Genomic DNA, 144179 nt, shown 5'->3' with positions numbered 1-144179 from the left:
GCAGCTCTCCAGGTGACTGAGTAGAGTGAAGAGGGAAATGGTAGATTTACTTCTGAACGTTACTACCTCTCCTGTGCACTTAACACAAACCACCCTATGAACTTTACCCACTACCAAAACAGAAACAAACTAGCACAAGCTTTCAACTTAACTTACCTTGGAATATTTCCTTGGTATGACAAAAAGGTATACATTAATTACCTTTTATTCTGAAATTGTCAAACAAAACATTATGCAGTGGAAATTTTGATGGATTTCAAAGTATTTCCTTTCTCTATTTGTGTTTTTTTTTTCTTCCAACAAAATTCATTCTACACGACACTAATTTGCCTATATTGGATTTCAAAAATTTATACTCTTGGATTAAGATATCTTATTTTTTTTTTTGCTTTAGACCAGAGTGGGTCATTTGCCTTGCACACGCACAACCTACCTGGGTTTGATCCCTGGTACCCCATTTTTCTCCTTACCCCACAGAAGTGAGCCCTGAGCCCAGAGAAATGAGTAAGTCCTGAGTAATGGCAAGTGTGACCCCCCAAAAAAGCAGTAAAATATATTTTCCTAATGGTAGTTTACATTCAAACAAAAACGTTGCTATTCTGCCTTTCACTGGCCATGCTATTAGAAGATTTAGATAATATAATCATTCACATAGAAGTAAATAATAATCTACCCTCTCATGCTTTAAATGCAATGGATATGAGGCAGGCAGGAAGATAGGTAAGGGCCCCATGACAATGGAATTCCTGAAAAGTAATAAAACAACTAGACCTCAGGCTATCAGGACTAACCTTGTGGACACAGGAACTAAGGCCTGATAAAACCTTTTCCTGGCACCAGTACAGACCCAGAGAAGGCTGGACCCTGACTCTGAGAGAAGCTCCAGCTGGAGCAAAGGCCTATAAAAGAATTTAAATGAAGACCATCAACTACTATGGCCTACTATACCTCCTTGACAATCATCCTAGCAATGGACTCTTACCTAGGTTTAAAGCTCCAAGTGGGGCAGCTTGAGAGAAATTCTATAAAAGCCAATTTGAACAAAGCAAATGCACTCATATGCTACCCAAACCCATGGCTAAACATGCCTATGCATTGGGGTCTAGGTCTGTGCTGTGGTACCTGAGCCCATGTGCTGTGGTACCTGAGCACATGCCACTCACATCTTACCTCTTGAGATGTGTACTTTTACACTTTCATATCTAATGCTGGGATGTGTACTAGCATTCTCTGCCATTGCAGAAGCCCACATTCTCTTGAGTGCCATACTTTCTCTCTCTTTATCTCCCTCCCTTGACTTTTTTCAAAAAACTCCAAATAAAATCTGTTTTTACTTCACTGCTCGTCATCTCCTGAAATTATTTTCTGTGAGAAAGGTGAAGGATCCAAAAGGCCTGGCTCAGGTCTAGGACTAACTTTCCTTTCCTGAAATGAACAAACTGATACTCCAGCCTCAGTTCACTGCTCCCACAGAAATCGGAAATTAACTCCTTGCCTTGCAGAACAAGTGGATTCCAGGTGTGGCTTGACAGCTATCTAGTGTGGCTGGAGGGTCTTAAGGTCCACGTTGTACAGGGGATCATTGGAGACTTTTTCAGTCCTAAAGTTCCCAGCTGGCCTCTTGGTGGCAAAGGTGGATTGGGAGAAAATGGCAGATCCCTTTCTTGAGGCTGCTGTCTCTCTCTTCTTTGTTTCCCCTAAGTCACCCAGAGACCCACTGGCATCACATTCATTGAGAGAACTAATGGTGTGCAAGTTGTAGGAAGGGACACTAAAGAGAAATTTAAAATAGTTACTAAAGCACCATGATTTACAAAGTTATTCATAGTATACTATTATACAATTTCTTAACACCAGTCCCATTACCGGTGTCAACTTCCCTCTAGTGTCTCCAGTTTCATAATACCGCCAGCCTGCCTCCTTCATAGCCACATGTCTAAGTTTGTTGTAATTTGGATCTCAATCTTTCAGTTTTGCTAGTTCTGTGGTTCAGATATTTCATACAAATTTTCTTCAGTAGGGACTAGGCCATACATTTTCTGTTTATTTCTGCCACTAATATGCAATCAATTACAGTGGATTGGGTATTTGCCTTGCATGCAGCCAAACTAGGTTCAATGATCACCACTTATATGGTTCCCTGAGCCTGTCTGAAGTAATCCCTGAGGACAGAGCCAGGAATAAGCCCTGAAAAATGCTCGGTGTGATTCAAAAACCAAACTAATAATATTTTTTAATTTAAAAAAAATTTAAATGTAAGCAAAACAACACCTTTGGTCCAGACACAGAGAATGCACACAAAAGATTTTTTAAGTGGCTTGTTCATGTTTCAGGACAGCCTTGATAATCCCAAACAAGGGAATAGAGTGGCTTTTTTAAATTACAGTTTCTGTTTCCCCATCCTGGCTACCTGGTTCCAGACATGTAAAACATTGTATGCAATAAAAGTTACATTAAGGGAGGTTAGAAAGTACAAGAGAAGCAAATAATAGAATATTAACATAGGATTATACAATCAGCAATAACATTTAATGTGTAGCATTGAGGCCTTGGTAATCTCTAGTCTACTATAACCTGATTGCACATTTATAGCCCTCATTGTCTAAACCAAGCTAAACTTGTTTTATTCAGAGAACTATACAGTCATTGGGGCTTTTATTAATGGGACAATTTCTCACATAGTAGAGATACCAAAAGTCACCCTTAGCTGAATTGGGAAAAGGAAAATATTAAATACTTATGATTTAATATTACTTAATCTCATGTTTTTCTTTATTTCAACAGTGTGGCTTACAAAGTTGTTCATAATACAGTTGTTATGGGCATTCAAAGTTCCAACACCAATCCCATCACCAGAATGACCTTCTTTCCAACATTGTAACCATTTTCCCATCATCCCTCAAGCCTGCCTCTTTAGCAGTCACAAAGTAATTTATTTTATATGGCTAATGGAATTATCAAAAATGCTTCAGTAAAAGTAAAGGAAAATTTCTGAAAAAAAAATTTCTGTCACTATGGGGTAATTAAGTCTGTCTTAGAATTTACTAAGCTGTTTGTTGCTAATTCAGCCTTCTGTTATTATTTTTGTTAGTTGAGCTTGGTTGGCATCTATGTCACTTTGCCACCTAATTTGGTGTACTCCTACTGTGATGTCAGTATTATAGAATTTAGAAGTGGCAGTGTTAACTTGGCAGCAACTATGGGATGTTGGCATGGTTGCCAGAACTTCAGAAAGTATGGAGTGTAGGGGAAGGCTGCTAGATTCGGCTCCTTGAAGACCAGAATTCTCAGCCTGAAAATCAATGTACCAGGGGTATTCATATTTGATGCTCAGATTTCTTGTGAATCAGTGGATTTGTCCATCTGCATAGCTGCGACTGTGAGTGGGGTATGAGATTGCAGCTGCTAGGGCTTGGGCAGGGTGGGGATTCAGCTAGAACCCCTGCCAAGAGTGCCCCAGAGTTTTCAGCTAAGAGACTAATGTACCTATAAATTTTAGAAGCTAAGTTTGTATCCCTTCCAAGAATTAGTCATGAATCTGTGTTGAAAGGCCTGTGGATGAGTTGACATGGCAGCAGCTGTGAGATGTCTAGGCATTTGGGCAGTGTGGTAGGAACCTAGCACTGACCACCACAAGGAGCACTGTTGGAAAGTGAAGCGCCCCTTAATATCCTATTTAAACAGACATAATACTCTGTTTTTCAGTTATTAATCAGGCTCCTAAGATTCCATTAAAATTATGAACTACTGGGGGTATGGTGCCACCAGCAGGTCAACCTGTACCTGCAGGGTGAGTGCATCAGCAGCCTGATGATGTCTTCAGGCTTCCTGACACCCCAAAATTGACTGGTGCCTTTAGTCATACCCCAATTACTTGGGACCAAGTTTAACAAGAAATTAAACAGCCAAAAGTTAGGTAGTGGGAACTATGTCCACAAACAACCTCCAGCTCAGCTATACAAGTTCATTTATTGGCCTTAACTCAGAGACCCATAGATAAGTCTCGAAACAGACCAAAAGCTACACTTAATCTTGGACCAACACATAACTAAACGGACTCGGATAAATCAGAGAAAGTCAGGTTGGCCTGTGCTTGTGCAAGCAGAAGCCCCAGCAACCACTTGCTTCCACGATCCAAAATTGCTGCCATATCCCCAACCTGACTCCACTGTCTCAGAACAGACCTCACCAAGATATACTCTGCTGAAAATTTGGGTATACGGGATTTGTGACTAAAATCTCTGAGCTTTCACGGAGTTGGGGTGGGCTACCTACCCCCGCTTCCCAATACACATGGACGCACTGGCAATCACCCGCATGAACAAACTCCAGTGCCACCCTGTACACTCTGTTACTGGTCCTGCTTCAGAGAACCATAAATAAATCTCGAAAGAGATCAAAATCCGGAGACACAAGCAGTGAGTTTCAGAAGACACCACAGAGCTGGAAATCTCTCCGGACTTCATGCTGAGCCAATTTCACCTCGGCACCCCACATGGTGCAGATGCAGTCTCCCACCTACTCCAGATGGAATCCCGGTGACCAAGAGCTTCCACAACCAAGGCCCAGGTACGCGGGTTCTAGGACTAAATCTTGATGCCACATGGCAGCAGAGTTGCTGGGCTGTCCTTCTCTGGCTCCCTGCCTGATCATCGGCCTGTCTGTCAACCCACAATGTTCCTCCATGCGCCATTTTAATGCACAAACAACCCTGGTATAGAGACACAACAACAAGTCCTGGAAGACACCACAGAACCAGAAATCTCTCCAGGCCCCATACTGAGCCAATTTCACCTGGGCATCCCAGATGGAGCAGGTGCAGTCTCCCCACCTACTCCAGAAAGAATCCCAGCGACCAAGATTTCCACAAGCAAGGCCCAGGTATCCAGTTTCCAGGATTAAATCTCCATGCTGCCTGGAGTCAGAGGTGCCGGTCTGTCCTTCACCAGCTCACCACTTGCTTCTTGGTCTGGCTGTCACCCCAATAATGTGCCTCCAGGAGACATCTTAGTGCACCAACAGCCCACGTCTGGAGATGCCCAATTGACTCCAAAATGGATTAGTTCCTCACAGAAATGTCTCTGGAACCCAACCATTTACAATCTAGGATTCCAGCAGCACATGGCCGCGGCACCCGAGATATTCAAAATGAGCAATGGACAATCAATGATGTATCATCTGCCCTTGGCAGACAGGCATACATGGTGGTGGGAAAATTCGAGCAAAACATAATGCCCAAAAGTAGAGAGTGTTGGGGAAATTGCCTGCCATGGAGACAGGGTGAGGACTGGGATTGGAGGGGGGAATACTGGGGACATTGGTGGTGAAGAGTGTGCACTGGTGGAGGGATGGATGTTTGATCATTGTACGGCTGAATCTCAAACATGAAAACTTTGTAACTGTATCTCAGGGTGATTCAATTTTAAAAAAAGAAAAAAATAATGTGGAGTCCATGCCCAATTCAATCAGCTTAATTAGTGGCAAAATAAATAGTAGTATTCCTACATAAACAACCATAACAAAAAAACATTTTTTGTACAAGACTAATAAACCCTTAAGTACACAAGCATGATCTTATATATTATGTTTTTCTCTTCTTGCTAGTGCAGGGCATTGAGCATTGCTGGTCTTTTGGATAGTTCCTTCTACCTTATCTTTGATCACATTAACAAAACTGTTGTTGTTTTCATTCTACCTTGGCTCTACTTATTTTATTTTTAATGCATCTGTTGTGCTATTATTTTTGTATAAAATTTGATCATATTTTCGGTGTTGTTGTTAACATTTTTTTCATTAAGCTCCACATTGCAGTAAGGATCATTGTAGAATAGCTTTGCCAGAGGTAGCTTAAGTTTATTTGGGTTACTACCAACACAGTGCTCCCATACCTCTGTTTATTTGTAACTTCTTTCTTTGTGCTCTGTTGACTTTTTTTTTCTAGTCTCCTTAAGATTTTTGCACAGTTTATTTAGAGCCATGTCCTTTTGTATCGGCACAGGAAGACAGTAGTAAATGTTATGCTTTTGTAAACTGGGAGTCATTTGACTCTACATGATATTTTCCTTCTGGGCATCTGTTCTCTCAACCTAAGACTCAGCTGCCCTTACTTCCTAGCACTTCCAAAGGCAGTGTCCCCACTAGGGACTTGGATGGACCCTAGGGCAAGTGGTGAGCTATGTGCTACCCTGGCATTGAGATGGGCCTGGCCAAAGTGCCTAGTGCTTAACTGTAAGTTAAGAGCTTGGTGGTGGACAAATGCTGTCATGATCCAAAAAGTAAAAACTAGATTCGGACCCTGATTAATTTGGCCTGAGGGCAGTCTGTGGCAAGATATTCCCAGGAGAGCTGCCCTACAAGCCTCAATATATTTCTTATTGTGCCCATACTAAAATGACTAGTATTAAGATGTTGATGGAATTTTTGACTGAGGAAAGGAGAAAAACACCTTAAGAGGTATTTTGCCTGCAGGCAGTCACTAAGGGCTTTGGAATATCTGTAGTGGTGTTTCCTTTGAACCTAGTGGGCCTTCAGGAAGGACTTTCTTATGTTAATTTTGCTACCAGACTGGATATAGTAGGGCCCAGAGGGATAGGTGGAGAGAAACAAGTAAGGGTGGAGAGACTAGTGAGAATACAGAGAGCTGGGATGAGGAATGAGGGGCTAGGAAGGAAGAGTGCTGGGGGAGAGAGATGAGAGGCAGAAAGAGACAGTGAGGGAGTGGTCAGAGGAGAAAGAGTCAGAGTCAGAATCCAGAGATTAGAGTCAGAGTCAGAATCCAGAAAGGAGAAAGATAACCCAGGCTGTGAGATGGAGAGCGGAGAGATGAGTGGGAGAGACGAGAGGAGATGGGAATGAGAGGCAGTGTGAGACTAGAATGGGGATCTCAGAGAGACGAACAGGTGTGTGGAGAGAATGGAATAAATGGCAAGCTTGGCTCTCGTTTCCTCTGCCCCATGCTCGTTTCCTCTGCTCCATGGCCTGGGCCACCCAGACGGGGCGAGTGGCCCAGGACCACCCCCGCACCTGGGTGCCAATTGGGAGAGTCGCTGGGGCTCTTCCCCAGCCACCCTGGCAGAGTTTTTACAGATCATCTACAATTTGAAGTCTTCTTCAGGTAGTTTAAGTAGGTTTTTGCATTGGGGATTCTTCCCATGCTTTAGTCTTGATATATTAATTCCTCCGTATCATTTTGTCTGGTATTCTAAGTACACTAATATGGATTATGTGTTTGCGTTCAAGAAGGCCCCTATAACAATAAGGTTCTCTCTGACAGTGACAGTGGTATTATAAGTCATATAGGCCTGAACACAGCTGGTGTTTCATATTATGAGTGTCTGTTAACAGTGGCACCAATGTTTGTCAGACCTTATAAATGACTTGGGTTCCTGGTTTAAAATGCCATAAAAGGGGAGAGGGGACAGAAAGATAGGTCAGCAGGTAAGGTGCCTTCTTGCACATCTTCAATTAGGGTTAAATCCCCACCATCCCATATGGTCCCCAGAGGACCACCATAAATAGTCTTGAGTGCAGAGCTAGGAGTAACTTTTGAGTGGCACCGGGTATGGCTCAAAACCCCAAAAATAAATGAATGAATAAATACCTTGTAGTCTCACACCACAAAGACTGGCACACATTCAAAAGAACAAAGCAACCAATGCTGGCATGGATGTGAGGAAAAAGGGACGCTCCTTCACTGTTGGTGGCAATGCCGACTGGTCCAGCCTTTCTGGAAAACAATATGGACAGTCCTTCAAAAACTAGAAATTGAGCTTCCATATGACCCTGCAATATATCCCAGAGATGCAAAAGAGCACAGTAGAAATTATATCTGTACCTATATATTTATTGTAGTACTGTTCACAATAGCTAAAATATGGAAACAACCCAAGTGCCCTAAAACAGATGACTGGTTAAAGAAATTTTAACCAATGTGTACATATACACAATGGAATACTATGCAGCTGTTAGGAGAGATGAAGTCATGAAATTTGCTTATAAATGGATAGACATGGAGAGTATCATGCTAAGTGAAATGAGTCAGAAAGAGAGGGACAGACATAGAGAGACTGCACTCATTTGTGGAGTGCAGGGCAGCATCACATGAGGCTGACACCCAAGGACAGTAGATACAAGGGCCAGGGGGATTGCCCCATAGCCAGAAGACTGCTTCATGAGTGGAAGGGAGAAGGCAGGTGGAATAGAGAAAGGATCACTAGAAATTGATGGCTAGAGGAACCAGTTGAGATGGGAGATGCATGCCGAAAGTAGATAATGGACCAAACATGATGACCTCTCAGTGTCTGTGTTGCAAGCTATAATGCCCAAAAGTAGAGAGAGAGTATGGGGAATATTGTCTGCCTTAGAGGCAGGGGGAGGGTGGAAAAGGGAGAGTATACCTGGGATATTGGTGGCGGGGAATGTGCACTGGTGGAGGGATGGGTGTTTGATCATTGTGAGATTGTAACCCAAACATGAAAGCTTGTAACTATCTCACGGTGATTCAATAAAATTTTAAAAATTAAAATCAAACAAACAAACAAAAAAAATACCTTGTAGGTTTTGCGGTGCTCTAGTATAAATAATTTATTGCTAAATAACAATTGTGAAAGAAATAAAAAGACCAAATCAAAAGATTTCTCAAAATAAACAAGAATGAAGACAACAACTACCACTACCTATGGGATACAGCAAAAGCAGTATTATTGGGAGTTTATAATTATTCAAGCAAGGACCAACAAGAAACTCTTAGTTTGATAAAATCAATTAAAAAAACAAATTAATACCAAATAGATGACAGAAGACAAATTTAATACATAAAATCTGTGACATTTCTATGCAAGAACTCTTCGAATTTGAAGAAAGAGAAGACAATCCTCAGGGTCTGAGAGATAGTAAAGAAGGTAGGGAGTTTACTTTACACATGTCTAAATTCAATCCCTAATCCATGATCCTGAGCACAGAGCAACAAGTAAGCACTGACCACAACTAGGTGTGGTCTTGAAATAAAACCAAACAACCAACCAAACATAAACGTACAATCTTCTTCAAAACAGTGACCCCAAATATCAACTAGCTAGTAAACAACAAAGGAGGTGTAAGTATTTTAGCGTGAAAAGTAAAGATTGCTAAGAGTAATAAAAGAAGACACTAGGAAATGGCAAAACATTTCTTTTTCATGTATTGGAAAAATCAATATCAGCTAAATAATCATTTTATTTGACGTCTCATACATATTCAAAGCAATACTCGTAAAAAAATCAGTGGAATTATTTAAGGATGTGGAACAAACCCTCCTAAAATTTTATGGAACTATGACATTCTCACCAGTCGGGCTCCTTGGCCCTCCTCAGCGCTGCCCTTTGGCTCATGAGAAAACTCTGGAGAGTCCCAAAGTGATTCCAAGGGGACCAGCTTCCTCAAACCAAACTGACCAAAGAGAGAGCACAGAATTGGTGTTTTTCTAAGAAGATGACACTGCAGTGTCCAAATCCATCAAACACGTCAAACTGTTCTTGTTTTTGAGATTGGATCTAGAATGGCCTCAGTATGGTTACACATGTGTTGTTTAAGTATGTTACTTTTCATATTGAGAATCAGGGTAAGTGCAGATAAAGGAATGTCTTCCATTTGTGGCTTCTCCATAGGCTCCATCCGTTTCAAGGTTCTGAATGTTGACACATTCTTGGTTCTTCATCTTTGATCTTTGTCCCTTTTCTGCCTCAGTGGAAATTCTTTAGGATTTTAACTTCATTTCCATCAGATGAAGGAAAAATCAAAGGGGAGAAATGGCATGTGTTAGAGTAACTAGGAAGTCCCCAGAAATAGCCAGGGTCTTCTAATATTCTGATTTCAAAATGTAGGGTAGAGATTGATCTGCCAGCTGATGTTATATGCAGCAAAAATGGTTTATATTTTTTTTTCAAAAAGGAGATAATCACTAGTAACCACTGAGTTTCATCAAGCACTATCCTTATTTCTCTTCTATAGTTATCCTTATTTCTCTTCTATAACTCCTTAAGATGAATGGAATCATTAGTGTAAATAGATTCCTGGCAGGGTTCCCTACAATCTTGTAATAAAGAGCATATTGCTTCTGGTGTGGCACATGGACAACTATTCAGATACTTAAACAGATTGTTAATGAGTTGATGTGATATTGGTCTGTCTTAATAGGCTATCAGCTTTTTTGCATGTTATCGGTGTGTTAATATACAACATTATTTTAGTTCTAGACATACATGATTCCACTTTTTTAACATACATAACTACTAAATCTGTTTATCTTAACTTCAAAGTTATACCACATACTGGTTATAATTTCAGTGCTATACACCATAGCTCCTTAACTCATTTTATAACTGGAAGTTTGTCCCTGATCACCTTCACCCATTTTACCAATTTCCAAGCCTTCCACCCTTTGGTACTTTTCTGGCTCTTGTGCTTTTAGTTTAGCTTCTTTTGTTTCTAAGATTTCACATATTAACAAAAAATATTCAAACACTCACATCCTACTACGATGTAAACTCATCTATCGGCCTGCTTCAGAAACTCATGATTATATCTCAAATGAGATCACCGAGCTGCAAAAATTTCTCAGATACACTGTCCAAGCGGAGACCTCAGGGCCATGTCGGAATGGGGGCAGGCCAAGTCCCTGCTAAGCTCATCTGCCAAAAATCTTCTCCAGAGAACAATAAATAAATCTTGAAAGAGATCAACTAGCCGCAAAAATTCCTCAGATACCCTTCCAGGCTGAGATCTTGGGCGATCTCTGGGGCAATCTTGAGAGGTGGTAGGTCAAGTTCTTGCCATACCAAGGCCCCCACAACTACATTCACAGACCAGATGCTGCTGCCACATCACAACTGAGCTCCACAAAGATGCTAACCTGCAGAAAATTTCAGTTGCACATAGTTTGAAGGAGACTGAAATCTTCCCCATTACCCCCATCTACTACTGAAAGCCAAAGTAACCACACCCATATTCCCCCACACCACCATGTATGCTCAATGCCCAGTCAAATATTTGGGATTTTCTGGAGCCAAATCGACAAACTTTACAACACTGACATCCCAGTAGAAGGACACCAGATTGGATGGAAATGTAACAGAGAAATCTACTAAGCTTGATTAACAAAAAAACTAACACAGAAGGTTCAGCTAGCAAAAACAGATTAATAAACCTTCGAGCAAGGACTAAATGTCTCCATGGTGAGATATAACAATTTTCACAACATTTTTTTTTTACTGAAGTAGTTCTTCAATGGGGTCCCTCGGAGCGGGTGGGTTGAGTTTCCCTCCTCGCCCCAAGCAGAGCCCCCACAGCCGAAGACCTCTGGAACCCAGCCAAGTCATACTCAAGGTCCCTCTCCACACGTTCAGACAAGCCTCACACATGAAGGAACTGGCAGAGGAACCCAGGTGTGTGGGACCCGGGGCTGAGATCTACAAGCCTGCTCGGATCGAGACTGGGCCTCTTCTGCCCAAATCCCCCATTTTCCAGTAGCTAGCAGACACAACTAGAAACTGCCCCCCGTGCCCTGTAATCTCATAAACAGCCAACATCCAGAGACTATATAACCAAGCTCCTGGAAGCCCATGCCGCAAAGCAACCAAGAGACATCTTATAGCCTAGTTCTGCCTCTGGGAGAACCTGGCAAACTACCAAGAGTTTCCTGCCCTCATGGGAGAGCCTAGCAAACTCCCCGTGGAGTATCCATGTGCCAAAACCAGTAACACTGATGGGTCTCATTCCGCTGACCCTGAAAGAGCCTTCAATTCGGCAGCATTGGGAAGGATGAGTAAAGAGGGGCTTCTAAAATCTCAGGGCTAGGATGAATGGAGACATTACTGAGACCACTCAAGAAAATCGAAGAACAACAAGATGATGATGATGATGATGATGATGATGATGATGATGATGATGATGATGATGATATTCTCAGAATATTTAAAACAGCACAAAGGTGGGAAAAAGAAGATGGAAGACATTCAATTTTCCAACCATAAACAGAGCTATGGAAATCAAAACTGCATGATGCTGGAATAAAAATAATACTGCAAGACTAAAGATGCAGAATTAAGAGTCCTGACATAGAACCCAGACTTGTGGACAGTTAATATATAACAAAGGAGCTAAGCATATTTGGTGGAGCAAAAAAATGATCTCCATCTAATGATGCTGGGAAAACTGGAGAGTCACATTTTAAAAAGTGGAATTAAAATTGTAATCCACACCACTCATAAAGCAAATTAATAGTATATTAAAGACCTTAAGATTAAATAAGAAACTATAAAATTCATTAAATAAAATTTTGGCTGAACATTCCAAGATATTGACCTCAGAAGTTTCTACAATTAGACAGGGAAAGACAATTAAAGCAAAAGAAATAAGTCTACATAGAATAAAAATATGTTTCTGTTGATTGCTATCACATGTATACTATCTATATGGATTAACTGTTTTGGCTTCATAACACAATTTCAAATTTGGTAAAGAAATAACTCCCAATTCTGTATTCTTAGTATAGCTTTGGTTATTCATAGTATTTTGTGGTACCATACAAAATTTTTTATTAACATTTCTAGATCATGGAAGAATTTACTTTGAATTTGGATGGGGATTATATTGAAGCTATATAACAGTATAGGTAGAAAAGACATTTTAGTAATGTTGAATCTTCCAATACATGAGCCGGAATATTTTTCCATTGTGTAAGGTGTTCTTGAATAGATGTGGCTCACTGCCTGCAGTTTCTATCTTCGTCGTCTATGCACCAACATACAACTACAATGAAGAAGAAATTGAGAAGATCTACATGGAGCTGGAGAAGTTCTTTAAAGAAGACCACACCTTCTACAAGACCATTGGTGATTTTAATGCCAAAATAGGACCGATAAGGTCACCCGAAGAACTCCACATTGGGACCCATGGCCTAGAATGGAAAGATCAGGGTTAGAAACTGTCAGAGTTCTTCATGTTGACCAAGACCACCTACGGTAACCCACAGTTCCAGAAGGTTAAGTCGAAATGCTGGTCATGGTAGTCTCCCGATGGACAGTTTCACAATGAAATTGAACACATCATATTAAATTGAAGGTATTGCCTGACCGATGTTGCTGTTGTACCAAAATCCCAAAAGGGATTGGACCACCATCTACTTCGTGCAAAATTCTACTTCACAGAGCAGGGATAAAGGTTTGCAAAGTTTAAGTTTAAGAAGGGAACTTTTAAAATGACCAACAACTAGGAGCTCTTTGGCAGTATTGCAGCAACGTGGGAAGATACCGTCATTGACAACATCGACGAGGAATACGACTGACTGGTTCAGCACCTCCATGACTGCTCAAAGAATGCTGAGAGTGAGAAAGCCACAAACATACAACTGTCTTTGGAAACTCTTGAGCTCATTCGTCAACATGATGTGGCTCGAGCCTCAGGCAAACACAAGTCCGAGCTCGCAAAGCTGTGCAGAGAAGCGATAAAGGAAGACCTCGAAGACAGAAGAGCAGCACTGTTGGCCGATGCAGCAGAAGCCGGGAAAAGTATTCACAACACTTGCCTGTTCTTCACCAACTACAAGACCAAGATGACTGACCTCCAACGTCCTGATGGATCTATCACATCTTCCAGAAAGACAACGGAGAAGATTATTCACGACTTCTACTCAGATCACCCACGTCCACCTGCCCACATAACAAATTCTGCAGGATGAATTTTGTTGTTCCTAACTTCCTCCTTTCCGAAATCCGACATGCCATTTCGTTGATAAAGACGCATACAGCACCCAGTCTGGACAAGGTCAGACCCGAATACCTGAAGAATCTGCCGCCAGCACTCATCAATACACTGGCTCGACTCTTCACATGCTATCTGTCTGAATGCAAGGTTCCATCCCAGTGGAAAGCCAGCAGGACCATTCTGTTGTACAAGAAGAGAGACATCCTCAACATCGGCAACAATCGCCCAATCTACCTATTGTCTGTCGTCTAAAAGTTGTTCACTCTAATCATCCTGAATAGAATAGGCAGAACACTAGATGAAGGACAACCATGCGAGCAAGCTGGGTTCCAAAAAGGATTCAGCACAATCTACCATATCCACACAGTGACCAAAATCATTGAAGTTTCGTGACAGTTCAAGATGCCGCTCTGTCTAAGATTCATCATGATTCTTTAGAAGGCCTTCGATTTGTTGAGACTGAAGTGGTCATCAAAGCCCTAGGCAAACAGGGCGTTCAAACTCAGTACATCAATATCCTCTGTGAGCTGTATTAGGGATTCACCACCAAGATTTCACATTTCTACAAGGAAGTGATCATTGACCTAAAGACAGGGGTTCGGAAGGGTAATACCATTTCACCAAAGCTCTTTAGTGCGACCCTCGAGAACATCATGCAACTATTGGAATGGGAAGGAATGAAAGTGAAGATAGATGGTTGGCAACTAGACCACCTCTGCTTCGCTGATGACATCGTTCTCATAACACCAAACATTAGCCAAGCGGCACAAATGCCTGCTGACTTCAACCGCGAGTGTGGAAATGTAGGACTGCAGATGAATCTCAACCAGACGATGCTCATGAAAATTAACTAGTCCCTGATGTTCCATTCACTCTCAATGGAACGAACATCTCCGAATGGAGCAGCTATATGCACCTGTGTCGAGAACACAACATGAAGAACAACTTGGTGCCAGAACTGCGCAGGAGGAAGACTGCAGCATGAAATGCCTTCAAGAGCATCTAAGAAGTGGTTAAGAGGACGAAGAACCTCGATTTCTGGCACATGTTTTCGATTCCACCATTCTTCCTGCACTAACATATACCTCAGATTCCTGGGCCCTATGCAAACAGGATGAGAACGCTATTCGGGTGTCCCAAAGAGGAATCGAAAGAGCTATGTAGGAGTTTCACATCTCACTCAAGTGAGAGAAGGAATCTGGAGTTCCAACCTCCATCAACAGTCAAGAATCAGGGACGCTGTCTCGTTTGCCAAGGCATCAAAAATCAGATGGGCCGGACATGTAATGAGATTCAGAAACAACCGCTGGACTAGAGCTGTTACCGATTGGATTCCACCGGATGTCAAAAGACCGCATGGCTGCCCACCGACAAGATGGTCAGACTTCTTCGTCAAAACCCTGAATGAACGTTTTGAGGCTCTTCCTGTTCCTGGAGCGAGCAGATATCATTGGGCTACACTAGCACATGACAGCGACAAATGGAGTTATTACTAGTGCCCGCTGGAGCAAATCAAAGATCAATGGGATGACAAGTGATACAAGTGATACAAGTATAAGGTCTTCTACTATTTCTTTCTTAAGTGATTTGAAGTTATTATGGTATATATCTCCCACATCTTTTGTTGAGCTGATTCCACAACCCCAAATGTATGACCATCTAATCTTTGATAAGGGAGCAAGAAATGTGAAGTGGAGCAAGGAAAGCCTCTTTAACAAATGGTGCTGGCACAACTGGAAACCACATGCAAAAGAATGGGCTTAGGCCTCAACCTGACACCATGCACAAAAGTCAGATCAAAATGGATTAAAGACCTCAATATCAGACCACAAACAATAAGGTAGATTGAAGACAAGGTCAGCAAAACCCTCCACGATATTGAAGCTAACGGTTTCTTCAAAGATGACTCGAACTGACCAACCAAGAGGAAACAGAGATAAACGAATGGGACTACATTAAATTAAGCAGCTTCTGCATCACAAAAGATACAGTGACCAGAATACAAAGACAGTCTACAGAATGGGAAAGGATATTCACTCAATACCCATCAGATAAGGGGTTGATATCAAGGGTATATAAAGCACTAGTTGAACTCTACAAGAAGAAAACATCCAACCCTATCAGAAAATAGGGCGAAGAAATGAACAGAAACTTTCCCAAGGAAGAGATATGAATGGCCAAAAGGCAGATGAAAAAGTGATCTACATCACTAATCATCAGGAAGATGCAGATTGAAACAACCATGAGATACCACTTCACACCACAGAGACTGGCACACATCCAAAAGAACAATAGTAACCGCTGTTGGAGAGGATGTGGGGAGAAAGGGACCCTTCCACACTGCTGGTGGGAAGGTCGACTGGTTCAGCCCTTCTGGGAAACAATTTGGACTGTTCTCAATAAATTAAAATTGAGCTTTCATTTGACTCAGCAATACCACTACTGGGAATATATCCCGGAGAAGCAAAAAAGTATAGTTGAAATGACATCTGCACTTATATGTTCATCGCAGCACTGTTTACAATAGCCAGAATCTGGAAAAAAACCCAAGTGTCCGAGAACAGATGACTGGTTAAAGAAACTCTGGTACATATATACAATGGAATACTATGCAGCTATTAGATAAGATGAAGTCATGAACTTTGCATATAAGTGGATCAACATGGAAAGTATCATGCTTAGTGAAATGAGTCAGAAAGAGACAGACATAGAAAGATTGCACTCATCTGTGGAATATAAATTAACAGAGTAGGAGACTAATATCCAAGAATAGTAGAAATAAGTACCAGGCAGTTTGCTCCATGACTTGGAAGCTGGTCTCGCATGCTGGGGAAAAAAGGCAGCTCAGATAGAGAAAGGAAGACCAAGTAAAGTGTGGTTGGTGATCTTGCAGGGGAAGGGAGATTCGGGCTGAAAGTAGACTAGAGACTAAACACAATGGCCACTCAATACCCCTATTGCAAGCCACAACACCCAATTGGAGATAGAGAGATCAAAAGGGAATAACCTGCCACAGAGGCAGGGTGCGGTGGAGGGGAGATGGGATTGGGGGTGGGAGGGATATTGGGTTTATTGGTGGTGGATGGGCACTGGTGGAGGTGTTTGTGAACTGATGTGTTTGTGAACATTGTATGAGGGAAAAACAAGCTCGAAATTGTGTGAATCTGTATCTGTACCCTCGTTGTGGTTCACTAATTAAAGAATAAAATAAATTTTTAAAAAGTTGAATAGACACCTTGATCGCTTTCTCCTCTCATTCATTCTTTATATATAAGAATGCCATCAATTTTAATATATTGACTTTGTAGCTGATGACTTAGCTGTATTTATGTATGGAAGTCGTGTTTTGTAGTTTTCTTTGTTAAATCTTTTACCTGTTTAGTCAAGATTATTCCTAGGTAGCACTGATATCCTGTTGTTCATTGATTTGCTCGAGCGGGCACCAGTAAAGTCTCCATTGTGAGACTTCTGTTATTGTTTTTGCATATCGAATACGCAATGGGTAGCTTCTCAGGCTCTGCCATGCAGGTGGCATACTCTCGGTCGCTTGCCAGGTCTCAGAGAGGGATGGAGTAATCTAACTCAGGTCGGCCACGTGCAAGGCAAACGCCCTCCTCGCTATGTTATTGCTCCAGTCCTATTCCTCGGTACTGTATTTTATGTGGCAGAACTGTGAATGGGAGTGTTTTAATATCTCTTCTATTTCATTATTTGCATATAGGAAAAACATGGACATTTTTGTGTTAATTTTGTAGCCTACCACTGGAGCGATATAGCACAGCGGGTAGAGTGTTTGCCTTGCATGCGGCTGACCCAGATTCGATTCCTCCGTCTCTCTGGAAGATCCCAGCACGCTGCCGAGAGTATTCTGACCGCACGGCAGAGCCTGCCAAAAACAGTAACAACAAGTCTCACAATGTAGACAGTACTGGTGCTGGCTCGAGCAAATCGATGAACAATAGGAAAACAGTGCTATAGCACTACAGTAATACCACTTTATGGTACAAATCTATTGTTTATATGTGCTTTCTTTGTAGATTTTTTAGGACTTTCTAAACATAGTAGTCTATTCACTATAGTATTGGAAATGCATGTCACAGCACTTTAGCAATAAAAGGATATTAAGAGTATATCTAGATAGGAAAGTAAAAATTTAAACTGTCACTATTTGTGGATGACAGAAGTTCATCTCTATTATATTTTTTACCAGCAGTACTATCCTTATCTCTTCATTCCTCGATTTTGGTTATCCTCATGATTCTCATGTTATTCCTTTTACTATTATGTACTAAATATCCTAGTTTCTTCCAGTTTATTCTACAAAAGTTGCTTCTTACTCTTTCATGACATCTTCTATATTCACTCCAAGTCCACTAATTTGGTTTTTAACTTCCTCAGTTCTTACTCTATGATGACATCTTCTATATTCACTCCAAGTCCACTGATTTCGTTCTAACTTCCTCAGTTCTGCTTCTGTGACTTACTTCTGGAATCAGTTCTTTTGATTATGAATGAATGAATTATTTAATATTTTCCATCAATATTTATTTGAGTTGAGCAAATATCTCAACCATTAGAAATATCTGAACCATTAGAACTGCCTTACACTGAAACTAACATCAACTTCTTTTCTTACCACCCCCTCTTGTCACAGACTTCTTTCTCTCTTCCAACCCTAGACTGTCACCAGTACCTCCTCTCAAACACCCCTGGGAATGCTAGCACAGTACTTCACCATCCTGAGGGCCATTTCCGTGTGGGCCATAGTGTGTACAGTGGGGTGGACTTAGTCCTTCGAGGAAATATATGCTGTCTCCCTCTTGCTTCCCCTCACTTTGGGCCTCTCTCCCAGGCAGAGCCCACGTGTCGCCTCTCTGTTCTCCGATAGTGATTCAAAGACAGTTAACAGGGCCTTCAGAGGGCATTTCTTCAGGTTAAATATGCCCAGATGTGTCTGACTTAGACTTTCTCCTTCAGGATCAAGCAGTGCTAGTAAGTACAAATGTCGAACAGTTAAATGGTCTCTCTACAGGAGAGAGTCACCTGATTGGAGGAAAGACATACCATTTAGCTTCTGGTACCTAGTGACCTAATGCCACTATGTTAAATTCTCAGTGCTTAGATTATAGGGACCCAGTGTAGCTTGCTTCTGGCATGGGGATACTGAGTCTTGGTTTGCGAGTGAGCCGTAAAGTGATAACAGACAGCTAGGTACTAAGAAAAATAATTGTTAATGGACAAGGCCTGTTTTTTTTTTTTTTTTTTGCTTAGGCTTCTGCTCCACACCATGTGGTGCTCAAAAATGTTTCCTGCTTCATTCTGTGCTCAGGACTGGCTCCTGATTGTGTTCTGGGGATTACGGGTTGCCAGGGACTCAAACCTGGACCTCTTGTGTTCATAGCTTGTGCTCAGTTCATTAAGCAATCTCTCTCTGGCTTTCATGGTTTGCATTTGGTTTGTTGTTTGTTTAAATACTTCGCTGATTTTCACTGTACCTTGCTGATGTGTGTTATAGAACTCAAAAGAGTTATCAAATAAAGGAAGTATAATAGGGACTGGAGCGATAGCACAGCGGGTAGGGCATTTGCCTTACAAGCGTCTGACCCGGGTTCGATTCCTCCGTCCCTCTCGGAGAGCCAGGCAAGCTACCGAGAGTATCCTGGCTGCACGGCAGAGCCTGGCAAGTTCCCCGTGGCATATTTGATATGCCCAAAACATTAACAACAAGTCTCACAATGGAGACGTTCCATTCCTGGTGCCCGCTCAAGCAAATCAATGAACAACAGGATGACAGTGCTACAGAGCAAATATATGATTCTATGGTTTCTTTATTTCATTTAGCACTGAGGAGACTATTATTCTGAGGTCATAAATAGGCTGCATCAGCAGTTTTGAGAAACTTGAAGACATAGTCCTATATCTGTCCTTATCTGCCTAAGTCACTAAATTCCTTTGTTATTTCAATATTTCTAATGATTTGTAGGCATTAGAGGTAGAATTTAAAATTCCAGGTGACTTCAAGTGTGATCCTGTATTCTGTTCACTAAATCAGACTTTTATGCCTCTACTGATTTCTGCCTCCTATCGCTGTCTAGTGAGAATGTTCAGCAGTGTAGGTGTAGCATATGTGTAAGTTGCAAGGTCTGTTGTAAAGGTTATATTGGTAAAGACTGAGTTTTAAGTGAGACAATGTCAGTTCACTGCAGGATGATGAAGTGTCTTGGATAGGTGGGAACAAATGAGATCCTGTCAGTGTAAGGGGTATTTGATTTAGGTTGAGGAAGTGCTCATGCAATGATGGCAGAGGTTCAATATGAAGGTGTCTGGGACTTAGGTAAATGGAAGGGAATGTGCTTCGTGTTCTGGTTCTAAAAAAATTCCAGTTGGTATCAGCTGGAAGGCTGTCCTCAACTGGAGATTGAAGAAGCAAGCAGAGGATTTGCAGTGTTTAAAATGCCTTTTACAGGCTCCGCCGAGATGCAGCCCAGGTGGCTACACATTTGTGCGGCCACTCTGCTGCTGATGACCATGATCTGGAGGCCAGCTAGACTACTTTTGGTACCAGCAACTGCTTCCACCAATGTCTCTAGACTGTGAACTAAGCCATAGCCCCATGCTGCTCCAGGAAGGGAAATGATGCAATTTCTAATATAAACCTCCCTGGACTTAATTACTAGAATACTAAAATGCAGAAATCCGAAATGGTGCAGCTGTTATTGCGGCCGTGCGACTTCATATCTCTTCATTCTCAGCAATGGAAAACTATCAAATGCTTCCTTGCGGGGCCGGAGCGATAGCACAGCGGGTAGGGCGTTTGCCTTGCACGCGGCCGACCCGGGTTCGATCCCCGGCATCCCATATGGTCCCCCAAGCACCGCCAGGAGTAGTTCCTGAGTGCAAAGCCAGGAGTAACCCCTGAGCATCGCTGGGTGTGACCCAAAAAGCAAAAAAAAAAAAAAAATGCTTCCTTGTCAGCAGGGCTGTTTTTTGGGGGGAAACTCCAACAACAATAGTGAATTTTGTGTTGAAATATGGAATGTAATCAAGGTAAAGAGAAAATGAAGTGAAATTTATCAGCTACGCAGGGAGGGTGGGGGGGTGGGAGGGTGGGAGGTATACTGGGGGTTTTGGCGGTGGAATATGGGCACTGGTGAAGGGTGTTCGAGCATTGTATAACCGAGACATAAGCCTGGAAACTTTGTAACTTTCCACATGGTGATTTAATAAAAAATAAATAAAATGCCTTTTACAAATTTAATCAAGTCACTAGTTTATTTCTGCAACATTTAAGTTCAAAGGTGATTGTCACCTATATAAAATATACATTTAACATACAATATAACATACATGTATGCCCCCCTCATTTTATCATCCCTTAGATCACGGTAAGCTACCAAGAGCATCCTGCCCGCACGGTAGACCTTGGCAAGCTACCCGTGGCATATTCGATATGCCAAAAACAGTAACAAGTCTCACAATGGAGATGTTACTGGTGCCTGCTCAAGCAAATCGATGAACAATGGGATGACAGTGCTACAGTGCTAATAGGCCCTTGATGTGAAACAATCAGCTATTTGTTATGAGTTAGGGGTAAAGAGAGGTTTTCAAATTCTCAGTCTGTACTTTTCCCCTTTTTATTGATAAAATTATTTTTAAAAGTTATTTAATTACTTTCTATTCTCCCAGGAATAGAACCCAAAACCTTGGATAGTCAAGGCATGTATGTGTCGTATTCCTTTCTCCCAACTACTAAAAAATAATTTGAAGCACTGTTAATTTAAAAGTTACAAAGTTAGAGTATCATGCTAAGTGAAATGAGTCAGAAACAGAGGGACAGACATAGAGGGACTGCACTCATTTGTGGATATAGGGTAGCATCACATGAGGCTGACACCCAAGGACGGTAGAAACAAGGGCCAGGGGGATTGCCCCACAGCTGGAAGACTGCTTCATGAGTGGAGAGGAGAAGGCAGATGGAATAGAGAAGGGATCACTAGAAAATGATGGCTAGAGGAACCAGTTGGGATGGGAGATGCATGCCGAAAGTAGATAATGGACCAAACATGATGACCTCTCAGTGTCTGTGTTGTAAGCTATAATGACCAAAAGTAGAGAGAGAGTATGGGGAATATTGTCTGCCTTATAGGCAGGGGAGGTTGGGAAAGGGGGGGTATACCTGGGATATTGGTGGCAGGGAATGTGCACTGGTGGAGGGATGGGTGTTTGGTCATTGTGAGATTGTAACCCAAACATGAACACTTGTAACTATCTCACGGTGATTCAATAAAATTTAAAAAAGTTAATCCATGACTGAACTAGGCATACAATGTTCCAGAATCAATCCCTTCACCAGTATCCACTTCCTTCCACCAAAATCCTGATTACCTCCTGACCTCATGCCAGTCTGCATTGTGGCAGGCACTATTTTATTCCCTCTCTCCTTTTTAGGCACTGTGTTTTCAATATATCCTTTCAACATAATTCCTAGTTATTGACCATTTCCCTCTATCATTGTCATAGTGGTCCTTTCCCTGACCTGTTCCATCACCCCACAACCCATGGCAGCTTCCTATTAAGAACCAATTCTCCTGCTCTTTATTTCTATTGCTTTTCCACATTTGGTTATTCTCTTATTGTGTTTCTTTATTCCCTGAATATGAGAGAGAACATTTTGTGCCTGCCCCACTCTCTGATTCTTTTCACTCAGCACAATGCTCTCTAGATCAGTGCATGTAGCAGCAAATTGTATGACTTCATCTTTCTTAAGGGCAAGTAGTATTTGATTGTGCATGTGTACCATAGCTTCTGATACTCAAAACACAAAAAAGTATGTTTCCAAAAGTTGTAAGCCCATAATTGTGACAAGTTGAGAGCATATTTATAGATATTATTTGGTATTATTTTTAGAGTTTAAGAAATCTACTTCAGAAACTCTAGGATAAGATAAATAAGTAGTTGTTGGTCAACCCTAGATACATAATAAGATTGATTTCTCTTGCATGCTATTATTAAACATAGTTTATGGCATTTATAGTTAAAGACTTCTAAATAATTAGCATATAAAGAGACACATAGAATGTCTTTTCCACTTACATATCTTTAACCTTGCAAAAACATGGAAACCTCAGTAATTTATTCTTCAGGAGGAGATATATAATATGATTTTTTGCCCTCAAGCATGCATGGTGATATATCATTTGAATAAAAAAAAGATATAAACTCTCAGATGACTGAAAAAACATTGATTGTTCACAGTGTACCTCGCATGGCACCACATAAATAGATATGCATATGATAAATGCCACTGTGGAGGAAATGTATTTATTGCCAATAGGCTTAGATTTGTTGACATGTCTATATGAGACGTTAGGTTGCTTGTGCTATTTGATATTTCCTTTTTATATGTGACTTCCCAATGTCCTTGTTAGAGTTGGATCAATTTCAAGTATGCTCTTAACTCCTGTATGTTTGGGAATGTTTTTATTTCTTCCTGCCCTGAATAATAATCTTGCTGAATAGCATTTTCTTCGTTGGAAGTTCTATTTGTTTAATACTTTTTATACATTTTTTCATTCTTTTCTTGCTTATAAAGTTTAATTAGAGAAATCCAGTATGAATATAATTCTTTTTTCCCTTTATCTGATATTTTGCTTCTGTATTGCACTTATAAGGAGTCTGTTTGGGGTTCTTGTCATTTTGATTAAAGAATACCTTGGTCTTGTTTTGTTTGGGTTTATTCTTGTTGATATTTTTTGGGTCTCTTGGATCAGTACTCCCATCTTTCTTCTGGTTGGTAAAATTCTCACCAATTATTTTATTTTTTTTAAATTTTATTTTATTGAATCACCGTGACAAAAGTTACGAAACTTTCAGCTTTAAGTCTCAGTTATATAATGATAAACCCCCATCCCTTCACCAGTGCACATATTCCATCACCAAGAACCCCAATATGCCCCCCTCTAACCCCCACCCCCGCACCTGAGTGGCTGATGATCTTCACTTTATTCTCTCTATACTTTGGGTACATTCAATATCTCAACAGAGAACTGACTTTTATTATTTACTTTCCCCCCAACAACCAAACCTGCTGAAAAGTCATCATTTGATAGTTTGTTGAGAAACTATCAAAATCCATTGCTGAGAATGAAGATTATAGGAGCTCGTGAAGCCGAGACAGCGGCCATGCGGTTTTGGATTTCTGTTGTTTTAGCTCAGCTTACAGCCTAGATGCATTTCTATAAGTCTCTGGGTGCCAAAATGGGTTAGTAGACCTCCCGGATCATAGTCTTTAAGGAGCAGAGGGGCCATGTTGTGCGCGGCTGCTCCGGATCTCATCTGGGCTGAGGGCGTGCCAGTAACACCCCTATCCCATGGTCTCTTGCACGCCACGTCACCACAAGCAAGTACCTCTGGGTTGTGAGTCCTAGAAAATGGCGGACGCCACATGGGTGCTGCTGCTGGAGCCGCTGCCATCTTCCCCGTAGAAAGAAAGCATTGGGAGAGAAAATCCTTCCCCCTTCCTGGGAGGCATGGGGTCATAGCTCAGCTCACAGTCTAGATGCATTTCTATAAGTCTCTTCACCAATTATTTTTTAAATAAGTCATTCCTCTCCTGGAATACCCAGTATTCTGAAGTTTTTCCTCTTAGCATTTTCAATAATTTTCTTTATATCATAATATTTTTATTGTGTCCTTTTTTTTATTTCTTCCTCATTGTTGGAGTAATTCTCTATTTTCAAGTGCACTTATTTGCTTTTCAGCTTCATCCAAACTGTATCTAAGTCTTACTACTGACTTCTTAAGTTCCATTTGTTCTATTTGGAAGATTTCTTAGATTTTTTTCATCAAGTTCTTCTCAAATTTATTTATTATTTTCTTTAAAATCATTTGCAGATCAATTAACTTTGGATATAATTGTTGTACTAAAGACTTCTTCCATCAGATAACAGAGGTCCGATGTCATTGAAAATCGCCCCATGTTTCTTTCTTATCCTCAGTTGTCATCTTGGTGGTCTTTTATTTTTTCTGTGTATTATGATGCTATATTCATCATCAACAAGAATTGGGCTGAGCAAGTGTTATGTATTTTCTCATACTACTCTCAGGCTAATACTAGAAATAGGCAGGTATTTGGAAAACACTGTGATCTTTACTAACATGTCAGGTGTGCTTAGTTTCCAGGTCTTAACGGTGATTTTTTTAAGTGTTATTTCTGTGTTGGACTGGAGCGATAGCATAGTGGGTAGGGCATTTGCCTTGAATGCGGCCAATCCAGGTTCGATTCCTCCATCCCTCTTGGAGAGCCCAGCAAGCTACTAAGAGTATCCCACTTGTATTGCAGAGACTGGCAAGCTACTTGTGAGGTATCCGATATGTCAAAAACAGTAACAAGAAGTCTCACAATAGAGACGTTACTGGTGCCTGCTTCAGCAAATCAATGAACAATGGGAGTACAGAGCTACAATGACAGTACTTCTGTGTTGAAGTCTGAGGATTTCTAATAGGACATTTAGTCTGTAAAGATGCTGGAGTATGATTTTGGGTTTTACGACTTAACACCCGCACAAAATTCTGAGGACAGGATGATGGTTAGAGCTCAATTGTTTGATTTAAAAAAAATTTTTATTGGATAACCGTGAGATAGTTACAAGCTTTCATGTTTGGGTTACAATCTCACAATGCTGAAACACCCATCTCTCCACCAGTGCACATTCCCCAGTATATCCCCCCTTTACCACCCTTCCCCTGCCTCCATTTTAGACAATATTCCCCATACATTTTTATCTCCTTGATTGGCCCACAAGTTATGTGAGGGCAATTGTCTTAATTTCTTTCTTTTTCCCTCCCTCCCTCCCTCCCTCCCTCCCTCCCTCCCTCCCTCCCTCCCTCTCTCCCTCCCTCCCTTCCTTCCTTCCTTCCTTCCTTCCTTCCTTCCTTCCTTCCTTCCTTCCTTCCTTCCTTCCTTCCTTCCTTCCTTCCTTCCTTCCTTCCTTCCTTCCCCCTTCCTCCCTTCCTCCCTCCCTCCCTTCCTTCCTCCCTCCCTTCCTTCCTTCCTCCCTTCCTTCCTTCCATCCTTCCCTTTACTCCATCATTCCCTCTCTTCTTCCTACCCTCCTTTATCCTTGCATTTTTATTCTTCATTACTTTCCTTCCTTCTTTCCTTGCAGTAAATTAATAATTTTTTTCTGAATGAATAATGTTTTAGCTATGTTTGAAACCCTTATATTATATATTAAGAAATTTCTCAGGGACATGTTTCACAAAGAATTATAAAGAACTACATAAGGTTCAGATACACTGTCATTAATCATGCATGCTACACAAGCACATAGCTATTTACAAAGAATATTATAATTTTAGTCAAATATAATAACTAGTTTTATGGATGGAATGTAATAACTAGTTTTTAATCTATATTTTACTTTTAGAAGGTTTCAGATTCATTTTTAATTTTTTATTTTTAATTTAATTTTTATAAAGAGGTTCACAATAATTTATTACATTTAATAGGCCATTATCAGTCACACTACAATTTCACCTTCCCATTACCATCTTTCAAATGTTTCCACCCTGAGACCCAAAGCCTGCCTCAAAGCCGGATCTAAATAATTTATTTTGTATTGCTTGTTGTGAATAATCCAGTAAAAATGATACAAAAACCTTTCATTAAAGGAAAGTGTGTGAAAATTGTTGTATTTCACCCTGGAGCCATTCAGCTCTTGTTTAAGAGATTACTAACATGTTGTTAAAGGTTGAGCCTTGTGTGCTAATATACATGTATTATATAATATGTATATATTTTATTTTTCTGCATTTGGTTGCCTTCTACTTTACACCCCATCAAATGTGGTATGCTGCTCTTGGTACACCAGTGGTGTATAGTATGAGATGTCGTGGCTGCACTCTTCAAGAGTTCTGAAAATTTTAAATACAGTGATAAACTAGAGTAAAATTTAACAGGATGGTGACTTTCGGGTCCGGCGGCATCTCTGTAGCTTGTTGCTCTCTTCTGAGACTTATTTGTGAGTCTCTGGATAATGGCTGTTAATGAGTATATATGGCGACAGAGGCAGTTCATAGGTATGAGTACCAGGTTACCGGAAGCAAAGGGAGATAGTGGGGGGTGTCCATTTTCCACTCCATATAAGCCTAGAGATTTCATTCACAAGACTTGCTTGCCAGAGATTTTTAGCATATTCACTCATGGATGAGGTTTATCCAAGCCTGTAGAGACTGGTCAAGAGCATGGTGGCAATTAAATTCTGCAGGTTTTTGGCTGCTGTGGCTCTATTGGGGCAGGTGAGGGGACTCATGCACCCCCCTCTGGGTTTCCCCAGATGAGACAGCCTGGTTTGGGATCCAGAGGTATCTCTGCAGAGTGTTGCTCTCAGGTTCATTTTCTAAAGTGTGAATACAGAATACAAACATAATCATTGTAACTCAATGGAAAAATCTGATTTTCATCCCACAGCATAAGATAATGTCAATTTTGAAATAATATCTGAGTATTTATCTGTCATATACATATATAAAACTTTTTAAAATTTATTTACTCATTTGTTTATTTTTATTTTTTTTAATTTATTTTATTGAATCACCATGTGGAAAGTTAAAAAGTTCTCAGGCTTATGTCTCAGTTATACAATGCTCAAACACCCGACCCTTCATCAGTGCCCGTATTCCACCACCAAAAACCCCAGTATACCTCCCACCCCCTACCCCCACCTGCATAACTGATAAATTTCACTTCATTTTCTCTTTACCTTGATTACATTCCATATTTCAACACAAACCTCACTATTGTTGTTGGAGTTTCCCCCCAAAAAAACAGCCCTACAAGGAAGCATTTAATAATTAGTTTTCCATTGCTGAGAATGGAGAGATATGAAGTCGCACGGCTGCTACTGCTACTGGTTTAGGATTTCTGCATTTTAGTATTTTAGTAATTAAGTCTAGGGAGATTTAAGTTAGAAATTGCATAATTTCCCTTCCTGGGGCAGAATGGGACAATGGCTTAGTTCACAGTCTAGAGACATGGCTGCAAGCAGTTTTTGGGACCAAAAGTAGTCTAGCTGGCCTCCGGATTGTGGTCAATCAGCAGCAAAGCAGCCGCACCAAAGCGTGTGGCTGCCTGGGTCTAGTCTCAGCAGAGCGTGAGCCAGTATTGGCCCCTGCCCGAGACTGCCCAAGCGTCCCGCTGTCCCAAGTACAAAACTCTCTTTTTTCTTTCTTTTTTCTCCTTCCTGCGCCACCAAGTTCATACCTGCTTATAATCCTCATAATGTGGTGGACGCCACGTGCTTCTCCCCGGAAAGGGAAAAAAACCTGAGAAAGACAGATATTTCCCTTTCTCAGCCAGCATGGGGCGATGGCTTAGTTCACAGTCTAGAGACAAGCCATACACTAATCCAAATTTTATTTTTATACACATATGCATGTTAACATAGTATTTTCATAAAGAAAAACACCTTATTAGATAAATGTAGTCCTTAAAGCATTCCTAGATTCATTTTTGCAATTTTGGGGGAGGATATATCCTGCTGTACTCAGGCCTATCTGCTAGTTCTGCACTCAAGGGTCATTCCTGGAAGGCATTGGGACCATATAGGATGCTGGGATTCATAACTGGGTCAATAAGATGCAATAGATGTAAAAATACAAAAGTCTGGGCCAGAGTATTGATAGCTTTTTATTATGTGTTGATATTTTTTATTTTATCTAGAAAAATAGAACTTTCGTTTTAACTTATTTTGAATAGATACTGCTTATTTTGAATAGATACTGCTTTTCTCAACAGAGAAAAGAAGATATCTCCCTTTACCTTACTATCAGGGATTTTTTTCTTCTCTGAAAAGTGTAGAAAAGTGTATTTCATTGACAGAATAACATTTCTCTTATTAAGTCCTATTTTGGGGGACAAAAAGTATGTAGGAAAAGGCATGTAGGAAAGGTATGTAGGAAAAATTCACTTTTATGTGAATTACTAAATCAATATAAGTTCAAATAAAGCAGAGTATATTTATTTTTCCAAACTAATGAATGAAATAACGTAGCTTTTGCTGCTATATGTTCTTAACCTTAACTAGAGAAAATTATAAATGTATATTACATACTAAACATCATTCACTTAGTTTAATTTAGTTAATAGTTCGTAATGCGTCTGTTTATTTAACAGTTTTGTTCTACTATTTTTTTACACTCTCTCTCTCTCTCTCTCTTTCTCTCTCTCTCTGGCTCTCTCTTTTTTTGCTTTTTAGTCCATAACCACCAGTAATTATGGAATACGGCTAACTCTATGCTGTGGAACCATTCATGTTTGGCATTAGTGGACCATAGGCAGAGCTGTGAGGGTGTGTGGTATGTTTTAATTTAATTTGCTCTTCATTTAGTTGCTAGAATATAGAAGCACTTACAATTATTCAAATTTTTATAAAATCACAAAATTCTTATGATTTATGTATTTAACCTGGTAAGAGCTTAGTGATTTATAATATCGTTATATCAAGCTACCTATAATATTATATAAACACAGACACGAGGAAGTAAAAAAGAACTCCAAAACATATCTATTAATTTGAATTAATTTTATTTTATGTGTAATTTTCATATTTTTCTAAAAAATTTTAAATTCAAATCCTTTTCATCTTCTCTTTTTAATCTAGTATACCATGGAGTCTATCTCAGGCTCACAAAGTTTCATGAAAAATTTTATGGCCCATATTTCCAAATAAATATTAATTTATTCTCACTGAAACTTTACAAGAACCAGCTGATGTTTGACATATTTTCTCTATCCAATGTGATAAGGAAAATATTTTAAAGAACCAAAAACTGGGGCTGGAGCAATGGCACAGAGGGTAGGGCATTTGCCTTGCATGCGGCCGACCCAGTTTCTAATCCCAGCATCCCATATGGTCCCCCGAGTACTGCCAGGCATAATTCCTGAGTGCAGAACCAGGAGTACCCCCTGTTCATCGCCGCCGGGTGTGATCCAAAAAGAAAAAAATAAAATAAAGAACAAAAAACTAGAAGGGAAAATGATAAAAATATTGACATGATATTTTATATAACCAGAAATATAATTTTCCTTCAACCAGAAATATGACAATCAAATGTGTTTTTTATAGCATTCATTTTTGAGGGAAGAACATTTAAGTATACTTAAAAATATCTTTTTAATCACTTTTGTTTTACTTCTCCAGGAATTCCATTGTTAATACTAGTGAAGAATGCTTATTTTGAAGCATTTAACTATCATGATAGATTCCAGGATATAAATCAAAAGTGGAATGGAATATGAACTTTTCATGGAACTAACCTCATTATCTCTCTCTTTTTGTTTTTTGCTTTTGGGCTTGGAAACTTATGTGCAGATAACCTCTAGACAAACTATCTTTTTTTATATGACTCTCAGGAACTAATCTATAGGCAAATTATTCTTTAATATTAGATGAATCTCAGGAATAAAGGTGATAACATATTTTTTTTATTTAAAAAAATTATTGAATCACCATGAGATAGTTACAAGCGTTCATGTTTGGGTTACAAGCACAAAATGATCAAACACCCATCCCTCCACTAGTGCACATTCCACACCACCAATATCCCCAGTATACCCCCTCTTTCCCACCCTCCCCCTGCCTTCATGGCAGACAATATTCCATATAATCTCTTTCTACTTTTTGGCATTATGGCTTGCAACACAAACACTGAGAGGTCATCATGTTTGGTCCGTTACCTACTTTCGGCATGCATCTCCCATCCCGACTGATTCCTCCAGCCATCATTTTCTTAGTGATCCCTTCTCTATTCCATCTGCCTTCTCCCCTCTGCTCATGAAGCAGGCTTCCAGCTATGAGGCAATCCTCCTGGCCCTTGAATCTACTGTCCTTGCATGTCAGCCTCATGTGATGTTATTCCATACTCCACAAATGAGTGCAGTCCTTCTATGTCTGTCCCTCTTTTTTTTAATTTTAATTTTTTATTTTTGTAAATTAGTGAATCACTATGAGGGTACAGTTACAGATTTATACATGTTCGTGCTTGTGTTTCCCTCATACAATGTTTGAGAAACCATCCCTCCACCAGTGTCCATTCTCCACCACCAATGAACCCAGTATCTCTCCCACCCCCCAATTGAATCCCCTCTACCCCACCCCACTCTGTGTTAGGGCATTCCCTTTTGTTCTCTCTCTCCTTTGGGGTGCTCTGGTTTGCAATAGGGGTAATGAGTGGCCATCATGCTCAGTCTCTAGTCTACTTTCAGCACACATCTCCTTTCCCGAGCAGGATCTCCATCCACATTTTACTTGGTGTTCCCTTCTCTATCTGAGCTGCCTTTCCCCCCCGGCATGTTTTTATCTGCATCTACCTGATTGAAGATGACTCATTTCACTAAGCATGATACTCTCCATGTCTATTCATTTATAAGCAAATTTCATGACTTCATCTTTCCTAACAACTGCAAAGTATTCCATTGCATAGATGTAACAAAGTTTCTTTAACCAGTCATCTATCCTAGGGCACTTGGGTTGTTTTCAGATTTTGGCTGCTTTGAACAGTGCTTCAATGAACATATAGGTACAAAAGTCATTTATACTGTGCTTTTTTGCATCCTCAGGATAAATACTGGAAGTCCTGGCCATAGCAGTTAGACAAGAAAAAGATATCAAGGGCATACAGATAGGAAAGGAAGAGGTCAAGCTATCACTATTAGCCAACGATATGATACTATACTTAGAAAACCCTAAAGACTCTACAGAAAAGGTCTTAGAACAATAGGCTGATATAGCAAAGTGGCAGGCTAGAAAATCAACACCTAAAAGTCCATGAGTTTCTTATATACAAATAATGAAAGAGAAGAAAGAGACATTTAAAAAAACAATCCTGTTCACAATAGCACCTCAGAAAATCAAGTACCTTGGAATCAGCTTTACCAAAGAGGTGAAGAACCGATACAAGGAAAATTACAAATCACTACTTCAAGAAATAAAGGAGGGCACTAGGAAATGGAGACACATCCCCTCCTCACGGACAGGGAGAATTAACATTATCAAAGTGGCAACACTGCCCAAAGCATGGGTATCCTATCAAGTATCCTATCAGGATACCCATGACATTTTTCAAAGAAATAGAAGACAAAACACTCCTGAAATTCATATGGAACAATAAACCCCCACGAATAGCTAAAGTCATCCTTGGGGAAAAGAAGATGGGTGGCGTCACCTTCCCTAACTTCAAACTTTACTACAAAGCAGTAGTAATTAAATTAGCATGGTATTGCGCTAGAAACAGACCTGCAGACCAATGGAACAGAGTTGAATATCCTGTCACAGAACCGCAAATATATAGCCACTTAATCTTTGACAAAGGAGCAAGAGATGTGAAGTGGAACAAGGAAAGCCTCTTCGACAAGTGGTGCTGGGAATACTGGATAGCTACCTGCAAAACAACAACAACAAAAGGGATAACATATCTTAATCTAAAACCTACTGAAATATGTTTTAGTCAGCCTTGAGGAAATATGCAAATATATTATACTTTGTTGTTTTCAATGAGACATACACTAAGAGTCTTTATTTCAAATATTCTATCTTAATAATTCTGGCTGAATTACATTATTACTAGTAGAATTTTTTCTGTTATTCTGCTTTGGAATTAATTTAGTAAACATACAATAAAGTCATACAAAACATTGTATCTATATCAAACTTTACCATTTAGAGGACATTAAATTGTTTAATTTTGAAATATTTCATTAAATTTTGGCTAACATGGTTAAAGTATTGCTAACACACATGATATTGATGTATAAGATTACTCCACTCCCATCACCAAAGTGTCCAATACTCTTCATCAATATTCATGTGTCACTTCTGATCTTTATTCATTCCTCCCTTCTCCATTTCCACCCCTCTACCCACAAGATACACATACATATCACTTGGTAATCTGATTTTTTAATCCGAAATCAGGCATTGTTCATTGCTTGATATATCTATTTTCTTTATCCCTTCTTTCTATATGCCACAAATGAGTGAGATCATTTTGGATTTGTTCTTTGTTTCTGACAAATTTTACTTAACTTGATGACCTATAGCTCTATTCCCAATGCGGTTAACTCCATAGTTTCTTTAATTAGAGCAGTATAGTAATCTATCATGCATATATACCATAATTTCTTTACCTATTGTTCGTTTGTTGGACATTAGGATCAGTTTCACATCATGGCTATTCTACTAAGCAATACAGTTAATATATATATTCTCATATATCTTCTCAAATTAATATTTTTATGTCTCTGGAGTAAGTTCAAAGAAGTAAAATTGTCAGGTTATGTAAGAGTTCTATTCTTAGTTTTGTGAGAAATCTCCGCTTTGCTTTCCAGAGCGATGAACTAGAAGGCATTCCCACCAACAGTAAATGGAGATTGCCTTTTCACTACATTCCTGGTAACACAGTTTTCAGTCTTCTTGATATATGGCATTCTCACTGGTATGAGTTAATAACTCATTGTTTTCATTTGTATTTCCCTGATAAACATTGATGATGAAAACTCTTTTGTGTGCATACTGGCTGTCTGTATGTCTTTTTTTTTTTTTTTTTTTTTTTTTTTTTTTTTTTTTTTGCTTTTTGGGTCACACCTGGCGATTCACAGGGGTTACTCCTGGCTCTGCGCTCAGGAATTACCCCTGGCCATGCTCAGGGGACCATATGGGATGCTGGGATTTGAACCTGGGTCGGCCGCGTGCAAGGCAAACGCCCTACCCGCTGTGCTATCTCTCCAGCCCGTCTGTATGTCTTACTTGAAGAAAAGTTCATTCATCTCTTTCCTTTTTATTTTATTGGATTATTGTTCGTTTGTTGTGATAGTTGTAACTGCTTTGTATCTCTTGCATTTTTATATATCTTGCATCATTTTATTTATGTATTTGTTTCAAATTTTTTTGCCACTCACTTTAATGCATGTTTATTATAGCTCATGCAGAAACTTTATTTTTGCCATACAGAAACATTTTTTCAAATTTTGCGTCACACCTTGTGGGTCTCTGTGACTCCTCTTGGGTCTGCACTCAGGAATCACTCTTGGTGGACTCTGGTGACCATATGAGTTGTTGGGAAATGAACATGGGTTGGCAGCATCCAAGGCAAAAGCATAAGGCCTTTCTGCTGTACTATCTCTACAGACCCACAGCAACTAATTTATTTGATGAATTCCCATTTATTTGAGGATTTTGGATATCTCTAACAACAAAATCAAATCACTAAAAACACCTCTGAGTTCTGTATTCTGGAGCGTTCTGCCTAGGAGATATTTTATAGAATTTACTCTTCTTTATATTTCCTGCTTGGCTGTGTAAAATTAATAAATTGTCTTAAAATGATCAGGTTTCTTTTGGGGAAAATCACATCTGGCAGTGGTCAGTATTTACTTCTTGCTCAGTGTTTAAGTTTAAGAATCATTCCTGCATGTGCTCAGGGAACTATACGTGGTGCTAAGTTGGGTTTGGTCACATGCAAGGAAAACATCTAAACCCCTGTACAATCTATTTAACATGAAAATTTATCAGTTTTAAGGGCAGCTTTTACCAAATCTCTGACACAGGTGATGTTACCTCTATTTATGCCATGAAGCAGGAATCCTGGAACCTATTTTACACATTAAAAATTATATAGATTGATTAATATCAGGTTAGCATCACTACTAATATAGACAGAATTTAACACACTTTCTTTTGTCTAAAAGATTAAACAGAAGTTTGGTATAGTTTTATGTACAAAAATATCAGCACTACTCAGTTACAAGTAATAATGTTGCAATTAACTGTGTATCAATGCAGACTGATTCCGAAATGCAGAAATAAAAGAAAATAAAGTGAGGTTATAATATAGAGCAAAAGAAAATTATTAAAAAACAAACATGTATATGTTCTGTTAAACAAAAACAGAGGGTTTAAGGTACACTAATGTAACCGAATACTAATTGTCCAGTAAACCTTTGAAACCTGGAGATTTGTGATGCATATTTGGTACATCAGATGGATTAAATTTCTAATAGTGAAACTGTTTCATTGCCAGTTTTATAATATGTGTCCATTCTGCATTTCAAAGAGATTTGAAACTTTAACAGAATCAGGAAGACTTACCAAAAAAGACAAAAACAAATTTTACCTAAGATACTTAGTGACTCATTAATAATCCTCTAATGGGGAGTTAACTTCTTACACCTGATGTGATCTCTAGTGGAATGTAAATTGCCTGCAATGATAATAACATTACATTGAATATCTGAATATCCGATACAAGTAAAGGAACTACTGTAATAAAGTATATTATAACACCATGAGTCACAAAGTTGTTCATAGTTGAGTTTTAGGCATACTATATTCCATCACTGATCATGCCACCAGTATCAGCTTCAATCACCAATGTTCCTAGGCTTCCTGCCCGAGTCCACCCCAGCTTGTCATATCAATAGTCATCTTTTGTTTTAAGGGAATAGTGTATTACATCTGAGATGCTCAGGGGTAACCACTAACTCTGTGCTCAGGAATTCCTCCTAGCAGTGCTTAGGGGTCAATATGGGATTCCAGGAATTGAATCCGAGCTTGCCGCATGCAAGGCAAACGCCCTTCCTGCTATACTATTGTTCTGGTCCCAAGGATAGGCACTTTCTAAAGTTTGATGATTAAAGTTTGGGTCTCATCATTTCAGCGCTATTGACTCTATGGTTTTGATATCACAAGCTCTATCTATCATTCCTTTAACACCACAGATTTACTTTTACCCTATCATTGTAACAAATTCGTTAAAATATTTCCCTTATCAGTTATTCTTCATGTTAAAATAAAGTCAATTACAAGCCTAATGGTAAGGGACCAACCACATTTATCAAGAAATGTACAAAATTTTACCCACCCCTATGGAACCCTGAGATAGTGCCCACAAATGGCCCCAAGCTACTTATTAAGCACCTTACTAGCCAGGATTTCAGAGACACATAAACGAATCTCAGAATTGAGCAGCTCTTGGAAGAAAGTCCTCTGGATTTTTCATTAGGCCACCTTCACCGGGCCATTCCAGACATGAACAAGTGCCATACCTCCGTCTATTCCCCAGAAGTCCCAGTGGCCGCCATCTTCCAGAACTCATTGGAAAATCCAGGTATGGGACAGCAGTGATGGCACATGCCAGGTCTCACGGGATAGAGGAGGAGCCGGACCTTCTCCTTCCCTGCCCTTGCCGGGACTGAGATGCCCACAGGCTACTTGTTAAGATCCTGAAGGCCATGATCCCAGAGACACAGAAACAAATCTCGGAGTTGAGTGGCTCTTGGCAGAAATCTCTCCAGACCCTAATTTTTTAAATTTTAAAATTCTAAGACTGAGCGGCCACTCTTGCAGCCATACGACATCATATGCTATTCATAACCAGCAATACAAAACAAATTGTCTAGGGGAGCTGGAGCAATAGCACAGTGGGTAGGGCGTTTGCCTTGCACGCGGCCGACCCGAGTTTGATTCCCAGCATCCCATATGGTCCCCTGAGCACCGCCAGGAGTAATTCCTGAGTGTACAGCCAGGAGTAACCCCTGTGCATAGCCAGGTGTGACCCAAAGAGCAAAAAAAAAAAAAAAAAAAAAAATTGTCTAACATTGCATTTTCAGCAGGTTTGAGTGTTGGAGGAAATTCCAAATGATAATGGTGGTACTGGTGTCAAAATATTTAATGTAATCAAAGTAGAGAGAGAGTAATGTGGAAATTATCTGCCACATAGGCAGGGGTAGGGTTGGGATGGGGGATATACTGGGGTTTTTGGTGGTGGAAAGTGTTCACTGGTGAAGGGGTGGGTGTTTGATCATTGCATGACTGAGACTCACACATGAAAGCTTTATAACTGTTCTCACAGTGATTCATTAAGTACATTTTTTTAAAAATGTACAAAATTTTAAAACTAGTTTTTAACTAATTGTTGTCTTGCAATAGGCACATAAGCATTTTCTGAATTAAGTTCAGGAAGAACTTCCCTTAAATACAACTAGAAAACCAGGTCTCAGTTACAGTATTTCCTACTGAGCAGTGTCTCTGAGCTTCACCACAGGATAATGGAATGATGTTGATTGGTCAGTAATAATTAGGATGGAACTTAGTCAAAGGTTTCACATATGTGTATAAAATTAAATATAAAAGAAAACCCCTATAATTAATAATATTATTTTAATAGAATGATGGGGAATGAGATTCTTTTTAATGCTTTACTCAAGAAATAAGTTTTAATTTCTGAAATGCCCACAATTCCTAGAACAGTATTTTCAAACTGTTACTTACTTTGTATTATGTGGAAATACTTCAAAGGCTATTTAAGTGGTTGTGAGTTGTGAATTTGTATTTTTGACAATTTTCTATGTAATTTTGAGATAGGTTAGTCTAGAAATAACATCTGATAGAAAAGTAATTTTTATACCTGACAAGCTACCCCAATGAATGAAAATATAAAAGGAAATTATTTTTCTCAACAAACTTACATAAATACATTTCAGTTAGTTATGTAGAAATATTGTTATATTATTCTCTTTTATAAAGAAACAAAGCAAAGGATTAGATAATCATTACCAGGCAAACAACCATGAAATATGATCACTAGAACTGTGATCTGATAATAGAAAGGGGAAAAGTTGATAAAGACACTGAAATAAAGGAGGAGGGAGTCTGACACTAGTAGTGAATGTTATTAAGCAGTGATAGAAGTATGAAGCAATAGTATTTGTACAGTTATTAAAATTTTTGTAGTAAGTTATAAATTCTATAGAATTTATAGAATTATAAATTCATAGAATTATAAATTCTATAGAGGTATAATTTGAAAAGACTATAAGGTTATGTAAATTGCTAAAATTTTAAATAAATCTCTAGCCATTTAACCTCGAATTTATTCATTTAAAATTTATCGATCTTCATGTTGGCCACTTACTACCTGCATTGTAAACCATAATTTCCAAAAAGCGAGAGATAGTAAAAAGAATGTGCCTGCCACAGAGGCAGGTGGGGGTGATGGAGTGAGGGTGGCGGGAAGAATACTGGGAACATTGGTGGTGGAAAATGCACTGGTGGAGGAAAAGGTATTCTATTATTTTATGACTGAAACATAATCACAAAAGTTTGTAAATCTATAACTACACATCATGATGATTCATTAAAATTTTTTTAAAAATTAAAAATATTACAGATCTTCTTACTTAAATCTGTTAAGTGAAAAATAGTCATATTGCATAGCATGAATATCACTTAACTACTAGGGTCAATATCATTATGTGAGCTTGATTCTGTCTCTGAATTGTTATAAATGTTTCATTATAGATAGAAAGAATTTTATTTAAGTGTGTTTAATCTATAGTAAAAACTTTTTCAGTGTCCACTATTATGTTTTTACTTAATAGCAGCATATTATAAAGCCTTCAATATGTCTACTAAAATTTAGCTAAGTTTCCATGGGATAAAGTTACAGATAGATATCTGGACATATCAGTTCTGTGTACTAATTTTTCTGAAGCAATTATTAAGAAAAAACACATTGTGATGCAGAGAGAAGTACGGTTCTAGAGAGCACACAAGCTTCTCTAAAGTGGAAATAAGCAAAGAGAGAGAAGTAAGGGAGATACAAGTTTAAGGGAGAATATGGGGCACTGTGGGGAATGACAGGAAGCAAATGGGTTGGAGGGTGAGCCCCAGACGAGCAGTAGGCAGCCCCTCACCTGTCAGGGCCCTTGGCTTCGTGGTAGTGACTCCTCCTCTCTCCTCAGACAGCCAGCTGCAGCACCTGCTACCATTGTCTAACATTAGGGACCATTGAGCAAGCTAATTGCCAGCTAGCGACCCGCGGGAGTGAGGACCCAAAACACCCGGTGAGACTGTCGGTCTGTGCGGAAAATTTCACCCGATGGTGTTCATCCGTTGTCCCCTCCACACCCCCTTCCGCCTTTTCTATTAATGTATGTTAACCTAAGCCTGTTAGCAATAAAGAAAGTCTCCATGCAGAGGCTCCTGGAACATGCGTCTTGTCTTTGTCTTATCTTTTCACTGGGCTCCACCGTACTCATTCTCCCTGTAGGGACTGTCTTGCTTTCCTGTCCCGTACACAATAAGTGGTGTTGGGGGGACTTCCACGGCCAGGGCTCCCACCCGTTCCATGATCCCAATGCTTCAGAATGACAGGAGAACACAAGTTTGAAAAACAAGTCGTTAATTGTATTTTGTCATGCATATAAAGCAATCAATTATAAAAAGGACAATGTGAAAATTGGAGGTAATTGCTACTTTTTTAAGGCACGATTTCCCTGGAAAAATGCAGGTCTGCTAAATGACAGGTGAATATTAATCAAGGTTGCACTGTGTGTCACACTGTCCTCCCGTTGTTCATCGATTTGCTCTAGTTGGCACCAGTAACGTCTCCATTGTGAGACTTGTTGTTACTGTTTTTGGCATATCAAATATGCCATGGGTAACTTGCCAGACTCTGCCGTGCCAGTGGGATACTTTCGGTAGCTTGTCTGGCTCTCCAAGAGGGGCGGAGGAATCTAACCTGGGTTGGCCGCGTGCAAGGCAAACAACCTAGTGGAGCTATAGCACAGCGGGTAGGTAATCAAGGTTAAGAATACCGAAATATATTATAAAATTGGTGCATCAGGTAGAAATATAGTAATAATTACCCTAAGGAATTAAAATATTTAAGAACTCCAAACTATAATCTGTCCTCTTCTGTTGGAATACTATGGAACACTATTCTACGTCTTCTAATGAGAATGAGAAGAAATATTTTGATAGCATTTCTGGACTCATTTTCATAGAAAATATGTCTTAAAAATATCACAATGAACATGACAAAATGTTTTCATTATGAGAGATATTTTTAAACTTAGAAATATTGAGAGTACAGCAAATAATGGCTACCAAAATATAATCACTATGCTTATTGAATGGAATGGCATGCAGGATTAATAATTTTACTTAAATATCTATACTCTAAGTTCATAACTGCAATTAATGCCTATATTATAAATTTTAAGCATGTACATGATATATCTCAAAACACTTAGTGTGTACAATAAGAGCATCTATATTACTTAAATAGTATTGAATTATTATATATAATATGCCTTCATATATTTATTTATTATTTGTATATTTATCCTTTGTACAGTAAGGTTTAGAGTCATGTGATAAAAAGCTAATGTGAAAACTACATAGATAGGCACAATATGAAGTGTCCTCACATATCAAATAATTATGACTAAACTTTTTTCATTGTATGTTAATGATTACAGTTTTGTTAATATCTATGGTATAGTTACAATACAGTAATCCAATTGCTAAAGCCAAAGATACATTTCCCTGTGTCACTTCAGTTTGCCTCTTCTTTTTCCACACCCAAAATACCATCCACCTTCTACTTGGCACTTAGTAACTTGTGTTACCAGTAGTCTAAGTTCAAAACGTTGTTATCATTTGACACTAGCCAATCCTTTGCTTTATTGCTTTTTAAGAAACTTAAGAGGGCAGGCATTTCTGGGCAAGCAAAGAACCAGGAACATTCCCAAACACTGCTGAATGTGGCCCATTCCCCCTACATTGAGAGAGATCTTGTATTTATCCTTTTATCGCAACTTATTTCATTTAGCTTCTTTTAACCTCATTCATATTGTAGCAAAATTTATTATTTCCTCTTATATCCATTTAATATTCAATTATATATTTATGCCATAATTTCTTTACCCACTCATCTTTTGTTGGACAGTTGGATTATTTACAAATTTTAGCCATTACAAATAACATGGCAATAAACATAGTTATGCATATGTACCTTTGCATTAATAATTAGTAAAGATTACTTATCTTGAGATATATATCAAGGATTGGAATATTCAGACATATGGGAGTTATGTTTTTAACTGATAGAGGAATCTCCATAGTATTGACAAGATTCAGCCAAAATAAACTTCAGCTAACAATGAATAAGACTCGCCTCTATTTTGTAACCACATCCTCACATACAGTAGTTGCTTTATTCTTTTGGAAATTGGTCATTTTCACACTTGTGAGTTGATATCTTATTTTCATTTTGACTTTTATTCTTCTGGTAATAATTGGTTATGAGCATGATTTCTTCCTATTGGCCATTTGCATGTCTTTTCTTGTTTATTTTGAGGCCACATTCTTCAATGCTGAGGGTTTACTCCTAACTATGCATACAGAAATCGCTCCTGGTGATGTTTGGCAGGCCACATGATGTTTCTTTATTGAACTCCAGTTTGTCACAAGCAAAGTAAGTGCTCTGACTTACTTTCCATCTCTCTCTAGTCACAGCTATATGTCATCATTGAGAAATTATATGTTCCACTTTTTTACCAATTTTTTGATAAGTTTGGTTTATTTTTGTTATTCATATGTGTGAATATCTTTTAAATCTTGAATCTTAACCTTTCTTCAGATATATTATATGCAAATATATTATCTCACTCATTAGAGTATCTTTATTTATGCTATAGTTTATTTTACAGTCCATAACACTTTTTGATCAGGATTGGAAAAAATGTCTACAAACCACATACAGCTCAAGAAATCGTGTGGCCTATCCCTGGTACATAATGTATCAGACTCATATGCTTATACTCAGTTGCTTAAGGCATATCTGCTTGTATTGTAAACACTGCAAATAAAGTTTTAAATGTCCAAAGTGCCTTTAGAAGAAGAAGGCATCTCATCCCATTGGGTATAGTTTCATTTGGTTATTTTGCTTTTTATTCTTTGCCAGAGGAATAAAATATTTGCAGAGACCTCTGAGGTTAATATCAGCAATTCTACCTATGCTTTTCTCAGTGTATTTTTATGGACTTGGGCCCAGTATTAAAACCTTTAGTCTGTTTGCGTTAACGCTTTTCTATGGTGTGAGACAGGAATCCATATTCATTTTATTGTAAGTGACTAATTTCCCCAACATAATTTTGGAATGGACTCCTTACTCCTCTTAATCCAACTCCATGTTTATAAATATAAGAGTTTAATTTTGGACTTTCAATTTTATTCTATTTTTCTAAAGTATGCTTTTATTGTACTTCTATGTGGCATTTATTACTATAAACTTATAGTGTAATTTAATGTTAGGGAATGCACTGCACTCAAATCTCCTTGAAAAATATAACAGTAACAAAATGAATGATAAGAGATTTTATCACCTACTTTTAGCTTTCAAAGAATTTTGGTATGAATATTTTCTTATGTAAAAATGCCTTGAAAATACAAATTAGCCATAAACCGCAAGCTATGGAAAACTCAATCGCTAATACACTAAGTAACCTACTATTAAAAAATGGAGTCAAGAGGAAATAAAAGAAGAAATAATTATACTCTAGAAAAAATGACAATAAAAACACAAATTAACAAAGGAAATGGGGCACAGTAAACAGTTATAAGTAGGAAATTCATAGCATCCTAAGTAAAATATAAGGGATTCAAACAAATAACCTAACTACACATATTATAATACAAGAGGCGAAAGGTAACAAAAGGGACCTATATCAAGCAGAAAGAAAGAAACAATAAAACTTAGAGCATAAATCAATGATATAGAACCCCCAAAATATGAAAAAGATCTATAGAACCAAGAGCTGTTATTATATTCTTAAGAGTAGACAAGATCAGCAAACCCTAAACTATACTCATAAAGTGAAAGAAGACAGAAAATTAGTAAATTGAGTCAGAAACAAAAGAGAAATAACAAAGACAGGAAATCAACAGATTATTCAAGATTATGACATAAACCTCCATGCCATGATATTGGCAACCTACCATAAAAAAGATAAATTTTATAAGCCTATGGCCTCTTAAGATTGTGACAGAAAGAGCAGAACACGTCACAGGAACAATTGCCAAAACGGAAATTGAACAGCAATAGAAATTCTTCAACAAATAAAAGTCTGGGCCTATATTGTTCTCTAGTGAGTTCTTTAAACCCGTCAAAAGACGGTTTTTCCTTCTCATACTCTTTGAAAATGTCAAAGAAATAGAAATTCTTCAAGTTCATATGAGACATATATTACCCTGATATAAAAGCAGAGACATTACTAAAAATTAAAATTACTTACCAATATCCTTGATGAAGAGAGCTGCAGATATCCTCAAAACATATAAGAGAACCAAGTCCAACAATATATTATAAGGCTAACATATCATGATATACTTGAATTTATCCCTGTAGTATAAAAAATTTTAATATATGCAACTCACTAAATGTGATATTAATACAATTAAAGATAAAAATAAAATGACCTTATCAATAGATGCAGAGAAAGTATTCAATTAAATCCAACACCTATTTATGATAAGAAGTTTCAGCAAAATAATTGTAGAAGAAATTGTCCTCAGCATTTTGAATTACATTGACCAACAATTCACAGCTAATATTATACTAATATTATACTCAGGGTGAAAAACTGAAAGCATTTTCTCTAAGATTATGCATAAGCAAGGATGCCTAGTCCCACCACTATTATTCAAGAAATTGTTGAAATTTCTTGCCACAGCAAGAAATTGGGAAAAAGTCAAATTGTAAATGATAACTATTTACAAAGGAAATGATGTTGTACATAGAAAACCTTGAAAACTCTACACCAAAACACCCTAGGAACAATAAACATATACTGCAGAGTATTAGGCTATAAATTAAATATATAGTATGCAAAAAATGAGGTAGAGAAAAAAAATTTAAGTTTTAAAAATAAATGTGTTTCACAAAGTAAAGTCTCTGTGAATCAACTTGACAAGAGGATGAGTCTAAAACAAAGAATGCTAGAGATGAATATTAAAAGATCTAGTAGAAGAAGGTAGTAGGAAATGGAAAGACTTTCCATGCTCAGCTTATATGGCTCCAGGGGCAGTTGGTATGCATGACTGCCAGGCTCCTGGAAGAACATGGGGATCGGAGTAGGTACCACATTCCTGACTCCATGGGAGCCTGGAGATTTTGGCACAAAACCCGCATAGCTAAGCTTTTCAGCAGATTCATTCCCATGTGTGAGGCTCCTCCCGAGCCTGTGGGGATCTGCCTTGGGCATGGCGACAACTAATTTCTGGAGGTTTTTAGCTGCTTGGGCTCTGTTTGGGCAGGTGCTGGGCTCACCCTCCCCCATCTGGGGTATAAAACACAATTCATAATAATACAGAGAAATAAGTTTAAATAATGAAGAAGGACATATAACATATTATAAATTTGAGTGTCCCATGTTACCCTTTATTCTCTTTATAATTATTGTTAGATTACAGTTCCAAACATTTTAGATTTCATTGGGTTTTCCTCTCTCGTCTGTACGTATCTTATATTAATTGGATTATATCCACCACTGTGCTCCCTAGCCATATCCACCTCCACTAGGGCACTCCCAATCTTTTGTGTTTGTTGTTAACCTCTCCTTTGTGCTCCTCTTCCCCTATCTGTTAATGACAAATATCTCCAAATCAGACACTGTAACTTATAAAGCCAAATCTTCTGATGGCTTCCTTAAAATCTGTTAGCAGTTGTTTTAAGTATTTAGCTGGTCCCTCATTAGCTGAATGGCCAAAAGGCACATGAAAAAATGTTCTCCATCACTAAAAATCAGTGAGATGCAGATCAAAACAACTATGTGATACCACCTCACACCACAGAAACTGGCACACATCCAAAAGAACAAAAGTAATCAGTGTTGTCATGGATGTGGGGAGAAAGGGACCCTCCTACACTGCTGGTGGGAATGACAACTGGTTCAGCCCTTCTTGAAAAAACCCGAGTGCCCGAGAACAGATGACTGGTTAAAGAAATTTTGGTACATCTACACAATAAATACTATGCAGTTGTTAGAAAAGATGAATTTTGTATATAAGTGGATCAACATGGAAAGTAACATGCTAAGTGAAATGAGTCAGAAAGAGCGAAACAGACATAGAAATATTGCACTCATCTGCGGAATATAGAATAACAGAATGGGAGACTAACACCCGAGAATAGTAGAAATAAGTACCAGGAGGTTTGCTTCACAGCTTGGAAGCCAGCCTCACATACTTGGGGGGAAAGACAGCTTAGATAGAGAAGAGAACACCAAGTAAAGTGTGGTTGGAGGACCCACTCAGGAATGGAGATGTGTGCTGAAAGTAGACTATAGATTGAACACAATGGCCACTCAATAACTCTATTGCAAAGCACAACATCCAAAAGAAGAGAGAGAACAAAAGGGAATTCCCTGCCACAGAAGTGGGGTGGGGTGGATGGATGGAGTGGGAGGGTGGGAGGGATACTGGGATCATCCGTGGTACAGAATGGGCACTGGTGGAGGGATGGGTACTCAAGTATTGTGTGACTGAAACACAAGCACTAAAATATGTAAATCTGTAACTGTACCCTCACAGTGATTCACTAATTAAAAAATAATAAATAAAAAAATCTTCTGATGCCTCTGGATTTTATGTATGTAAGTGAAATACTGCTTTTCTCTTTCCTCTATGTCCTCTACATAGTTTATTTTATTTATTTATTTATTTATTTATTTTGCTTTTTGAGTCACACCCAGCGATGCGCAGGGGCTGCTCCTGTCTTTCCAGTCAAGAATTACTCCTGGAGCTGCTTGGGGGACTATATGGGATACTGGGAATCAAACTCCAGTCAGCCGAGTGCAAGACAAATGCCCTGCCCATTGTGCTATCGCTCCAACCCCTGCATAGCTTATTTTAGAGCAATGTAATTTTCATATAGACACAGGAAGACAGTTAATGCTATGCTTTTGTAACATGGGAGTTAAATGATTCTGAAAATTATTTACTCCTGGACATCCATCATATTTACCTCAGTGACCCATATTTCCTAACACCCCAAAAGAAGTGTCATGCCGAGGGATTGGATGAACCCAGCATAAGCAGTAAGCTACCCTGGCTTCAAAATGAACAGCCTAAGAGCCATAAAATGTATGATAAACTAAGGGCATGGTCGTGGACCTAACTCTTACATGTTCCAAAAAGAAGTAACTGAATAAGGACCCTGTTGGGGTTAGGAAAAACTAACCTGGACCTAGGAGTGTGGTCTAGGATATATAGCAAGTTATCCTCAGGAAAAGCCACTTTTAAAGCTTAATCTATGGTATAGGTAATACCTATGTCTCTTAAACTGTGTTCATAAAAAATGACTAGAAATATTATTTAGAAGTAAATTTAATATGATTGTTTAAATGGATCACCAGCAAAGCAAAGAGAAATCAATATGCCCTTAGATGTAATTCAGACTTCATGCTAATCTTCTATTAGGATCGAGAGTGCTAGAACCCCTAAATAATATTCTGTCCTTCAGTGGATGTCCTAGAAGAACTTCCGCTGAAGTTTATATCTTTATATAAACTTTATATCTATTAATTATTTATGTTAATATTCAACCATACCTATTTGCTATCCCTCAACCCTTCACAATTACTCTATATTTAATGCTGAGAGATTTGAATAAATGGCCACTATTATCAAACAACATGTAAGCCCCGTTCCTTCACCAATAACCTGGGGTGACAGTTATCAGCCCCAAATACAACTGGAGGGCTCTGGTCACTGTTGAACAGTGATTCTGATAGCAACAAATTATGAATTTATTTTTATAACAAACTATAATATTATTTCTTTTCATCTTATACAGACAAAAATATAGAGACTCAAAGAAGCTATTTATTTACAGAATTCTCTAATGATGTGTCATTATTTAAATAAATTATATACATTGACTTGATAAAGTCACAGAAAAACAAAACGTGCATAAATGTAATTATAAAGAATAATTTTGTTTTACACTATGGTACTTTACAATAGTATTATTTAAAATATGTTGAGATAGTAATGAGATTATTCTCTGTACTGACAATTTTTAAAAAATATTGTATTTAGGTTCAGATTATAGTCTTTAATTTGTGTGACACAGGTCAAAATATTCAATTATTTCATTCATCGTTAACATAAATATAGTTTGGAAAGAACTCTACACAAAATAAGCGCTCAATAATTTTGAGACATTTTAGGTAGATTGTACTTGTTTTCAAATTACTTCTCAAATTATGGATATAAGACTTACCAGGCTTTGGGCTTGCCACTTCACTTTATTTGATAACTAGAATAAGAAGGAAACAATATAAAATTAGTTTAGATACTAGCATTCTCAATTAGTCATAGAAACCTCTATTCTCATTCTTAGAAATCTGACAATTCTGTCTACCAAATAATTAAAAACACATAATCAAGTTACACATATTGTACTAACATTAAGAGAATCTATGACCAACTCTCCTTCTAAGGAGAGGTACTGGTAATAACAGCTGGTTGCATAAACATAGTTGAGCTAAGGATAAATAAGATGTACTGTCCAGATAGGTCAAGCCCACCATACCAACAAATGAACTCATAAACTCAATTATTTGTTGTTGATTGACATCAATAAATTTTTGAGAGATTTTATTTAGTCTACGTAATCTCCCACAGAGGCAAATCAAATCATCATGCAACATTGCCATTAGTTAGGGGATAGAAATGTAAAATGAATAAAATAAAATAACATAAAATAAAACATATAGTATGTTTTCTTCTCTTAGCTTAGTTTCTCTTTCCTAAAAAAATTAGGATAACTAAATAATTTCTTTAAAATAGACTAAAGATCATATGACAAAATAATAATTATACAAAAAGAATAATTATAAGCATGTGAGAAGATAAAAATAAAATCAGACACTCATTGTCCACATATGAGCTGCTCTATGGGAACAAATTAGATAAATAAGTTAACAAAGATAATCATTCCTACTAATAAGTATCTATACAATTATTATTGAATTTCCCCTATGTTTCTGTATATGTAATTGAAAGAGCTAGATTTGTGGTAGCTGTTATGAAAAACAACAGGTGAGGATGCACAAATATTTTTATTTGCAATGGAAAACTGTACACTTGGGATAACTTTAGACTGGATTACAGATTGTAGCATATCACCCACATAGATGAGATAGAAGAAATAAGAAGCGAGGAGAAAGGAAGCTATCACTGAGAATTCTGTGTACTTATGAATTATTTTAACCATAGTCATGCTTACTAGCTATTGTCAGTGGCCACTAGTTTAAAAATATTTATATCTGCAGCAGAGTAAGGAGGCAGGTGAAATTAAAGTCATAACTTTAAAGCTAGTCAAACCCATATTCAAATTTTAAAACACTATGGTTTTACTAAGATATTATAAAAATTAAATTAGATGCTTATAATTCAGCATCTTCAGTATGTAAAAAATTGATGAGAACAATTTCATAGTTATGTTTTCACTACAAATAAAAGTATGTACGTATATCATTTAGCTGAACAATGAGCATATTATAGATAACCATTAAACAAAATACGCATTATGATACAGGAAAATGACCTGAAGAGTAGATAAAGAAGGGTAGTCTAGAAAACCAAAATCTCCAGTTAGTTCCTCATATGAGTGGTAGTTAGTCCCATAAGCAAATCAGAGAGCAGAAATCACAGACTGTAAGGTTTCTTGGGACAGTGGGAGGTATGATCATTATAGGAGTTGGGAAATTCAAATTGAGTCATATACATAAGCAATCCAATTGGTCATAGGACATGCAAAACCTTGTTTGTATATACTAAGTCAGAGAACATAAGCAGCTAAAGGGTGGGAGTATGAACACAGTATAAACCCAGATAACTACAGAGGAGAGAAGGTAAGGAAGAGAAATGGGGAGAAGGGAAAGAAGCCACAATATAAATTGTAAAATCAAAAGCCATGGCCAGAACTAGGAAGTATAAAAACTTTTATGATCTGGAAGTTAGATCAGTTTTTCAGGAAGATGGGAAAATCTGTGGAATTTAGAAGTCTAATTTTTTTCTGTCCCTACAGGAAGACACCTTTCCAGATAGATTCTGCTTTAATGGTAGTCTTCCTGAAGTGGGACTCCAAAGTGGTTCTTATAAACTGCACTCTTCTCTAGAGCTCTCAGGCTTGATTTTACCACCTCCTTACCCGGTTCCAGAGTCACCATTACGCAATTTGAGTCAAAATGGAAAATTTTGTGAGCATTCAAGAGCTACCCTTAATACCGAAAGGGATATTATGAACTCAGACTTTTATCCATGAAGTATTTAAAGCAAATAAAATTGGATTCAGAAAAATTTTTAGATGATCTTGAAAATTAAGGCTTTCAGAGTCTGACACAAGTTTTTGAAAATACTGAGAAAGTGTTAATGCTCCTTTTATATAGAACATGAAGAGTATATAAAAATTTTACTCTTTGAGACAATTCTGAAACTGTTGGGGACCAGATACATCTGAAAAATATTAACTCTCAATTTGGAGTCACTGAAGCTCTTAAGGATGACCCAGAATGGAATTACAACAAAGAAAATAATTTAAGATGCTTGGCACACTTCCACACTTGTCTAGCAGATAGATTTATGAGAATTAGGGCCAAAAGCCTCTTGAGAACATCAAGTTAGCTACCACTGATCAAGAACTTAATGAAAAACCTGTAGTTTTTTTTAAAAGACTTAGAGAAATTACCAGAAAATATACCTCAATTAATCCTTACTATATTGAAGAATTTAACCTTAAGAACAAATTAATAACACAGGTTGCGCTGGGTATCAGAAAAAATATTAAAAGAGGCTTTGGATACAAGGTCTAGATTATGTGACCTATTGAAATTGGCGTCCCTGTTCTACTACAACTGATAATGGAGGGGAGGAGGAGAAACATAAGAACCTCACCTTTTGGATGTGCTATCTCAAAGAAAAATCTCACTCCAGTCATCAGTAAGGGTAATGGAAGAGCAAGAGTCCAACGAAGAAAGATCTTCTACTGAGACCCAACTTACAGTGTAGAAAGGGTAGCTACTTTCAGGACTGTCTTCTGAATAAAACAAAATAAAGCTGTCAGCTGTCACAGCCAAGGTGATCTCAACAACGGAAAAATTGAGGGCCTCTGGGTTTCTAGTATTAGTTCCCAGACGAACTTTGAAATCAGTGAGTATAATGAAAGGGTAGTTTAGGCTAAAGCTGGCAAATAAAACTATTGATTTTAGGATTTGGAGGGATAGCACAGTGGGTAGGGTGATTATGTTGCATGCAGACAACCGGGGTTTGATTCCCAGCATCCCATATGGTCCCCAGAGTAATTCCTGAGTGCAGAGCCAGGTGTAATCCCTATGCATCAGTGGGTGTGACCCAAAAAGTTTTTTTTAAAAAAAACTATTGATTTTCTTTTAGACATAGGACTGTCCTGTTCAGTTCTAAATCCCTATGCAGGAGCCATATTCTCTAAGACTTGTCTACTTATTGGAACCACAGGTACATAGATTTATACACGGTGCTATATTTACCCTCCTTGTTGTTAAAGAAACTTAAAAAGTCTTATAAAGACTTACAAATACTTTTTCTAGGGGCTGGAGTGATAGCACAGTGGGTAGGGCATTTGCCTTGCATGCAGCAGACCCGGGTTTGATTCCCAGAATCCCATATGGTCCCCTGAGCACCGCCAGGAGTAATTCCTGAGTGCAAAGCCAGGAGTCAGGAGTAACCCCTGAGCATCGCTGGGTGTGACCCAAAAAGCAAAAAAAGAAAAAAAGAAAAAAACAATACTTTTTCTCCTAACTCGATTCAGGGTATAGGGAACTAACCATTGCATCTGATAAGGAAAGATATTCTATATTTTGGAGGGTATTTAAGTCATCTATACATTTCACATAATAATGTCACTCATAGAAACTATGGAAATTTTGGATGACTGATAGGTGCCTCCTCAGGTATATCATAATTTTCTATCGAAATATTCTGACTTACCACTGATATTGTGTACTGTTTCATCTGGCTACTATGTTTCTAAGTCAGGAAATTTCTCAAATATTGATGGCATTTTCTCCCTCTCTCTGTTTTAAACATACACTGTTCTTTCCATTGCCTTGGTTTGTAGCCTCTTCAAAGTGCATCACTCACATACTTTCACTGCTATTCTTTAACTCTGAGTCAAAGATATACTTTGCTTCAAAGGCATACACTTTTCCTCAGATCTTTTAAATAGAATTTTAGAGAGTACTCACTAAAATCAATGACTCTCTGAGCTCCAAGAGGATAAAGAGTTGCCGTCCACATGGGAACTCCTTTATCCTCCAGGTATCTTGGTATAAGTTAAAGCTTATCTAGGTGTAACCTAGTCACAAAAATCATAAATTGTCTTGGAAGGGCCTGTATCTGGTCCAATGCTCTACTTCTTCTTTTTTCAATTTATTTTATTGAATCACCATGTGGAAAGTTACAAAGTTCTCAGGCTTATGTCTCAGTTATACAATGCTCAAACACCCGCCCTTTCACCAGTGTCAATATTCCACCACCAAAAAAAAAACCCAGTATACCTCCTGCCCCCACCACCCAACCCCACCGCCGCATAACTGATAAATTTCACTTCCTTTTCTCTTTACCTTGATTACATTCCATATTTCAACACAAAACTCACTATTGTTGTTGGAGTTTCAACACAGAACTCCCTATTGTTGGAATTTATCCCCCAAGAATATGGCCCTTTTGACAGAGAAACATTTGATAATTAGTTTTTCACTGATGAGAATGAAGAGATATAAAGTCGTGCGGCCATGGTAGCTGCCGCACAATTTAGGATTTCTGTATTTTAGTAACTAAGTCCATGGAGATTTAAGTTGGAAATTGAATCAGTTCCCTTCCTGGAGCAGCATGGAGCAAAAGCTTAGTTCACAGTCAGGAGACATGGCTGCAAGCACTCCCTGGGATCCCAAGTCCTATAGCAGGCTCTGGATCTTAGTCGTTCAGCAACCAAGCAGCTGTGCAAAGGCAAGGCCACCCGGGTCGAATCTCGGCGGAGCTCAAGCCGGCCAGGGCCCCAGGCCAAGACTGCCCAGGCGTCCCGATGTTTCAAGTTCAAAACGCACTTTTTTTTAATTCCCGTGCCACCAAGTCCATACCTGTTTAAAAGTTCCATAAAATGGCAGACACTGCGCCGCTTCCTCCCGAAGGGAAGCAGAACCAAGGAAGAAGGATATTTGCCCCGTTGGTTGGTGTGGGGTAAAAGCTTAGTTCACAGTCAGGAGACATGGCTGCAAGCACTCCCTGGGACCCCAAGTCATATAGCAGGCTCTGGATCCTGCTCGTTCAGCAGCAAAGTGGCTGTGCAAAGGCATGGCCACTCGGGTCAAACCTCGGCGGAGCTCGAGTCGACCAGGGCCCTGGCCCGAGACTCCAATGCTCTACTTCTAAGGTGATAAGGTTTCCTTGGATACTGACCTGGATTCATAAATCTTTGGAGAAGAATCTAATAGGTTCCACTCATACTCAAAGACTGAACATTACAAACCAGATGTTTCTTCAACATCCAAGAACAAGAACTCAGCCTTGAACAGTAACCACAGAGTCAGAGAACAGTTGTCCCCAAACCATGACAACCTAAGGCTCTTCTTTAAAATACCTGATTAAATATATAAGTGATATATTTCTCCAACTTGCAAGTAAGAACCCATAGTACTGCTTTTAGTATTCTTGTAATTATATATGAGGAACACCTTGGAGGAGTTACCTTCTAAACCTTTCTAATACCATTCCTTTATTTGGATTTTCAGTTTCTCTTAATATGTGTATTACCAAATTGTCTCATTCAAGTAAAAGAAAACTAAGAGTATTCTTCTTCCTTAACCATTTTGCTAACTATTGTATCTACATTATTCATTGAAATAAACATTTCAGATCTTATTCTCCTCCAATTGTCACCTTCTAACAGTGGACATGGGAAAATACTCAACATGCCCTAAAATAGGAGAGCATCTCTTTCCAGCAAGAAGTAGCTCGAGAAGACAAACACTGTAATCCATATCCATGAAAACATTTAAAGTGGCCAATCTTTGATAGAGCGACATAACAGAGGAAATAAAGAGGGATGGGCCAGATAAGAAGAAAGAAGGGTCAGACAAATTGTGCAAAACAAGAGGCAGACACAAAATATTATTTAAATGGATGAAAGACCTAAGGTCAGACAGATACTATGATTCAAAATGCTTTCCTTTCGTGTGTCCAACCCTAGTTCAGACCTCAAGAATGCGTGGTCCCCTGTAAACCACAAATAGTAACTCCTGAGCACAAAGCTGGAAGTAGCTCTAGAGAACTGCTGGAAGTGTTTTCAAATCTCTCCTCTCCCAATGGATTAAAAACTTTGATGTTAGTTCCCAAACCATAAAATACAGAGCTGTCTTCAATAATTCAATCCTTTGGCAAAGAAAACAAAATAGTATTTTCATAACCAAAATATTTTACACTTTTAAAGGAACTATTGCTAAACTTTTAAATAGTTATATCTTATTGAATGAATGGTAGAAAATATTCATACACCATGTTCCAAAGAGCTCATACAAATATATATAACAGATTATATACAGAATTAAATATAAATATATGTATTATATATAAAACTATTTATATTACAAATTAAAAATAGAAAAACATCAAAATACAGTCAATAAATGAAGATATTCATCCATAGATGTCATATCATTATGGATCACCAAGAAAATGAAAATTGAAACATCACTATGATAAAAACTCACAAAAGTAAGAATGTTTTATACAAAAAATCTAAATATACAAAATGCAAGCAGAACTTGGTAAAAAAGGAACTCTTATTTACTGTTGGTGGGAGATTATATAAGGGTTCAGACCCTACAGAACACAGCACGAAGACTTTTCAGGAAACTAAAAAATAGATTTTAAAAACTAAAAATAAAAAATTTAAAGTAAAATTAAAATAAATTTAAAATTAAGATAGAAGTATCATATTGTATTGAAAAAAAATTCATGTTCTATTACATACAACTCCTCTCCTTAGGAGTATATATATATATATATATATATATATGTATATATGTGTGTGTGTTGAGATATATGTATGTGTATAGAGATCTCCAAGCCTGCTTGGATTGGAACTGGGCCTCTTCTGCCCAAATCCCCCATTTTTCAGTAGCTAGGTGGTCACACCCAGAAACTGCCCCAGGCACCATGTAATCCCATCAATAGCAAACATCCAGAAACTATAAAACCAAGCTCTCAGTGTCTGTGTTGCAAGCCATAATGCCCAAAGGTAGAGAGAGAGTATGGGGAATATTGTCTGCCATGGAGGCAGGGGGAGGGTGGGAAACGGAGGCATACCGGGGATATTGGTGGTAGGGAATGTGCACTGGTGGAGGGATAGGTGTTTGATCATTGTGTGATTGTAACCCAAACATGAAAACTTGTAACTATCTCACAGTGATTCAATAAAATTATAAATAAATAATAAATAAATAAATAAACAAATAAATAAAAGCAAGCTCCCAGAAGCACTTTGCAGCCGCGCAACACCTTGTAGTCTTGTTCTCCCTCTCGGAGAACCTGGTAAGCTACCGAGAGTTTCCTGCCAGCCTGGAAGAGCCTGGAAAATTCCCTGTGGCGTATTCATATGCCCAAACCAGTAACAATGATGGGTCTCATTCCCCTGACCCTTCTAAAAGAGCCTCCCGGGCCAGCAACACCAGGGGGCTGGAAGGAGGAGGTGCCGCCAGCACACCTTCTCCAGATGGAACCCTGGCAACACTGAGCAGCAACTAACACAGCTCCAGGATTCGGGACTGGGACACATCCGAGCCGCGCGACCTTTTCTAAAACCTGAAAGCATACAATCTTTTAATGAAAACTAATTATCAATTGCCTCCTTATTAGGGTTATCTTGTTTGGGGATATAACTCCCACAACAATAGTGAGTTTTGTGTTGAAATATGGAACGTAATCAAGGTGAAGAGAAAATAAATTGAAATTCATCAGTTATACAGTTGGGGTGGGGGGCGGGGAGTATACCCGGGATTTTGGTGGTGGAATGGTGAAGGGATGGTGTTTGAATACGGTATAACTGAGACATAAACCTGAACTCACATGGTGATAAAAAAAATAAAATTTTTTTTAAAAAAAAGAGCCTCCAATGCGCACCGTTGGGAAGTACAAGTAAAGAGAGGCTTCTAAAATCTCAAGGCTAGGACGAATGGAGACGTTACTGAGACCGCTAGAGAAAATCAATGACCAACGGGCTGATGATGATGATTATATATATTTTTTCATATTTATGTATATATCATATATATATATATATCTCCTTAGGATTGATTCAAAGAACACAAAAACACAAAATTGAAAACATATCTTCCCGTCTGTCTTCACTGTAGGACTATTTACAATTGCCAAGTGCTTGAAAAAACTCTTTGCTAAAATATAAATGGATAAACACATATTTGTATCTACACAATGGATAAGTCAGCAATAAAAATTTCATTTTGTTTAACATGGATGAAACTAGAGAGCATCATATCAAGTGAAATTAGTTAGAAGGAGAAAAACAAATACCAGGTATTTGGCTCTTTCATGGTACATAAAAAGAAACAATGGTATATGAGACATGCAATGACAACTTACCCTTACACTTTGAAAGTAAAGCTGAAGTTACTATGGGGAGCAGTGTGGATGGAAATTTTCTGATAAAACATGGAGAGATTTGGCACTTCGGATATGGTTGTGGTGTGTCAATATTGGACCTAACCCATTACTACATTGGTAAATATAAAAAACTCATTTACATTACTTAGCATAAGACAAAAATAAGTAAACATAGAAACATAGATTTAAGATAATGTTTGTTTGTGTTCAGAATCAGAGTTCCTAGAAATTATGTGATGTGTTTAAAATAATTATACTCAAGATGTGATCACTCCTGAGATCTATGATAAATGTAATAGATGTGATATGCAATTTAATTTACGTAAGCCCTGATAAAGTTAGTACTGACCCTTTATAGATTTAAAGTTGTATAAAAATTTAATTTAAAAGTGAATATTAAAGCAGTATTTACACATAGGTTTTCTAAGTTCCAAAATTTGTATGAACTCATGAAATAGCCATGTAGCCAAAGTAACACTGAGGTAAAAAGAGAAAAAAAAATGGATAAATGGATACTACTCCCTGATTTCATAATATAATACAGGCAGTAGTAATTAAAACAGTATGATATTGAACCAAAACAAGCATATAGATCAATATAATATAATGAAACACCTAAACTATAAACACATATGGGCATTTAATCTATGATAAATAAATCAGATTTATAAAGTTAGAAAATTTTCTTCAACAATGGATGTTATTAAAAATTTGACATCTGACACTCACAAATGAATCTTGGAACAGAACAGCTAGCTGCAGAGATGTCTCTGGACCTTGAGCCAGGCTGATTTCACCCAGGCACCTCAGACGGGACCAGATGCTGTCCCTCTGCTTGCTCCAAATGAACCCTGGCATCTACAAACCTCCAGAACCCAATCATAGCCACCCTCACAAAGAGTCTTCACAGGCTTGTCCCAAGTGCCCCACACAGGGGAATGAACGCACTAGAAAACCCAGGTATATGGGACCAGTGACTGAAAACTCCAAGCCTCAAGGAGCCAGGAATGGGCCACAACTTCCCATCTCCTGGCCCTTCCAGGGTCCTGGTTGTCACACCCACAAACTGCCACTGGTTGCTATTTAAGTGCACTAATGGCCATGATCCAGAGACTCACAGATGAATCTCAGAACAGAGCAGCTAGCTGCAGCGATGTCTCCAAACCTCAGTAATTTAAAATTTTAGAATTCCAGAAGTGCAGGGTTGCTTTCATAGCCGCACAATATCGCATACTTTTTTTTCACTTTTTTATTGAATCTATGGAGATAGAACCTTATAGACATCTCATACTATCCATAACAAGCAATACAAAATAATAATGGTGATGAGAAGGTACAATAGTGGTGGGATTGGTGTTGAAATATTGAATGTGATCAATTACTGTGAACAACTTTATGTAAATACATTTTAAAATTTTGAAAAATAAAATAAAAAAATCTGACCTTCATGTGTAAAATTCAAAATACATCTCCATTTAATAAACTATATAAAACTTTTTAAAAAACAGATTAAAGACTTAGATAATACACCTGAAAGCGTAGAACAAAAGATATATGTATTTAAAGACTATCTTATTGGCAAGGGAAATAAAAGCAATAAGAAAATAGGAGTAATTAAATTTAAAGTGCTTCTATAACATTGAAAGAAAGAAAATGCCACCAACAATTTGAGAATATATTAACTACAATACATATGAAAAATAATTGAGACCCAAAATATATAAAACACACTGCAAAACAATAAAAATGAAAATAATATATTCCAAAATTGAGCAATGGACAAAAATAAATACTTCTCAAAAGACATACAAACAACCCAAACAGACAAAGCTTTACTCATCATTGCATATTGATAGAGAAATGCAAAATGACAATATTATATTCTCACTCTGGTGAGAATGACCTGTTTTTTAAAAACAAGAAACCTAATAATATCAAGTATGTGATGAAACATTAATGATTTTACTCTTGGTGGAGATGCAAATTGGTGCAAACTCTGTAGAAGAGAGTCCTAAACAGTAGAAAATACCATATGATTCAGTTGCATCAAGCCTAAGAATTTACCTGAAGCTTATAAAACATAAATTTGCAAAAAAAAAAAAGTGACCTCTATTTTAAAGCAATATTAGAGTAGCTAAAAATTTAAATCAACACAAATTCTTATTAAAGGGTTTAATAACTGGGAATCTAGTTTGCCATTATTACTATTAGTAAAATTTGACAGTTATGACAAAATATGGGACCTAGAATGATTATACTAAGTTAAATAAGTGAAAAAAGTAAAAAAAAATGATTTTTTAGTCACATGTAGAATATAAATAACTAAAACAAAGTAGGTGAAGAAAAACATCTAGTCTAGCTGAAAGTATGGTGGTTACCAAAGTTATGGGACAGTGATTGGAGATAGGTAGAGTAAGTTTTGTAGGTGAAGAAGTTCTATATCCTTGCTGCTTTATATATTTTAATGTGTTTAATAAGGTAGCATGCATATTTTGGAACTAGTCAGGAAATTACATAGCTCTGGACTCAATAATGTTCAAGAGAGAATAATGATTGAAATCAGTTTAAAATATATCACATAGATGTAATGTATTCAAGAATACAAAGCAAAATATACACAAATTACTGAAGTAGATGCTCCACTATAATACACAAAGAATTTTTGCCTTTGACATAATCTTTATAGGCAAATAGAAATTAGTAAAATTGCCTATAATCTTTTCAATCAGATGAACTTGTTAATTTCCTTGAATCTGTTGCTTGTAAAATAAGAAAAAGTGAATTACTAGACTCCATATTCTGATGTTTGAAGGACTTATTGGGTTCAAGTTGAAATAATAGGCACCGCAATTGTCTTGGTGGGTCTCCAACACCCATGCTTCCTTCACTCTGTGCTCTTTCATCTGGAAGCCATGTGATTAAGCCCATCAAGCAAAAAGCTGATGGACATGTCCCCAGAATATAGCCCCTCTGCCCTCCCCCATCCCCACACCCTTTGTTTAAGTTAGAACAGCCTGAACTAAACTGGATGCCAGCATTCGTGGCCCTTTGTCCTTTAGCTTGAACTAAAAAAACAGGAACATCTTTTGGGTTTCCAAGAAGCTCATGGCTGTGCTCCTATATATTTTATTGGACACTTGCATGAATTCACAGACTCTAAAGCCACTCGGTTTCCCCTAAATGCATCATACTAATATTAACTTAATCAAGCTCCAATGACATATTTCCACAGAGACACACAGAAGCAGTCATGGCGGTAAGAAATCATTGAACCCTAAATTACTGCCAGAAGAGAGTCAGGGCCAGTAGTATTAAAATTTTCCCTGGAAACCCTCATACAAAACTCCAAATAAGTAGTGAGTAACAATAAAACTACCTGGGATTTCTCGGACTGGGAAGAAAGATAGCAAAGCTCCGTGAATCCTATAGTTTATGTCATAAAACTGGAGAACCTTGAAGAAATTGATACGTTTTTGGACTACTCTAAGGCTGAATAAAGTGGGTCCTTAGAACCTCAATAGGCAAAATACTAGCAAGGCAGCTAAAATGGCAATGAAAGGTGTCTCCTAAATCAAATGCTAAGGTTTACTGAGTAATTCCCATCACAATGCTACCTAAGCACTTCCATTTCCTCAGTAATTATCTTTGACTTTTCTGTGTTCTGCTTTCTCTACCTGTTAATGGCTCATTTTCCCTAAACAGTGACTTGTAAATGACTTGTAAAGTAAACTCTTCAGAGATCTCTGAATTTGTATTTGTAAGTGAATTATCACTTTTCTCTTTTCCTTATGTCCTTTGCATAGTTTACTTAGAGCAATGTCCTTTTTATATAGACACAGAAAGACAGTTATGCTATGATTTTGTAACATGGGAGTTAATTGACTCCAAATAACTCTGGGTATCTGTCATATTTACTCGACTTAAGACTCAGTTGCCTTTAGTTTCTTGCACCCCAAAGCAGGGTCCCAGGGAAGGGACTGGATGGACCCAGGGCAAGCTGTGAGCTACCTTGGCATAGAAACGGGACAGACCAAATGCTATAATACTTAACTATAAGGTAAGAGCATGGTCATGGACAAATTCTATCATGACACAAAGAGTAACAACTTGATAAGAACTCTACTAGGGTTAGGAAAGAACTATCTGGCCTGAGCACTGTAGTCTGGGATCTATAGCAAGATGTCCCAGGACAGCCACCATATAAAATTAATATATATCTTACTGTGTCCATATAAAATGACTAGAAACAATATTAAGAAGTAAGTAATCTAAGATGATTGTGGACTAAGGAAAGGAGAAATGTGTTTTAAGATAAAAACACCCTTGAGCAAAGGATCTCCTGGCAGGAGATCTTTGTCTTAGAGGAGCTTCCCCAGAAGGAAGGGCTTTACATATGTTTATTGTACTATCTGACCTGTATGTAGTTGCTACCCCAAATGCTTGTAGGTGGGGCTCTAGCCTAAGGTAGTGAGACAGACAGAGCATGCAGGGAGATGAGCCTGGGGGACAGGAGGAATACGGGAGTGGGTGAGACTGGATGGAGGCAGAGGAAGGTGAGATTGGAATAAACTGCAACTGATCACCAACTAGCCCGGTGAGCAAGCAGCTAATGGCCACTGAACACACATGCTGAGAGAGAGAGCATGCTGCCCTAACTCATTCATTTTGTGATTACACAGAAACTCACATTCTACAGACAACATAATACTGAAAAAGTTGTGACAAAGTAGGATTAATCCTAAGGTTGCAGAGATGGTTTAACACATGCAAAGAAAATCACCATAATAAATCATATCAATACAAATACAACTAAAATACATGTGATCATATTAATAGATGCAGACAAAGCACTTGATAAAATCCAGCACCCACACATGATAAAAACTCTTAATAAAATGGGAGTTAAAGAAACTCTCCTTACGTATTTAAAGTCACTTACTAGAAGTCCCAGCAAACATTTTAATCAATGTAGAAAAACTTAAAGCCTTTTCTCAGGCACAAGAAAACTTTGCCCAGTTTCACCACTCCTGTTCACTATAGAATTGAAAGTCCGTACCATAGCCATTAGGCATTAAAGAAATATTAAAGGCACCTGCATAGGAAAAGAAGTCAAACTACACAAACTATTTGTGGATGACATGATACTTAACTAAGAAAATCCTAAAGACTTTACCAAAACTCATGGGAACAATTGACTTGTATTGTTAAGTGACAGCTACAAAATCAACATGCAGAAATCTATGACATTTTTATATGTGAATAATAAAGTAGAAGAGAAAGAACAGAAAAAATGAACTAACCCCATTCACAATTGTGCCCCAGGAAATCAATTAAGTAGTAATCAACTTAGCAACAGAAGTGAAAAACCTATCCAGAAGAACTATTTGTCCACCATTCATTTGATAAAGGACAAATATCCAAGTGTTTGGAGTGCTGGTAGAACTTTACAAGAAAAAACATCAAAACTCATGAAAAAATTGGGAATGAAAAAAACAGAAACTTCTTCAAAGGAGAAAAACAAATGAGAAAAATGCATATAATAAAAAGTCTGTATCACTGATCATCAGGTAAATGCAAATCAAAATGATGAGATATCACTTCACTCCAGAAATCCTGGTGCACATTAAAAGAACAACAAGCAGTGTTGGTGTGAATGTGGGGTAAAATGGTACTTTTATTCACTCCTTGTGTAAAGTGTTCCAACACTTTTAGAAAACTATATAGAAACTTTCAAAAAGCAAGAAATCTATCTTCATACGACCCATAAGTTCTACTGTGATAATATGCCTCAAGGGCCCCAAAGCACTTTTCAGAAAATGCATTTCCACTTCTATATTCATTGTAGGACTGTGCACAATAGCCAAAATCTGGAAACAATACAGGTGTCTAAGAATAGTTGACTGCATAAAGAAACCATAGTACTTATACTAGCCCAATATAAGAAATGTTGGGAATGGTAGCTCAACATAAGAAAAGATGAAATCCTTAAAGTTGGTGGTACATGGATGGATCTAGAGAATATCATGCTGAATTAAATTAGTAGGAGAGGAAAAAACAGAATAATTTTTATAATTGGTGAGATATAAAGAAGCATAATAGGGAAAGAACAAATTCCCAAAGGTCCAAAGGTAATTTGAGAATTTGAGTTTTTGAGAACTAGTCTTTAATAGGCAGCTTACATTGGGTGTAGTAGGGGTCATGGATGGATAGGACAGTTAGGTGAACCACAAATATGGAAAAAAGTGCCTACTAGAGAGTAGGAGGTGGTGCTGAAGGTGGTAAATTATTATTCATGAAATTCTATAATTACCATTATTATAAAAGTTAAAAAAATACCCTGTGTTTCCTAGAAGCAGGCTGATATGTGAGAAGGAAACTGGTGATGTAGGCAGGTAGATAGGGAAAGGCCCTTGGCAATGAAAATTGAGATTTAACAGAGTCTCTGGGAAGGGGACTCTTAAGATGTGCAGATTCAAGAAAACAAAAGACCCGGAAGAAACCATCAGCAGACCCTGAGGACAACAGACCCCTCCCCAGGGGGTTCCCCAAAGAAGGCCATCACCACTCCCAACCTCCCTAGTAACCTCCTTAGCAACGGACTTTTACCTGGGAAGAAGCCCCCACGTGGGGGCAGGTTGGAGAAACCCTATAAAGGCCACCTTGAACAAAGGAAGCGCGCGCATATGCTGCCTGAGCCCATGTGCTGCTTGTGCCATGTGGCCGAGCACATGTGTCGCCCGCATCTCCCCCTCTTGAGATGTGTACTTTCATGCTTTCGTGTCCAGTGCTAGGATGTGTGTAGAGCTTCCTCCACTCTTGGAGAAGCCCGTGTTCTCCTTTGAGCGCGTTATTCTTACTATCACTCTCTCACTTATCCCTTCCTCCCTCCCTCAGAAACCTCTGAATAAAATCTATTTACTTCACTGCTTGTCTACTCCTGAAATTCTTTTCCGCGAGCGAGACAAGAACCCAGTCACCCTGGGTCCCGGGTGTTAGAGGCGGTTGGAGAGAAAGTGACCGTCTTTCTCCTCCCCGCTTCACGAAAGTCACCCGTGGGGCCCACCGACATCATTTTGGCGACCACGAAGGGATAGCAGTGAAGACATCCGCGAGGAAGGAGGTAATCCGTGGAAAATCTGCTGTGGAGGTATGCTCCCTTGAAAATCTCTGGGGGGATAAGGGAGGAATGTGATAACCTCTGTGTGAATGTGTGTGTGCATGAGCACCCTGATAGGTCCTCCTATCAGGCGTGATTTTGTAGCTCCACGACCTGGCACTCTTAAAGTCCCTCTAAGTCACGGAGCTCGAGTGGACTGCCTGCGATTCCACGGAGAACGTACGGTCAAGGGTGGCACTGGCATAGCTGCCGATCGCAAGTCACAATGCTGAACCACTAAGGCTAAGTTCTCCACCGGCCAGGCAAGCATCTGAGTGGTCTCTGCAAAGAGGCACCCCTCCTTTGTCTGTCTCCCGTCATCGTTCACTATGGGAGGAATGGGAGGGAAGCCCACTAGTGAGAATAATCCGGGAAACTAAAGTGAATCAACATCCAGGAAGGACATCCTTTCCCCACCCAGTCGCTGTCCGATTAAAGGATTAGCTAGAGGTCGATTGTAATGCTAATGAAGGCAGCCAGCATGTTTAGCTCTAGACAATGTGAGACTGAAGAAAAAAAAAGGTAAAAGCAGGGAAGATGTAGCAAGCTAAGAAAGGCAGAACTTCTTTCAAGGAGCAGGGTTTCTTTAAGACCACAGCATTAGGTTCGGCTCGGGCACACAGCTGTGGGTCTGCCCGGTGCTAGGGACACCCAGGGACGCCTGCGGTGGAAGCAGAGGCTATTGGTGGAGACGTCCAGATCCAAGAACCCTCTGAGAAAAGGCCTATATAGGAGGGGTTAGAGTCCCCTCAGGAGAGGCCAATATAGTTTTGCCAATATAGGAGGGGTTAGAGTCCCCTCGGGAGAGGCCAAAAGAAGGCCAATGTAGGGGGTTAGAGTCCCCTTGGCAGAGGCCAAAGGAAAGCCAATGTATGGGGGGGTTAGAGTCCCCTCAGGAGAGGCTGAAGCGAAGCCCTGGAAAGTAGTTTTTGCTCAAGAACCATCCTGTCTTAGGTTTTTTCTCTTCCCTAGGTTGTTTCTGGTACTCAAAAGAACATGGGCAACTCAACTTCAATACCTAAAAAATTCCCCTCTGGGTTGCTTGTTAAATTAAAACATTTGGAAGAGCCTCCAGCTAGATAGTTTAAATAAGGAATATCTTGTTGACCTCTGTAACACCATATGGCTTGAATATAATCTAGAGCATGGGGAAAGATGGCCAGTGAATGGCAGTTTGCATTACCAGACCATTTTGCAGTCAGATCTTTTGCAGGTAACGAAAGAAGTAGGATTATCAAAGCAGAGAAGGATTTAATATCAAGAACGAAGAAGTGTGTCACTAAGGTGGTTTATCCCCACATTTGATAAGAAGATACTAGCTCCCTGCCTCAGAAGTAATCTTGATCTTAAAATGGTAACATCTGGCAACCTTAAGTTTCAACAACTTGGTCATAGTTTTGCTGGCTTGTATCAACAAAAGCGCTTTCTTGACCCATTTTTAACAAGCAGGAAAATGGCTGGTCAGGCAGGGAAACGGGGAGCAATGTTCCCAATCGGCCGACAGGGCTTAACTTTGCCCTGGGGACTGCTCCTTCCTTTCTCAGCCTGTCAGTTCTCTCCCTGCCATTTTTTGAAGGGTCAGATTGATCGATCAAATGTATACATGTGCACATGTAGTGGTGTTTTTGTTAGTAAGTTCATTGTCTGTCTGTCTGTCTGTCTGTCTGTCTCTATGTGGAACACTTGAACTTTTGAGTGTTGGAGCCAGAGTGAAAATCAGCAGTAAAAATTAGACCAGGGAAAGCAAGATCATCACGAGAGATCAAAGTGATATGTAGTCCAGCAATTTAAAGGGTTGAAGTGTTTTTGGAACTTGTTAGACAAGGTTTTAAACAAAGATTTCTTATCAGAATGTTGAGCCTACAGAGAAGGCAAAATTCTCAATCTGGATTTCTTATTGGAAGAACATTAATGGCTATAACAGTTGTAATTTTTCTGAACTTCAGAATCTACTATCTAGGAAGAGCTGCAGAAGTAGTGCCTAAAACTAAAGTGAAATAAAGCGTTCAGAGGATGCAAGGCTTTATTTTACAAGATTCAGCCAATCTTAATGAGGAATTTAGCCAGTTTACAAACAGAGGTACAGAAGCCATCAAAATAGTTTTCTTATGTTTCCACAAACATTGACAGTCCAAGTGTTTTTTCTATGCTATTATCAAAGTTTAGTTTAAAAAAAAAAGGGCTCTTTCTGTGTCAGAAAGCATGTTTGTATTGTGCAATTGTTAGAAAGCTCATGATTTGAAATAACTAAGGTACAAGAACTATTGAACTTAAGCCAAAGAAGGTTTACTCATGTTTCATAAAAAATGATGGTTTAAAGGTTATGCCGTTGTGTCAATGTACATATGCATCTATATTAGATTATTAGAATGTGAGCTGAAATAGTTGTGGTCAAAAACAGGTTTGAAGAGTAATGGTTTAGTTAAAATATGAGTTTCTAGAGTTATAAAATTGGTTGTAAAATTTATTCTACAAGTGTTTTATTTGATCTGAGACTTTTGGTAACTAAAATTTCTAGAGGTACTTAGCAAAGAATTATAACAGATTAATCTCAGGTGTTAGCCTGATAGTCTGAAGCCATAGCATTGGGCCTTGGTTAAAGTTTGAGATAAGAATGGAGTATTTCATGGAAAATGTGGGAAATTTTACTGACTATTGTTAAATCAGTCTGTCCAGTACATGAAAATGCATGTTATTATTCTGATAACTTTATTCATTGCAAAGCTTTGTCACCAGGTATCATATCTAGCTCTGACCATCACAGAGAAGTTTGTATGCAAGTGTGAGATCCTTAATATTTTATGGTAATCTATGAGTGTTTTAATCTTTATATTTGTGTTTTCCTAGAAATCAGAATTCTAAGATGTCTCCTGGTTAATTTCTAATGTGGAATGAACCTTTGCCCAATGAATATGTTGTAAGAACTTTAGTTGTGAGCATCTTTAAAGTTGTTGAATATCTATAGAACTGACCTAATGCTTTTGAAATAACACTGAAAGTAGTTTTGTCATGTTAAATGAAATGATTGATAACTAGTGTCCAAATTTGGGAAATCATGTTGTACTGAGTTCAGTAAAATAGGAGTTTAAACTTGTGGGACTATAAAGAATATAGATGTATGTCTTAAGTCAGAAAGATAATGGATGCAGATATCATCAGTTGGAAAAAGGAAAGGAATCCTGTTAAAGTGAAGTTGATTTTGAAATGAGTTGAAGGAAAGTTACAGGACAGAATGAACATAAAGGGAAGTGTAGAAGGTTTGAGGTTGTGTTTGAAGGAAAGAAACTGATCACTGTTTTAAGAAACTCTTTAAATCACATGCAGAATTGTTCTAGTATGTTTTTTGGTAGGATTTATGGAAGAGATATTGGATGGATTGTCTGGACTCCTGTTACAGTGCTCTTAGATAATTGAATTCTTCAAAAATTGCGGAAAATCAAGGGTTTTTCAAATGGGATTAAATGAATTAGACATGTTTAACTGTACACTGGACTTCCAGTACAGTGCTCTCATTAATAGGAAGTCAAGGTTTTCAACATGGGATTGAATGGGTTAAATATGATGTTAAATTGTACACTTTTCCTCTACAGATTTTAGCTTCTTTGACTAGGACCCACAACAAATGGGTGTGTTGCATCTCACTGTGAGTAAAGTGAAATGTTTGCTTTTCTCTTCTTTTGTACCTTCAGTATGTTTTTGATGCTTCATGGCACTATGTTGGTTTGCATAAATCCAGACAAAAGTCTTTCCTCTCTGTAATAGGGTCTACCCCTCATGCAGACAGGAAAATCAGTTATGGGACCCCAAAGCCCTCTTTCAGGGAAACAGTCAAGGGATTGGTCTAAATGACAGGAGCAGGTATTTAACAGGTACTGTTTCAAGTACCCTACAAACCTCAGGGAGACCCTAGAGGCCGGCTGGCTCAAGGAAAGAATGGAAATCATCACTGCTATGGAAAATGAGAAATCCGGCAATCTGTGTGACTGACACAATCTGGGCCTACTCAGCATCAAGAAAAACCCTGGAAACCAGGATCTCTCTCAGCCCTGAAGAAGGGAGGGGATGGACTCCTTTCTGCTAGGATGCATCTACGGAAAAGGCCACCTCCAGTTCAACCTGAAGGCTCGAGACCATCCAGTTCATCGTGGGACATTTATGGCCAGGCCTGGGTAACTCTGACGTGCCACGTAGAATTAATGCCATTATTGGTGTGCCTCCTGTCTTTAGCCAACCCCCAGGACTTCTCAGTAAATAATGGGGTACCCCAAATGGAGAGTTCTCCAATCTTGCTGTATTTATGCAAAAGAACAAGTCAGATTTGTTAAGCCATCAGGCAAATTTTAAAATGAAGGTGGAGAGAAAACCATGTTTCTGTAACTTGCTTTTTAAAGAATCAGATTCAAATTCTACAGAGTAATCTAGTAAATGTATTCTAATCTTGATCTAAAAGGTATCCCTTTTGGATAATTCAGGTACAATGTGTTTTACTGACTGTAAAGTAAGCAGTCTAGTCTGTGAGACTCAATGTTGAAGATGCTGTCACTAGTCTGACCAGGGTATTGGAAGCCAGAGCTTTAGTGGGGGGAACCTCAGCTCAAAGTGCAGAATTAATTGCTTTCCCCCAACCTGTCAATTGGCTACAGTGCCAAGTGTGGACATCTAAACTGGTTCTAAGTATTCACTTTTAGTTCTATGAACACAGTCATTTGGAGAGAACTAGAATTTTAACAGCTCTTAATTCTCGTTCCATCATGGGATTAATACCCCATCCAGAGAATACTCATCTAAGATACTCTGCAAAAGAGGAACAATAGGCATTGGAACAAGGTTTTCAAAAGGAAATTGATAGATAAAGGGTTACACTAAGCTTCCAACACTAGTGAAAGCCATCTTTCATGGGAAGGAACTCAGAACTGTGCTTTCTGTTTCATTGATGAATCGTGGGCCTCCTTTCCTAACACTTGTAACTTCAAGGAATTTACCAAGGAGAGGATTGGCAGCTTGACATCATGTAAATGATCAAACGCTCATATTCAAGGTATAAACATCTACTGCTTCCAAATGACAGCTTCAGTGGATGGGTAGCTTTTCCAACCTGAGAAGTGGTGTGGTGCTTCTAGGCCACTAGAAAAATCTGGACATAGGAAGTCATTTTCTATCAACCAATGGGTGAAGCAGTTATTCTTTTCCATTGTTTTTTATGACAGAAATGGGTATGGCATTATGTTGCTTTGGGTTCTGTTGCTTTAACTCTTATGTTTCCTAAGACAGCAAACTATTTTGTCCTTACTAGGTCAGAAAGGACCTTCCACATCTCCAGAGTCTAATCATTTCAAAGTGCCATCCCTCAGTCTAATTGATCTGATCTTTTCTTTCAGATAACTTCAGGATCCCAACCAGTTCATTGCCTGGGGCACATAAGGTAGCATGAGGTTTCACCCCTTACATAGGCAGAGTCTGCGCCCCTCTGTCAGCATGAAGCAGCTTCAGAAGATGGATCACCGACCATTTTCCCCTTAAAGATTTAAGGTGGTGAAATCTCTAGGGGGGAATATGATGTAGGCAGGTAGATAGGGAAAGGCCCTTGGCAATGAAAATTGAGATTTAACAGAGTCTCTGGGAAGGGGACTCTTAAGATGTGCAGATTCAAGAAAACAAAAGACCCGGAAGAAACCATCAGCAGACCCTGAGGACAACAGACCCCTCCCCAGGGGGTTCCCCAAAGAAGGCCATCACCACTCCCAACCTCCCTAGTAACCTCCTTAGCAACGGACTTTTACCTGGGAAGAAGCCCCCACGTGGGGGCAGGTTGGAGAAACCCTATAAAGGCCACCTTGAACAAAGGAAGCGCGCGCATATGCTGCCTGAGCCCATGTGCTGCTTGTGCCATGTGGCCGAGCACATGTGTCGCCCGCATCTCCCCCTCTTGAGATGTGTACTTTCATGCTTTCGTGTCCAGTGCTAGGATGTGTGTAGAGCTTCCTCCACTCTTGGAGAAGCCCGTGTTCTCCTTTGAGCGCGTTATTCTTACTATCACTCTCTCACTTATCCCTTCCTCCCTCCCTCAGAAACCTCTGAATAAAATCTATTTACTTCACTGCTTGTCTACTCCTGAAATTCTTTTCCGCGAGCGAGACAAGAACCCAGTCACCCTGGGTCCCGGGTGTTAGAGGCGGTTGGAGAGAAAGTGACCGTCTTTCTCCTCCCCGCTTCACGAAAGTCACCCGTGGGGCCCACCGACATCACTGGGAATACTGGTGGAGGGACGTGGAAACTGTTAAATGTATTGGTGTTGGAACATTGCATGCCTGAAACTCAAAGAAGGTTAATTTTGTAAGTCAAAGTGCCTCATATAGAAAATACTTTCAAAAATTCTATAGACTCCATAAAAAAATCTTCTAGAAGTAGTAAACTTGTAACAGTAACATGGCAAACTAAAATAATAGGCTTTTCTATAAACAAAAGCGACCAAGAAGCAATAGAAAATAAAATAACAATGCCAAACTCAATTATGTCTCAGCAAAATCAAATAACCAGGAATCCGATTATTTGATTAATAAAAGATATGAAAGATTTATACAAAAAACTATAAAACACCAATAAATTAATTAAAATTATAAAAAGAAATGAAAACATATCTTTAGTTCATCGATTGGAATGATTAATATAGTCAAAATGACAAGCTTTCCCAAAGCATTAAAAAAGATTCAATGCAGACCCTGTAAAAACACCAATGGCATTTTTTTAGACATAGATCACACACTCTTAAAACTCATATGCAGTAGTGAAAACTGACTCCTTCCATCCAAATAGTCAAAGAGATCCTAAGATAAAAAAAATATGGGAGGTTTCTCTCTACCCAATTTTGAACTATATTTTAAGGTTGTATAAATCAAAACAATATGTTATTGCAATAACTATAAGCTCTCAGAAAATGGAATGTCATTGATAATCCAGAGTAGAATCCCTGTGTATAGAAAGCTATTCTATTCTTTGACAATGGAGCAACAAATATGAATTAGAGCTAGGAAAGTCTCTTTTTAATAAATTGTATTGGGAAAATTGACCAGTCATATATAATAAAATGAATTCAGATTCTTTTCTAAAGCTATACAATACTTAAAATGAAAATTAATTAAAATCATTAATACCAGACTGGGCTGGAGTGATAGCACAGCAGTAGGGCGTTCGCCTTTCACACAGTCTACCCATGCTTGATTCCTCTGCCCCTCTTGGAGAGCCCGGGAAGCTACCGAGAGTATCGTGCCTGCATGGCAGAGCCTGGCAAGCTACCCGTGGCATATTGGATATGCCAAAAACAGTAACAATAAGTCTCACAATAAGAGATGTTACTGGTGCCCGCTCGAACAAAATACCAGCCTGAATCCATAGATTATACTGAATAGAAACAAATATAAGACAAAACTTCATGATACTGAATCTAGAGTGTTTTTTCAATGATTCAAAGACATTAACTAAGCAAACAGAACCAAAATATGCAAATGGAAGTGTATCAAACTTAAAAGCTTCTACATAGCAAAAGAAATGATGAGCAGAATGAAACGACTCCCCACAAACTGACAAAGGATATTTGCCAATACGAACTGGATAAATGGTTGCCATAAAAGCTATTTAAAGCACCAGTTAATATGGGACATCTACACAATGGAATACTACGCAGCCACCAGGAAAATAAAGTCATAAAATTCATGTATAAATTTATGTACATGGAGAGTATTATACCAGGAAAAAATGAGAGATACAGACATAGCATGATTGGACTCATGTGTGAGATAACCGTTCAGTATCTTTATTTTAAACCATAGTACCCAAATGGTGAGAGAGGGAGAGAGAAAATGAGAGCTAAAGTGAGATTTAGAGAGAAAGAAGAAAAGTGCCTAACATAGAGGCAGGCTGGAGATGGAAAGAGTGATGGGAGGGAAACTGGGGACACTGGTGCTGGAAAACGTACACTGGTGTAAGGATGGGTGTTGAAACACTGTATCACCGAAACCTAATCATGAACGGCTTTATAAGGGTCTATCTCACAGTATCACTTCATTTGCATCACTTGTAGTCCCGTTGATCTTCAATTTGCTCGAGCGGGCGCCAGCAACATTTCCATTTGTCCCTGTCGCGAGCTAGTGTAGCCCAATGATACCTGCTCGCTCCAGGAACAGAAAGAGCCTCAAATCGTTCACTCAGAGATTTGTCGAAGAAATCTGACCATCTAGTTGGTGGGCGGCCATGAGGTCTTCTGACATCTCGTGGAATCCAGTCTGTAACAGCTCTAGTCCAACGGTCGTCTCTGAATCGCATTACATGACTGGCCGATCTGATTTTTGATGCCTTGGCAAAAGAGACAGCATCCCTGATTTTTGACCATTGACGGAGGTCAGAACTCCAGATTCCTTCTCTCACTTGAGTGAGACATGATATTCCCAGCATAGCTCTTTCGATTCCTATTTGAGAAACCCTAATAGCATTCTCATCCTGCTTGCATAGGACCCAGGTCTCTGAGGCATATGTTAGTGCAGGAAGAATGGTGGAATTGAAAAGATGTGCCCGGAGTCGGAGGTTCTTTGTTCTCTTAACCACATCTTCAATGCTCTTGAAGGCATTCCAAGCTGCTCTCTTCCTCCTGCACAGTTCTGGTACCAAGTCATTCCTCATGTTGATTTCTCGACCCAGGTACACATAGCTGCTGCATTCGGAGATGTTCATTCCATTGAGTGCAAATGGAGCTTCAGGGACCAGTTCGTTTTTCATGAACATCTTCCTGTTGAGATTCAGCTGCAATCCGACCTTTCCACACTCGTGGTCGAAGTCGGTCAGCATTTGTGCCGCTTGGCTAATGTTTGGCGTTATGAGAACGATGTCATCAGCGAAGAGGAGGTGGTGCAATTGCCGACCTTCTATCTTCACTCCCATTCCTTCCAATTCCAGTTGTCGCATGATGTTCTCAAGGGTGGCACTGAAGAGTTTCGGTGAAATGGTGAAATCACCCTGCCACACCCCTCTCTTTACATCAATGGTCACTTCCTTGTAGAATGGTGAGATCTTGGTGGTGAATCCACAATATAGCTCAAAGAGGATTTCGATATACTGAGTTTGAATGCCCTGTTTGACCAAGGCTTTGATGAACACCTCAGTCTCAACAGAATTGAAGACCTTCTTTAAGTCAATGAATATTAGACAGAGCGGCATCTTGAACTCTTGAGAAACTTCAATGAGTTTGGTCACCGTGTGGATATGGTCGATCATGCTGAATCCTCTTCAGAACCCGGCTTGCTCACATGGTTGTCCTTTGTCTAGTGTTCTGCCTATTCTATTCAGAATGACACGAGTGAACAACTTGTAGACGACAGACAACAGGCAGATTGGGTGATAGTTGCCGATGTCGTGGATATCTCCCTTCTTGTACAACAGAACGGTCCTACTGGTTTTCCACTGGGACGGAACTTTGCATTCAGACAGGTAGCGTGTGAAGAGTCCGGCCAGTGTATTGATGAGTACTGGCGGTAGATTCTTCAGGTGTTCGGGTGTGACCTTGTCTGGACCAAGTGCTGTTCTGGTCTTTACCAGCGAAATGGCATGTTGGATTTCAGAAGGGAGAACGTTGGGATGACATATCCATTCTGCGGAATTTGCTATGTGGGCAGGTAGACATGGCTCTTAAAGAGATCCGAGTAGAAGTCGTGAATAATTTTCTCCATTGCCTTTCTCGAGGATGTGATAGATCCATCAGGACGTCGGAGGGCAGTCATCTTGGTCTTGTAATTGAATCACTATCTCACAGTGATTCAATTAAAAAATAAAAATTAAAAAAAATAAAAAGACATAGTATGAGACTAATACCCAAGGACTATAGAAACAAGGACCATGGGTAATTGTCCACGTTTGGAGGCTTCCACAAGTGGTTAATGGGAAGAGGGCTCTAGGATAATGAAGAGACCATTATGACAATAGTTGTAAATGATCACTCTGGACAAGAACTAAATGCTGAAAGTAGATAAAGGGACAAATTTAATAACCTTTCAGTACCTGTATTGCAAACCAAAATACCCAAAATTAAAGAAAAAGAGAGAGAAAGAGAGACAAAGGAAGAAAAGTGGTAGCCATAGAGGCAGGCTTGGAGGAATGGGGCAGGAGGGAAACTGGGAACATGGTGGTAGGAAATGTATAGTGGTGAAGGGAAGGGTGATGGAGCATTGTATTACTGAAACTAAATCATGAACAAATTTGCAATTGTGTATATTGCTTGTGGATAAGGATGTGATATAGGAAGAAAGAGAGAAAGAGAGAAAGAAAGAAAGAAAAAGAAAGAAAGAGAAAGAAAGAAAGAAAAAGAAAGAAAGAGAAAGAAAGAAAGAAAGAAAGAAAGAAAGAAAGAAAGAAAGAAAGAAAGAAAGAAAGAAAGAAAGAAAGAAAGAAAGAAAGAAAGGAAGGAAGGAAGGAAGGAAGGAAGGAAGGAAGGAAGGAAGGAAGGGAGGAAGGGAGGAAAGAAGGTTAGAGAAAGAGAGAGAGGAAGGGAGGGAAGGAAGGTGTGAGGGAGGAAGGGTGGAAGGAAAGAAAAAGAAGGAAATAAGGATGGAAGGAGGAAGGAAGGAAGGAAGGAAGGAAGGAAGGAAGGAAGGAAGGAAGGAAGGAAGGAAGGAAGGAAGGAAGGAAGGAAGGAAGGAGAAAGAGAGGGAGAGAGGGAGAGTGGGAGGGAGGGTGGGAGGGTGGGTTGGAGGAAGGGAGGGTGGGAGGAAAGAAGGAAGGAAAGATGGAAGGGAGGAAGCAAGGAAGGAAGGGAGGGAGGGAGGGAGGGAAGGAGGAAGAAGGGAGGGAAGGAGGAATGAGAGAAGGAGGAAAGGAAGGAAGGGAGGAAGTAGGGAAGGAAGGAGGGAAGGAGGGATGGAGGGAGGGAAGGAAGGAAGAGAGGAAGGAAGAAAGGGAGGAAGGAAGGGAGGGAGGAAGGGAGAAAGGAAGGGAGGGAGGAAGGGAGGGAGGAACGGAGGAAGGGAGGGAGGAAGGAAGCACCAGTTAAAGTTTGTGTGAAAAAGCAACCATATCCATCAAGATATGGGGGGATAAACCACACATATATAGAATTGGGGGAGCTGGAGGAGAGGTATTGGAGTTTTGGGGAAAGAGTGGTGGGTGTGGCCTTGGAATCATGTACATGAGAAACCATTATCATTAGTACTGTACAGTGATACAATTAAAAGAGTATCGTAAATCACTTAATCACGATCAATAAATCAAACTAAAAAAGAAATGGTGCAAAGAAACAGAAACTTCCTCAAGAAACACAAACTGCCAAAATATATGTGAAAAAAATTCTGTTCTTACATCAGGGAACTTATAATCAAAACAGAAAAGAGACTGAAACTCACACCAATACTAGTGGCACATACCACAAAGAATAAAAACAATCAGAGTTGCCCTTTGGATCCGGCTGCGGAGCGAGCATGAAGGAAGAGCCCAAGGGAGCGCCCTTGGACTCCAGGCAGCCCACTGAACTAATTCCGGCATGGGACCAGAGACCCCACGGTGCGCTGAAACAGTGGGACCCGGGCATCCCCCAATTCTTTTAACCTGTCTCTCTCTCTCAACTCCTCCCTCCTGAACACAGCGCAGGACTTCTCCATCTTATGAGCACCATAAAAGGGTAAAAGTTTGTAGTGATGTTATTTCTGGTTGTACTTTCCCTGGACTTTATACAGAAACTCAAAACCGCGCGGCCGCTGCCTCGGCCGCGCGACCTAATGTTATCTCAGCATCAGCAATATGTAATGGTTCACTTTTAATGGGTCGGACTTTTGTGGGAGATCCTAACAAGAATAGTAAGTCTGTTGCTGAAATATTGAAGGCAATCAAAACGGTAGCCATCTCTCTAGACTAAACTAAGCTATATCCCCACGCCAGCTGAGAAGAAATTTTCTTCTTTCTCGGGAAGAAACGCGGCGTGTCGTCAACTACAGTGTGATGTCCATTAAGCAAACAGACCTGGTGGCGTGGGAATGGGATATAAGGGGAAAAATTATGTACATGGAACAGTGGGACGCTGGTGGAATCTCGAGCCGGAGCCGATACCAGCGCAAGACCTTCGATCCCAGAAACTGCTTCCAGACACTCTACTAGTCTATCAACTAAGCCAGAGCCCCACGTCTGCTGATGACGGGAAATAACCATCCTTTTCGTTTTTTTTTTCCCTTGTCAGGCAGCGTGGCGATTAATAAACAGGCGTGAACTCGGTGGCGCGGGGCAAGGGGGAAAAAGAAAAGTTATGTAACAAACAGCGGGACTTAATATCTCTATATTCTTAGCAGTGGAGAACTATCAAATGCCTCCTTGGCAATAGGACTGCTTTTCTTTTTTGGGGGAAATCCCCAACAACGGTAGTGAGTTGTGTGTTGAAACATGGAATGTAATCGAGATAAGGCATAAACGAAGTGAAACTTATCAAGTACAAGGGTGGGGACTGGGGAGGTGGGAGGGGGCGGCAGGTATACTGGGGGGTTTGGTGATGGAGGATGGGCACTGGTGAAGGGAAGGGTGTTTGAGAATTGTACAACCGACATAATCCTGAGAACTATGTAACCCTCCACATGGTGATTCAATAAAAAAAAAATAAATAAAAAAAAAAAACAATCAGAGTTGGCATGCATATGGAGGAAAATGAACTCTCTTTCACTGCTGGTAGGAATATTGACTGGACCACCCTTTTTGGTAAACAAAATAAATACTTCTCAAAAAAACTAAGAATGGAGCTTCCATATTACCAAACAATTTCCTTTTTTTTCATCTATACCAAGGGCTTAGAAACTCTATTTTGCAAAGAAATTTGCACCCCTATAATCATGTCAGTAATATTCACAAAAGCCAATACCTGGAAACAATCTAAGTGTCCAAAAGCAGATGACTGGTTGAAAAAAAAAAAACCTGTTACATATACACAATGCAATACTCTTTGGCTGTGAAAAATATGAAATGGACCAGAGCAATAGTACAGTGGGTTAGCATTTTTCCTCATACTTGACCATCCCTTGGTCCCATGAGCCTGTCAGGTGTATTTACTGAGTAGAGAGGCAAGAACAAGCTTTGTGCATGGAGCCAGGATTAAGCCCTGAGCAATTCCAGCGTGGCACAAAAAACAAAAAGGGAAAGTTGAAATAATGCAATTCATTGCTTAAGTTCATGTATCTGAAGAGTGTCATGCTACGTAGTTAGTCAGAAGTAGAGGAGTATACATATAATGATTTCTTGCCTATCGGAAGATAATTAAACAAAGGAGGGGAATATCCCCCAAACAATAGAACCTGAGAACTGGTCTTAAGTTTGGCTTATAAATAACATTTGAAACATCATATAGCATAGTGCTTTGTATTAATGATAGGAACAATTCTAAGAGTATATCAAACTTGTCTTCATCAGTGTTTCAACATTTCAGTCTGTATCTTATTAAACTATTCTATATTCATTATACTAACATAGTTCTGACAAAAGGATTCTTATACCAGATAATGTCTTTTAATCAAGAGTGGAGACTGGAAAGTCAAGTAAAATAAAATAAAATAATGATCCAAAAAACTTTAGCTGTGAAATTTCATCTCAATGAAAATATATCTTGAGAGAATTTATGAAAGAAAATTTTCATCAAAAATGGTGGACATAACATTTATCGTCAGTTTTTGACAGTTGTTTCCTCTCAGTTTCTTTAGTTGTGGGGCTGGAGTGATAGCACAGCGGGTAGGATGTTTGCCTTGCACTCAGCAGACCCCGGTTCGATTCCCAGCATCCCATATGATCCCCTGAGCACCACCAGGAGTAATTCCTGAGTGCAGAGCCAGGAGTAACCCCTGTGCATCGCCAGGTGTGACTTAAAAAGCAAACAAAAATTTTTTTAATTGAATTACAAGTGAATTACAAAGTGATTCATGTTTGAGTTGCATGTGCACAATGATATAGCACCTATCCCTTCACTAGTGCCCCCTCCCTCAACTATGTCCCCAGTTTCCCTCCCATTCCCCTGCGTGTTTCCATATAGAGCAGGAACATTTTTTTTCATTTTATGCACTATGTTGAACAAATAATTTCTTACAGAGTTTGAACTGTCTTTGTATTTTTGTTTTTATTTTCTTGAGGTGCAAAAGCTTCTTATTTTACTGTAGAAAGGCATTTTAGTTTGATAAATAACTTTTAATGAAAGTTTGTGTTTCTTATAATATAAGAAACACAAACTTATATTTGTGTTTCTTATATTATATACCTGTGAAAAATTAATGCCAACAATTCAGAGCCGTGCACCTATATTATTTTATAGTGTAAATAATAGTTTTGCAACAATTAATTTCATTTCAAATAAAAATCTTATATTTAGAAGTTATTTTCTTGGAGAAAATTATTTGCATTAAAATGGCAGATATTTTTTAATTCTAATTTTATTTTATTAAGGTACCATTATTTTCAAAGGTATTCATAGGTGAGATTTAGACTTATGATGATCCAGCACCAATCTCACCACCAGTTTGAATTCGCCTCCACTAGTGTAACCACTTAGCCTTCTCGCCTCCTAGCCCCCTGCCAAATAACTTTATAAGCACATTTTCAGATTTGCTTTCTGAAGTATGGATCTCATATCTTCAGTGTTACGGAACTCTGTGCTTTGTATTTTTAGCTGACTCTTTTCAGATTCTTCTCATCATTTGTCACTTGTCATCACTAGAGATCCCATTGATCTTCAATTTGCTTGAGCGGGTGCCAGTAACGTCTCCATTCGTCCCTGTCTCGTACTAGTGTAGCCCAATGGTATCTGCTCAATTCAGGAACATGAAGAGCCTCAGACCATTCGTTCAGGGTTTTGATGAAGAAGTCTGACCATCTTGTAGGTAGGCGACCATGCAGCCTTTTGACATCTGATGGAATCCAGTCGGTAACAGCTCTAGTCCAGCATTTGTCTCTGAATTGCATTATGTGTCTGGCCCATCTGATTTTTGATGCCTTGGAAAACGAGACACCGACCCTGATTCATGATTCTCTAGGGAGGTTGGAACTCCGGATTCCTTCTCTCACTTGAGTGAAACGTGATACTCCAAGTATAGCTCTTTCGATTCCTCTTTGGGATACCCAGATAGCATTCTCATCCTGTTTCCATAGGGCCCAGGTCTCTGAGGCATATGTTAGTGCAGGAAGAATGGTGGAGTCGAAAATTTGTGCCCAGGGCCAGAGGTTCTTTGTCTTAACCACTTCTTCAATGCTCTTGAAGGCATTCTATGCTGCTCTCTTCCTCCTGCGCAGTTCTGACACCAAGTCGTTCCTGATGTTGAGTTCTTGACCCAGGTACACATAGCTGCTGCATTCACAGATGTTCATTCCATTGAGAGCAAATGGAACGTCAGGGACAAGTTTGTTTTTCATGATCATTGTTTTGGTGATATTCAGCTTCACTCCAACCTTTCTGCACTCACAGTCGAAGTCGGCCAACATTTGTGCTGCTTGGCAAATGTTTGGTGTTATTAGAATGATGTCATCAGCGAAGTGGACGTGGTCTAGTTGCTGACTGTCTATCTTCACTCCCTTTCCTTCCCATTCCAGTCATCGCATGATATTCTCGAGGGTGGTGAATTTTGGTGAAATGGTATCACCCTGACGAACCCCTCTCTTTACATCAATGATCACCTCCTTGTAGAATGGTGAGATCCTGATGGTGAATCTGTAATACAGCTTGTGGAGGATCTTGATGTACTGAGCTTGAACTCCGTGTTTGGCTAGGGCTTCTATGACCACTTCGGTCTCAACAGAATCAAAGTCCTTCTTTAAATCAATGAACGTTGGACAGAGCGGCATCTTGAACTCTCGTGAAATTTCAATGAGCTTGGTCAATGTGTGGGTATGGTCAATTGTGCTGAATCTTTTTCAGAACCCTGCTTGCTTGCATGGTTGTTCTTCATCTAGTGTTCTGCCTATTCTATTCAGGATGACTCAAGTGAACAACTTGTAGATGATGGACAATAGGCAGATTGGGCAATAGTAGACGATATTGTGGATATCTCCCTTCTTGTACAACAGAATGGTCTTGCTTGTTTTCCATTGGGACAGAACCTTGCATATGGACAGGTAGCATGTGAAGAGCCAAGCCAGTGTATTGACGAGAACTGGTGGCAGATTCTTCAGGTGTTCAGGTCTGACCTTCTCTGGACTGGGTACTGTACACTTCTTTACCAATGAAATGGCATGTTGGATTTCGTAAGGGAGGACATTGGCAACGACATATCCATCCTGCGGAATTAGGTAATGTGGGCAGGTGAATGTGGCCGTCAGAAAGATCCAAGTAGAAGTAGTGAATAATCCTCTCTATTGCCCTTCTGGAAGATGTGATAGATCCAGCAGGACACCTGAGTGCAGTCATCTTGGTATTGTAGTTGGTGAAGGACAGACAAGTGTTGCAAATCCTTTCCCTGGCTTCTGCCACATCAGCCAACACTGCTGCTCTTCTCTCTTCGAGGTCTTCCTTTATCGCTTCTCTGTACAGCTTTGCGAGCTTGGACGTTAGCTTGTGGTTGCCTGAGGCTTGTGCCAAACCATGTTGGTGAATGAGCTCTAGAGTTTCCAAAGAAAAGCGTCTGTTTGTGGCTTTCCTACTCTAGGCATTCCTTGTGCAATCATAGAGGTGCTGAACCAGTCAATCATATTCCTCGTCAATGTTGTCAACAATGGCATCTTCCCACGTTGCCGCAATAATGCCAAAGAGCTCCCAGTTGGTGGTCATTCTAGGCATTCACTTCTTAAACTTAAACTTTGCAGAAAAGACTTTCTCCCTTCTCTGCGAAGTAGAATTTTGCACGAAGGAGATGGTGGTCCGATCCCGTTTGGAATTTTGGGACAACAGCCTCATAGGTCAGGCAAAACCTTCGATTGAATATGATGTAGTCAATTTCATTGTGGAATTGTCCACTGGGAGACTCCCATGTCCAACATTTAGATACGGCCTTCTGGATCTGTGAGTTACCATAGATTGTCTTGGTCGACATGATGAACTCAAACAGTCTCTCACCCTGTTCTAGGCCATGGGTCCCAATGTGGAGTTCTTTAGGTGACCTTCTCTGCCCTATCTTGGAATTAAAATCACTGACAATGATCTTGTAGAAGGTGTGGTCTTCTTTATAGAACTTCTCCAGATCCATGTAGAACTTCTCAATTTCTTCTTCATTGTAGCTGGATGTTGGTGTAGATGACAATCATAGAAACTGCAGGCAGTGAGCCACATCTATTCAAGCATAATCATCCAATTTGGGTTGTTAGGCATTTGAATGAATCAATGCTCACGGACAAGTTCTTGTTTACAAGGACACCGATGCTACCAATGCCTCTATTGTCGCATATTCTGAGGAACAGTTCTTCTCCAGTGTCGAAAATGGCATGATGTGATCAATGCCTTCTCGTTTCAGTCAGACCAATGATGTCGTACTTGTTCTTTTGTACTTGCAACATCAGTTCCTTGATGGATGCTTCTGATGTCAGCGTATGTGCGTTGAAAGTACAGACAGTCATTTTAGCTCTTCATTTTTGCAGTCTAGTTTGTCCTTGAGATTTTATCAGCCTCTCCTTGTTCTTCCTTCTTAACGCTCCTGTATTAGGGGCTCTTTTGGTGTCGTGAATGAGGCACATTGTTGTTTCTTATTTTTGGAATATCAAATACACCTGGGTAGCTTGCCAGGCCATGCCATACGGGTGGGGTACTCTCAGTAGTATGCCGGCCTCTCTGAGAGGGATGGAGGCTTTGAGGGCGGCCTCCAATTGCCCTTTCAGGTGTTCCCACGGTTCACACCATATTTGAACCCCATCACATATGGTGCAGAAATTATGGAAAATGGGTATTAAGTGTCTTATGGTGTGTCTGCCTCTGCCCCTCTCAGAGAGCCTGGCAAGCTACCGAGAATATCTTGCCAGCATGGCAGAGCCTGGCAAGCTACCCGTGGTGTATTTGATATGCAAAAAAAAAATTTAAAAAAACAGTAACTATAAGTCTCACAATGGAGACATTACTGTTGCCTGCTCGAGCAAATCGATGAGCAACAGGATGACAGTGACAGTGACAGTGATGGTGTGTCCGCGTGTTCTGGAAAGCGGCCTGGAGTGTGGAGATGGCTGGGTATTAGAGGTAGTGGAGGTTGGCCGATGAGGTATTTATCTGGCACGGGTAGGGTGGGTCATCGGGGTTTTATCCCTGGAGCACCAGATATTGGAGAAGGCAGACAGAGGACCTTGTTTCTGGGTCTTGTTGAGCCTGGAGTCCAAGGTCACAAAGTTCTGCTTTACCTGGTTCTGTGGGGCTTCACTCATGAGTGAGGTTCGGCCGGAATGTCCAGAAAGTGGCCTGGAGCATGGAGGTGGCTGGGTAGTGGAGGTAGTGGAGGTAGGCTGATGAAGTAGTTATCTATCGTGGGTAGGGTGGGTAGGGTGGGTCATCCACTACTCAGTCACCTCCACACTCCAGACCGCTTTCTGGACAATCCTCTGTCTGCCTGTTCCAATCTCTGGTTCCCCAGAGAGCAGGAATCAAACCCAGACTCTTCTCATACTCAGTATGAAATGTTTCAGGGAAAAAATATTTTATAATCACAAAAGTAAGTCAGTTGAGATATTTAAAGTGAGTTCTTATTTTATACAATGTTGTGTTTCATATTTGCTTTTATGTTTAACCTCTTTTAATTTCCCTTAAACTTTGGAACAATACCTCCTATCAAATTTTAGCAATAAAGTGAAATAGACATTTCAATTAAGGAAAGTTCTGTATAACTACAGATTATTCAACTTTTTTTCATAGAGATATTTAGTCTGAGATGTAAAACAATTGTACTTGACAATTTACTCTTTGAAACCATAAGCTCATTGTGTTTGGACTGATATAGGAGGATGAAAGTGGAATGCAAAGAGTGAAAGAGGAAAGGAGTGATTCTGAACATAAAACTATAACCTCTTTGTAAGTATTAACAAAACATTTTCTTAGTAAAACATACTCTCTTTGGAAGCATTGATAAACTGTAGTATAATTATCTTCCATATCCAAGAATCCTGCATAATGTCAGGGGATCTATTAAAAGATTATGGAAAAATATCAGTCATTATTAGGAATATCCTTTAAGACTAGAAAGTAGAAGATTGATTTGTAAATACTTTCTTTGCAAGAAACCTAATAATGTACTTCAATAGGAATCTGTGACCATCACTTATTGACTTTAGTTCTAGTGGATCACTTTGTGTAATAAGGCTCCTCTAACTAATAAGGATGATCCATTGATTGCATTTCATGATCCTATTTATTTTATTTGGAAATACAAGGGAGGTTATTTGCTTGAGGCATTACATAATACTTCTCTCCTGAGAATTGATGTGATAGTATTTGTAATGCACATTGAAGATAAAAATTGCTATATAAATAACAGCCATTAGCCTGTGGCACATGCAGCAGCAACGGCTCCATTAGAAGAGAAAGGGCAACAATAAATGAGTATGATAAAAAGCCAGATGTAGACTTTAACAACAATCATGCCATCCACTATAGCATCAGCAGAGGTGATGAAACAAGTCCAAAATAAATTAAGAACAGTTTTAAAAATTAAAACACCAGAAATCTCTTGCTGACCTTTATTTGTCCTGAAAACAGTGGGTACTAAAAACCTTGATAAGAAACCTTTGTTTATATTTTTCCAATACAATGGGAAGCAATACACAACATAATTTATTGGTCACTCTGATACCCACAAACCTGAACTCTTCCCTTAAAAATAATGTGCTTCCCTTTCCTTTTCTTAAGAAAAATAATTTTATTTGGTTGTGTAGGTTGGGTAGTTGCTTTGAAGATCTGAGTTCCCCATCTTCCAACATGCTGGCTATAAGCTAAATAAAATAATTTTTCTACTCTTTTTTGTTATCATAGATAAAATCTTGTCACCAGAAACCAAATAGGTGACTGATGAAATGGTAGAAGTCAAGAGATTATTGGAAATTAAGGGGAAAAAGGAGAAATTTCATGCAGCAATGGATGAAGTCCTGATTGGATTCTGACAGGTAGTAGTTATCCTTCCATTTTTATAACTGTTAGCTGAGGCAATGATTAAATAACAGCTTTATTTTCACTTTCAGCTTAGACATAGCTGCCTTATCTTTAGGATTGCCTTGACTCTAAAGCAGGATATTGGGATGACTGCTGTATAGCCACAAGTGTTGGCAAGGTCAAAGTTGTAACATTACATTATCAAGATTCCTCTCTGTTGGTTCATATTGTAATATTAAACTCTCAGGCCCCATCCTTTCCTTGATCTTAACCAACCTACTTTTCCATGTCTCTTGTTATTTCCAATGTTATCCTTACCTATCTCTCATTAGTCTCCCTCATAAGCAGAGTGAAGCTGGACATTTGTGGTTAAGATAAGAGTTTTCTTAAAATGTGTTCAGTTTTTTTAAACTATATTTGAAAAGAATGTAGACCTCATAGCAAAAAAAATTGCAGCCTTTCTATACTTTCAGGGCAATGTGAATTGCATTCTTGGTTACAATCGAGAAGAGTGGCACACTCTTGTTTGGGTTAGTTTTTGCTTTATCCCAGGCCTATGAAAATTGAAAAGGAAACTTACAAAGGTCACTGGATTCCACAAGTTTTTTGGCATGGCTACAGTTATAAGATGTTCCAAAATTTTTCACATAGATATGATAAAACCAAACTAAGATTTCACCACCAGTTAAGTTTTATCAATGCGCAAATAAAAATAAAAATCTAATTGAAACTATATGTTACCCTAATACCAGAGATGACTATCTCTGCTTCCATAAGCTAACCACCAGAATACTCACAGAAGCAGTTTCTTTTTTTAAATAGAGCTTCTAAAATGAAAAGTATTACTTAAGACCTCAGTCGTACATCTCAGGGAGGTTCTAAACTAAATAAATCTCTAATGTTCCCAGATATTTATATTTTATGCAAGTTATTAAATATTGTTGATGTTAATTTGGAGTTATAACTGGTTTTATAAAGTTATTTGTGAAAGAAAAATGTTTCTAAAAAGTCATTATCCCTTAGAAGAAAGCAGGGGTCTTGTTTAGGAGGAAAGAGATGTTGGACTGTTCTGGACTTAAATCTGGCTCCATACTTTGATACCACTCCAGGAAGTACTCAGTGGACCATATGTGGTACATGTAATTGAACCTGAGTCAACTGCATGCATGACCAAATGTATTCATTATCTTTTCACCTAAAAACCGAGATCTTATCATGCAGATTTCTACTTCAAAATAGAAAGTTCTATGTTTATTGGTTTAAAAGTACTATTTTTGTTAGATACTAAAGTTTATTATGCTAGGTATTAAGACTTATCAGTCTTAGATTAAATGATTGTTTTGGGGGGCTTGTTGATTCTTCTTTTTATACTTTTATTTATGCAAAGTATTTGCTTTTTTATTATATTATTTTTGCCAATGCAGTTTCTTATTGCAATAATTTTTTTATTTTTAGTCACTTTCTAGGAATTTTCTCATTTTGCCTAACATGCAAAGTTTTTCTGTCTTTTTTTTAAATTTTATCGAATCACTGTGAGATAGTTACAAACTTTCATGTTTGGGTTACAATCTCACAATGATCAAACACCCATCCCTCCAGCAGTGCAAATTCCCCACCACCAATATCCCGGGTATACCCCCCTTTCTCACCCTCCCCCTGCCTCTATGGTAGACAATATTCCCCATACTCTCTCTCTAATTTTGGGCATTATAGCTTGCAACACAGACACTGAAAGGTCATCATGTATGGTCCATTACCTACTTTCGGCATGCATCTCCCATCCCAACATGCAAATTCTTTTTAAGTTTTTTTCACTTATTTTTGTCAAAGCACCACTATTTAAAGCTATTCATAGTTAAGTTTTAGATATGCAATATTGTAGCACGTGTCAATTTCCCTCCACTAATGTTCCCAGGTTCCTTCCCATGTCCTCCTCCTTCAGCCTGCCTTCTTGAAAGATACCTTTGTATGTTCGGTTGTTAAAGTTTGGGTCTCTTGATTTCAGTGTTAAATCTAGGGTTTAGATAATTGGCTAAATCATTTATTCTTTTTTTTTTTTTTTGCTTTTTTGGGTCACACCCGGTGATGCACAGGGGTAACTCCTGGCTTTGCACTCAGGAATTACTCCTGGCAGTGCTCAAGGGAACATATGGGATGCTGGAAATCTAACCTGGGTCCACAGCATGCAAGGCAAATGCCCTACCCACTGTACTAATTGAGCTCCAGCCCCTCAATCATTTCTTTTTAAAAAATTTTATTGAATCACCGTGAGATAGTTATAAGCTTTCATGTTTGGGTTACAATGACACAATGATCAATACCCATTACTCCACCAGTGCACATTCGGAATAGAGAAGGGATCACTAAAAAAATGATGGCGGGAGGAATCATTCGGGATGAAAGATGTGTGCCGAAAGTAGACAATGAATCAATCATTTCTTAATACCAACTTTGTACCTGAATTCCCTGACCTGACCCCATTGTTTCTCATTTGTCTCTTCTCTCACTACTCACTCTTTTTTTCCTTCTCCTCCATGCACTCTGGGCCCAAAGTTGATCTTGGCTTCCCCCTTTAAAACATTGTATTAACTCATTCTGTTTTCTTAATGCCACATATAACTGATATCATTCTGTGTTTTTTGTTCTTCTTCTGGCTTACTTCATTTAACACTATGTCCTCCAGTTCCATCCATATTGCAATAACTTGCATGATTTTGTCGTATCTTACAATCGTGTTGTATTCCATTGTGCCTACAGACTATGTCTTCGTGATCCACTGAACTGTCTTTGGACATCTAAATTGATTCCAAATCTTAGCTATTTAGTCCTGCAGTGAATAATGGTGTGTTTATGTCTATTTTCAATGAATGTTTGTATGTCCTGAGGATAGATAATAAAAAATATAAGTTCTGGATCATATGGGAGCTCTGTTCTAAATTGACTGAGTATCCTCTGAATGGACTGGAGCAATAGCACAGCGGGTAGTGTTTGCCTTGCACGCAGCCGACCCGGGTTCGATTCCTTCGTCCCTCTCGTAGAGCCGGGCAAGCTACCGAGAGTATCCCGCCAGTACAGCAGAGCCTGGCAAGCTACCCGTGGCATATTCAATATGCCAAAAACAGTAACAACAAATCTCACTATGGAGACGCTAGTGTTGCCTGCTCGAACAAATTGATAAACAAGGGGAGGACAGTTCTACAGTGCTACAGTGTTACCTTCTGAGTACTTTCCATACTGTTTTCTAGAGAGGGTTGATCAGACAACATTCCCATTAGCAACGTATAAGGATTCCTTTTTACGATATCCCACCAACAGAGATTGTTCCCAGTATTTTTATTATGCCATTCTCAGTGGTATAAGATGATCAATTGACATAATACACAAAACCAGTAAAAGAAATGGTAAAAAGACTGATAAAAATCATATGACCATATCAATTGATGCATAAAAATTTTGTTTGAAAGAAAAGAAAAAGCTGGGTAGAAATTATGAAATCCTGAAATTCACTGCTCATAGATGAAACATAGTGCTGTGTAATAATAATATTAAAAAGTTATGATACTGGGAAGACAATAGAGACAAAGAACAATGAAATTAAATAGAAATAGTTAATAGTCACAAGCATAGGGGTCAAAGAGATAGTACAGCTGGTGGAATATTTGCCTTGCACCCAGTCAACACAAGTTTCATCCCTGTATCTCATATGGTACCCCAAGCACCACCTAGAGTATTTATTGAGTGCAGAGCCAGTAATAACCTGCGAGGATTACTGTCTATGGCCCCAAACACACACACACACACACACACACACACACACACACACACACAAAGCTTACATATAGACTTTTGATTTATATCAAGTAACTAAATATTTAAAATGAAGAAATAAACCATCTTCAACAAATGGGCAAACGGTGCTGGGGAAAGTAAATACCTACACAAAAAGAATGAATATGACCCATAATTACACTCAATGCACAATTGTTTACTTAAAAATAAAATATGCACTTCAATGTTGGATCCCAAACCATAAGATACACCTAAGAAAGCATAAAAGTATCATCCTGATACCAAAAGCATACAGAGATTTACAAGCCTGCTTTACAAATACCACAAAGAAAGAGAATTACAAGTCAATATCCTTGATTAACACAGATGCAAAGATACTCAAAAATCCCAGAAAATAATCCAACAACTTATCATAAGGATTATGCACAATGACCAAGTATGATTCATTCAGGGGATGCAAGGATGGTTTAATTCTTGCAAGTAAATCAGCATAATACAGCATATCAATAAAAGAAAGGATAAAAACCATATACTCACATCAACAGATGCAGAGCAATCATTTGACAGCCACCCTTTCATGTTAAAGCTCTCAACAAAATGGGAATTGAGAGAGCTTTACACAGTATAGTCAAAGCCATCTATCATAAGCCCAAAGAAAGTATTATTCTCAATGGGGAAAAACTAAAAGCTTTCTTTTTAAATTAGGGACAAAACAAGGTTGACCAATCTCACCACTTCTATTGAATATGGTACTGGAAATTCTTGCCATAGTAGTTATGCAAATATCAAAGGCATCCAGATAGGAACTGAAGAGATCAAGCTATCACAATTTGTAGATAATATGATACTAAGAAAATCCTAACAACTCTACAAAAAGCTCCTAGAAACAATATGTATGTATAGTGAAATGATAGGCTACAAAATCAACACCAAAAAGTCCATGGCTTTCCTTTATATAAACAATGAAACAGAAGAAAGAGATATTTAAAAATAAATCCCACTAACAATAGTGCATCAGAAAATCAGGTTCCTCGGTATCAGCTTAACTAAAGAGATAAAGAACAGAACCTATACAAAGAAAAATTACAAAACACTACTTCAAGAAATAAAAGAGGACACTGGGAAATGGAAACATATCCCGTGCTCATGGATGGGCAGAATTAACATTGTCAAAATGGCAATACTCCTCAAAGCACTATGCAGATTCAATGTGATCCCTGTAAGGATATTCAGGACATGCTTCAAAGAATTTGACAAAACACTACTTAAATTCATATGGAACAATAAATCCCCATAAATAGCCAAAGCAATCATTGGGAAAAAGATGATGGGTGGCATCACCTACCACAGCTTCAAACTGTACTACATAGCAGTAGTAATTAAAACAGCATGATATTGAAATAGAAATGGACCCACAGACCAATCGAACAGAGTTGAGTATTCTGTCACAGACTCCCAAATATGAGATCACTTAATCTTTAATAAAGGAGAAAGAAATGTGAAGTAGATAAAGGAAAGCCACTTCAACAAATGGTGCTGGGAAAACTAGATAGCTACTTGCGGAAAAAAATGAACTCAGACCTCTGTCTAATGCCAGGCACAAAAATTAGATCAAAGTAGATCAAAGACCTGCATCCATGAGATACATGGAGGAAAATGTAGACAGAAACTTTCATAATATTGAAGCTAAAGACATCTTGAAGGATGAAACACGACTGACCAAACAAATGTAAACAAACACAAATAAATGGGACTACATTAAACTAAGATGCTTCTGCATCTCGAAAGAAACAGTAAACAAAATAAAGAGAATCCACTGATGGGTATCCCAATACCCATCAGAGAAGGGCTTAATATATAAGGTATACAAGGCATTAGTAGACTATTCAAGAAAAACACCTCCTAACACCATCAAAAAAATGGGGAGAATAAGTAAACAAACACTTCCTCAAAAATAGAATTCAAATGGCCAAAAGTCACATGAAAAAGTGCTCTACATGGCAGTGAAGAAAACTGGCAAGCACCACAACACTGGAGAATTCTTCGGGCTCCATACTGAGACAATATCTCTGGGACACCCAGATGGAATAGGTGCAGTCTTCCCGCCTTCTCCAGATGGAATCCCGACAACCATGAGCTTCTAGAAGCATGGCTCCGGTATGTGGCTACAGACTATCTCTCCAATAGTCTGTATTGGACTACTGCAGCCCTCTCCAGTACCACATGGTGGCACTGGAACCAGGAAGTTCCATCCCAGTCACGCCCTCAACCTGCCCCTGGTGCCACCTTGCTGCACTCAGCAGTGAAGAAAACCAGCAAGCACCAAAACACTGGAGAATTTTCCAGACTCCATGCTGAGCTGATATGTCAGGCACCCTCAGATGGAGCAGGTGCAGTCTCCTCACCTTCTCCAGATGGAATCCCGGAGACCATGAGCTTCTACATCATGGCTCCAGTAAGTGGCTACAGAACTATTCCTCCAAACTGTGTGGCCGCTTTATGTGGTCGTGCGACCTTTCCTGATATACAAAGTGAGCAATGGAAAATAAATAATCTAGCGTCTGTCCCTGCCCCAAACTAGCAGGGTCTCACAGGATGGGGGTGAAACCAGCACCCCTCCTCACCCTGACAAGGCCCCGAGTTGCAGCCCATGAACAGCTCCTGGCTCCTGAATGGCCATAATCCTAGAGGCACACAGACCAATCTCGGAACCCAGCCTCTTCTGGCAGAAATGCATCTGGACTGAGCACTAAACTATAGCACCTTGCCACCCTGGGTGGGGAAAGGTGTTTGTCCCTTCCGCCATTTCTCCCCAATAGGGCTCTGGCTGCCACCTTTTCAGAGCCTATTGGACAGCCAGGAATGAGACTGCAGTGACATGACACACGGGGCCTCACAGGAGGGGCATGGAACCAACCCCTCTCCCCGCCCCAGCAATGCCTTGAGTTGCCGCCCATGAATGGCTCCTGGCTCCTGAACGGCCATGATCCCAGAGGCACACAAAACAATCTCGGAACCCAACGGCTTTTGGCAGAAATCCCTCCTGACTTATTACTAAAATGTTAGAAATCCAAAATGCTCTTCATATCAGCAATAGAAAACAAATTATCTAATGATATCTTTTTGGCAGGTCTGAATGTTGGGGAAAATTCCAAATAATAATGGTGGATCTTTTGTCGAAATATTAAATGTGATCAAAGCGGAGAGAGAGTAAGCTGGAAGTCTTTTGACGCATAGGCAGGGGGAGGGGTGGGATGGGGGCTTACTGGGTTTCTAGGTGGTGGAGGGTGTGTACTGGTGAGGGGATGGGTGTTTGATCATTGTATGACTGAGACTTAGACTGGAAAGTTTTGTAACTGTTCTCATGGTGATTCAGTAATTAAAAAAAAAAGAATTGGGGCTAGAGCAATAGCACAGCGGGTAGGGTGTTTGCCTTGCACACGACCAACCCAGGTTCGATTCACAGCATCCCATATGGTCCCCCGAGCATGACCAGGATAAGTGCATGCGCCAGGAATAACCTCTGTGCATCACCGGGTGTGACCCAAAAAGCAAAATAAATAAAGAAGAATTACATGCAAAATAATATTTTATATAAGCTTTGTATTCATCATACTGTACAATTTACTAAGACATAATAATATGCATTAAAGTTAAATTAAATATTAAAAATGCTCTACACCTATAATTATCAGGGAGATGCAAAGCAAAACGACAATGAGATGTCATCTTTCTTACACTACAGAGACTGTCATACATCAAAAAGTGAAAAAACAACCAGTGCTGGTGCAGATTTGGGGAGAAAGGGACTTTTTCATTGTTAGTGCGAATGCCTATTGGTCCAGACTTTCTGGAAAACAACATGCCTATTCCTAAAAAAAACTAGAAATTGAGTTTCCATAGAACCCAGAAATACCACTTCTGGGAATATGTCCAGGGCTTCAGAAAAGGACAGTAGAAATAACACCTGCACCTGTATGTCCATTGCAGCACTGTTCACAATAGCCAGAATCTGAAAATAGCCTGAGTGCCCAAGAACAGACAACTGGCAAAAGAAACTTTGATACATTTACACAGTGTAATACTATGCAGCTGCTATAAAGATGAAGTAAAGGTGAAATTAGCTTGTAAGTGGATGCTATGTGAAATGAGTCAGATAGAGAAGAACAGACATTGAATGACTGCACAAATTTGTGGAATATAAAATAATATGAAACTAACATCCAAGAACAGTAGAGATAAGGGCCAGGAAGATTGCTCCACAGTTGGAAGGCTGCCTCATGTGCAGGGGGAAAAGGCAGAGAGGATAGAGAAGATTTCTAAGTCAATGATTGTTGGAAGGATCACTCGGAATGGGAGATGTGTGCTGAAAGTAGACAAAGGACTAAACATTATGGCCTCTCGGTATCTGTATTGCAAACCATAATGCCCAAAAGTAGAAAGACTAAAAAAAAATTGTCTGCCATAGACTCTGGGTGGAGGGGTAGCAGGAGGGATACTGGGACCATTGGTGGTGGAAAAGGTACAATGGTGGAGATCACAGATCCTTCTCTCCTGGAAGGGAGAAATGTGAAGCTCGACATAACCATGCTTCCAGACCCCATGCCAGGCTGTTTCCCTGGAAACAACCTTTCCCTGGACTGAAAGGCCACATGCACAGCTGTGTGACACTTCATAGGACACACCCTACCCATAGTCCAAGAGTACCACACCACATTTGATGGGCTTCAAAGTAGAAGGCCACCAACCTTAGAGGGAAATATTATTTCAGTTCTGCTTTGAGGCAGGGATTGGGGTTAGGGATGGATACACCCAAAATATGGTGGTGGAAAGGTGTAAAGGTGGTGGAATTGGTGTTTGAACATTAAATATAACCAAATAGAGCTGGAGCGATAGCACAGCGGGTAGGGCTTTTGCCTTGCACATAGATGACCTGGGTTCAATTCCCAGCATCCCATTTGGTCCCCCGAGCACCACCAGGAGTAGTTCCTGAGTGTGTGAGCCAGGAGTAGCCCCTGTGCATCGCCGGCTGTGACCAAAAAAGCCAAAAACAAGTAATCAAATAATTTGAACTACTTTATAAAGTTAAAAAAATATTTAAAAGGCACAATTGTGGCGGTATGGGTGCTTGATCATTCTATGACTGAAACTCAATCATGAAAGCTTTGTAACTGTCTCACAGTGAATCAGTAAAATAGATAAATAAATAATAAATTTTAAAAAGTATAAACAAATGGTCTGCATTGTTGGTTTTAGGGATGTCTTCTGGCATTAAATTCCTGTAGCAAAGAAAATAGCAAAAGGAATTTTTTCCACCAAACTTCTGAAAATTGAAATCAATAATTATTATTAAAATGAAAACTCATTCTACATAATTGGATAAAATAATTGCATCTTATGAATCAAAGTTGTAATATTGAAGATAAATAAGATAATCACCAAATTCAACAACAAACAAAACATCTCTATCAAAAAAATCAGAAGAATAGAAATTATACTAAACTAATGAAGGCTTATATATGAAGCAACAGTGTATGAAAAAATGTTTATTATCACTTATCATCATGGAAGTCAAAACAGCAATGAAATATGTCATACCAAAGAGAATGGCTGGTTTCAAAATGCCTAGTTCAAATCACTCCAATGGTGTCAGTGTTCAAAAAAGCAATCCCTCTTACACTGCTTGTGAGAATGTGAGCTGGTTCAGCTCCTATGGAAAATAGTATGGGGTTTCTCAAAATGCTAAAATATGTCATATGACTTTTATCTGATGCATAAATTCAACTCCTAAGTATCTGTTTGAAAAACACAGAGTACTGATTTGAAATGATAGGCATACATATGCCTTTTGTTTATGGAAATGATATTAACAATAGTCATTATGTGTGTGTGGGGAAATTGCGCCAGAACAGATGAGTGGATAAAGCGTTTATGGGGCAAAATTCTAGAATTCATGCCTACAAGTTTAAGACCCCAAGTTTGTTCTCAGGTAGTACATGCTCCTAAGCGCCACTATACCTAAAGAGATTTTAATCACCATGATATCCCAGAGCCTTAGTAATTTAAAGAACTTTTACCATGAATTGATGATAACCTTTTTTTTTTGATCAACACTGATGCAAAAAATTGCATTTTAATATTGATCTAGAATACCAACAGAAACCCATGAAACATGATAGTTCTGCTAAAGTAGACAATTTATAATAATGAAAGATCACCCAAACGAAAGGAAGATGTTTTACCCCTAATGAACATTGATTAAGAGTGGCTATAATATGCAGGATACAAAGAAATGGAGTAGGGATTTAACAAATATTCAAGGGCAACAGAACCTGAGAACAGCTCTTCAGTAAGAAATTTATCACTACAGGAGGATGGCTGGGAATTAGATGGCATGGAGGACACTGGGACAATGATAGAGGAAAATTGACATTCTGGTGGAAGGTAAGGTATCAAAATGTGTTATTCACCTAACCCTACCATTGACAGTTTTGTAAACTATGTTGCTTTTAACAAAAAATAAAAGTGAATAAAAGTGGTCAAGAATACTTATGTATGTATACACACATGATTGTATATGACACATGCCATATATTATTACATGAATAAAACTTCTCTGTTGCAAAAATGAACATTATTTTCATAAGTTATTGCTGACGGATCCCCAGAGGAAGAAAAAAGCAGAGAATTCTGCTTAACTATTTTCCCCTGCCCCCATCACTCTGACATTTTCTGATTTGTATACCACTGAGACAGGCTAACAAACTTCTAAAGAGGAAAATTTTACGTTTAAAGGGTATAAACATTTAACCTTTGTGGATAAAGGGCAATCCCATCATTCTGGGTGAGTAAGAGTAAAAGTACATTTTGAAGGTTGAAATTGTCACCTAAGGAAGGAACCATGTTAGATGGAGGAAATGTAAATTAAAAAATTAAATTTCATCGCATAACATTTCGATTATATGGAATTTGACCTGATCATTTCAGCTATTCTTCTTTTCCTATCTTAAAAGTAGTCCCAGTAAGAGCAATAATGTATATAGGTGGGAAATTTTCAAAGTTTATGATGCAAGTAAAAGAATTTTTTCCTTTGAATGCGGACTGAAAAAAACCACTACAAAATTCATCTATCCTGACCCAATTTCATTGCATAATTTCTTTTGGAAGTCATGCATTCAAATATAAGATACATTGATAGATCTGGACTCATTGTTTGTCTCTTTCCCTACCTAGTAAAATTATATATTTTGAACTAGTATAATTGATGTATTAGAATGAAAGATTGTGATATTGCTTATTTTGCCTTTTTATGAAAAAAATATTAGCACTTTAACACATGATGCTCAGATAGGGATGATTCAAGAATTTTCATTGAAAAAGACAAATATACTGAATTTTGTCCATATCCCAAGAAATTATTACATCTGTATAAGCAACTGTGTATTAACACAACCAATTACAATTTTACATATCATACAAAAGCTATGCCTATGTCTTGAAAGAGGAACTGTTACTGTAAATGTGATATGCAGCTACCTAAAGTATAAAGAATTAGGAAAATTTGCCTCTTGCAAAAAAATATTCCCTTGTGTTGATAATGCCAAGGTTTATAGCAGCAGCATTCAGCTCTTCCCTTAAAATATCTACGTTTATCTAAAAAACAAGCAACTATTGTACCCTGTTATTTAACATGTCAAAATGGACCAGGTACTCTCTCCCTCTAATCAAATCTTATCTTTGATCATTTTTTTCTTGTAAGCTTGGAAGTCTAATATGTTTCTTCCAAGACAGTTCACAAGTTATAAATGGTGGGCACAAAAGAAAAAATAAGGTCAAGATTAGATAAAACCTATTCAAAGAATATATAACCAATAGATAATCTTCAGCTTCATAATACATTCATTATAATATATTTATATTATAAAAGCCATATCCAAGAAATGGAGAAATGGCAGAATATGTAAGATATTTGTCTTGTAAATGGTCTACTTTATCTCAATCATCAGAAAAGTATATGGTTCCCCAAGTCTTCCAGGAATGATCTCTGAGCACAGAAACAAGAACAATCACTGAGTAGTTGGTGTGGTCCAAAATTTTTAAAAGTCTCACTCATGAAAGCTTCAAATTGCCCTGGTCACCCAGAAATGATCACATATGGTTAGAATCTCTGTTGCTTGACTCCAAAGATCCAACACCCAATAAAATTCTCCCTGCTCTTAAACTCCAAGTATATTCCAACATTCAACAATTTATTTCAATTCTATAACTGTATAACTATATGAATTTCAGTAGAAATGGTTCTATCCTCTCTAGGGTATGTACAACATCTGAGTGTACTATTCTTACTGTTAGAAAACTGCTTTACATAGAAACGATGCTATTCTGTTTAGATTTGGACTATACCTTTAGCTCTTATTTTCTCTAACTTGTTCTTCATTTCATTCCTATAGTGAAGGTAAAAGCATAGAGTCCTAACTGAGGGTAACAGTTTCATCTTTGAGGGTTATTTTATGATAACATAGCTGTAATAAATGCAAATGAAACAAAACAGTATATATTTCAACCAACATTAACTATAATAACCAGTTTCTTAATATCCCACCCCCCTCCCGCCAAGGAGGGCAATCATGCATCCATAGAACTAATTTAGGTCATCAAATGATTTAGGCAGTAGGAGGTAACATTAGAAGAAGCATCATGTATAAAACTGCACAATTCTTTATCTATAACAGCACTGTGCTACTCACCAGAATTAATTAAAAATGTTGTTTTCCTGTTTCTGCTCTTTCTCTTATCTTTTTCAATTCATTAACAACTTTAATTATGTCAAATATAATTCTAAAACATAATTCTATACCGACAATCTCAGCTTATAATACTATATCTCTGTGTCAGGCAATTTTCATCTCTAAATTGATAAGTCTTCATTCCAAGTGGTCTTTCTGCTTTCACAATTGCTATATCTATCTATAATATATTCTCCACACATCAGTTAGAATGATATTTAAATAAAATTAAAATGTATGAAAAGATAGTACAGCTGGTAAGGTACTTAACTTGCAGGTGAGCCAACTGGAGTTTGATCCCTGGCATACCATATGGTCCCCTGTGTCCACCAAGATTGACTTCTAAGCACAGAGCCAGAAGTAAACCCTGACTACAGCTGAGCACAGCCCGACACAACCAAAAAAAAGCAAATCAACAAAACCCCAAAACCCCATAGAAATGCAAACCTTCTAATGACTTGTTATTATATTTAAAATAAAATATAAAACTCTTACGATAGCATATATTTCTTTAAATAATGTCTCTGCACTTCTTTCCCCCCCCCTTATCTTTATTGAGTCACTGTGTGATACAGTTAAAAAGTTGTTCATAATGGGTTTTAGTCATACAATGTTCCAACATCAGTCCTTCACTATTGTAAATTTCTGACCACCAATCTCTCTCTGTCTGTCTCTGTCTTTCTCTCTCTCTCTCTCTCTCTCTATCTATCTATCTATCTATCTATCTATCTATCTATCTATCTATCTATCTATCTATCTATATCTCCTTGTATTTCTTTCTAAAATATCTTGTACTTGTCTTCCTGTTTCATAATGTGTTAACTACAGTGACTTCCACCATGTCCTTTTTTAAGGCCACGTTTAAAAAATAATTGGCTGACAGCCGGCGATACTCAGGGCTTATTCCTGGGTCTGCATTCAGGGATCACTCCTGGAAAGGTTCTGGGGACCATTTAGAGTGCCGAGTACGGAACCGGATCCCTTGCATGCAAAGCAAATGCTTTACCCATTGTATTATTGCTCAGGTCCCAGGACATTTTCACTTTTTGTCTTCTCTGCCTCAAAGCTCTATACTTTCACTGGAATTTATCACACATGATATATATTTAAATTTCTTCCCCTTAACTCCCTGTGTGCCTGTAACTTAATTTCATAGCACTTTTTAAAAATTTCTGACATAATACATTTACAATATATTATCTCAACTGTATTATTTTCTCTTGGGCCTTTAACTTAATATTTTAGTATTTTTTTAAACTTCTGATAAAATTTCTTTCAAAAATATTACCTCAAATGTATTACTTTCTCTTGTGTTTCAAAATGTGTTTTGAGGTGTATGGTCTGTTTTCTAATGCTATGATCCCACCATAATTTTAACTTAGAACTGAAAACTACTATTAATTACTTGAAAGGTTATTAAACATAATATACTGTTCCATATACTATTAGTTTCAATCAAACCATTATATGTCAAATATAATGCTAAATTATAATTGCTAGTATAAAACGGCATCAATTCATACTACTACTTACTTCTCTAGGTTAATCAATTCTCATCTCTTAACTAATGAGTTTCCATCCTAAATCGCCTTTTTGCTTTATTCTTGTTATATGTATAATCCATTCAACAACACAGAAATCAGAATGACTGTAATTGGGAACATATTCCACAGAACAATTAAAATAAGTCAGTTGGAACATGCTAAAATACCATTCCAGGTATCATGTTGAATTCTCTGCAAATTATCATGTATAATCTGTGTATTGACACTATAAAGAAAATTTATAATTGTTCTTGTTTTAGAGATATGATAGCTAAGTTAGGATAGTTTATGAAATTATCAAAGACGATGAAGAAAAGAAATATTACTTCTCGGTTCCTGATACAGAATTTATATCTATTTGACTCCAGAGTCCATTTTACTACCCAATACATTTTTTAATCTTCTTAATGGAATCTTTACTATGCTTTTAGACTAAAATATATTTCTAAAGAAAATTTTAGTGCTTAATTTCATCTCCCAAAATATACTCCAACATCTTGTGTGACACAAAAATTAATACAATAAAACTTAACATTAGCAAATTTGAAGTCCTGATTAAACAGTTAATGAATATTATGTGACAGAATGGATGACTCAATTGCTGGTTTATAATAAATATTTGTTTAGAAAGAAGAGTTGAAAATGTTATTTGACTTAAAATTTAATGTTAGTCAAAATGATGGTATTGTTTCCACACACAAAAAAGTCTAAACCATTAAAATCAAGCTATATTAATATTTATAGTCACCAACTAGAGCCACCCTGAACTCTTTAGTTAATAATCTGTAAAGGTAAAATTTTAAAGAAATTGACAGGCAGATCATGATCAATGGAAAGTGACAAAATAGATAACACTTATGAAAATAACATGAAGTGAGTAACACTTAAAGAAACTTATGTGCATAAGCTAAATCACAGAAGGATAAACTTTTATGATTTAAAGAAGCAGTCCAGGAATCTTCTATATTTTTTCTGAGAGTCTCTTGCCTGCACGCCTGGCTGTCTTCCACCGGGCCCCTCGGAGGGGATGGGCTCCAGCTTCCCTTCCCACCTCTAGCAGAGCTCCCGGCTGCCGAAGACCGCCAGAACCTAGCTATAGCCATGCTCGAGGCCCCTCTCCACACGTTCAGACGGGCCTCATGCATGAAGGTACCGGCAGAGGAACCCAGGTGTGTGTAATCCCATCAACGGCCAATATCCAGAGACTTAAAAGCGAGCTCCCAGAAGCGCGCGGCCGCAAACCGGCCGCACAATATCTTGTAGCCTACTTCTCCCTCTGGGAGAAACTGGCAAGCTTCTGAGACTTTCCTGCCCAAATGGGACAGCCTTGCAAGCTTCCCATGGTGTATTCATATGCTAAATTCAGTACCAGCTGGATCCCATTCCCCTGACCCTGAAAGAGCCTCCAGTGCGACATCACTGGGAGGGCCAAGTTGAGAGAGACTTCTAAGATCTCAGGGAAAGAATGAATGGAGAGGTTACTGAGCCTGCTCGAGAAATCAATGATTAATGGGATTTCATAATCGTGATTGTGGTCGCAGTAAAAGAAACTTATATAAAAAATAAAGACGCCCTATTGAGTGGAAGAAGGTATACTCACATTGTATTTTTGCAAAGGGCTAATATAGAAACTATGTAAAAACTCATAAAACTCAATATAATAGCTAATCTTTAAAATTAGTAGGTACACTTTTTCAAAGAATATATATGTGCATCTGTGTGTATGTATATGTATTCAGGAATAACCAATAAGTACATGAAATGTTTTCATTATCTCTTATTATTAGGGAAATGCAAATTAGAAATAAAATAAAATACAATCACATCACACACCTGTGATTATGTTTCTTATCCTTTAACATTCTTGTGAAATATGAAACAACACATGCTCGAGTATCTGGAAATAAATGAATATTTATAGAGCATTGATAGGAATGTAAATTGGTACAGCCACTCGGAAAAGAATTAGGGTCATTCCTCAACATTTAAAAAATAAAATTACCATATATAATCAATTATTCCACTTCTTTATATTTCCTGAAAATTACATAAGTGTCCATTTGAAGCTATCTTAATTTTGTAATTTTTTTCTGTATATTTTCTAAAATTGTCATTTTTGTACTTTATTTAAACTGTTTAGAATTAGAATTTAGGTATTATTTTGGGATAGGTATATACTACAATATTTATTTGTAAGAGACTGTATATACCACAGAGTCTCCTGTTCCGATGCCTGGCTGTCTTCACCAGGCCCCCTCAGAAGGGGTGGATTGAGTTTCCCTCCCTACCCCTAGCAGAGCCCCCAAAGCTGAAGACCTCAGGAACCCAGCCACAGCCATGCTCAAGACCCCTCTCTCCATGTTTGGATGAGCCTCACACAGTGAAGGAGCTGGCTGAGGAACCCAGGTGTGTGGGACCTGGGGCTGAGATCTCCAAGCCTGCTCGGATTGGGACTGGGCCTCTTCTGCCCAGATCCCCCATTTTCCAGTAGCTAGGCGGTCACACCCAGAAACTGCCCCAGGTGCCATGTAATCCCATCAACGGCCAACATCCAGAAACTATAAAACCAAGCTCCCGAGAAGCACCATGCCACAAAGCAGCCATGCGACATCTTAGAGCCTAGTTCTCCATCTCGGAAAACTTGGCAAGCTACCGAGAGTCTTCTGCCTGCATGGAAGAGCCTGGCAAGCTCCCCATGGCGTATCCATATGCCAAAACCAATAACAATGATGGGTTTCATTCCCTTGACCCTGAAAGAGCCTCCAATGTGGCACCGTTGGTAAGGACAAGTAAAGAGAGGCTTCTAAAATCTCAGAGCTAGGACAAATTGAGATGTTACTGAGACCACTTGAGAAAATTGACAATGTTTTTAATAGTTACAATTGGCAAAATCTGGAAGAAGCTTAAGTACCCATGAACAAATCAATAGATAAAGAAACTGTGAAAAATATGTACATTGCAGAATAATATTTCTGAAATTTGTTAAATATTGCCATTTCCAAAAATGTTGGAGCTACTTGTATTATATCCAGTGAGAGAAAGAGAGGATTTGGAGAGAAAGCCTCAGACCCAGAACTCTGAGACCTCACTCACACTCAGCCCAGCTCCTAGGTCAGGGAGTTGCACAGTCTGACATCAGCTTTAATTCTCCAGATCCAGGGATGTGCTTCTGAGCATTTGGACTTAGCCTTATCTCATCTTCCCACAAGTCAGGCTCCAGACTTAAGTCTTCCAACACAGAACCTGAGGGCTCCCTACTTGATCAGGGGGCTGAACTGTCTGATATTTACTCTAATTCTCCAAACACAAAAATACTTGATGAGGTTATTTATGAACAAACATTTAATACTGAAGCCAGTCGGTACAAGAACCATACTTCTCTGAGCTCATACGGTCATATATCCCGTCAACTAAACAGAGTGACTAAAAAAAGTGCTTTGAACTTGAAACAGCCGCGGGATACCGGGGCAGTCCCAGCCGGGGCCGGTGCTCGGCTCCAGCCAAGTTTCGGCCCGGGTGCCCATGCCTCTGCACAGCTGGTGGATGTGGAACGAGCGGGAACCAGAGACAGCTTTAGGATTTGGGGTTCCAGGAAGTGCTTGCACCCATGTATGGAGACTGTGAACTAAGCTTTTGCCCCACGCTGGCTAACGGAGGAAATTTCTTTCCTTCTTGGTCTCTCTCCCCTCCGGGAGAAGGCGTGGTGTCCGACATTTTGTGGGTCCTTTGAGCAGGTATGAAATTTTGGCGCGGAAAAAAAAAATGTGCTTTGAACTTGAAACAGCCGCGGGATAACGGGGCAGTCCCAGCCGGGGCCGGTGCTCGGCTCCGGCCGAGTTTCGGCCTGGGTGCCCGTGCCTCTGCACAGCCGGTGGATGTGGAACGAGCGGGAACCAGAGACAGCTTTAGGGTTTGGGGTTCCAGCAAGTGCTTGCACCCATGTATTCAGACTGTGAACTAAGCTTTTGCTACATGCTGTTCCAGGAAGGGAAATGATTCATTTTCCAACTTAAATATCCGCGGACTTAATTACTATAATACAGAAATTGTAAACCGGTAGCGGCTGCGCGACATTTTATCTCTTCATTCTCATCAGTGGAAAACTTATTATCAAATATTTCCTTGTTAATAGAGCTGTATTCTTGGGGGATAAATTACAACAAAAATAGTGAGTCTGTTTTGAAACTCTAACAACAATAGTGAGTTGCGTGTTGAAATCTGGAATGTAATCAAGGTAAAGAGAAAAGGAAGTGAAATTATCACTCACGCACGGGGGGGTTTGGGGGGTGAGGTGTGGGATGTATACTGTTTTGTTTTTGTTTTTGTTTTTGTTTTGTTTTTGTTTTATTGGTGGTGGAATATGGGCACTGGTGAAGGGATGGGTGTTTGAGCATTGTATAACTGAGATATAAGCCTGAAAACTTTGTAACTTTCCACTTGGTGATTCAATAAAATAAATTAAAAATAAATAAATAAAAAAATAAACAGAGTGACTAGTTCAAACCTCACTTGTCATAGTCTAATAACACTACATGGTAACAGAAATAACCTAAAAAATGGAGGTATTATCAATAGCCGTCTAGTATAAACAACTGAAAACATCATTTCTACACTAACTTGGAATTTAAATTTCCAATATTAACCCAACAAAACTCAAAAAACAATGGGATAATTAAGGGATCAAACTGCTGTGTCAGATAGAAATAGAAAACAGGTAAATCGTCAATCCTATTAAAACTACTCAGCCTTATCGATAAGAATCAAAACATTACATTGGCAATCAAAATTAAGGAAGCAATGGACAGTGAAATTAAGCAATCACTAGGTGATAAATTCGACCACCTAAAAGAAAAACTGATTCAGAGGATGACAGATTCCTTACAAAATGAACGGAAGGAAATAAAGAACATAATTTGCAAGCCAGAGTAGCATAATTGCACAGGTAGAGAACGATATGATAAACTTTAAGACAAAATGCAAGTCAATATTGATAGGGAACTGGAAAAAGAAAAGAGAATTACTAGAAGTGAAGATAATATAATGTACTTAATGGATAATAGCAAGAAGAACAATCTTCAAATTATAGGAATACTCAAAGGAGAAGAAAACAGAAAAGAGGAAGATAAGTAGAAACATCATAGCTGAGAATTCCCCCGTTATCTGTAGGGAGCTGATGTGTATATTTAAGAGTTCCAAAGATTACCAAGTAAAATAAACTCAAGCAGAACAATGCCAAGACATATAGTAATCAAAACTGGAAACTTTAATATAGTAATCAAAACTGGAAAATTTAAAGAGAGAAGCGGACTTCATAATGCTTCTAGAGATATGAGTAACCTTAACTATAAGTGAACCAACATAAGAATCAAAACAGTTCACTAAATGCAATGTAACTAGAAAGAAAAGAGGGAAATGATATATTCAAATTACTCACTGGAAAAAAATTTCAACATAAAGTTAAATACCCTAAAAACCACTCACTTAGATGGGAAGAAAAATAAAAACATCCTCAAAAAAGAGATATCATCATTTACTATAACTAACTCAAACCTGGATTAAATATTGAAAGACCACTTGTATAAACCAGTAAATTGTAGAAGCAACAAGTTCACATGGTAAAATGACAACACATTCCTTTATATCAATAATTTCTCTGAGTATCAGTGTACTGAACTTGCCCATCTAAAGATACACAGGGGTGAAATGAATCAGAAAATAAAATCATGCATTTGCTGCTTACAGGAAATGCATCTAAAATCAGCCCAGCCCCCTAACTTAACCCTGGTCACCCACTCAAAGGGAAGCGCCTACCCCCAGCATCTCGCTAGGAACTGCCATCCCCTGCCAGCCACCAGCCCCAGAGTGCCGAACCCACACTTCTAACAAGTGTGTGGACCACTAGCATTGCCCTCCTGCATCAAATCATCACGGTATACCTTAAAAATATCTAATCACAAAGCTACATGGACTCATTGCTATGTCTACACCCCACATACTGGGCACTAGTTAACCCAGGCCTCATATATCTTTACCTATCATAAGCCACAGTAACACACAAAGATAGCCCCATTACAGGGGCAAAAACAAAAACAACACAGAAAAAAAACTCCAAAACTCGAGGGTCACAATGGTAAAACAATGCATAAAGTCACCAGCCTTAATGATTGAAGTTGCTAGCCCAGATGAACCAAACAGTAATAATGAACTCTATAACATCTCAGATAAGGAATTTAAAATGGAACTTTTAAGGATGTATAAGGAACTCAGAGAAACAATGGAACACACTGCTGATAAAATACAAGAAGATATGAGAGTGGAAGTGAGGAAAATGCAAATAAAAATACAAGCAAAAATGACAGACCTAAGAAACATGTTAAGTGAAATGAAAAAAAAAAAATCAGTGGAAGGTCTCAGCAACGGAGTAACAGCTGCTAAGGTCAGAATCAGTGAGCTCCAAGATGAAGCACAGAGAATCTCCAGACAACAACAGAAAATGGAAAAGAGCTCAAAATAAATCAACAGTTGTCAAGAGAAAATCAGGATGAAGCCAAGAGGAATACTATAAGAATGACTGGACTCTCAGAGGGACAGGAAGAAATCCCTGAAGAAGAAGAAATTGTCGAAGACATAATTGTTAAGACGTTCCCAGAGCTGAAAAGCACAGGCTATCAGATTCAGGTGGCCCAAAGGATACCAGCTAAAAGAAATCCAATTAAAAATACTCCAAGATACATCCTGATCAGAATGACAAAAACCATAAACAGAGATAAAATTCTGAAAACAGCAAGATCAAATAAAGAAATTGCTTATAAAGGAGCATCCTTAAGATTCACAGCAGACATATCCAAAGAAACCCTAAGGGTCCGAAGACAATGGTCAGATTTAGTGAAAAACATAAATGAAATTAATGCCTCACCTAGAATACTTTACCCAGCTAGACTCTCATTCATATCAGAAGGAAGAACATACAGCTTCATAGACAGACAACTCAGGAACTTCATAGACTCAAAACCATGGTCACAAGAGCAACTAAACGAGCTAAAGACCAGAAAAACTCTTCAAATACATCAAACTTTGGCAGAAAGATGGGACAGAACCCCATACAATAATCTCTTTCAATGTAAATGGGTTAAATGCACCAATTAAAAGACAGAGTGGCAAGATGGATCCAAAAGTTGAACCCAACATTCTGCTGCCTGCAAGATATACATCTGAACAAACCGAGCAAACACAAACTCAAAGTGAAAGGATGGAAAACAATTCTACAGGCAAACAACTCTCGCAAAAAAGCTGGAGTGGCCATACTAATATCAGATATCACTAATATCACATAAACTTCAGACTGAAGAAGGTTATGAAAGACAGTAAATTTCATTACTTAATTATTTATCAAAGGATAAGTACATCGAGAAGAACTCACTCTCATATATGCACCTAATCAGGAACCAGCAACATACTTTAAAAGACTGCTCATAGACTTGAAGAAAGATATTGATAGCAACACAATAATAGTTGAAAATCTCAACACTGCCTTATCATCTCTCGATAGAACAGGCAGACTCAAGCTCAGCAAAGACATACTTATCTGAGGGAAGGAATGGAAGAAATGGGCTTAGTGTGCTTAGTGTGTGTGTATGACATATTTCATATATGTTTCATGACAGACATATGAAGTGTCATATGTTTATACATATATATGACATTTCATCCCCCCAAAGCTGAATACACATTCTTCTCAAGTGCACATGGGACATTCTCCAAGATAGACCACACGCTGGGCCACAAAACATACCTCTTCAAAATTAAGAGGCTAGAAGTTGAATCAACAACCTTTTCAGATCATGATGCACTGAAAATAGGAGTGGATCAAACACAGAAACAGAAATTCAAATCGAACACCTAGAAATTAAACAACTCACCACTGAACAAGAAGTGGCTTGGAAAGGAAATCAAAGATTCCTGGAAATGAATGAGAATGAAGACACAAGTTACCAGAATCTATGGGATACAGCAAAAGTAGTGTTAAGAGGAAAGTTTTTAGCTCTACAAGCATTCTTCAGGAAGAAAGCGAAAGCCCACATAAATAACAACCTCACAGCTTAAGATCTTGAGAACTATGAACAAAAGGAGCCCACATCAGCCAGGAGGGAAAAAAAATCCTAAAACTTAGAGTAGAAATTAATGACATGGAAACTCAAAAAACAATCTGAAAGATCAATGAAACCAAGAGCTGGTTCTTTGAGAAAATAAAATGATCAATAAACCACTTTCAAGATGCACAAGGAAAGAGAGAGAGAGGCCCCTAATAAATAGAATCAGAAACAAAAAGGAGAATGTCACAACAGAAACCACAGAAATTCAAAGGATAATCAGAGGTTACTTTGAGAATCTTTATGCTATGAAACAAGACAACCTCGAAGGAGACCTTACTGTTGCCCACTCGAGCAAATAGATGAACAACGGGACAACAGTACTACAGTGCAGTGCTACTATAAATAGACTTGGAATACCTGAACAGACCTATCACTTTCAAGGAAATTGAAATAGTATTAAAAGTTTCCCGAAAAACAAAAACTGGCCCAGATGAATTGACTGGTGAATTCTTTTAAACCTTCAATGAGGACCTACTCCCAATCTTGTTCAAGTTCTTCCAAGAAACTGAAGAAACAGAAACACTTCCAGTTTCTATGAGATAAATATCACCCTCATACCAAAAGCAGACAGACATAAAAAATAAAATGACAGGCCAATATTCCTGATGAACACAGATGCAACGACCCTCAACAAAATACTAAGAAATAAAATCCAACAACTCATCAAAAAGATCATACACCATGACCAAGTAGGATTCATCCCGGGGATACAAGGATGGTTTAACATTCTCAAGTCAATCAACATAATACATCATATAACAAAAAAGGAAGATAAAAACCATACGACCGTATCAATAGATGCACAGAAGGCACTTGGCAAGATCCAGCCCACACTTATCATAAAAACTCTCAGCAAAATGGTAGTCAAAGGAACATTTCTCAATATAGTCAAAACAATCTATGAACAAGCCCACAACAAGCATTATCCTCAATGGGGAAAAACCTAAAAACCTTCCCTCTAAGATCAGAAACAAGACAAGGTGACCACTCTCACCACTTCTACTCAATATAATACTGAAGTACTTGCCATAGCAGTTCATCAATCCATTCATAGCACTGTAGCACTGTCATCCCATTGTTCACCAATTTGCTCGAGCAGGCACCAGTAATGTCTCCATTGTGAGATTTGTTGTTACTGGTTTTGGTATACTGAATACGCCACGGGTATCTTGCCAGGCTCTGCCATGCTGGTGGGATACTCTCAGTAGCTCTCTGAGAGGGACGGAGGAATTGAACCCGGGTCGGCTGCATGCAAGGCAAATGCCCTATCCACAGTGTTATCGGTCCAGCCATAGTAGTTAGGCAATATATATACAGATATATATATATATATATATATATATATATCAAGCACATTATCAATAGAAAGAGAAGAGGTCAAGTTCTCACTCTTTGCTGACTACATGATACTATACTTAGAGAATATACTTAGCCTCTCCCAAGAAGGTCCTAGAAACAATAGGTTTATATAGTAAAGTGGCAGGTTACAAAATCAACACCCAAAAGTCCGTGACTTGGGGCTGGAGCAATAGCACAGCGGGTAGAGCGTTTACCTTGCAAGCGGCCGACCCGGGTTCTATTCCCATCATCCCATATGGTCCCCTGTGCACCGCTAGGGGTAATTCCTGAGTGAAGAGCCAGGAGAAACCCTTGTGTATTGCCAGGTGTGACCCAAAAAGTAAAAAAAAAAAAAAAAAAAAAAAAGTCCATGGCTTTCCTATACATACAAATAATGAAAAGAAAGAAAGAGATATTTTTAAAAAATCCTTTCTACAATAGTGCCTCAGAAAATTAATTGTCTTGAAATCAGCTTAACTAAAGATGTGAAGGGACTATACAAAGAAAACTACAAAACACTACTTCAAGAAATAAAAGAGAATGCTAGGAAATTGAGGCACATCTCCTTCTCATGTATTGGGAGGATTAAATTTATCAAAATGTCAATGCTCCCCAAAGCATTGTACAGATTCAATTTTGTCCCTATAAGAATACCCATGATATTTTTCAAGGAGACAAAACACTTCTAAAATTCAATGGATCAATAAATCCCCACGAATAGCTAAAGCAATCCCTGAAAAAATGATGGGTTGCATCACCTTCCCCAATTTAGAACTGTACTTCAAAGCAATAGTAATTAAAACAGCATGGTATTAGGATAGAAACAGACCCACAGACCAATGGAACAGAGTTGAATATTCTGACACAACCTCTCAAGTATATGATCATTTAATTTTTGATAAAGGAGCAAGAAATGTGATGTGGAACAAGAAAAGTCTCTTCAACAAGTGGTGCTGGGAAAACTGGACAACTGCATGCAAAAAAAAAAAAATGAACTCAGGTCCCTGTTTAACGCCAAGCATTATGGTTTAGTTAGTGAGTTAGACTCCATTTTTAACAAATTTATTCATACTTGAGTTTCTAGTTTACCATTTTTCAACATCCATCCAATCACCAGTGTCAACTTCCCTACACCAATGTGCCCATTTTTCCTATCGCACCCCAGTCTGCCTTCTTTTCCAGTACATTTTTAAGTTATCTTTTCTGAGTTTGGTAAATACTTTTTAAAACTGTGGATCAATTGACAGAGGATGAGTGTTTCTTATCCACAACATACTCGCCATCACTGATTGATTTCATTCTTTTTAACGTGTTTCAATCTCACTGTTGTGAGGTGATGTCTTGTTTATATTTGCATTTCCCAGATGACAAATGAAGAGGACTTTTTCATACACTTATTGGCCATCTGTGTGTCTTTGAGAAAGCATCTGTTTATTGAATCTCCCCTTTTGAAATGTGGTTGGATTTTTATTTGTTTATTGTTGTTGTTAAGTTTTAGAAGTGCCTTGTATATCCTATATTAACTCTCTGTTAAAGGATTGTTGACAAAATGTTTTCTACAGGTCTGAGTGGTGTCTTTCTATTGTGGCCAGGATTTTCTTTGTGGTACAGACATTTCTTAATTTAATATACCCCAACTGTTTATTTTTGCTTTCATTTGCCCAGCCAATTGCATTGAGTCATTGAAGCTGCTTTTTGATACAATATTGTGGAATGTTCTGAACAATACTTTCAATATAATTTATTTACTTGTTTATTACCTAAGTTTTAACACATTTTGATTTGACTTTAGTGCACAGTTTTAGGTAGAAATCTAAGTTTATTTAGTTCATGCTTCTACAGGTGACTAATCAGTTTTCCCAACACCATTTGTTATAAAGACTTGTATCCTTGTTTAAATATTCTTTTGTAGAAGAATTACCAGTATACTTGGTTTGCTTGATTTTAGATTGACTTTCAACTTTATTCGATTCGTGAAATAGTCTGTCTTTGTTTCAGTACAACACTGTTTAGATTATTAGAGCTTTATAGCATAATTGACATTTTGAGGGAAAATCTTCATCTTTTCTCCTAGGATGATTCAGCTATTTTTGGAGGAGAATTGGGAGTTATTCTTTTTTTTTTCTTGTTTCAACACCAACAATACCAGTCTAAATCAAACCTATTTATACAATAGAAATTTCTTAGTGTTGTTTTATTTGTTGTATTGAATATTGAGGCAAAGATTCAAGTGAATTAACATCCTAGTTACTTTAACCTGATTAGTTTCATTCCACCTACAGGATTTATTTGGAGATATGGGGCTTTGGACTACACCTCACAGTGCTGAGAGACTATACTTAACTCTGTTCAAGAATCACACCTGGTCATGCTTGGGGAACCATGTGTTATTCTGGGGTTGTAACTGGCATTGGCTTCATGAAAGGCAAATAACCTAAGCCTTGTCCTCTCTATAGTTTCCTTAGAAAAGAAACGTCAATGAAGGCTGGCATACTATCACGGAAAAGTATTAAAGTATATTTTTATCCTTACTCTATTAATTTTATGAATAATCAAAAAGGAAAAAATAGTTGTTTACAAGTATCTTGGTCTCCAATTGTTACCCCTATTATGATGAAATATGTATCCTGATTAGGATGGTGTTGTCAAAATATTTTAATCTCCCTAGCTGTATTTAGTTTAAAAAAATCCAAAATGTTGATACTATTTCCTCTGCATATTGTTATATTTCCCTACCCTAAGGAATAGTTATTTGCTTTGTTTTGTTTGGAGTCCACACATGGCTGTGCTCAGGGATCATTCCTGGTGGTGCTGGGATAACAAATAATATGATGAGGATAGAACTAGGTGAGCTGGATGCAAAGCAAGCACCCAGCCTGGAGTAGTATCACTCTAGCCCCAAGGCATAAGTTTTTCAAATGTTCCTGTCAGTTTCCTCATTGAAAGTTCTACCTGTAACTTCCTTATCTCCTCTCGCTTTCTCTATTCCTGCTTCTCCATCCCCAATCTACCCATTTTCTCTAATTTATTTTATTTTGTTAGATCAACTGCAAAGACATTTAGTTTAAGCATGTATTAAAGGGAGGGAATTCTGTTACTTTATGGCATTTAAATATCAATTGAAATTTCTGTTTTGAATACAGTATTACTGAACCATCTTAACATTTACTCTTCCTCTTTCTCTAAGACATATGACATGAATTCATAAATTTTGAAGAGTATTCATTTCTTGATGTTTTAGTCAGGAAATATATTGCTATGTAAATCTCGATTTCTTTGCCTGAAGATAGTACATTGGTAAAGACCTACTGCATAGCCTGTGAAATATTAGCAAGAAACAGTGCAATTAGTGCCGCATGAATAATGATGTTAAATTTTATTTGAAGAATAACAGAAAAGTTGGAGGATAAAATCTTTCAAGCTAGTTTATTATGTTTTATGAAAATATAATGCATCATATTTTATTATTAGAACTTTCATGTGGCTTTTAAAATTTCCATATATACTTAACACATGGAGAACTGAAAGATAATGTGGGGATTGTGACTTAAGCTCCTCTTTTGAGACACAATTGGGTTTTTTTAAAGTTGCTTTTCCTTTTCAATAGAACTTGGTTGTCAATTAGTAAGGCCATTATGCTTCTCATAGGCCTGCCTTCAGCAACAGGAATATCATTACTGTAATTGAGAATCACATTAGGAGCACATTTAGACCTCAAGTTTTAGAAATACATGTGACAATGATCTGAAAAATAGATGAATATATAAAAATAAAAATGAAAGTAAGAAACATTGATGACAAATTGAGGGGTGCTATTTTAAATCAGAAACTTACATATTTTCTTGAAAAGCTTCTTTTTACAAAAAGAGGCAGACTCAGTATCACCATTTCACCACCCTGGTCAGGACCCCATGTTAAGCACAAGGTCACTACATGGCTGTGCATTTCTTCACTTCTCTATGGCTCACAGTGTGCATACACAGATACCCCAACTCTAGTCACCTAGCCATAGAATGACACATAAGAAACACGTCCAGAGTGCAAAAGTCATAATGGGAAAGCAATGCAGAACTCCACCATGCTTAATGAGTGAAGATGGTAGCCCTGAAGACTCAACCAGTAATAACCTCGTATATAACCTCTTTGATAAAAACTTTAGAAAGGAAATATGGAGAATGTTTTGGGATCTCAAAGATATAATGGAATGAACAGCCAGTAAAACACAAGAGGTTATGAAACAAAATGACTGAACTGAAAAACTTGTTAAGTGAGATTTTTTTAAAAAATCCCTCATTGGCAGACCTCAGCAGTAGAGAAACAATTGCTGAGGACAGAATCAGTTGAGCTCCACATGAGGTTAAGAAAACCTCCAGAGAACAGCAGAAGATGGAAAACTGTAAATATCTCCCTCTTGCAGGGGGCTGTGAAAATCCCCAACCTCAGGGCTGTGTGAGCCCCCCCCCCACACACACACACACGGGGATTACAGGTGAAAGGGTGTTTTCAGGCTTTCTTGGCAGCTCTCTTTAGCCGCCAGCATTCAGTGCTCTTGAACCACGTCTCTACCTGGGACAACTGTTGCCTTGGATGGACAAAGGAAGAACAAGGGCCAAGCTGGTTGCTGATTAGTTGTCGTTTATTCAATCTCTCATCTCTCCCAGCTCTCCAACGCCCCCCCATCTCTGTGCCTATCTCTCTCTAACCGTGCAATTCTTTCTTTCTGCTGTATGCATACCCTATCTCTCCCTCTGTCTCTCCTTCAGTCAATCCATCAACCACTAATCCAACCATCAATCCAACAATCCCCCTTTCTCCCCGCAGTCACTTTTTTTTATCTTCTCACCATGCCTCCCCAACCATGCCTCCCCACGGGAAGTGTGATCAAAAATATTTTTCCAGACTTCCTGACCACTTCGCAGCTCACAATGACATAACAGCCCATAAGGTGTGTTTCTCCTCTCCTTTGACTTGCAACTTAAATAGCATCTTTAATTTTCCTTCCTAATATTTACCATTCTGTACGGAGACAGTAATAGACACTTTTAGGCTTGTAGGCTCTCCTAGGAACATCTCACCACAGACTCAGACTATAGTGCTCACATCAGATCAATCATTGCTAACCCCAGCAGGGTCCAAATCTAGTTATTACTTTTGGATCATGACAGAATTTGTCCATGACCAAACTCTTAACTTATAGTTAAGCATTAGGGCACTTTGGTCAGGCCTATTTCAATGTCAGGATAGCTCATAGTTCACCACTTGTCCTGCGTCCATCCAGTCCCTCATTGGGACCCTGCTTTGGGGGATGTAGGAAGTATGGGCAACTAAGGCTTCAGGGCCAGGATAACTGGCCCAAGGATGGAAGCTTGTCACAAGTGGGCAGTGGCAGTTTGGATAGAGAAGGGACCACTATAATGTTAGTTGAAAATGATCATTCTGGAAAAGAACTGAGTGCTTCAAGTAGGTAAAAAGACAAACATGATAACCTTTCAGTATCTGTATTGCAAACCATGATGCCCATAAGGTAAGAGAGAGAAAGAGATAAATAGAAAGAAAGAACAAATTAACATGCCTGCCATAGAGGCAGGAAGACGGGGATGGCAGGAGGGAAATTGGGAAAATTGGTAGTGGGATATATATACTGGTAAGGGGCAGGTTTTGGAAAATTTTATGAAATCCAATCAAGAACAACTTTTTCAGCTGTATATATTTCAGTGATACAATTTTAAAAAATTTAAATAAACAAAGATAAATTCCACAAGCATCCCAAACTCCTGCATGAAGATGACACAAAACTTCAAGACAATGACCTTTCTCTATATCAATCAGCTAAATTCACTAATTAAGAGACAAAGAATGGCAGGATGGATTAGAAAATTCTTATCCCAGCAAGAAACACTAGAATAGTCAGAGCAAACACATACTCAAAGTCAGATGGAAAAAACTTCAAGCAAACAAATCCCTCATAAAAGGTTAGTAACATAGTATCAGACAACATAGATTTCAGAGACAAAAACAGTGTAGGAGATAGCAATAAACAACAACATATTAGTAGTTGGAAACTTCAACAACATGTTGCCTCTTGATAGATCAAGTATACTAGAGTTCAGTAAGGAGATACTTGATTTGAATAAAGAAAAAAGAGAGTTAAGTAGATATATGTATATATATATACATATATATGGATTTTCATCATCAAAAAGCCAAATGAACATTTTTCTCAGATGCATATAAGGCGCTCTCCAAGATGGATCTCATGATGGGTCACAAAACATCACTTGTATCACTTATAACACTTGTCATCTTGTTGTTCATCGATTTGTTTGAGCTGGCACCAGTCTCAACAGAATCAAAGGCTTTCTTTAAATCGATGGACGTTAGATAGAGAGGAATCTTGAACTCTCGAGAAACCTCAATGAGCTTGGTCACTGTGTAGATATTGTGGATCGTGCTGAATCCTTTCCTTCACTTAGAGAGTATCATATTGATTGAAGTTATTCAGATGTTAGGGAGAGCAACATAGAATGATCCCTATCATTTGCAGGATACAAAGACACATAAGGATGTGGTAACTAATAACCAGATGTAATGAGAACTGGTATTCAGTTGTAAACATGCCCCTTTACAGAGCTAAAGATAAAACAGGGTGGAGGCAATGTCTGCCCTGGAGGAAACATTCAACCAAGAGGAGCAAGGTATTTCAGAAAGGTGGTAAAGTGTTATATATGAAACTTTATCAGTACTATAAATCACAGTGCAGAAACTTATATAAATAAAGTGCCTCTCTTAGAAAAATATGGGTGGGTGGGTGGGATCCAGATGGGATCTAATGAGGGGGCATTGGTGGAGGAAAGTGGACACTGAAAAAGGAATCAATGTTAAAACATTGTATGCCTGGTTTACAACTTTGTAATTACATGATAGCTAAATAGATTTTATAAGTGACACAATACTACTCTGGAAAAATACATTCTTAAAATATCAGAATATGTTTCCAATCACATCTGAAGTTGCTACCAATTGTCAAAATTAATCTAGTAGCCTTGCATACCAGAGCATATGGTATGGTCCATTTGGTGAGCACTTTTTAAAATACATCTATCAATAAGAGAGTGATAATTGATATATGTAGTAGAAATAAATATCAATGATTAGTGTAATTGTTCCTCAGAATCATGCTCACATTTCTCAAAATATCTTGTTTAATTTATAATTGTTTCCAATAAACGTGGCCAAATGTCAAATTAATGAAAGAGATTAAAAAAAGATGAAATAAATTAAAGTTTTGATGGTGGGAATCATTATCTAGGTTATTCAAGAGAGTAAATCTTCAATGATGAAAGGCATAATTCTAATATTATACTAAAGTGCTCATATTTTCGAACTTTAATAGCTATGATACAAGCAGATTCATCTTTAGTATAAATATGAACTCAGAGTGATCACATGTTAACTGAAGAATAAGAATATGTCATGCTACTAGATTCTACTATAGTGGCAGAAGAGCAACATCATATTGAGAAGATTTCTCCTGTTAAATGTGAGAATGTGAGATCACATGTCCTTCTCTCCTGGGAGGAAGCAACATGACACTCTCCATAACCATGCCACCGGACCTGGTGCCAGGCTGTTTCACTCTGGGCACCCTGGAGGGGGTGGGGAGACCCTTCCTTGCCCCAAGAGACCCAGACCCGGGAGCCAAAGACTTCCACAATCCAGCTGCCGCCACTCTCACGGCTGCTCTCCACACCTCAGGCCGAGCCTCACCCATGAGTGTATCCCCGGAAAACCCAGGTATGAGGCATTTTGTGACTGAGAGCACTGGGCTCAACGAGACCTGGTACAGAGATCCCAGTTCGTATCCCCCTGTCTCCAGTGACTCAGCAATCACACCCATAACCCATCTCTGTCTAGCGCCAAATAATCACATCATCGGCCACCATCTAGATCACATGCCCTTCTCTCTTGGTGGGAGCAACATGACACTCTCCAGAACCATGCCACCAAACCCTGCGCCAGGCTGTTTCACTCAGGGTGCCCTGGAGGGGGCAGGTCTCACATGCTCTGGCAGAGCCTCACTCACAAGTGCATCTATTCCTGAACCACAGGGCTGTGCTACACTTCAAACCAAAACTTTACCCATACTCCAGGATTACTGCACCACACCTGACAGGGTTCAAAATAGGAGGCCACCAATCTTAGATGGAAATTTTTAACATTTTAATCATATATATATATATATATATATATATATATACACATATATAAACACAAGGCCTTTAACAACACGTTAGTGATCTCCCTGGGTGAAATACAAAATTCTTCACACTCTTTTCTCTAAGGATACTTTTTTCTAGCATTCTCAGCAGATTTTCATAACAAACAATACAAAATATATTATTTCTGTTCTGCTGTGGAGCAAGGATTGGGGTTTGGGATGGAAACATCTAAAATATGGTGGTGGGAAGGTGTAATGGTGGTGGGATTGGTGTTCAGATATTAAATTTAATCAAATATTCTGAATTACTTTATAAACTAAGCCCTCCATCAATGATATTTTACTACTGCCAATCCACCTCATCATTCTTCCATCTCTACTTCCCCACTTTCTTTGTTTTGTTTTGTTTTTGAGTCACACCCGGTGATGCACAGGGGTTACTCCTGACTCATGCACTCAGGAATCACTCCTGGTGGTGCTCAGGGGATGGTATGGGATGCTCGGAATCGAACCCGGGTTTGCCGCGTGCAAGGCAAATGCCCTACAAGCTGTAGTGTTGCTCCAGCCCCTTCCCTACTTTCTTAATAGTCTCAGTACTGTAATCTAGGGAGGTCTAAAGTAATTTTAACAGGTAATATTGTAGTCCTTTGTTTTGTTTTTCTATATATCACAGGTGAGTGAAGTCGTCCATAGTTATCCTTATCCCCGTGAATTATTTCAGCATATATGATATCCATCCAAGTTCAGTTGATTGTATGCTTTCATTCTTTAGGGATACATTGTAATCATATACATCCCACATCCTTTGTTCATTCATCTGTTGTTAGACATTTGCGTTGTTTCTATGCCCTAGTAAATTCACTAAATTCTGTAGCAAACATAGATGTGCACACATCTTTTCTAATAAATGTTTTTGTGGTTTGTAGGTAGATGCCACTTTCTTCTGTTTCCAAAGTGTTTCCTTCTCATCAAAGAGGTACTCAAATCTTTTGGTATTCTCTATTATTCTGCTTTTGAGAGCTTTTATTAACTTCTTCATTTCGCCTATCATGTTCTTCATTTCTGTCATTTCTCACTGCAGTTTTGTTTTTATTTCAACTTTCATATGTTCTTTGTTCTTTGATGACTACCTGTGTAATCGTTTCTTTGAACTCTTTGAACATTCTCATCATAGTGTCTAAAAAGATATTATCTGAGGATTTATTTGGTGTGTCTTTTTTGGTCTTCAGTGGAATTGTTCTGACTCATTGAGCTTCGGAAATTTGTGTTTTCCCCATTGGTTTTCTAGTGTTCTTGTGCTGAGGGTGAATATTTGTAATTGCCTCCCAAGGAAGGTGGTGAGGGATTAGATAGAGGTTATTCTGATTTCTGTGCCTGTCCTTACAGAAAGGCAGGAAAAATAACTGCTCACTGTTATTGAGCAGATCTGTTGGATAGACTTGTTGAGTAGATCTGTCATGTGGCTGTATTTCAGGAGCTGTGGTGTGGGTCCTTAATATGACTCAGGTCAAGTGTGGAGGTTTGGGGACTCACAGAGGATGGAGGGGCCCTTCCTCCAATTGGAGCTATGCCTCAGGGTCAGAATATACGCAGTTGGGGGTATGATGCCTCCAATAGGTCAACCTGTACCTGTGGGGCAAAAGCATCAGCAGCCTGATGGTGCCTTCACACTTCCTGACATCACAAAATTGTTACTGTGCCTTTGGCCAGACCCCAACAACTTGGGACCATGTTTACCAATAAATTAAATGGTCAAAAGTTAGGTATGTGGGAGCCATGCCCACAAACCACCTCTGGCTCAGCTATGGGAGATCATTTATTGGCCTTATCTCAGAGGCCCATAGATAAACCTTAAAAGAGACCAAAAGCCACAGTTACTCTCGGACTCGTACATGACTGAACAGACTGGGGTAAATTGGTTGGTGGTACTCAACACCTTTATTGCAAACCACAACAGCTAATTAGAGAGAGAGAACAGAAGGGAATGCCCTGCCACAGTGGCAGGGTGGGTTGGGGGGGGAGATGGGATTGGGGAGGGTGGGAGGGACGCTGGGTTTACGGGTGGTGGAGAATGGGCACTGGTGAAGGAATGGGTTCCCGAACTTTGTATGAGGGAAGTATAAGCACAAAAGTGTATAAATCTGTAACTGTACCCTCACGGTGATTCTCTAATTAAAAATAAATAAATTATTAAAAAAAAAATTGGTTGGTGGTAGGTAGGCCTGTGCCTGCCCAGCAGAGCTCCCAGTAGCCGCTTTCTTCCACAATCCCAAACCACCGGCATATCCCTAGCCTGACTCCAACATCGCAGGACAGACTTCACCAAGATATAATCTGCTGAAATTTTTGGTATGTGGGTTTTGTGACTGAAATCTTCAGGCTTTCAAAGGGTTGGGGTGGGCTACAAACCCCCCCTTCCCAATACACATGAAAGCACTGGCTCTCACCCACACAAACCAACTCCAGTGCCACCCTGTAAACTATATTACTGGCCTGCTTCAGAGACCCATAAATAAATCTCGAAAGACATCAAAACCCAGAGACACAGCAGCAAGTCCTGGAAGACACCACAGAACCAGAGATCTCTCCAGTCCCCATACTGAGTCAATTTCACGGGAGCACCCTATATGGAGCCGGAACACTCTCCCCACCTACTCCGGATGGAATCTCAGCGACCAAGAACTTCCACAAGCAAGGCCCAGGTATGCTGGTTCCAGGACTAAATATCCATGCTGCATAGAGGCTGAGGTGCAGGGCTGTGCCTCCCCGGCTCCCCACCCTCTCATTGGTCTGGTTGTCCGCCCCACAGTGTGCATCTGAGTGTCATCTTAGCACACCAACAGCCCTAGTCCAGAGTCGCCCAAGTAAATCCCAAAATGGATTAGTGCCCTACAGAAATTTCTCTGGAAACCAACGATTTATAATCTAGAATTCCAGAAGCTCATGGCTGCAGCACCCAAGATATTAAAAATGAGCAATGGACAATAAATGATCTAGCATCTGCTCCTACCAAGCAGGCTTGAATGGTGGTGGGAAAAATCAAGCAAGCAAAGCATAATGCCCAAAAGTAGAGAGAAAGAGTATCGGGGAAATTACCTGCCATGGAGGAAGGGTGAGGACTGGGATTGGGGGGTGGTATACTGTATACTGGGGAAGCTGGTGGTGGAAAGTGTGCACTGGTGGAAGGATGGCTGTTTGATCATTGTACAGCTGAATCTTGAACATGAAAGCTTTATAACTATCTCACGGTGAATCAACTAAAAGAATAACTAATGCGGAGTTAATGCCAAATTCAATCAACTTAATCAATGATGAATAAATAGCAGTACTCCAATGTAGGATAACATAGCCTCGGTAGCTTAGGTTTATTGGGTTACTCCCATTACCATGCTCCTATTCCTCTTTGTTTATTTGTAGCTTCTTTCTTAGTGTTCTGTTGACTTGTAAATAATGTTTTTCTCTTCTCCTTGAGTCCTTTGCAAAGTTTATTCAGAGCAAGTCCTTTTTGTATGGACACAGGAAGACTTAACAAATGTTATGCTTTTGTAACCTGGGAGTCATTTGACTCTACATGATATTTTCCTCCAGGGCATCTGTTCTCTTGACCTAAGCCTCAGCTGCCCTTACTTCCTAGCATCCCCAAAGCAGGGTCCCCAACGTGGGACAGAGACGGACCCAGGGCAAGCGGTGAGTTGTGTGCTACCCTGGCATCGAGATGGGCCTGGCCAAAGGGCCTAATGCTTAACTATAAGTTAAGAGCTTGATCATGGACAAATGTTGTCATAATCCAAACAGTGATAACTAGATTTGCACCCTGCTAGGGTGAAGAATGATAATCTGGCCTGAGTGCTGTGGTCTGAGCCTGTGGCAAGATGTTGCCAGGAGAGCTGCCTTGCAAGCTTCAATGTATCCCTTGCTATGTCCATACAAAAATAACTAGTATTAAGATGTTAATAAGTTCCTGGACTAAGGAAAAGAAAAAAACCTTAAGAGTGAGGAAGGGCTTTAAAATGCCCCTAGGTTATGTTCCCTTTAAACCTGACGGCCCTCAGGAAGGGCTTTATTATGTTGATTTTGGTACCTGGCTGGGTGTAACCTAGGGGCAAGGGCAAGAGAGAAAAAGGAGACAGAGAAGCCAGAAAGAAGCGCAGTTGATCCAGAGAGAGGACAGAGCTGGGAGTGTGGGAGATGAGAAAGGTGGAAGATTGAATAAACGGTAACTAATCAGCAACCAGCTTGGTCCTCGTTCTTCCTTCGCCTGTCCCTGACCACCGGCCGTCCCGATCCAGTCCACACATTGCGGTTCCAGGGCACCGAATGCGGGCGGTGAGACAGAGCCGCCTGAGAGCCCGCGAGTGCACTCGCTCCTTGGCGAGCTTTAGTTTTTTACACTCCAACATTTTAAAAAAGGAAAAAATAATATACCTAGTAATATCAGCCAGATTTGAGCCTCTCCAGGGATGGTGGAGGAGTAAGAAGAAAGTAAGAAAGGTGCTGTGGTTTGGGCTCTTAATTTGGCACAGGTTAGATATTATTATTAGTTGCAAATCCACAATGAAATAAGTAGTTAATAGAGGCCAGTATCATCATTTAAAGCAAGATGACAAAAATCTTGAAACTTAGTTTTGGGGGTAATATAGAAACTATAGAGTAATTTTATAAATTTATATATGAGAAAGTTATATACTGTGCATGTGAAAGTAACCTCTGGATTTCATTGAAAAGTAAAACAACATCATGATCACCATCAAATTACTTCCAGGCTGTAGCAAGGTAATGCAGATCAAGACTTCAATGAAAATAGGAGGGTTTTGGTCTCAGACTTGTATGTGTAAGAAAGGAAATTATATGCTATCTTGTATAGGATATGTTATTATTAAGATACACTGAGCTTTTTGGCAGGTCTTGATGACATTTTATAGCTTATGGGGAAAATATGACTTAGACATTCTAACAAACCAATTTAACATGTTAGACACTTTTACAAGCCAATGGTATGTTAAGTGACACAATAGGAAAGTGAATGCCTTGCATGCTTGAAACAGTGGTTTGATCTTGGGGGCAAAACAAGGGAGGGAGTCAAAGAAAAGATACTTCTTTTGTTGTATTTAAGACATTTCTCTGTCATATTTAAGATGCTTTATCAATGACTCAAAATTTCCTTCCTCATATTGTATTATGCCACCTTTGCATTTTAATGCACCAATGTTTTTCTTTTTATAGATTTGCATGCAAACGTTTGCATTTTAAAGTTTTTACCATAGTTTTGTATGTTCAATAAATGCTACATATTGATAGCTATTCCTGGGATTCCAGTTATTGATTTCTACTCTAAGTTTTATTATATCTTTCCTTTGTATGTTTTTTCACTATATCCCACCACTGTTTTGGCCAAGATGGGTTCATCTGATAAGTCACCATGAATCTTAGTTCCATTATAAGCTATTTCCTTCTTTTATCTTGCTGCTTTCAGTATTCTATATCTATGGATTTTGTCATTCTGGTTAAGATGTGTCTTGAAGTATTCTTACTTGAATTTCTTTTAATTGGTATCCTTCGGGCCTCCTGGATTTGGATGCATGCATTTTTCAGTTCTAGGATCTCTTAGAAATGATAGCTTTGATGATTGCCTCTTCATCAAGGTTTTCTTCCTGCTTCTCTGGTACTCTAGTGATTCGTATGTTATTCCTTTTGTCATTGTTCTGATTTTCTCTTGTCATCCCTTGGTTTATTTTGAGAGTCTTTTTCATCTTTTACTGTAGTCTAGAGACTCTCTGTCTTGGAACTCACTAATTCTGTGTTCACAGCTGTTACTCTGCTAGTGATACCTTCCAGTGAGTTTTTTATTTCATACATCATGTTTCTCAGGCCTGTCCTTTCTGCTTGTATTTTTGTTTGCCTTTTCCTCAATTCTGCTCTCATATACTGCTGCATTTGATTGGCAGTGCATTCCATGGTTTCTTTGACCTCCTTATGTATCCTTGATAGTTCCATTCCAAATTCCTTATCAAAGAGGATATATAGCTCATTCGTACTCATTGGGTCATCTGGGCTAACTTCTCCACTCATTAAGCCTGGTGCATTTCTGTGTTGTTTTACCATCATGACCTTTGCATTTAGGGTTGTTAAGTGTGTGGTTTTGTGTGATTAGGAGCCTGAATTAGGATACATTTTTACGGTGTAGGATATGTGTAGGATGAGTGATAGAGTGGTGAAGAAAGGTGATAGAGTGGCTCTGCTTCACTCCATGACTGCTCTCTTCGGGGCTGTCCAGATTGGGGATATACCTGGGAGAACAACACAAAGATAGCTAGTTCTGGATTATCTATTCCATTATTATTATTATTTGGTTTTGGGGCCGCACCAGATAATTCTCAGGCCTTACTCCTCACTCTAGACTCAGAGTTCACTCCTGATGCTGTTCAGGAGACCATATAAGGTTCTGGTAAACAAACTTCGTTGGCTGCATTCAAGGCAAACACCTTACCTGCTATGCTTTTATCAACCTCGACTCAATTCTAAATAATGCACTTAAACATTTTAGTAAGTTTTAATGAAATGTATAAATACAAATTGAAAAAATGCTTTGCAAATAGCCTTTAATGTATTTTTAAAAATTGGCGAATCCATTATCAATTGTTATTTATGCACTCTTTTCTATTTCTTTAAAAAATGAATACATTTTTAAATTAAATTGTTTTCATTTTTAATGTATCTTTTATTGAATGCACAGTTAAAAAGTTGTTCATGATTGGGTTTTTGTCATACATCATCCCTTCACCAGTGTACATTTTTCATCACCAGTTCTGAAGTTTGCCTCCCGCCAAACTCCGCCCACCCCCACCACCCCCACCCCAGCCTGCCTCTATGGCAGACATGTTTTTTTTTTTTGTTTTTTTTTTTGTCTCTTAGCCTCTATCTTTCCTTCTAAGCATTATGGATTGAAATAAAGGTTAAAGATTGAAATAGGTTATCATATTTATCTCTTCACCTCCTCTAAGCACTTATTTCTTGTCCAAGTAACCATTTCCTGTGGAAGTCGATGTGGAGGTCTCGTTCTGTTCAGCAGGGAGAACCCTTCGTAGGGCGCAGCCGAAAGAACAGACGCAGAGCCCGGAGGAGGGAGAAAAGGCATTTATTCTATGGCAGTTACAGTATTTATACCTCCCTGTTGGGAGGAGGTGGTGCCAGGACCCCCAACAGAAATGCAGGGTGTGGCACAGGATTTAGCTAGTAATAAACAAATGCTGATAGGATAAGATCAGTAAGATTAGGAGTGGCAACCTTTGCGAGGTATGGCATGGGGTTAGCTAGTGATTAAACAAATAGTGACAGGATAAGATCAGTAAGGTAAAATGGCTCCCTACAATTTCCAACCATTATTTTCATAGTGGTCCCTATAATATTTAAGGCTCTTTATACAACTCTGCTCTGTGAGTCACACACTACTAATCATGCTGTTTTAAAAATCATTTATGTGAGTAGTAACAGAGATAAAAATAAGCCAAAATAGAAAAGTTGGAGTTCAGAAACTATACTGGAAAATAGGGTCAGCTGAAAGTAAAGGATAGCCTAAAACATTCAGAACTCTCATATTAAGTCAGTGGAAATATTCTTATCTTAGTATTTTGCAACAAAGCAGCAAATGTAAAATTGTTTTTGTTCTCAACTGAATTGTCAAGGGCCTTGAGGACTTTGTATATTGTAATCTAGATAGTACTATAGAAGTCAGATAAAATGAGACTTCCCTGTTTATGATTATCTATCCATGAATATCAAGCTGTATGTGATCTATTTCCCACAAGACTATTTTCATGATGTGGGCAAATGTTTCGTTGGTTCTCTGTGATTTGTCAGAAATGCTTCGCCTGTCTGATCCTTCTCTTACAAAGTCAACAGAGAGAATCAGGTCCTGTTATTTGACTCAAAATGTTCAAACACAGGGTTTTATGGTGCATATATGGAAATTAAACTTTCCTTTTTAGCACATAGTAGATTTATTAGACTTATTTGTGCAAGTTACGGAAATAAATGGGCAAAGAGAAGAAGAGAACAAATAGTTGATTAGTAAATTCATCACAGAGAGATTTCAAAGGTTTAGGTTGATTTGTCCTTGTATTCTGGAATTCCTTTAGTATCAATTTTGCTCCCATTATTTCACTATTCAAACTGGGCATTGGCAGAGTTGCAAAAGTTAGAGCATATCAGCCAACCTAGCAGAGAAGCCTGGAGAGTACAGAAGTAGAAAACTGAGTGTGCTTTTATCTTCAGCCTGACCATCTGTATGTGGACACTGAGCATCAAAGTTGCAGCTGTGTTGATAATGTCTGTGGAAGAAGATTAGTTGTCCTCAGATGTAACTCATCTTTAAAGGCCACTGGTGGCAGGATAATGCTGCTGCAGTGTGAGAGAATTTGAAACGAGAATAGAATGAAGAGGAGAGTCATGTAGTTTCTCATGGATTTTTAAATAAATTTTTGATGCTACTGTGATAAATTGGGATTGGGAAGTACTCTGTAATATCCACCTGCATTGATTAAATGATAAGTTTTGCACATAGCAATCAGTAACACATGTGCTATTGTGAATACTGTGTTGTGCAATATGAACAGTTTTTAAAATGCCATGGGAATATTGCAGAGATACTTGCCTGCTTTCCATAAAATGATTTTATTCAAAGATAAGGCATCCACTTCTTTTTGGGTCACACCCGGCGATGCTTAGGGTTTACTCCTGGTTTTGCACTTAAGAATCACTCCTAGCATTGCTCAGGGGACTGTATGGTATGCTGGGAATCGAATCCGGGTTGGCTGCATGCAAGGCAAACACCCTATCCACTATGCTATTGCTCCAGTCCCAGCATCCACTCTGGTTTAAAAAAATTTAAAGACATTTAAAAAGCAATATTTATATTTAACCATTCTCTCTCTATATATATATATATATATACATATATATATATATATTTGCTTTTTGGGTCACACCCGGCAATGCACAGGGGTCATTCCTGGCTCATGCACTCAGGAATGACCCCTGGCAGTGCTCAGGGGGACCATATGGGATGCTGGGATTCGAACCCGGGTCGGCCGCGTGCAAGGCAAACGCCCTACCCACTGTGCTATCTCTCCAGCCCCCTTAACCATTCTATATTTTAAATAGTAAAAATACAGACTAAAGAAAAAATTAAAATTAAAACAAATACAGGCATAAACAAGCCCCTGTCTAAAGTCAATTATTATACTAAAAGTGGCAACTATTTTAGGGGAAACTTTAACTTCCCACCCAATCCTTAGATTAAAGCATCAATAATGGACAGCTTCTAGTTTTCCATACAAAAAGATCCCATACAAAAATATTATTTTATGTCTTTGAATCTCCTATCAAATTTCTCTTAGGTACAATTTTTGTTCTTATTTGCTTTTCCTAAATGATTAATTCAAAATATTGAAAGCAGTTCCATCCTCAGAGGCATAAAATAGGTGCTTAAGGTCATTTTTGTTTGATAACCTGGAATGAACATTTTTATGAGCCTTTTGGAGTCATATGTTTTCCTTGGTAGATTTTTCTTCTTAAGTAAGCTATCTTTGTCATTTTAAATGTGAATGTTCTTATGTCATATTTTGTGAGTACCTTCAGTATTGTGGTACTTTGGGGTCTCATGGAAATATTAGAATTATTTCTGCATTCTATATTTAAAAACATTGAGATTTTAATAATTATTACATTAAATCTGTAGTTTATTTTTGGTACCAGGATTAGTGTAACAATATTAAATTTCTAATCCATTCACATGAGATTATTCCATTCATTTATCACTGTATCACTTCATCACTGTCATCCTGTTGTTCATCTATTTATTTGAGTGGACATCAGCAATGTCTCCATTTGTCCCAGTCCTGAGATTTTAGCAGCCTCTCCCTACTCATCATTCCCAACGATTGGAAGCTCTTTTCAGGGTCAGGGAAATGAGACTGTTATTGTTACTGTATTTGGCATATCAGATATGCCACAGGGAGCTTGCCAGCTCTTCCATGCGGGTGGAATACTCTCGGTAGCTTGCCAAGCTTTGAGGCCATGTGGTCCAGGAATAGGTTTACTCATGCGCGAGGCTCGGCCGGAACATGTGGAAAGTGGCCTAGAGCATGGCTGTGGTTGGGTAGTGGAGGTTGGCTGCCGGAGCTGGGTCCCTTAGGATGGGGAGAGCATTCATTCAATTACACATAGATTTTTTTTGTTAATCTCAGTACAATTTTGTGTAGAGGAAATCACAAGTTTTAAATACTATCTAATACTTTCTCCATTTCTAGGTGACACCAAAAATGAACTCAAGGTTCTCAAGGTACTCCAAAATGAATCTGAATGTTTAGTCATTAAATAATTTCATCAAATTAGATAGTTTTATACATAAAACTAACAAAAATACCTAAGTATTTAATTTGAAAATGACTGTATCAATAATTTTTTCTCACAACTTTATATAAGACTAATATATGTATCAAGATTGGAAACAGAAAGAATTTTTAAATGACTGTTTTTCCTGGAACAAATCTGATTTGCAATTATCTATCACAATGTATTAAAACACTTTATTTTATCCAATGTCTTAATTTAGATAATAATTTACATGACCATTTGAATAATAATAATGCTTAAATGAAAAGTATCCAAAAATATCTTGGATGACAATCTGTAGGTAACCACTATAAAATCTGTGTTTCTTTGCATTTATTCTATTTTCAAAACACTGTTAACATGTCGATTCTTTAAATCAGTCATACTAAAATTATACATTGAATTTGTACCATCTGTATCATGAATAGTTATCTTTCTCAAATCATATCCTTATGTGATATCCTTTTTATCGCATCGTCTTACTAAAATAGATATATAATATCTGATAGTAAGGCAGTATTTAAAAAGTTCATATTAGTATGACTATGTAAATATATTCACATTCCAATAACGGACATAACTACTTCATTGCCTTTTTTATACAACATTCCTCATATATATGTCTACTTCCCAAATAATGACATTCAAAAAATTTAATGCTTATACTACAGTGCTACAGTGCTATGCTTTTATCTTAATTCAAAGTATGTCACTATATTAAACTACACACTAATCAATTTTAAAAGAGAATAAAATAGCAATTTAAAATAAACCACAAGAAATATGTGCAAAAATTTTTATATATGAAATATTTCATTATGCAATAATTTAGTCTTGGTCTTAATGATATTTATTTATATTTGTGCTTGCACTTTATTATCATTGATAACTGTGCTATTTTCCACTTGTGTCAATTAACCATGATTTATTAATCTATACTCTTTTTTTAATGTAGGAGTATTGCTATTCATTCAGCCATTGATTAAACTGATTGAATTGTGCATGAATTCCACATTACTTTTATTTTTATCATTGAATATCTGTGAGATAGACCATTACAAGGCTGTTCATAATTGGGATTCAGTCATATAATGATCCAGAACCAATTCCTCCACCAGCGTATATTTCCCACCACCAAGGCCCCCTGTTTCTCTACCACCATCCCCAAACATGACACTACCTCTATGAGAGGCACTTTCCTTCTTGCTCTCTCTCTCCTTTTCCTTTTGTGAATTATAGTTTGCAATACAGGTGCTAAGAGATCATGGTGTTTGTTCAGGACGTCGGGTATTCTTATTGGGATGGTAAGGCTGGAGTAGATTTTCAATTGGGTGGCCAATTTAGGGTGTGGATGTGACTGCCGAGGCTTCAGGAAGTACAGGGAGGTGGGAGAATTTCTGACCCTGAGAAATTCTATTTCAGTCACAAAACCTGCACACCCGAATTTTCATCAGATTATATCTTGGTGAGATCCGTCCTGAGACGGTGGAGTCAGGCTGAGGATATGGCATCTATTTTGGATTGTGGAAGCAAGCAGCTGCCAGGGGTTCTGCTTGGGCAGACACCAGGCCAACCTGCCCCCTCCAATTTACCCTTGTCTGTTCAGCCATGCGTGGGTTCGAGATTAACTGCGGCTTTGGATCTCTTTCAAGATTTATTTATGGGTCTCTGAAGCAAGACTGGTAGGAGAGCTTACATGGTGGCTCTGGAGTTGGCTTGTGGGGGTGACTGCCAGTGCTTTCAGGAATATTGGGAATAGGGGGGGAGGTACCAAGAAATCCTGGAGATTTCAGTCACAAAGCCCGCATATCCAAGTTTTCAGCAGATTATATCTTGGTGAGGTCTGTCCTGAGATGTTCGAGTCAGGCTAAGGGTATGGGAGCAATTTTGGATTGTGGAAGCAAGCAACTGCCAGGGACTCTGCTTGGGAGAGCACCAGACTAACTTGCCCCACTTTGATTTACCCCGGTCTATTCAGCCATGTACAGGTTTGGAAATTAACTGCAGCTCTTGATCTCCTTCGGGATTTACTTATGGGTCTCCGAAATAACGTCAATAAATGAGCTTGTATAGCTAAGTCAAAGATAGTTTGTGGGCCTGGCTCCCACATACCTAACTTTTGGCCGTATAATTTCTTGGTAAACCTGACTCTAAGTTGTTGGGATCTGGCCAAAGGCACAGTGGCAATTTGGGGTTATCAGGAAGCCTAAAGGCACCATCAGACTGCTGATGCGCTTGCCCTGCAGGTACAGGTTGACCTGCTAGAGGCATCATACCCCCAATATGTATCTATACTCTAATTGATGGATATTTGCATTACTGATTTTATGTATAATTTTAATACTGTAAATAATTTGTTACATGAACAGTCTTTAACATATACTTTGTCGAACATGTATAAAAGTTTATCTCTCTATCTCTTTTTAGTTTGGGGGGTCCACACAAACCTGTGTTCAGGGCTTACTCCTGGTTCTGTGCTCAGGGGACAGTCTTGGCACTGCTCAAGAGGCCATGTGTGGTGATGGAAATTGAACCAGATTTGGCCACATTCAAGGCAAGTATCTCAACACTTGTACTTTCTCCCCAATCCCAGGTTTACTCTCTTTATTCTTATAAAACACTGTTAAAAATTCCAGCTTATATGGTGTATAAGTAACTAATTCATATAATATTAAAGTTTCCCTGAAGATAGCAATGTGCTTTTTTAATCACACTATAGCCTATATGGTATGTTTTGTGACTATTATATGGTACTAGTTGTTCATAGATAATGTTTTTTAATAGTTTTAAGTATTATACATAAACAAATTATAGATTTTAATGATTAACATATGATTTGACTTTGTTATTTAATGATATTTTCTCTTGGGCTTTCATTACTGAATTTCTCCTATAGCTTTTTGTTTCGTTTTGCTTTTATTTATTAAAAAAATTTATTAGTGAATCAGGGTGAGGTACAGTCACATACTTACAAACTTCCATGCTTGCATTACAGTCATACAATTATCGAGTACCCATCCCTCTTACCAGTGCCCATTCTCCACCACCAATGATCCCAGTTCTCCTATAGCCTTTAATCCTCATGTTTTAGTTGCTCTTTTTTGATGAAATTATTTTAATACGCTATAATCTTTGGGTGTCTGTTTATAGCTCAAACAACAAAAATATAGTACTAATTAAAAGGCCTCCATCATGATATTAAGTTCTAGATGGAATAGCTGACATAAATGTTTCTGCTGTGGCATTATTTATTAGTTCCAAACCTTCTGTGCAAAGTGTGTATTTTCTTACTGATCATGAATGAGAGATTCTAAAAAAAAAAAATACCCTTCCTTGATCTTGTTTGGCTTCATAGGCATGATTTTAGTACCTTTTAAAAATGTAGAATGGACTTTTAAAAAAACAAAACTTCATACTCTGGCTGAAGAACAAAAATTTTTATCTTCATTTGATTCTAATATTACCATAAAAATACTTTATAGGGACAAAAAGATATCTCAATAGACCTGAGTCAATTCTTTTCATTTCAATTCCCTGCACTGTATGGAGCAAACTCCAAGCATTGACGCAGCAGTAGCCTCTGAACCAAAAACCCAAAATGTACTTTTAAATACTTTGCCAGTTCAACATATGAAAAGTAGCATTGAGAGGTAATGTGTTATTTTTCCAATGGAAAACAGTTTTGCCTTCATATTGAACATTAAAGAAGAAATGTTGCAGTCTGTATTTTTGAACGCTTTGAAGTCTAATAACCCATTGACCAAACTCTAAAAAAGTTCATTTGTACAGAAAGCAGTCAAAGTAAAGTAGCCTACTACTATTCTTGAAAGTGTGTTTAAAATAGACTTAGTAAGCATGTTTTTATTTCCTGGTAATTACTTGAATTACATAGTTCCAAAAATTGTGGGATGAAACTATGGATGCTCATCTGCTCATACCATCTTGCCAAAGGAGTGTCGTGCTAAAAAGGTAACAAAACAAACAAGTGACGTGGCCAGAGTGATAGTACAGTGGGTAGGGCATTTACCTTGTACATGGCCAACCTGGGTTTGATCTCCAGCATCCATATTATACCCTGAGCACTGCCAGAAGTGATCCCCGAGTGCAGAGTCAGAAGTAACCCCTGAATATCACTGGGTCACTGTCACTGTCATCCCATTGCTCATTGATTTGCTCAGGTGGGCACCAGTAACGTCTCCATTGTGAGACTTTTTACTGTTTTTGGCATATCAAATACGCCATGGGTAGCTTATCAGGCTCTGCCATGCAAGATTCTGCATTGCTCTCTTCCAGGAGCTTTGTTTTATACTCTCTGGATCTTGGCCGTTGATGTGATTATGTGGTGCTGGGGGCAGTTTGTGGGTGTGACTACCAAGCTACTAGAAACAGGGAATCTGGGTGGAGAAGGCCCAGTCCCGATCTGAGCATGCCTGGAGATCTCAGACATAGGTCCAGCATACCTGGGTTCATCTGACGATTCCTTCATGGGTGAGGCTCATCTGAGCATGTGGCATGTGGAGAGTGGCCTTGGGCATAGTTGTGGCTGGGTTCTGGAGGCTTTTGGCTGCCGGGGCTCTGTTTGGGGCAGGGAGGGAAATTTAACCTGCCCCCCCTCTGAGGGGCCCCAGTGAAGACAGCCTGGTGCGGGGGCAGGAGATTCTGTCGACATTAATATATTATATATATTTACTTTCAAATAATCTATGCAAAGAAAATGGTGTATAAAAATGTTCTTCATTGCACATGTGCTGCCCAAGCCTATATTCTGCCTGTGCCCATGGGTAGCTGCCGAACACATGTGGTGCCCAAGCACCATGTGCTGCCAGCATGTCTTCTCCTGAGATTTGTTTTCAAACCTTTATTCTTTTAATTCTTTAACACACTTTCACCCATTTTAACATTGGGATGTGTACCTGGGCTCCCTCTAAACTCTGGAGAAGTCCACGTTATCTCTTGCCCAGGTTCTCTCTCTCTCTCTCTCTCTCTCTCTCTCTCTCTCTCTCTCTCTCTCTCTCACACACACACACACACACACACACACTCCTCTCTCTCACTCCTCTCACGCTTCCCCTTCCTAAAAAATAAAGTATTCTCCATCACTTTCAAAGTTTATATGAGGACAGAAACATTTTCCACAAAGGTTAAGGTATTGGTCTTGAAAGTGACCAGTACCAGTTTGATCCATGATACCATATATGGTCTATGAAGTACCAACAGGGACGATCCCTAAATACAGACGGAGACAGAGGAAATACTGAGTACTGGTGGATTCAGCCACAAAACTCAAAAGATAAAAAAAAAAAGATTTATTGTGTCTTGTTGCTGTGTGTGGGGGGGGGCACCTAGCATGTGTCAGAGAGATAGTACAGTGGATAGGAAGAATGTGTTGCATGCAGTGTACATATGACCTGTGTTCAATCCCTGACATCACAGACAGTCCCCAAAGCAGTTACAGGAGTCATCCCTGAGCAAATAGCTGGGAATAAGCCATAAGTACCTGGGGTGTGGCTCCCCAAAACAAAACAAAACCACAAGGAAAAAACACATAAGCATGAGATATGTATGGTAAATTGCCAGTTTTAAATATACTGTAATAAGGCCGAAAAATTATTCCTTTCAGTTTCATTTCTTTTTAGATTAACAATGTTAAAAATTCCTTCATGGCAGATCGATAACACAGTGAGTAAGGTACTGCCTTGCATATGGCTGACTTAGGTTCATTCCTGGCACAGCACTGTCAGAAGTGATCTCTGAGCACATACCCAGGAGGAAGACCTGAGCGCTACCAGGTATGACCCAACACCCCAACAGGAAAAAAATGTTTTTAAGGATTTTCTTTTGCATTCATACAATAGAAATAGATATATTATTTACAGAAAATAAATTATAAGTATTTACATGCACAACCATGTAAAATTGCTAGATTTTTATTTTAATTCATATGATTTTATAGATTTTCTTGGTTTTTTTTTTTTTGCTTTTTGGGTCACACACAGGGGTCACGTCTGGCTCTGCACTCAGGAACCACTCCTGGCAGTGCTCAGGGGACCATATGGGATGCTGGGAATCGGACCCAGGGTGGTCTCATGCAAGGCAAACGCCCTACCCGCTGTGCTATCGTTCCAGCCCCTAGATTTTCTTATTCTTATTTTTTGTGAAGGGAAGGAGTATTTGAGATGCTCTTGAAAGAGATCAGACCTTCTTATTTTTGGAATTCTAGCAATATTTTTTTTAATTTTTAAAAATATTGTTATTACTTTTTTACTGTTTGGTTTGCAATATTATTAACATTAGTTTTTCATGGACATAGCTCTAACACCACATCTATCATCAGTGTATCTGTCTCCCTCCTCCAAGAAACTGATGCCCCCTTCCTCTCAGCCCCACAAACACAGCAGTGTGGATTAGTTCACTGTTATGTTGCCTTTGCATCTCTGTTGCTATCTCATTGTTTGTCTGTAAGCCTCACATATGAGAGAGAATTCTATATATTTCCCTTTCATTCTGACTTCACTTTGTATAATATCCTCTAGTTCTATCCATTTTGCTATAAATTTCATGGTTTTGTTCTTAGAGTTCACTGGTATTCCATTGTGTATTTATACTAAAACTTCCTGATCCATTCATCTGTAGTGGGGCATTTGATTTTTTCCATATCTTGGATATTGAAGTGCAACAGTAAATATAGGTGTTCATATATCCTTTTCTTTTAGTTTTAGGTGACAATATCTTTTTTTAAAATGTTATTGAATCACCTTAAGATAGTTACAAGCATTCATGTTTGGGTTACAATCTCACAATGATCAAGCACCCATCCCTCCACCAGTGCACATTCCCCATCACCAGTATCCCTGGTATACACCCCCTTTCCCATCCTTCCCCTGCCTCTAAGGCAGACAATATTCCCCATACTCTCTCTCTACTTTGGGGCATCATAGCTTGAAACACAGACACTGAGAGGTCATCATATTTGGTCCATTATCTACTTTCGGCATGCATCCCCTATCCCAACAGGTTCCTCCAGCCATCATTTTCTTACTGATCCCTTCTCTATTCCATCTGCCTTCTCCCCTCCACTCATGAAGTAGTCTTCCAACTATGGGGCAATCCCCCTGGCCCTTATATCTACTGTCCTTGGGTGTCAGCTTTGTGTGATGCTACCCCACACTCCACAAATGATTACAGTCTCTCTATGTCTGTCCCTCTCTTTCTGCTCTTTCTGACTCATTTCACTTAGCATGATACTCTCCATGTTTATCTATTTAACATATACCTTTCAAATTAATATTTTTGTGTTTTTGAGAATAGATGCAAAGAAGTGGCATTTGTTGGTTTATATGGGACTTCTATTCCTATTTTTCATATATATCTATACTATTTCCAATAAAGGCTGAAACAAATGACACTCCTACCAATATAGATATCAGTTTCTTTCTTACCACAATCTTGAAAATCCAGGCTATTTCCAGATATTTTTGATATGTGCTATCATTGCAGGCATAAGATGGTAAGAAAGAGATCACGTCTTATTCTTAGATCTGTACTCAGAGATCAATTCTACAGGTGCTCAGAGGAAATATTTTTGGTGCCAGGATCTAATCAGGGTTGTCTATGTACAAGGAAAGTCATCAAACCACTGTAATACCTCTCTGGCCAACATATGCATATCTTTTCATTAGCTGGATGATATAGCTTTATTGCATTATATTCAACAATATATCCATATTATTTATGGCAACTGTATTTCCTTAAGCCTTAGCAAGATAGATATTAGCTAATTGGCAAATGCTTTGTTAAGCCAAGTTCTGGTACTAGAAAATGTTTGCTTTTCCAGATTGTAGAGTTTAGAGGTCAAGGAATTGTCCACATCCAAGTTTTGTAATATTGTTTAACATCATGCTTCTTTCTAATTAATGATTCCATAATTCCTTTCCCAAACATTCTGAAACCTTCAATCCTCCAAAAACACTACTCTAGGTCTCTTCTCTCATTGCATATTCCACTGTTACAAGAAAAAATAGCTTCTAACTGTTGTGAATTGGATTTTAGTGAGAACCTGGAAATTTTATGTTTATAAAAGTTTTCATTTTATTGGTACAATTCTGAGGGTTGTAAGAGAAGGGAAATAAACCAATGACTAGGCCTCTGGAAAGCGGCACTTCTTATACTTCTACTTCTGGTGTAGAACAACTTAGGAGTTGGTATTATGAGACCAACAATTTTTAAGTTTATGCCTATTCTCTCATATTTATGTTGAAATGAAACTTTTCAAGGAATGCAAGAAAACATCTTATTTAAAATTCTAGTAGTAATTAAAATATTAAGACAAATGATATGTAAGTAACCATATTATACATTTCCCTAAAGCCCCATAATATTGGTCTATAACTTTACATTTATGATTTTAATTTTCACATACAATCTATTTTATACTACTGATGGTCAGAATTATGTAGAAGTACTTTGTATTTGTTGTAGAAACTAATAAAATCTTAATTCTTAGTAGATACTTACAAATGTTTACTAAATAAACTGCAATGGATGATCTCCCATAATATCAGTTTGAACCCAACACATATTTAATACATATTGATGACTTACAAATTTTATCATTGTATGAGAGATCTTTTGATCAATTAAGGAAAAAGTAAGCAAAACTGTCCATTCCAGTGTCTCCTTTGAAGTATCAAGAAAATGTATTTTTTTATTATAGGATGCATTACCCTTTTAATATTCACTTAAATATATATTGAATTTTAAATACTAAATTAATTTTTTGCATTAGTTATTGTATACTGATATTAAGATTATGCTTTCTAACTTGGGTAAGAGAGCAGTCAATCAAACTATCTCACAGACATGGAGTTTACACGATGTTGAATTGACATGCCATCTTCAGTGTGTAATTTTTCTAAAACTAGCTTATTATTAAAAATTTGACAATTATCCCCAGAAAGGCAAAAAGTATGCAATATACTTCTTAGTTTATTTTGCATAGCCTAACTTATTGGGAACGGAATAGATAAACCTTAATAAGCAATTTAGAGATATTTCTAGATTTTTCCTTAGTTATTTAGTTCAAGGATAAACAAAACATAAGAAAAGAAATTTTAGATTACCACATTACAACTTCCATAAATAATAAGTACACCATTCTGTAAAAAACTAAGGCTCGCCGAGGGGCGAGTGCACTCTCGGGCTCTCCAGGCGGCTCTGTCTCACCGCCCGCGTTCGGTGCCCTGGAACCGCAGTGTGTGGACTGGATCTGGATGGCCCGTGGTCAAGGACAGGCGAAGGAAGAACGAGGACCAAGCTGGTTGCTGATTAGTTACCATTTATTCAATCTTCCATCTTTCTCATCTCCCGCACTCCCAGCTCTGTCCTCTCTCTGGATCAACTGCCGCTTCTTTTTGGCTTCTCTAATCTCTGCTCCTCCTTCTCTCTCCCACCTTGCCTTCTAGGCTACACCCAGCCAGGTAGCAAAATCAACATAAGAAAGCCCTTCCTGAGGGCAGGGCATTCCAAAGCCCTTCCTGACTCTTAAGGTTTTTTTCTTTTCCTTAGTCCAGGAACTTATTAACATCTTAATACTAGTTATTTTTGTATGGACATAGCAAGAGATACATTGAGGTTTGCTAGGCAGCTCTCCTGGCAACATCTTGCCACAGGCTCAGACCACAGCACTCAGGCCAGATTATCATTCCTCACCCTAGCAGGGTCCAAATCTAGTTATCACTGTTTGGATCATGACAACATTTGTCCATGATCAAGCTCTTAACTTATAGTTAAGCATTAGGCACTTTGGCCAGGCCCATCTCGATGCCAGGGTAGCACACAACTCACCGCTTGCCCTGGGTCAGTCTCTGTCCCACGTTGGGGACCCTGCTTTGGGGATGCTAGGAAGTAAGCACAGCTGAGGCTTAGGTCAAGAGAACAGATGCCCTGGAGGAAAATATCATGTAGAGTCAAATGACTCCCAGGTTATAAAAGCATAACATTTGCTAAGTTTTCCTATGTCCATACAAAAAGGGCTTGCTCTGAATAAACTATGCAAAGGACTCAAGGAGGAGAGAAAAACATTATTTACAAGTCAACAGAACACTAAGAAAGAAGCTACAAATAAACAAAGAGGAATGGGAGCATGGTAATGGGAGTAACCCAATAAACCTAAACTACCTGAGGCTGTGTTATCCTACACCATTCCAGTCAATCAAATAGGATATATTTCAAAATGCAATGGTTCACCTTTTAAAAAATTATTTTTGTGTCATATCTTCTAAGAAAACTGAAGTCATTTGATTAGTAGATAAAATTGAATTTTTAAACTGTAATACCAGAGTTATTCAAGACTATATAAAAATAAAGCAAGCACAGATACAAGAAAACTTGCTTTGAAATAAAGAGTAAAAGCTCCAGGTAATTTGTATTATCTCTTCCTACTGACTTCTGTCCTCTGTAAATCCTGTTTATTACTCGTCATGTTCCTTGACCTGTCAAATCATGTTGTCATTTAAAAAACACTTGAAAATTTTAGAAACATTGTACCTTTGAGATACCTCAAAGGCCTAAGCATATGCTTTCCCTGTGGAAGGCTGACATTTGATCCCAACACCAAAAGATTGCCTAAGCATCATCAGATGCAGTCTTTAGCACAGAGCTTGGAATAATCCCTAAGGTCTGACAACTAGAGTTGTGAAATACCAAGACAAATAAATAAATAAATAAGTAAAAAGGATCTAGAATGATCTATTGCTATATTTGTGGGAGGTAGAAGAGTGAACACACTTCCACTAAGTGTATATAAGGACTATAGCACATTTCCCCGTCATATTTAATTTTTCTCTTTTCTATGATTCATTTTTAAAAGGCAAAACTAACATTGAGAGATACACCATTGACAAATAAATAGATAAATAAATAAATATAATCTCAAGGCATGATTTTTGAAGTAAAGTGGAGATGTGCTCCCTTTCAGAAAACCAAAAATTAAATTAGAATGTGCACAGCTGTAAAATGTGATGAGAGACCCAAAAGCATATAACAGAGTGTTTCAAAATAAAAACTAAACAAGGCAGAGAAGTCAAAAACCTTGCTGTAAGATAAACCAGTAGATCTGCATCTCCCTGATGATTAATGATGCAGAGCATTGTTCCATGTACCTTTTAGCCATTCATATCTCACACCACAGAGAATGGCACACATCCAAAAGAACAAAAACAACCGCTGTTGGAGAGGATGTGGAGAGAAAAGGACCCTTCTACACTGCTGGTGGGAATGCCGATTGGTCCAGCCCCTTTGGAAAACAATATGGACACTTCTCAAAAAATTAAAAATTGAGCTTCCATTTGATCCAGCAATACCACTTCTGGGAATATATCCTGGAGAGGCAAAAAAGTACAGTAGAAATGACATCTGCACTTATATGTTCATTGCGGCACTGCTTACAATAGCCAGAATCTGGAAAAAATCTGAGTGCCCGAGAACAGATGACTGGTTAAAAAAACTTTCTTACATCTATACAATGGAATACTATGCAGCTGTTAGAAAAAATGAAGTCATAAACTTTGCATATAAGTGGATCAACATGGAAAGTATCATGCTAAGTGAAATGAGCCAGAAAGAGAGGGACAGACATAGAAAGATTGCACTCATCTGTGGAATATAAAATGGCAGAGTAGGAAACTAATACCCAAGAATAGTAGTATATAATACCAGGAGGTTGGCTCCATGGCTTAGAAGCTAGCCTCACACGCTGGGGGAAAGTCATCCCAGATAGAGAAGAGAACACCAAGTAAAATGTGATCGGAAATCCCAAGGGGGAGGGAGATGCACGCTGAAAGTAGACTAGAGACTAAACATGATGGCCACTCAATACTCCTATTGCAAACCACAACATCCAAAAGGAGACAGAGAGAACAAATTGGAATGCTCTGCCACAGAGGCGGAGTGGGGTGGGGGGATGGGATAGGGGGGTGGGAGGGATACTGGGTTCATAAGTGGTGGAGAATGGACACTGGTGAAGGGATGGGCTCTCGAACATTGCATGAAGGAAAAACAAGCACGAAAATGTGTGAATCTGTAACTGTACCCTGACTGTGACTCACTAATTAATAAATAAATAAATTATTTAAAAAAAAGATATACCAGTAGAACTCAACTAAACTAAGCAGTAAAATGAAAATAAGATTTTAAAAGTTAAAACACCATAAAATGTATAGGACATAGTCAAGAAGAATAACATTGACATTATTTGGGCCCTAGAAGGAGTAAAACCCAGAAAAGCATGAGACTAAGCCAGAAAACTATCTGAGGAAATAATGTTAAGAAATGTCAGTAATCCATTGAAAGAAACCTTCATATTCAGGAAGCCAAGAAAGTCCCTGTCCCTTTTTCATAAAAAACAGGAAACGTAAAAGAGCCACACCAAAACACAGTATAATTAAAATGGCAAACATTATAAGGAAATAAATTAGAAAAAGAAAAGAAAGCTTTCCATATACAAGAAAAAAATCATAAGGCCTGCATATATTTCAAGAGACATTTTAGAGGCAATAAGAAAGTAGCATAACACACATAAGGTGATAGAAAGTAAAAGGTTTCGACCAGCAATTTGTTACTCACTTAAGTTAATGTAGGAAAGATTAAAGTTTTCCAGGTGGAAAAGTTAGAGTTCAACAACCTAAACTGTTCTTTTAAGAAATATTTTAAATACTTTTTCAAATGAAAATAAGTGGCATTAAAAATTATTTTTAAAAAGAGATGTTAAACATTATGGAATTTTTATATTAATAATTTTCAATATAAATATGTATTTTTAGTATGTGCAAAGCACTATATATCAATCATAATTCATAAAACAGAAGGGAAAATTATCAAATGCAATATGAATATATCTGTATCTTAAGATTATAAGAAATTATTCACAAAAATAAATAGTTCCTAATCACTAAACTTATAAAATTCTCTAAAATATTTTAAAATAAATATTCATAAATAAAGGGAATTTAATAATTTCTTGGCAGAAAGTTATCGTTGTAGAATTGTTTCAGTAAAAGTTACTTGGGAAATTGGATAATCACATGTGAAAAATTAAAGCTAGATCCATATCTTAAACCTTACTCAAAATTCAATTCAATGTGAATCAAAGATCTTGATATTAGACTGGAATAGATAAAATACATTGAGGAAAACACAGGTAGAATATGCCAACATTTGGATCTCAAAATGGTCTTCAATAATATGATGCTACTGTCAAAGGAAACAGTAAAAAATTAACAAATGGGCCAATATTAAATTAAAGAGTTTCTATATGGAGAAGGTAAAATGACCTAAAATTAAAAGACATCCAGCTAAATTAGAGGAAATATTTGCACTCACTACATGAGAGAAGAGGTTGATAACGAGAAAATGACAATTATTCACAAAAATCACCCCGCAAAAATACAAAAAACATTATCAAAAACTTGGGAAAGAAATGAACATGTACTTCTCTGAAGACAGAGACAGACAGATGACCAATATGCACATGAAAAAGTGCTCAATATAACATACTATCAGGGCAATTCAAATCAAGACAATATGAAAATATCATCCCATCTCAAGCTGCTGACAATAGAAAACATCAAAAGAACTGGTAACATCTATTACAGGTGAGGATACAGTGAAAAAGGAACTTTCATCCACTGCTGGTGGGAATGTTATCTGCTTTAACCCTTGTGGAAAACAGTATGAATATTTCTTAATGACCTAAAATTTGAGCTGCAATATAACCAAGCAATTCCACTTCTTTGTATGTATACCAAGGGCACACAAACATTCATTCAAGAGAACCTATGCACACCATTATCCTTTGTAGTGCTTATTACAATAGTTAAAATAAGGAATTAATCTAAGTATCCAAAGATAAGTGAGTGGATATACACAATGGAATACTATGAAGCTTCAAGGAACAACAAAATTATGAAACTCACTGCAAGTTAGATGGAATTGGAAGATATGTTAAGTGAAATAAGTCAGAAGAAGAACAAACACAGGATGATCTCATTTATTAGTAATATATTGACTAAATTATGACGGAAATCAAGGTATTAAGGAGGGAATAACAATCACACTTGACATCAAAATATGTCAGAAAAAGATAGAAATAGAAGGTGTTAGAAAGATTGTAAGGAGGTGCCGGTATCAAGGCATCAGAGGTTCAGAGGGGTGGTATAGCTACATTTCCAAACCACAGAGTCAACATCACTGAAAGCAGGAGACCCAACTCATAACAATCAAACTAAAAAATGGTGCCTGTTAAAGGGGTCAGTGAGAAACTACAGTGGGTATGGCTCTTGTTTTGTATGCAACTGATGTGGTTTCAATAAGTGACACCCCATATAGTCCAGTGAGCACTGCAACAAGTGATCCCTGGGCACAGAGTCAGGAGTAAGCCATGAGAACTTCCTGATATAGCCTTAAATAAATAAAAAGTGTCTGTCAAGGAGGAAGGCTAGGAGGTGAGAGGGAGCCTGGTGGTGCGAAGTTAATACTAACAGTGGTATTGATATTCGAACATAGTATATTTAAAACTCAGCTATAAATTACATTATAAATCATTGTATATTAATAAAAAATAATAAATAGCAAAACACTGTGCTCTGTATCATTTTGTGAAAGGATAGCACTTACTTTTGGTAGTTTAGAGGATTCCTATGAGAAAAAAAAAAAGCAAAATACCTGCAGTAAGATTTTCCAGTGACTTACGGGATAGTTGAAAGTTGATACTGTGGAATTTATTAAAGAGAAGCCTCATAAGACAGTCAAAAGGTAAATCCTGATATGCAGAATATAGTTGAGATTTTGGGGTTACAGAATAAACACAATACTTTGGATATTTGGATATATTTCTCTTGAAGTACTGATGTAGTCATATATAGCAATTTTATACTTTCATTCTAACATACTGATTTTATTTTACTGCTAGTATTATTTTATTAATTTCCATGACATCACTATCAGTATCTTACATTGTAAGTTTAACAGAGTTTGCTATTTCCACATCACCTGCGTAAATGTATTGGTACTTTAATTACATCATTGAATGAATAGATATGTGCATATATATGTATATGTTACACAATTTCAGAGGAGTATTTTTAACCCTCTATATGTGTTTAGAATTCCTCTCACTCCCTACTAAATTTCTGGTACCCAAAAGACATACCTACCCATATCCATTTCTCTCACATCCTTGCCTTTAGAAACCACTTTATATTAAACAGTTCACAAGATTTTTAATTTTTTTTGTCAGTTCATCTGCTTTATTCTTATTCCTTGTATAACAAGCACCACCTGGTAATTTTTTTTACAGTTTCAATTTTTGGGCCAAGAATAATAATTCCAATTTCCAACAATTTTTTCAAAATTATACCAAAATAAAAATTATATCAAAAGATATAATTTTATATTTTGAAATTCAATACAGATTCTTTTTTAAAAAAGTAAATAGAGTACATGGCTCCAGATTTTCAGGCAGTGGTCTGTACCAAAGCATACAATGATATACAGTGAGTACAGGAAAAATAAAAAGAGTGCGTTAGATTGAGATGACAATCTGCGAATTATTCAGAATTTAGTGAAAAAATCCAATTTGATAGGTTTAGGTGACCCCTATAATGAATAAGTATTTGACCCTCTATTAAATATTTTCCTTTATACTCATTAATTTTATCAACTTAACAAAGGTTCAGTAAGATAGTGACAATCATAGTCTTATTTTCTTTGAAGGTTCCAACAGTCAGAGAATCAAGGACACTGCCTTTGCTATCAACTAGGTATGCAGTGGAAGTTTCATATTAGGCCAAGACTTAAGAAACCACTGTGAAAGTCAAAGCAGAATATTCCCTATTTTCCTGAGGATTATTATTTTCTAATTTCTTGGTTAATAGTTCAAAGAGTTAAATTTATCTTAGACATTAGTTTTTTAAAATGTTACAAATTGGGAGCTGGAGCAACAGTACTGTGGGTAGGAAACTTGCCTTGCATGCGGCCAACCCATATGGTCCCTCAAGCATGCCAGGAGTGATTCCCGAGCATCACCAAGTGTGACCCAAAAACAAAAACTCAAACAGAAAAAAGTGTTCCAAATGATATCCAGCTGGCTACCTCTTTATCTACAAAGAGGTTCCATTTATTCTGACATACAAATCTTCATTTCTATTTGGAAACATTACAGGATAAACTCAACATTTCCAGGAGATTTTGACTATTCCACATTGTGAACTCACATTTATAGTAAAATAAGGATTAATAAGAACCTAATGAAAAGGTGCTAAATTCAATGTAGCTTTTTGGTGTGTGAATTGTACTTACAAGAAAGAAGGAAATATAACTGATACATTAGTGTTAGGATTTTGTTTTTTATGTTTCATTTACACACTTTAATCTGAACAGATTTAACTCAAATTTCTACACCTTTTGTATCTAAAAATGCAAATTCTATTAGCAGATAATATAATTTATTATATACTAAAACTTACTTCCAATCATTTCCCCATCATATTTAATTTTTCTCTTTTCTATGATTCACTTTTTAAGAGACAGAACTAACATTGAGAGACACACCCCTTAAATATTGCTATTTCCACAACCTAATTAGTAGGTATTAACTTAGTTTACACCTAGGTGACAAAAAAAGCTAGTTAGGAAGTATGCGATTATGTTTCTTTTGGGCTTTTTGTTTTGTTTCTTTTCTCTTTTTCTTGCCACCCAAGCGGTGCTCAGGAGGTCTGGCAGTATTTCCCATCTACTATTATTATTACTATTATTATTTGCTCTTTCAGCCACACTCAACTGTGCCCAAGACGTACAGCTGACTTCAAACTCCTTAGAGCACACCATAAAGTGTGCCGGTATTGAATCCGGCTCAGTTGTATGCAAGGTAAGCAGATTACCAGCTTTACTAATTACCTGGCTCTCCCATTGATTCTTTATTTCTGTTCTTTGATTTTGTTCTGTTTTTTCTTTCCAAATTTTAATTTTGTTAAAGCACCATGAACTACAAAGTTATTCATAGTTGTGTCTTTGAGATACAATGTTGCATCACCCATCTCTTCCAACTGTGTCAAATTTCCCCCACCAGATTCCCAGATTCCCCTGCCTCACCTGTGTCCCACAGCACCAATGTGACATCTTGATAGGCACTTTTGAAATCTGCCTGTTAGAATTTGGGTCTTGAGATTTCACTGTTGTGGACTTCCTGGTTTGGATATTTAACTCTATCATTCCTTGACAACACCTATGTATTTGAGTTTCCTTGATCTTTGCCCCTATTGTTTCTCATCATCAGTTCTGCCTTCCCCATTCCCTCTATTTCTTTCTCTCACTTCCATAAACTCTAGGACCAAGTGTGATCTAGGCATCCCCCTTTAAACCATTGCATTTATTCATCCAGTTACTTATAATGCCATATGTAAGAGATATTATCCTATGTCTGTCTTTCTGTCTTACTTGAACATGTTATCTTTCTGTTTCATCCATGTTCCAGCAAATTGCATTGTTTCATTACTCCTGTGGATAGTACTCCATTTTATATACATACCACATCTTCATGATCAACTAATTTGTTGTTGAACATCAACATTGATTCCAAATCATTATACTGAGTACTGCAATGAATAGTGTTGTGTATATGTCCTTTTGAATGAATACTTTATATGTCCTTGGGTTAGATACCCAAAAGTGGAATTGCTGGATCATAGGACAGCACAATTCTAAGTTTACTGAGAACTCTCTATACTGTTTTCTATAGAGGTTGAGCCAGACAACATTCCACCAGCAGTGGATGAAGATTACTTTTCATCACATGCCTATCAACAGAGGTGATTCCATTCTTTTTGATACGTGCCATTCTCACTGGTGTGAAATGATATCTCACTGTGGTCTTAATTTGGATTTCCCTAACAATAAATGGTAAGAACTTTTTCATGCTGTTGTTGGCCTTCTGTTTTTCCTCTACCAAAAAGACCTTGTTAATTTCTTCTCTTGATATTCTTTATGTAGTTTTTGAGTTTTTGTTGCCGATATTTGTATTTTATATACCTAGATCAACCCTTTATCTGATGTGTTGACTGTCAATATTTTCTCCCATTGAGTTAGCTGTCCTTTAGTTTTAACTCATGTTTCTTTTTCCATTTAAAAATTCTTCAATTTGATGTAGTCCTATTTTTAATTTTTTATTTTGTTGCCTTTGCTAGAGGCATTGAATCATTGGAGACACCTTTGAGGTTCATTTCTTTGAGGATTGTGCCAATATTTTTGCCAATGTATTTTACAGATTTTGATGTGATCTCAAGGTCTCTGATTCCCTTTGAATTGATTTTTGTGTTAGGTGTGATATGTTTATCCAGTTTTAACTTTTTGCATATGATAACCCAGTTTTGCCAGTACCATTTGTTGAAGAGGAGGTCTATATTCAATTTCATGCTATTGGCACCTTTGTCAATTATTACTTTTCCATATATGTAATATTTGGGACTGGAGCGATAGCACAGCAAGTAGGGTGTTTGCCTTGCATGCGGCTGACCTGGATTTGATTCCTCTGTCCCTCTCAGAGAGTATCTCGCCCTCACGGCAGAGCCTGGCAAGCTACCCATGGCGTATTCGATATGCCAAAAACAGTAACAACAAGTCTCATAATGGAGATGTTGCTGGTGCTCGCTTGAGCAAACTGATGAGCAATGGGGTGATAGCGATACCAGTGATACCAGTGATGTAGTATTTTGGCTTTGGGTATCCTATTCTGAGTCATTTGTCAGAGAGTCTATCCTTATTTGATCACTATGCCTTTATAATATAGTTTCAAGTTAGGTAGTGAGATACTCCCAATTTGGTGATTTTTCAGTATGATACTGGAAATTCAAAGTCTTTTATAATTCCATACAAATTTGATTATGGGCTTTTCTAAGTCCTTTAACGTTGTCCTCTGAATTTGGTTAGGAATTGCATTGAATCTATATAGTAGTTTAGATAATATGGTACTTTTATCATCATTGATTCTTTCAATCCAATAGAATATTTTTTCCATTTTCTAAGTTAATTTATTTCTTAAGTTTTTTGAAGTTTTCAAGATGTAGATCTCCCCCTCTTTGTTAAGATGATACTTAGGAAATTGATATTATTAGACATTGTTTTGAATGGTAATAGTGCAAGAATCTTCTTTAATCTCTTTATTCTTCTCTTCATTACACTTCTAATTCACTATAAGAATGAGACAGAATTTTCTTGTTTTTCTTTTTTATATATATTTTTTAATTTTTAATGAATCACCATGAGGTACAGTTACAGACTTACATACTTTTGTGCTTATGTTTCTGTCATGAAATGATTGAGTGCCCATCCCTCCACCAGTCCCCATTCACCACCAATGTTCCCAGCATCCCTCTCATACCCCACATTCTCCCCTCCCTCCTC

The sequence above is a fragment of the Sorex araneus genome, chromosome X (assembly GCF_027595985.1).
Source record: "Sorex araneus isolate mSorAra2 chromosome X, mSorAra2.pri, whole genome shotgun sequence".
Lineage (NCBI taxonomy): Eukaryota > Metazoa > Chordata > Mammalia > Eulipotyphla > Soricidae > Sorex > Sorex araneus.
This window is presented reverse-complemented; position numbering follows the sequence as displayed.